Source organism: Amborella trichopoda, chromosome 4 (assembly GCF_054954075.1).
Source record: "Amborella trichopoda isolate Santa Cruz 75 chromosome 4, AtrichopodaSantaCruz75HAP2 v2.0, whole genome shotgun sequence".
Taxonomy (NCBI): Eukaryota; Viridiplantae; Streptophyta; class Magnoliopsida; order Amborellales; family Amborellaceae; genus Amborella; species Amborella trichopoda.
Window position 1 is genome coordinate 54,383,535 of NC_142339.1, and position 144,179 is coordinate 54,527,713.

At 34.9% G+C, this 144,179-nt stretch overlaps 6 protein-coding genes and 2 long non-coding RNA genes across 15 annotated transcripts; 6 read left to right on the forward strand and 2 right to left on the reverse strand.

Moving 5' to 3' along the window:
* Nucleotides 1-9,220: 9,220 nt before the first annotated feature.
* Nucleotides 9,221-11,274, reverse strand: LOC18421992 (protein SOSEKI 2). Its single transcript, XM_006826914.4, has 5 exons — nt 10,929-11,274; nt 10,779-10,848; nt 10,575-10,687; nt 9,875-10,499; nt 9,221-9,516 (listed from the first exon to the last, which is right to left on the reverse strand). The coding sequence occupies exons 1-5, from the start codon at nt 11,110-11,112 to the stop codon at nt 9,432-9,434; spliced, it is 1,077 nt and encodes a 358-aa protein (XP_006826977.1). The 5' UTR covers nt 11,113-11,274; the 3' UTR covers nt 9,221-9,431.
* Nucleotides 11,275-33,924: 22,650 nt separating this feature from the next.
* LOC18421993 (putative glucan 1,3-beta-glucosidase A) lies at nt 33,925-41,236 on the forward strand. The gene is made up of 8 exons (XM_088865724.1): nt 33,925-34,150; nt 34,291-34,410; nt 38,121-38,309; nt 38,439-38,597; nt 38,692-38,861; nt 38,972-39,127; nt 40,135-40,487; nt 40,906-41,236. The coding sequence occupies exons 1-8, from the start codon at nt 33,968-33,970 to the stop codon at nt 41,085-41,087; spliced, it is 1,512 nt and encodes a 503-aa protein (XP_088721850.1). The 5' UTR covers nt 33,925-33,967; the 3' UTR covers nt 41,088-41,236.
* A 2,953-nt stretch (nt 41,237-44,189) lies between these two features.
* Nucleotides 44,190-46,877, forward strand: LOC148782595 (glucan 1,3-beta-glucosidase-like). Of its 3 annotated transcripts, none has more exons than XM_088865726.1 (8): nt 44,190-44,381; nt 44,489-44,608; nt 44,799-44,987; nt 45,140-45,298; nt 45,391-45,560; nt 45,662-45,817; nt 46,157-46,509; nt 46,618-46,877. In XM_088865726.1, exons 4-8 carry the CDS (start codon nt 45,293-45,295, stop codon nt 46,797-46,799), a joined length of 867 nt encoding a protein of 288 aa, XP_088721852.1. In that variant the 5' UTR covers nt 44,190-44,381; nt 44,489-44,608; nt 44,799-44,987; nt 45,140-45,292; the 3' UTR covers nt 46,800-46,877. The 3 variants fall into 3 exon arrangements, with proteins under 3 accessions (XP_088721852.1, XP_088721853.1, XP_088721851.1); XM_088865727.1 differs by having other exon boundaries at nt 46,157-46,505; XM_088865725.1 differs by having other exon boundaries at nt 44,196-44,381; nt 45,143-45,298.
* A 5,699-nt stretch (nt 46,878-52,576) lies between these two features.
* Nucleotides 52,577-77,555, forward strand: LOC18421991 (uncharacterized). Its single transcript, XM_006826917.4, has 4 exons — nt 52,577-53,202; nt 53,283-53,343; nt 53,567-53,711; nt 77,095-77,555. The coding sequence occupies exons 1-4, from the start codon at nt 52,944-52,946 to the stop codon at nt 77,344-77,346; spliced, it is 717 nt and encodes a 238-aa protein (XP_006826980.1). The 5' UTR covers nt 52,577-52,943; the 3' UTR covers nt 77,347-77,555.
* LOC148782596 (uncharacterized) lies at nt 66,459-76,383 on the forward strand. Its single transcript, XR_016054861.1, has 2 exons — nt 66,459-67,409; nt 72,130-76,383. It is a non-coding gene; the product is annotated as an uncharacterized LOC148782596 (long non-coding RNA).
* Nucleotides 77,556-83,557: 6,002 nt separating the features above from the next.
* On the forward strand, nt 83,558-84,996 carry LOC18421995 (senescence-associated family protein (DUF581)). The gene is made up of 2 exons (XM_006826918.4): nt 83,558-83,989; nt 84,655-84,996. Exons 1-2 carry the CDS (start codon nt 83,721-83,723, stop codon nt 84,806-84,808), a joined length of 423 nt encoding a protein of 140 aa, XP_006826981.1. The 5' UTR covers nt 83,558-83,720; the 3' UTR covers nt 84,809-84,996.
* A 9,493-nt stretch (nt 84,997-94,489) lies between these two features.
* Nucleotides 94,490-104,796, reverse strand: LOC105420553 (uncharacterized). Of its 2 annotated transcripts, XR_016054862.1 has the most exons (7): nt 104,496-104,796; nt 103,996-104,137; nt 99,674-99,895; nt 97,787-99,394; nt 97,652-97,708; nt 95,774-96,396; nt 94,490-95,225 (listed from the first exon to the last, which is right to left on the reverse strand). It is a non-coding gene; the product is annotated as an uncharacterized LOC105420553 (long non-coding RNA). The 2 variants fall into 2 exon arrangements; XR_016054863.1 differs by lacking the exon at nt 95,774-96,396 and having other exon boundaries at nt 95,090-95,225.
* A 13,121-nt stretch (nt 104,797-117,917) lies between these two features.
* Nucleotides 117,918-139,844, forward strand: LOC18422105 (uncharacterized). 5 transcript variants are annotated; one of them, XR_016054864.1, is made up of 10 exons: nt 117,918-118,288; nt 118,477-119,240; nt 121,128-121,225; nt 125,855-125,924; nt 126,462-126,549; nt 128,297-128,466; nt 129,650-129,702; nt 129,814-129,957; nt 130,116-130,244; nt 139,417-139,844. XR_016054864.1 is itself a non-coding variant. In XM_006826919.4 (9 exons), exons 1-9 carry the CDS (start codon nt 118,078-118,080, stop codon nt 139,585-139,587), a joined length of 1,845 nt encoding a protein of 614 aa, XP_006826982.2. In that variant the 5' UTR covers nt 117,918-118,077; the 3' UTR covers nt 139,588-139,844. The 5 variants fall into 5 exon arrangements, 2 of the variants coding, with proteins under 2 accessions (XP_006826982.2, XP_088721855.1); XR_016054866.1 differs by having other exon boundaries at nt 126,472-126,549; XR_016054865.1 differs by lacking the exon at nt 129,650-129,702 and having other exon boundaries at nt 126,472-126,549.
* Nucleotides 139,845-144,179: the final 4,335 nt, after the last annotated feature.

Below are 144,179 nucleotides of genomic sequence, written 5' to 3' on the forward strand. Positions count from 1 at the left end.
TATTATATATAATGTGATAAATATATTATATATAATATTTAGTATAATATAAAATATTATATTAAATATTAATATATATTTAATATAATAAATGTATATAATATTTATATATTATACATAATATATAGTATAATATAAATATTATAGTATAATATAAATATATAGTAGTATTATATATGACATATAATATATAATCAATATATATTATATGATATAAATGATATTAATAAAATAAATTTATAATATATTAATATTATATTATATATGATTCTGTTACAGCAATATTATTTTATATTATATTAATGATACTAATATTATGTATTTATATTATGCATAGTGAATGGATCAACAAAAAAGTTATGGACGATTAAGTTCTTACTCCGTAGGACTGTAATCTTTCACTTTTTAGCAAATGAATGAGAACTTTTGTTGAAAGATTATTTTTTGAACTGTTACTTTTTAGCAAATGAATGGGAACTTTTGTTGAAAGATTAGTTTTTGAACTGTTCATGAAAAATGTGAAACAAACGCGGAACTTTTTCAAAATCTAAAAAAAGTACTTCTGAAAGAATACTTTCAGAAAAACAAACACGATCTTAGGGACCTTTTGGAGAGGAACCTTCTTACTAGGGCTGTTAATGGGCTAGGGCGGGCCGTCGGGCTTACAGCGTCGGCAAAGTTTCGGGCCGGGTTTGGGCGATATGTTAAGGCTCGCGGATTTGGAATGGGCTCGACATATTTGGGGTGGGATAGGGCTAGCACTTGCTCGGCCTGGTCTGGAAAATTGTTTAGTACATATTCAATATTTTTCTCATATTTACATGTGGTCCTGTCACCCAAGCTCTTCGGGGCTCCAGCCTCATTATCATAAATTCAGTTTGACCCCAAACTAAATTTTCTAGCCTAGAACGGAAGTAGTGCTACCTGATATTGTTTTGGGTTAGGCTCAGGTGGCCTAGCCCGTTAACAACCCTAATTCCCACTTTGGATTTTTAAAATGGGTGATGTTTGTACACTTTAAATTATGCAAGTAAGGTGTGCCTCTAACTTTTGTTAGAAAATATAGTTTTAGTGTCAGAAATCTTACGACGGCTTGAAAATCCATGTTAAACGCTCATTACAAAACTTAGAATTCCAATGGTATAAATCGGGCAGAACTATAAACACTAGAATATCTTGAAATGGGTGGTCCAAATAACTTGTTACAAGATAGACTATTTTTGTAGCTTGAAATTATCTTTTTCTTTATATCGATAATCAATTGGAAGCGTTTCCAACTTTGAAGCATTATTTTCTACTAGATTTTTGAGATCCACCTTCTACCTTATCTGGCTGCAACCTTATACATACTTTGCATAAGGTTGCTACTTTAAACAACCAAAATAAAGTGCACCTCTAAATTTAAATTTTATTGTAAGATATAATTTTGGTGTAAAAAATTCTTAGGATAACTTAAGAATCCATTTTCATCTTTAATCATAAAATTTTGAACTTCAAATAATGGTTCTAATCAAGTAGATCTATGAACACTTGAAATTCTTGAAAAATGAATGGTCCAAATAATATATACATGATACATTATTTTTGGGATTCGAAATCCTTTTTTTTTATTATATATATTGATATATCTCAATGTCTAGATGATCAATTAAAGGGTTTCCTAACATCAAAACAGCCCTTTCCGATGGACGCGCTTTAATACTACATTTTAAAGTTGCAACCTTATATAAAGGTTTCCCATAATATATTATCTGTCGTATTACTTTTCCTCAATCCAAAATCCTTTTTGAAACCTTTTTTTTCGGTTTTCTTGAGCTATGAAAGAAAAGAAGGAATCCATTGCTCGCCCCTTCATCCCCTCCTTTGGCCCATTCCTCTCTCTTCATTTGCTTTCACAAAACTAATATTCATTTCACAACTTCCTCATTTTTGTCGCTCTCATAAAGTCCAATCAGATGATCGAAAGGCTGATACTGTTCAAGAGCATCTTCAAGTTACCGATTTGGCTAATGCGATGTTGCATGGACTCGATAGAGTCGACTTTGTGTTAGTTGTGAAAGGAAAGTATACATCGTATGTCCACTTAATATGAAAGGTGTATTTTGTGATAAGTGATAATATTTTATATTTTATAGTAAGTTTGATGGGGTTTTTTTTAGGCAATGGAGAATATGGTTATAATAGTTGTTTATATTTTATAGTAAGTCTGATGGGGTTCTTTTTAGGTAATGGAGAATATGGTTATAATAGCTATCTTCTTGACGTTTGTCTATTCTCTCTTATTACAAAGCAATCTGCATTTTTCCATTAACGCTAAAAAGAACCCTATCGCTATAATATATAGAGTCTTGCATAAATTAGAAAGTGAGAGAAAAAGTTAGGTTGGCGGTAAGTTGCACAGAAAGTGTAGTATTGGGAGTTTTTAGTTGCATAAAAAGTGTAATATTAGGGTTTTTTTTTTGTAATTTTCTCAATTTTAAATAACATTGTCTTTAAGATAAGACTCATCATTAAAAACTAAAATTCTGAATTTTGAATTTCTATGCTTATTAGTTTTATTTGTGATGAATCTTTCAAAGAATTTTTAAAGTTGTGAGAAATAGTTTTTCTTTCCATAAAAAATTAATTTTTATTAGCACTTTTAAATAATAGCTTTTTTTGTAATCTAGTAACTTTAATTTTCTTAAAAAGTAAGCTTGTTTTTGTCCATCCTTTCTAAAAATATAGTAAATTTTATTATAATTTTCAGATATTTGAAAATAAATACATTCTACAGCTTTTTTTTAATGAAATTTTCTATTTGTTTATTGTTATATGATTTTGTATTTTCATTTATGGTTTTTTGGTTAAATATTTGAGTATATATAGTAAATTGAGCAAGAAGTCATTAACAAGGTAAGTTCCAATACTGTATGTTATTATTCCTTTATTTTCTTTTTCTTTTTCTTTTTCTTTTTCTTTTTCTTTTTTCACTTTTGAGTTTTAGTAATATTAATAATCATTAATAGCTATAAGTATGTTTATAGTATTATTACCACAATAGTTTGTCATTTACATCCCATATTACTATGTAATTATGCATTTTTTAAAAAATTTATTATGGATTTTAAAAATTTGAAATAACATTATGTCTTTGGTATAAGACTTATCTCTAAAAACTCAAATTTTGTAAAAAATAAAAAAATAAAAAAAATTATGAATTTCACCCAATAATTTTAATTATGACAAATATTTTAAAGAATTTTTAAAGGTACAAAAAAAAAAAAAATCTTCTTACAATAAAATATTTTGTATTAGCACATTTAAATAAGAGTGTGGTTTTTATAAAACCGAGTCTCTAAACAATCAAAGTAAAGTGCATCTTTAAATAGTGTCAAGAAATGTGGTTCAATACTGGAAATCTTTGTGATAGCCTTAAAATATATTTTTATCTCTAAACATAAAATTTAAAGCTTCAAAATAGTGTAGATTGGACATATCTATGAAAACTTGAAAATTGATAGTCCAAAAATGCATTACAAGATGCACTATTTCCAAAACTTGAAATCCAATTTTTTCTCATTTCCATTCATCTTGAGGTCGAGATGATCGATTTGAGGACATTTGGGCATCAAAACGACCTCTTCTAGTGAAAATTTTGAGGTGTGCCTTAATTTAATTGTTTAGAGCCTTGCACTTATATAAACTTTTCTCTTTAAATAGTAGCTTTATTTTTGTTACTTAAATTTTCTTAACAAGTAAATTTGATTTTGTGTGTCCATGCTTTCTATAATTACAATGTCAAATTTTAAAATATTTGAAACTAACTTTTAAATATACAGATTTACTATTTAACTTCTTAGTTTGAAAAGCATCACAAATAAAATATGTTGCATCTATTACAAAAGTAGAAACCCGCTTTAGTTCTCTTATATTTTTAAATTTTGAATTTTTAATTATTCAAACTTCATTTATGCATTTTCCTTTTTTAGAGCTCTTATTTCATTCATACAAGTTGAGTCTAACTTTTAACAAATTTTTCATACTTTTCTTTTTTAATGTAGCGAATTTTTAATCCTTTAGAAATAGTTTCTGATCCATTCTCTCAATTTTAATACTTTGGCACATTTTTTAGGACATAAAATGATGATATTTTTATTTCTAGCTACATAACCCTTAGATAAATAAATTAATTTTTATTATTATCTTTTTCTCTTTATCAACATTTTGTGTTTTTCATGTCCTTCTTGACATTTTATATTTAAAATGTATCAATAATACGTTTTTTGTTTCGTGAGTATTTTCGTTACTTTTTATGTTCTACACCATTTTAACTGGACTATACAGAATTAGTACATCTTTGAAAAACAATGTCAAAAAGTAGCACGTGTCTTAAGATAATATTATATCTGCGCTGTCGAAATAAAGTGTAGAATATTATTGCCTTGCACCTTTATATAAACTTTACCCTTTATCTTAAATTTTTAAGCTCACTTATGTCTTAAATTTCTAAGCTCACTTATGTCAACGACCACCTCGTTACCAATCCACTCCACATGTATTTGTGAGGGGTTCAAGAGGTGGGCCCAAAAGGTGCTTTAAACGCCCGCAAGTTTCAATTGGGCCCCACCCATTGCACACCTTCTCTTGCTCCTGGGGGAGTTCAGCTCATCTCCATGAATACCACAACGCCCATAACAGACTAAAATTAATGTTTAGATCAGACTTGTGGATGAGCCCACCTTCTTAATATGCTCCCACCCACTTCAAAATATTTGTTATCACCCTGGGCATGGTCCATAGGATCATTCTCTTTGGGAAAAGGGTTAGGTCGCGGTGGTAGCACCCCGATATCTAATTACTATGTTGTGGTTTCTAATCTTACAGATACTACGGATTGATCCATTTTCTTCCCCATTGAAGTACAAAAAAATAAAATAAAAATACTAATAATAATAAAAAGTAAGGAAGGGAAAAGAAGATCATCCTGATAGTTAAGTGTAGAGATTTGTTGGTCCCACATGATCGAATTGTACATATGGTCTTTAGCAAACACGCCATTGGGGATTTGTCGAACCCCAATCATCTCAAATCTCTCTAAGACGAATCTAATAAATAAAAATGATTTGGCACTTAAAATGCTTCAAATCAAATCCACACCAACATAGTCTCTTGGTTGACCCATCTAGGCTTTCGGAGTTCAAAATTAATCTTTCATCCGATCAAAGGTAAATCAAGGATGTTTTGAAAACTTTCAGGTCACCAAAGACCAATGAGTGTTTCTCCAGCGACCGAATGTACAATTTGGTCATGAGGGACAATGCCACATTGTCGGTCAGATAATGCTTTTTTTTTTCCTTCTTTTGAAAAAGCGGTCAGTTATTACTTATTAGGTGTTTTTGAGTTCACAGTAGTATTATGTCAAGCTCCAAAGTCATTTTAATCTCATAAAGCTTTGATAAGGCTCTTAATGATGTTGTCTAATAACCTTAGGAGAACGACAAACATAGCTTTAGTGTTCCCCAAAGGATATCATAGATTAGGCTGTTTAGCTGTCATTCACCAGAAGTGAAAGATGAAAGAGGTACTTAATGCGCATTACTTTCCCTCCTCTTTTTTTCGACCTTTTGTGACAAAACCCCGGATTTGGGGTAATATGATGTAGCCTTTCACCAAGGTAATGATAAATGGCCTCAAGATCATAGTGGAATCCAAGGTTTTCCCTTCTCTTTCGCACTCATCCTAAATTTTCAACTCTCTCTTGAATCCAAAATGAAAATATCTCTCTCTCAATATCTGTATATATGGGCAAACCTTGCAACAGCAGGCCAGCTATAATGAGTAGTCTATAGGTAGAAAGAGAGCCGTCAGATCTTCATCATGCAGTTCATAATGTATATTATTATTTTAATTTTATTTTATTTTTATATAAATTTGATTAATATGAAATTTTGGGTGTATATATCTGATACGATTGCGTACTATATAAAAATATAAAAAAATTATTTTCAATAATTTAAAATGATCAAAATACCCCTATTATTTTTTAGGGGTATTCGATCATTTTGTAATATGAGAAATATTTTTTATTTGTGTGCCATAGTTTTTAGCACACATGTCCAAAATTTCATTATGATCTGATTTATAGAAAAATAATTAAAATTAAAACAGTGATATACATTATGAACTGCATGTGAAGATCTGACGACTCTCATTCTACTTATATTGCTATTCATTATAGCTGGCGAGCTATTGTTAGGTTTACCCATATATATATATATATATATATATATATATATATATATATATATATATATATATATATATATATATATATATATATATATATGGTGTGGGTTCCATACGGTTGCAACTGTAAACAATCCCTCTACGGTGCACCTTCAAATTTTATCATAATATATAATTTTGATGTAAAATATTCTTGAGATTATCTCAAAATTTATTTTTATATCTAATTATAAAATTTTAAATTTCAAAAATAGTTAAAATCAAGTCAATCTATAAACATATGAAAATCTTGAAAATGGATGGTATACATAATGTGTTGAGATGCACTATTTCGGAGACTCAAAATCTTTTTAATTTTCATAGTCATATATCTCGATGTCGAGATGATCAATCATAGGGTTTTTCAACATTAAAACAGCCTTTTTCGATGGATTTTTGAGGTGCATCTGTAGTTCTACATTATAAGGTTGCAACCTTATATAAACTTTATATATATAGAGTAATGATCCTATGAGACCCTCACACATCCATGTGTGTAAGACCCCTAATGATCACACTATTAAATTTAGTACAGATCTCTAAAAAAATCAAATCTCGTATTCATGTGATAATTTTTCTAAAAATTTATGCCAAATTTAATGATGATCATTCTACACACATGGGTGTGGGAGGATCTCATAAGATCATTACTCATATATATATATATATATATATATATATATATATATATATATATATATATATATATATATATATATATATATATATATATATATTGGTTACACCTCGGTCACACTCCATAATGGCACGCCTTTGCTAGAGGCCTCCTACTAAAGTAGGTAAGGCCACTTGTGTTGATCCCCCATGAGCTGAAAATAACATGCTGCCGATATCCGGGAAATACAACTCTATCTTCAAGAGAAAAATAAAATAAAAATTAAAATCAATCAGAACAAAAAACAAATGTGTGGATCCAAATCCTCTACCACGTGCCTACAAGTACAAAAGATGAAAAAATAAACGGTTTCTCTCTCTTTCCACTATTATTCCCATGAAAATGTGTATGCTTTATTTATTTTTTTGTCCATCAAATGTGTATGCTTTATTGTGCCTACAGTACAGCAATTTATAGCCTCTTGCTCCTCAAAGGGAAGTCCAAAGGGAGAGAGGGAAACGACAAAGAAAATAGACCCTTTTTGTGTCATAGGAGATAGAATGGCAAGCCATATTTGGGCATAGGACAGCTTTGAATTGATGAGTGTGCATCTCAATATTTATGCTTCCATTTATATTTTCAAAATGAGGCTCTATCATCAAGCCAAAAGTTGGCCAAGTTTTAAATGTTGGAACCTTTTGGCCTAGAGTTTTGAGTGATTTTTAATTTTTTTTTTTTTATAGGATGGAGTTTTTACAAGTCATGGGCTTTATGAAAAGAAAATAAAACATCGCCTACAATTGAAGAGCACTTTGGGTATTAAAAATCTCTACGTTGGCTCTAAAATCAATTTACAATATCGATTATGAACTTTAAAGCTAAAAGATATTTTAGATCTTATGGTGAACACATATTTTTAGGGTAAATGGACAATTTAGATAATGTGTTACAATATGCTTTTTTTTAGAGTTTGAAATCTTTTTTTTTTTTTTCACAACTATAACCCTCAAGGCCAAGATGATTGATTAGAAGTTTTTACGACACCAAAATTGCAATTTTTTATGAGCTTTGAGGTGAGGCATTATATATTTCATAAGGCTAATGCCCTATCAAAACATATTATATTTTTATATCAATCGTCCCTCTGAAAATACAAGATAAGGCAAAGGTTAAAATAAGGCACAAGTCTTGTGGAAAAAAAAGAAAACTTCACCTCAAAACTCACTTAAAATTATGTTATAGTAGAAACCTTCAAATTAATCATCTCGACCTTGACCATCACATTTGTAAAAATAAAAAATTAGGGTGTTATATATTAAAAATTGTCACATATTATCCAGATTGTACATTTTTAAGCGTTCACATATTTAGAAGAGACCTAAGAATTCTATATTCATTGTTGCATCAGTTTATAACATTGAGTGAGTCTCCCTCAGCTTGAACAATTCTTTGAATACGTCCGGTAGCAATGTTTTGTAGACCCTAAAGAAGAGATACCATCTCAGCCTGGTTAATCACGGTAAAACACTAGGCCCAGTATAAAAAAAAATAGTAGAACCCTCATGATCTCTTAAAAGACCATTTGGCTCCAGCTTGTTCAAGATTTCTCAAAGCTCCCATCAAAATTGAGTTTAAAAGCACCTTAAAAAGGAAAGAGGGATTCACAAGGAAGAAAGACGATTTTCTGTTCCACATGAGAAAGCTAAGAGTTTTAAATTTACAAATATGTCTATGAAGTCCTCTCCCATCAATGGTAATAAAGAATCAATCCCATAAAGTTTGTCAAATTTTATCTTTAATGCTAACAACATTGAAAGACCTCCCATGAAAGGTACGACGTTAAAGCCATGCCTACCGTAATATAGCACTTCTAAAAATATTCCAAATAAAAAATCTAAACTATCTTTTTGGAGGCGGAGATCTATACTCTTTTAAGCATTTTCAAAAAGATTTGATACTAATCTTTATTTATTTATTTATTTTTTTAATTGGGCCGAGGCCTTTTAAAAACAGCATCCCTCAAATCAAACTCAACCTTTTCCGGATCTTTTCGCTTTTCCTTTTATTTTATTTTGGGGAAGTGATCTCTTCGCTTTCTTTTCAGACAGTGCCCCAAGCAAACTAATAAAATAGAAATTTCGCTGAAAAAGGTGCAATTTAGGAGTTTATCACTGATTTCATGCAACGCACTTTTACCGAAATCCCCCGAAGTATACGTTAACGAAATTTCGGCGGGGAGTAATCCAATTTAGATCGAGAGACCCGAAAACCAGTTTTATAAAAAAGACCTGAAACACCGGATGCTCCGAAATCTAGCGAAATTTCGACAAAGTAGCGTTTAGCTAACGGTAATAACGATAACATTCCAATTTTTAGAGAGAGAAAGCAGGGCACAATGTCAACCCCATCATCATTACATAGCGAGCACAAATTTTGGACAAAGTCTCTCAAGAACACCTCCTACCAGAGAGACAACAGAGCAAAGACCTGAGAAACTCTCTCTCTCTCTCTCTAGAGTAGAGAGAGAAACTCTCTGTAAAAGGCGGTGCTAACGCTGCACCGATCTCTTCCTGGGCATGCACCTCCCTTTCTCGCTCTTCCCCAGGGCCTCTGCCATGCCAGACTTAGACGCCCTGAATAAATAACAAACCCAAGCAGCAAAGAAACAAAGAGTTAGAGAGAGAGACAAACAGTAAGAGAGAGAAACAAAAAGTCTAGAGAGAGAAAACAAACTGTAAGAGATGAAATTAAATCGAGAGAGAATCACGGAGACTGAAACAGAAGTTTAAGGAAAATTTATTGAGAAATTAAATGGCAATTTTCTTGAGAGATAAGTAAAGGGATGAGAGAAACCATGAATCAATCCGAGAAAGAACGACAAAGCATGAAACAGAGCAGCTGCGAAGTAATAGAAGAATGATTAAGAGAGAGAGGAGACAAAGGGAAGAGAGAGAACACAAGAAGTAGAGAGAGAAAGAACAGGAAACTGACCTCTCCTCGTTGTAGGAAGACGATTTCTTGAGAGAAGGCAACTCCCCAGAGTCCTGGTTTTCCTGCGCCCTCTCCACAATACTCCCACTAAAATACTCTCTCTCTTCAGGGTGAGGGGCCCTAAACCGAAGGTTTTCAGGCAAATAATCAAGATCTTCATCTAAAACTGCATTTTTTGCAGCTGTTTTACAAACCACCCTTTTGTGTAAGCTCTGGTTTTTTATGGGCGGAAAGAGGTTTCTCCCCTTTTTCATTTCATGGGTTTTCATCGCCATTGATCCACAAGCAAGAAGCTGTAAAATAGCAGAGTGCCTACTGGTTTTGATCATGGGTTTTTTTTTAGATTGGTTTTCTAATGTCTCCGCTTTCTCAGAGAGAGTAGAAGAGGAAGAAGGTGGCGAAGAAGTGTCAGTTAAGCTCAGCTCAGTGCTGCAACCATTGTTTTGATGTTTCAAAACTTCTTCTCTCTCTTCCCTTTCTTCTCTCTCTTCTTGTATATGTTTGTGTTGAACTTCTGGTGAAGCTCCTCTTGAGATTCTTGGCGTTAGGTTTTCTGAGAATTGTTTCCTTCCCCTGGTTTCTATGTTAATCTGCCTTGAGCTCAGCTGAAGTTGCTGGATGCTTTCTGGTTAGAGAGAGAGTGGAAATCAATACTGAAACCACTGGTTTTGGGAGTGTTTATTTATGTAAATTTATTTACCTGAACATCCATCAATTAACTCTGAACCTTTGAGTACATACTCTGCTCCTTCCGTTGGGTATATGATATCGTTCTCTGATAAATCGTTCCATACGTAGCCATTTTTGTAGTTCCTGCAAAACCAAGAGAGAGAGAGAAACGAGTTTTGTGTGAGAATGGTAGTGAGAGAAACTAATTTGTTGTGTGTTCAATTTTTATGTTCACCTTTTGCATGACCATGAGAAGAGAGATGGCATGCCTTTCCCTCTCAGAACTGTGAGCCTGTCCATCACATCTGCAAACACAACCCAAACCCACCATTAAGAGAGAGAAGCACAATATGGTTTTCTTCATTTGTGGGTTTCTCTCTCTAACCTTTAAGGCGGAGTTGCTGAGTGGCCGGATGACCGACTTCCATGAAATGAGGGTGTTCAAGCTGGCCGTTCCTAGAGAGATAATACAAAATCTGAACTCTCCTGTTCTGTTTCGTCTTGGATTGCATGTAAATCTTGGCCCTGTCTGGACTTGCTTCCCTGTTCTTCCTCCCTTGAACATCCATTCTCTCTCTAAAAATCCAATCCCCAAAAGAAATGAAATAAGAAGGTATGGAAGAGAGAGAGGGAATGAATCAAAATACAAAGACCAGAGGAGAGAGAGAGCATATAATGGAGACTACAGAAGAGATAGAAGGGACAGAGCGATGTTTTGGATTGCAGAGAGCAGAAGAGAGAGAAGGAAGCTTGGATTTTATAGAGGACAAGACGGGTTTAATGTTTGTCTTGTGAGAGAAGCAAAGGGGAGAGAGATAAAGAGGAGCCTCGAAAGGCGAGGACTCGTGAACTTGCAGAGTGATGTTCTGTTATGAGGGGGAAACAACGAGCAAAGAGGAAGATAAAAGACTTTTTAGAGCGAGAGAGAGAGAGAGAGAGAGAGAGAGAGGGAAGAGTAATTAAAAAGTATAGAGAAAAGGCGACCGGAATATAATCCGGTTTCTGACCGTACGAATTCTCTGATCCCAAACAGGGATATTTCAGAGGAAAAGGTGGCCATCCTTGCTTCTTAGCCTTTAATTTTATCAGCAACCTTTAACAACGTATGCTATCTTTGTTTCCTTGATTACTCATTGGGCTAGAGAGTAGAGAGAGAAATTACTTTTTTTTTAATGCAGAGAGAGAAACTATCGATAACAAATAGAGGCGCAATAACGGCTAGACTCTAGAGACTCAAGGCTCCAAAGTAGTCCAAAACACTAAACCAGAAGTAAGATTTAGTGCCGTCATACTAGAATGGAAAAAGTTCATGTAAGTCTGAGGCTATGAACAATCAAATTGAAGCACCTTAAAAATTTACTAGAATAGCTTGTTTTGATGGCCAAAAATCTTCGAATTAGCTATGGACTTTAAAATGTACGGACATGAAAAAAAATAGATTTTAAGTATTGAAAATAGTACATCTTGTAATAAATTTTCTATAAAATCAATTTTCATGATTATCTACAGCTCATAGAACTGTTCAATATGCACTATTTAGATACTTGAAGTTTTATAATAAGACATGAAAATAACTATTCATGCCATCTTTCGGTACTAAAACATTTTTGGACACCATTTGAAGGTGGACCTTATTTTTATCCTTTAGGGCCTCGGCCTTATACAAACCACACCCTATTAGAATTAGGTCGTATTGAGAGAGATGCATTGATTATTGTTGACGTATAAAGAAACTAGGAGAAATGACTGTTGAAGTCCAGTAAAAACAAGTTTGTAACTGAAATAGCAAACAGTACGTACGTGGTAGTGGCTTATATATTGGCCTGAAAAAAAAACAATTACTGGCTCGTACATGACCTATGCTCCCGAGGGAGCATGCTTTACTTCTACTCCAACTTACTTTGGAGGATTTTTTTTCAATCTGAAATTTAGGGGAGCACTTAAGAATTACTGGATAATTATATGTATAAAAAATTAAATTTTGAATTTTCTAACATGTAGATCTCACCATCGAAAAACTTCATGGTCTCTATTCAATCTCAGGACCTTTTTTTTTTTTCAAGTCGATGGAAAGTACAATTAGAATATATTTTTTATTGAGATTAATCTATAGGTTGAAGTGGTTTCATCTTCATAATTTTGGGTCCTAAAATTAATTCCAGGTTGGGTTCTACCTTGCAGTAAATGGACATTCTACCCCTGCGGGAGTATAATACCTTTTGGAGTGAGAAAAATAAGGAGAGAGAGGAGAGAGAGAGAGAGGGGCATTGATGGTTGTATACAAAGAATTTATTGCTGGATACAAATAAAGAGGACATGGTACTATCATATACTGTTATCCATTCTCCAAAGTTCAGTAAGTACTTGACCTTTTTATGGTCGTCCTAATAACCATAGATCCTCTAATTTTTCTATTTTTTCGAAAGTTGAAATAGTCCAAATTTCCAAAATTATTAACCAACTATTGCATACCACAGGAACATATTGTGTCCTTACTCCTTCAGTCAAAAGGCGTACTTGACAGAGAATTTTTTAAGTATTAAATTTTGAAAACCACCTAAGAATTACTATATGATTATCTTAAAAATAACTTCTTTTGTTTTGTTTTTTGTGACTTATATCTGTCTTTCAAAAATTGGACGGTCTCCATTGAATCTGGAGATGTTATTATTTTTCTAGTAGTTCAATTAGGAAATAATTTATTTACTCAGATTAGTCTATAAATTGAAGAGGTTACGTCTACAAATTTGGGGATCCCAAAATTTACTCATTGGATTTTTTGGAAACGGAGTAAATGAACAGTGTACCCCAGTACCAATACAATAAGAAATGGAAAAAAAAGAAGAAGAGAGGAGTGAGGTGATTTCGGGATTCTTCGGTACTCCGAGTGTGATCACATTTTTTTTCTTTTTTTAAAACGGCAATTTTAAAACTCGGATCGGTAGGGCAGATAGTTCACACTCCACACACATACGTGTGTCTCTTATTGTTGGATGGATGATCTGGATGGATAGGTTCAAATTGATGATACATAAAATATTAAAAATAAATAAACTAAAATAAAAATTAGAATAGGAGTTTGCGAGTTGGGATTTGGAATGGATTTAAAAAAGCATTAGATAAGCTATATATATATATATATAGTTTTAGGGAAAATCAGGCCAAAACAATACCATTTTAGAACTGTTTCAATTCCGACCGATTCTCATCCAAAACCTCAATCTGGATAAAAGATTGCCATATTTTAAAACACTGTCTTAACTAAATCCCGTTTAAAGGTTAAATGGCCTAATTTGATTTTATTGACAATCCACCCATATTGTTAATTTCATCAAAATAGCACGTACAACTTAGAGCGCATAAAAGACACCCGTCTTACGTTTTCATATTTTGGTGGCAATTATCACATTAGTGGCTTTGCAAGCCCCTAATTCCGCTTTTATTTTTCAACCCACAATTTTGCTATATGCGGCCATTTTGTTGATACTTTGTGCCAAAATATGGGTGAAAATTTAGAATGTTGTTCACTATTTGAATTTTTCCCGGGTCTCAAAACTTGGTGATTTGGATTCGAATCGTCGATCTAAAAAAAGAAGAACCAAAAACCAAATCAATTTTAGTAAGATACCCGACACAACCCTCTCTGAGACGACCTATTTCATATTTTTCATTTTAAAAGCTTATCTACTTTTTTTCCTCAGTCCCCAAAATTCCCCAGCATAAATCCCAGTTTTAGATTTTTTTATTTTATTTTATTTTTTTTAAACCTTTTCCTGGATGGCCAATTCGATTCCCAAGCCCTCTTCCCATACATGAAGAGTACAGGACTACAGGAAAAGTTGGGTTGCAAAAGCACTTAACAAAACCTTGTCTATTTTACAATAATTTCTCCATTTTGTTGCTTTTATGTGATGTGACTAGAAAGGATGGCATGTACATACTGTTACAGGCATAATTGAGAAATCATAACTTTGTCCAACAACTTCTTCTCTGACCTCATAGAAAGTGAGAGATTCCTTGAAACGAGAGATTCGCCGAAATTTCGGTGTCTGTTTTGCCATTTTTGTCAGTTCTCGTGAACCTAAAATTTCGCCCATTTTCGCCGTAAAACTGAAACATGGGTCACACCGCCAGAGTTGAGATACCCGTCCCATCAAGGGTCACCGTAACTTTTCGAAACTTACGGCTTTATGACCCGCCTTCCTAAAAGCTTTGACTTTTGCTTTTACGTTATTCAAATTTCAAAAAATGTTTGATGACTTGATTGAATTTTGCTGAGAACTTAATATGAAATTAGTAAGAAAATTACCGGGGAATATATGGTAGGTTAATTTTGCCTAATTTGGATTTTCGTTGGCTATGAAGTTGAGACCGAAAACCCCGGATCCGCACATTTTTAATCCTCATAAACATAAAGGAAAAAATTTATATAAGGGTGAGGCAATAAACAATCAACTTAAAGTGGACCTAAAAAATTCACTAGAAGATGTTGTTTCGGCGCACATAGGTCCTCTAATTGATCATATGCTTCTCAATATATATGGTTTTAAAAAAAAAATGAATTCTAGTTTTGAAAATAATGCATCTTGTAATGCATTTTTTAGTCTGTCAATTTTTAAAATTTCTAAGTGTTCATAGATCCGTTCGATGTACACTATTTATTAAGCTTTAAATTTTATAATTAGAGATAAAAAGAAATCTTAAGGTCATTTAAAAAAATTTCAGCACTTACACAACATCTATTGACACTATTTGATGTAGCGCCTTACTTTGATTTTTTAGAGCCTCAACCTTATACAAACCACACCCATTTAAATAAAATAAAATTTGATCTCTGTCGTATCCTCAACATTATTGTAAGTATTTAGATGTAATTTCTGCCATTCTTTGATAAGCGGGTGAAACTTTCAACGAAACAAATATAATGGTGAGAGAGAGAGGCAACATTAGAAAGCGCATCCCCATAAATTAGTATAGATAGTTCAAGAAAGAGAAAAGTACATTAATTGCATTAGAGAGAGGCAATTGATGTTTATCAAGCTATCAATCCATACCAACAATGTCATGTGGTACTCTATTATACAAGAAAGGCAAAACCATAATAACATTTTCTTATTTTAAAAAAAGAAAAGAAAAAAAAGAAAGGCAAGACCTTAAGCTTATTCAAGTGGTCAACTATATCATGGTTGGTGCGAATTAACCTTCAATGCCATAATTCTCTATAGAGCTTAGGATTGCTTGCTAAGGACAGAAAAATAATAAACAAGGCATGAATTTCACAACTTTTATGTAAATGGAGATTTCCTTGACATTCTTCTCTAGATGTGAGCTTCCCTAACAACAGATTCCTCAACAGTTGGTGTAAACAACAAGGAACCTTTCAACTTATCAATGAATTGAGATACAAATAGGATATTTTTTAAAAAAATTAGGAGCAAAAAAAACATCTGATATTTTTAGAGGAACCAAGACGAGGCAATATCAATATGTGTGATGGGAACTGAAGAACCATTTTTGAAAAAAAGTTAGAAGCAAGAAAAACATCTGATATTTTTAGAACAACTAAAGACGAGACAACAAAAAAATGCCAATATGTATGATGGGTACTGAGGAATATCACCTATAATGATGCAATACAAATCATTATAGAGAATAATTTCAACAAGCTTACCTAAATCATTGACTACATGGCTTAGCTCCACTTGACTACGATCCACCCCGTCTTATAAGGCTCCATGTGTGACTTGGCCCAAAAAGAGTGAGTAAGAGAAATACAATGGGCCTCCCAAAGCCTGGCCAAAACCCATCCTGAACAGGCCCAGCCAAAAAACCCGCTGGCCGGTCTGGCACATTAACACTTTGGGAAAAAACAAAATAATGGTTTCATTAGCATTTCAAATATATTTGACCTTAAAGCAATTCAAGTGAATTTTAGGGCGCTTTTCAATTGTTTTTTAATTTTCTTAATACAAGTGAATATTAGGACATCTCTGCTTTTGCTCATGATTTTTCAAAATTTTTCATGCCGTTTGTCAAATCCTTCAAAGATTTAATTGAAACTCACATTTTATTGTGGTGACTACACCCCAGGTCCGGAAACTTTAGTATGTCGATCCCCATGATGTGGAGACTCGAAGTGCTGCACAGGCGCACGCACCTCTAACTCTATGTATAAAAAGAAAGAGAATCGATGGCCTTTATTACTTTTTTTTTTAGACAAATGTGTTGAATTTAACTTTTGAGCATGTCTACTTCTCACTCAAGCACACCTAAAACAAAAATTAAAAGAATAATTTGTTAAAAATAAATTGACCAAAATACCTTTAAATGTTTTAGAGGTATTTTTATGAGCTTTCTTTTTTACAAATTAATCCTTAAGGTGCGCATGATTGAAAAGTGCAAATGCTCAAAACTACAATTCAATAAAATTCATAGGAAAAACATTAAAGCTTCAAATATAAAATGAATTTGGGCTTTGTTGGGTATGTGTGGTCATTAAATGCTTTATGAGTGCTTGTAAAAGAATTATATAGTAAAACATGAACTTAGTGGGAGTGGGAGTGTGGTTCTGTGTGGACCATACTAAGTAAACGATGTTTGCAGATACTTGACTGTGCTTAATGTACTAGATCAGTCTAGTTGGGGAAAACTTATGTTACCTGGACATAGAAAAACAAATCAATGACGGTTATATGGGTTATCCCTTGATAAGTTTGGAGTATGTCCGGGTTATATGGGTGTCACACCCCGAGATGTGACAGACAAGACATATATATATATCTATTGATAGAACAAATTTACAGTGGCGAGGTCTTACAAAGTAACAAAAGAAAGTTTAAATAAAACTACAATATCTTCCCAAAGTTGATCTTGACGAAGACACAAATGAAACCGCAGTTATCCTGAAAAATGTTTACCATAGTTTGATGAGTTTGGCTACTCAGTAAGTGATCATCATAATCCTAAAAATAATCATGGTTGAAAGATATCAATATTTTCAAAAAGAAGATCTATTAACAGAAATGCATCAATAGTTTCACTTTCAATAAATGCATAATTAAGTAAAATCCGTGTAATTGAAATGCTTATAACACTTTTAACGGCAGTACATATTTCAAAGGATTTCACAAAATACCCTACTGGCGTCCCAAGTAGGTCACCTATATACCCCATCAGCGTCCTGATAGGTCCACTTAATCCCTATCGACGTCCTAGATAGGTCCACTTAATCCCTACAGGTCCACTTATACCTCACCGGCGTACCGGATGAGTCCACTTAATCCCTACCGACGTCCTGGATAGGTCCACTTATACCTCACCGGCGAACCGGATGAGTCCACTTGCATACTTAAATTATTTCTAAATCTCTTTAAACATTCGAAAGCAGCAATATCATGTACTCAACATATCACTGAAACCATTAATATGAATTTCACTTAAACCATTAATAACAATCACTCTCTAAAACATTTCAAAAATAACCAATCAAATATTTTGGGCTCAAATTTAGAAAGGTAGCAGTTTGTAAAGGCATTCTAGCATAATTGCCAATTTAATATGTATAGAAAAACTCTTATAAAAATTCAAGAATACGGAATTATCACAATTTATGGAATATCAATTCACAAATAAACATTTTACAACAATACTATAATCAATTGCAAAAATGTCAATTTTTAAATAATACGGCAGTCATTTGCACAAGAATTTTACAATGTCTAAATATTCAAAACAGTATAAAGAAATATCACAATTTTACTAAAAGCAGAATTATCACATTTATTTCTAACAATAGACAAGAAAAATAAATAAATTTATTTTTCTAATTTACAACATTCAAAATTTCTAACATAAATAAAATATCACAATTTTTATTAAAAAGATTATTTTTCAAGATAATGAGGTCACGTGCGCATAAAATTTATCGCGCCTAAAATTCATGATAATAAGCAGAAATAATTATTTCATTTTATTTTTTAAAAGAATGGATTATTTTTCGAGACAATGAGGTCACTTACACGCAAAACTGATAAAATAAAGATCCTAGACGGAAATATCACTATTTATTAAAAATAGACTATTTTTCAGAAAGACGATGTCACTTACCCACAATTATTTGAGAGGGAGCTTCCGATAAAAAAATTCGGTTCGAGAGAGAAGTTCACTGTGTTTCGACCAGAGAGAAAGATCTCAAAATTTGTTTTAGGGTGGGAGTGCTCACATCCCCTATTTAAATTCTTATAACGTATTATTATATTGTTTTCTTACGCTCTACCTCATACCTGAGGTGTCGCGTTAAAAGCAGACTTTTATCGTACGAAAACCACGTCTGCTAAAGGACGCTGCCAGCTGCAAGCAGCAGGAGGCAAAAGCGGGCAAAGGAAAAAGTAAAGGCAAAGCAAAAGTTAATTCAAAGCAAAAGTTTTTTAAAACAGTGATGTCCCCAAGGACCATCATACTCAAATAGAACATCACCTATTTATAAGCATATTTTCTCCTTTTTTTTTTTTTAGAAATTTTAGGATTGTTACATTCTTCTCTCCTTAAAGAAATTTAGTCCTCTAAATTTGTGTACCTGATTACTGAAAAGGATAGGGGTATTTTTCTCTGATTTCGTTTGCTCTGATACCATAATTGTCACACCCCAAGAATTTACAGTACTGTTATTCCTGAGATGTGACAGTCAAAACATATATACATCTATTGATAAGACAAATTTACAGTGGCGAGGTCTTACAAAGTAAATAAAGAAATCTAGTACAACAACAGTATCTTCCAAGGTTGATCTTGACTATCACTCAAAATAAATCCGCAGTTATCCTGAAAAAATGTTTACCATAGTTTGATGAGTTTGGCTACTCAGTAAGTGATCATCATAATCCTAAAAATAATCATGGTTGAAAGATATCAATATTTTCAAAAAGAAGATCTATTAACAGAAATGCATCAATAGTTTCACTTTCAATAAATGCATAATTAAGTAAAATCCGTGTAATTGAAATGCTTATAACACTTTTAACGGCAGTACATAATTCAAAGGATTTCACAAAATACCCTACTGGCGTCCCAAGTAGGTCACCTATATACCCCATCAGCGTTCTGATAGGTCCACTTAATCCCTATCGGCGTCCCAGATAGGTCCACTTAATCCCTGCAGGTCCACTTATACCTCACCGGTGTACCGGATGAGTCCACTTAATCCCTACCGGCGTCCCGGATAGGTCCACTTATACCTCACCGGCGAACCGGATGAGTCCACTTGCATACTTAAATTATTTCTAAATCTCTTTAAACATTCGAAAGCAGCAATATCATGTACTCAACATATCACTGAAACCATTAATATGAATTTCACTTAAACCATTAATAACAATCACTCTCTATAACATTTCAAAAATAACCAATCAAATATTTTGGGCTCAAATTTAGAAAGGTAGCAGTTTGTAAAGGCATTCTAGCATAATTGCCAATTTAATATGTATAGAAAAACTCTTATAAAAATTCACGAATACGGAATTATCACAATTTATGGAATATCAATTCACAAATAAACATTTTACAACAATACTATAATCAATTGCAAAAATGTCAATTTTTAAATAATACGGCAGTCATTTGCACAAGAATTTTACAATGTCTAAATATTCAAAACAGTATAAAGAAATATCACAATTTTACTAAAAGCAGAATTATCACATTTATTTCTAACAATAGACAAGAAAAATAAATAAATTTATTTTTCTAATTTACAGCATTCAAAATTTCTAACATAAATAAAATATCACAATTTTTATTAAAAAGATTATTTTTCAAGATAATGAGGTCACGTGCGCATAAAATTTATCGCGCCTAAAATTCATGATAATAAGCAGAAATAATTATTTCATTTTATTTTTAAAAAGAATGGATTATTTTTCGAGACAATGAGGTCACTTACACGTAAAACTGATAAAATAAAGATCCTAGACGGAAATATCACTATTTATTAAAAATAGACTATTTTTCAGAAAGACGATGTCACTTACCCACAATTATTTGAGAGGGAGCTTCCGATAAAAAAATTCGGTTCGAGAGAGAAGTTCACTGTGTTTCGACCAGAGAGAGAGATCTCCAAATTTTGTTTTAGGGTGGGAGTGCTCACATCCCCTATTTAAATTCTTATAACGTATTATTATATTGTTTTCTTACGCTCTACCTCATACCTGAGGTGTCGCGTTAAAAGCAGACTTTTATCGTACGAAAACCACGTCCGCTAAAGGACGCTGCCAGCTGCAAGCAGCAGGAGGCAAAAGCGGGCAAAGGAAAAAGTAAAGGCAAAGCAAAAGTTAATTCAAAGCAAAAGTTTTTTAAAACAGTGATGGTCCCCAAGGACCATCATACTCAAACAGAACATCACCTATTTATAAGCATATTTTTTCCTTTTTTTTTTTTTGAAATTTTAGGATTGTTACAATGGGTTATCCCTTGATAAAGTTGGAGTATGTCTGGAAGAGTGAACAAAGGGATTGTGTGACCTTTGTGTGCGATGGAGGCATTTAGAGATGGGGCCAAAGCCTCATTATTTGTACCATTACACGACATGCACATTGATGGCCATTTTCGAGAAAGCGAATCACATTTCAAGGTGAAGCGTGTGTATATGCGAGAGATACCCCCTGTGCATCATCGTTCACCATCGAGCAATGGATTGCATCATGTCAGGATGACCTTAGTTTTGTCTCCAGGAGGGACCTGAAATCCATATATTGGGACTGTGACCCCTTGCCCATTTGCTAGACTTTGGTGACTTACTAATGATCCCCTGCATGGACTATGGGTCATAGGCGATGCTTGGTTGTTTTGAGAAAGCATGTGTGGTTCGTAGTTTGCAATTGGACATTGAGTGCCCTAGTGAATATTTATTCCTAGACCAAGGATCCCATCAAAGTATTCAATATTGTTTATTTTAATAATATATGACTTTTAGAAATGTTTGAATTTTCTAAATCTCTAGATATTTTATTTATTAAATTTGGATTTATAAAAAAATATATATTTATTTTATAATGATTTAAATATTCAAATAATTATTTTATATTTTTTAAAAAATAAACAATAATATAATTGCATGGAAGACCCAATGGCTTTTGGGCCCACCATAGCAAATTGGATGGGGTCTATTATGTGCCACAATGGGTGGCACGCCCATAGTTAGCCAATCGGGGGCTATCAATAAATCGGCTCACCATAAAATCGAAAACAAATTGTGTTTATTTTAAAAAATAGGACGAAAAAATTGGGTAAAAAATACGGATCGGAAAAAATACTTCATATAAAGATATCGTTAATATATCGAATTAGGCTCAAAATATCGAAGTCAAAAAATCGGATAAGTTTATAATATTAGAAATTTTGAAATTCTAAAAAATAAAAATTATGTCAATGCCATCAATAACTAATTCATCCATAAAAAATTTATTAGAATAATATAGTTAAGTCAATTAATTTAGATGCCTCGTGACTCTTATCCAACCTTTCAATATTAAATATATAAGTAACTAGTATATACGCAAAAAAGTGTACCATATAAATCTACCCATTAAATACTTTAAGAAACATCACACCTATTTATCATATGCCAAAAACAAATATACTATATAAATTTATTAATTAAATATTTTAATTATGGTATGGTGACAAATATACTTACATCAATTTATTATTAAACATCACACCTACTTAGCAAGTAAAAAAATACACGATTTTTTTTTTCTCATTACAATGATTTGTATGTAGTATGGTGACTATGGTCACTCCATAACTATGGTTAAAGTTTTATAAATTTTTTTAATTTAAAAGAGGCACATACAAATTTGGGTTTTACATCTTTGTATTTACTATTTAGAGAGAGAAGAAGGAAGAAGGAAGAGAAGAAAATAGGACTGGGCTCCCATTAGGGTTTATAGAGAGAAGGGTTTAAAGAGATAAGAAAGAACAAGCTTCACAAACCTGGGCATTAGGGTTTACAGAGAGAAGAACGAAGAAGCTTCACAAGCCCTGCCATTAGGGTTTATAGAGAGAAGAAGGAAGAAGCTTCACAAACCCCACCTAGGACAATTTCTATTTTTTGTAATCAAGCTCTAAAGCTTGAGAGATAAATTTGTGTTATTTTAAAAAAAGCTTAAGCCTTGAGAAAGTTTTGAATGATATTGTTGGTATGTATGAGAAGGTTTATGTATAAAATAAGAAAGTATAATATTATCATATATTAGTTTCTTATTTGAATTAATTGATTGGAAAATGGTTTAAGAAGTGGGGGACAATGGTTCTAGTACCTTCCATAAGATGTGGATAACCTATTTATAGAATGGAGAGCTCATATCTCTCACCTCACAAGTCACTCAAGATCAATGCATATTAAATTTCACATGAGTAACAAGCCAAACAAAACTCTGATGAAACCTAATTTTGTTCAAGTACTATAAAAGGGGGAGTATCCTACCTAGATCTCTACACCATATCTCCTACACCTAAAGTCTCTCTTCTCTCTCCCATATACAATAAGAGGGGCATGCCCCTAATAAAAAAACTCTCTCTCTCTCTCTCTCTCTCTCTCTCTCTCTTTTATGAAAATTAGGGGGCACGCCAAAAAGAAACTTCTCTCTCATCTTGGAAACTCTCTCTCCTCTCAAAGAAAACACTAAGGGGAGCACACCCCACTCTATTTCTCTCATGGTTGCTTTGTTGTCTCCTATCATCTCTCATCTCACATTGGGGCTAAGTCTATAGGGTGCAGTAGAAAGATAAGCATTTCTTTCAAACTAGGTTATCAAGGGGGTTCACCTAGCTATTGAATTTGTGATCAAAGGGGTGCATGTTCCATTAGTGTGGCTTATCCAACTGGTTTTCACAATTGAAATTGAAGGTTGACCATTAAATCCTGCACCATCAGAATGTGGTAACGCGGTGTAGAGTATAAGAAGCTCGGTTGAGGTAATCTCCGTCACCCTTTCTTTATTTCTTGCGTATTTATTTATTTATTATGTCTTTTATTCCCAAGCATATGTTGTGTATTTTTTTTGTTATTGAAATATAGGTTTTTGAATGGTTTCAAGTTCTTAAGATCCTATTGTATTCTTTTTTTTTATATTTTGTTTGAAGTTATTATATTGTAAAATGATTACTTGTGAGTGGTCTAGGCTGTGAAGAAAATAAAAAGAATTGAAAAAAAAGAAAAACAAATTATTATGTACTTTGGTTAGATCTCACGACTCCTTTTTTCATATTTTTCATTTCTAAATTATTGTACAACAATATAAGGCCACATCATGTGGACACCATACTTTTCCCAAAAGTAAAAGAAAAAAAAAAAAGCCAAAAAAAAAGGAAATGTTTGTCCACAATTACAAATTTTGGGAATCGAAATAATAAACACATTTACCTTCGATTCGACCCTGAAATGTTGTTCCTGTATTGCACCCAAACGACAAAGCCTTATAGATCCCACAAATGAATTATTTAAAGGATCTAGTTTCTATAAGCCTAGGCATTATGAAAGAAAAGTAAAACCTCACCTTGAAACCTTGTCCGGAAATCCCTAATATGGCTATAAAATCTTTTTTTACTACCGGTCATGGAATTTGTAGCTAAAAAAATGGTATGGATATTGGGGATTCATACACTTAAAAATGGTCTAGATCATGTTTTACAATATATACTATTTTTAGGGCTATTAATCTTATTTTTTTATCAGCATAATGATCATGGTTGAGATGATCGATTTGATAGTTTTTTGACGTCGGAACTATAAACTTTGGTGAGTTTTGAAGTGAGCCTTCACTTTTTTCATAAAACAGTAGCCTTATTTTTATGGTAAAAAAAGAAGATGACAACATTGGCCTTATTTTAACCTTTTTCCTTATTTACATGATGAAGTTTTAGAAAGGATTTGGCATTATAAAATATGAAACCCTACCCATAAATCAAATTCCAACTTTAGAAAACCTTATGATGACCTACAAATCCATTTTCGCTCATGAATATAGAATTTGAAGCTCAAAAATGAAGCAGATCTGACATATATACAAAAAATTGAATGATATGGTCTTGAAGATGTATTGCAAGATGGACTCTAATTTAAGGCTTGAAATGCTCTTTTGTTTGATCCATGGTCATTGAAGTAGAGATAATTTCTTTCCTGATGGGATGATGATAACCAAGGTCATATGGCTATTATAACCATGGGGGTCTTACATGTTACTACATGGTTTCAAGAAGTGGAAAAATATACTATTCTATGGTCATGAGTCACGAAAGCACATTATCACGGTTAAGGGGCATTGCGATTAATTAATGACACAGTGCAACTGGCATTGTATATTGTAAGATTTTTTTTTGACACAAGAAGGTCACAATCATTTTTCATTTTTAGTAATCAGATGTAAAATTTGATAGCTTAAAGTGCATCACATAATTTAATTTAATTTTTTTAGACTTTGAACCTAATCACTGAACATATTTTGTCATTTGATTTCACATCCAATTGCCAAGATTGAATATGGCCTTCTCAAACGCAAGGTTGATGATCATATCGTGTACTCTTTATTTATACTTTCATGAACCCCATTTAATGTTTGAATAGTGTTGCTAGTATCTAGCTCTAACCAATGTTTTCGAATTTTGTCACCCAAGATTGAATCAATTCCACACAAAACCCCCCTATCACAATAAATTTTTTTTTTTTTTTTTAAACATATCTAATGTTTTTTTAGGTATGTTTTAATCGGCCTCCCCCTTTTTTTTCTTACTCCATGACACTCGCTCTCATCCATGGTGGAAGGTGTTGAGGAAGTGGATCCCACAACATAATGAAACTAATGAATTTTGCCACCCTACATTTTCTGCATTGATAGTACGGTGATAGACCAATTGATCATGGTTATTATTGTCGCCGTATGGAATATATTTTTCTTGGGGTACAGACTTCTGTTGGGTTGATTGTACAATTACTCATGCCAGCAAACGCCTTCTTGAGATGATTTTTTAATATTGAATTTCAAAAAACATATTTGATTCACTTAATGAATAATTTCAAGAATAAAAATCAAAATTTGAGTGTTGGACAACTTACTGCCTATTAGCCGATGATCTAGATTCATGGTTGGAAGTGACATCATTTGAACTATTTTTAGTTTGCGATTTTAAATTTACCTTACCAAGATCAATCACCAGGAGAACAAATCTTTTTACCTTAAAATTTTCTCCACAAGTATCCATGAAAACAACATTTTCATTGGAAAAAACAGTACGTTCTTGGCTCTAACCATATACATTTTGAAGAAAGAGAGCCGGAGAGATTATATGTTCTACTTAAGCCCTACACATAACAACAACAACCAAACGTAAAAACAAGGATGTCCTTAATTCAATGAGGAAGAACAATCACTTGTCATGTTTGCGACTTAGCAGATGCCAAATATTGGGCCTTTCATATATCGGAAAAAGCAATAATTGAAATTTGCAGATCCCATGGTGCCAACAAAAAACTAAAACTTCTATTCCTGTTGTTTGGTCTTTTCCACGCCCTCAACATTTTAAGCTCAATATCAACGGGGCTTCTTTTCATAATCCGGGAATAGCAGGTAGAGGTGGTACTATCAGGGATGGCCGTGGTGCCTTTATTGTTGCTTTCGCTACACCTTTTGGTATTGCGACTGACAACTATGTGGAATTCTATGCTTTTCCGGGGTATTGACTTGGCCATTCAACTCGACTGTTTCCCACTTCAAATCGAATGTGATTCATCCCTGCTCGTCAATGTCATTCAAGGCAGCTGTAGAGCTCCATAAACAGCCCATACAGTAACATACAATTGTCGATATAACCTTTCAAACTGTAAGTGGTCCATTTCCTTCATTTATATCGAGGCCAACATGGTAGCAAATACACTTTTCAAGAAGGCCACATCCTTTTCTGATGCTACAGTTTGGTGTTCTAGACCATCAGATTCTATTTTTGTTCCTTTACTTCATGATTTGATACAAGTTCCTTATGATAGGTTTGTACGAATATAATATGTATTTTTTTCATCTTTAGTAATGAAAATAGGTAGCGGGCCTCCCTCCACCGATTTACCAAAAAAAAAAAAAACTCCTAAAGCCAAGACTCTTCTAGTGTTCACACTATGATAGAGAGGCCAACAATTATGAAAGATAAACCCTATATCTAAAGAATGAATGTTCTTGTTTACTGTAGAATATGTGAAGCACACCCTTTTCTCGAGAGTCTCGAGGAACATTTTTATGGTCAAATTGGGAAGTTTTGAAAATGAATGGTAATCCCATAATTAGTAATCTCCTTCCTATCTTTCCAACAATAGCTAAAATACGCATTTTATATCTACTCCTTAATAATCACGCATATGGTCAGTTGCTACGGGTTTTACTATGGCATATTATGGGATGCTCAAAAAATTATACATATTATGAGGAATCCTAGACCCCCTTTTGATGCGTGTCAAGTTTTGGACACCCAGATTTGAAATTGGCTAATTTTTTTATTTATAAAACCCTAATAGCCCGGAAACCCCAAAACTAGGAAACCCTAGGAAATCTTAGGTAATCTAACCTTAAGCCAATTTATTAATCCTCAACAATCTTCAAAATCTATAGTTAAAAACCCTAAGATAAACATGTCTTAAGTATTTCTCATTCAAGCAAAGCTCTAGGGTTGAAGATGAAGGCACTTTAACCGCTAGTTTAATATGGGCCACCAACTTGGAGTACTAGGCTAGATGGACTGAATTCCAAGTGAGTTTTCCTTCCTTTAATTTCAATTCTTAACTTTCTTTTCTTGTTTTTTTGGTTTTTTCGTTGATTTTATGTGACTTCAAGCCAGCTTTGACAATAGTTCTCAAACAGGGCTAATATTTCAATATCAGGTTCTACCTTTGAGACGTATTTTGTTTGATGCCCAAGATCTTTATTAATTCTAAATTTTAATAGTTTAGAGTATAAATTTAAGGAGGTTTTATATGAAATATTTTCAGATTTGGCTGTAAAGAATTTGACAACCACGGTGAGGGCATGTCAATCTTGAAACAACACAAAAACTCGTTAAATTCCACTTCCAATGCCATTGACGAAAACTAGAGGATGGCAAATAGTTACATAGAAAAATTTAGGAGGTTCAACAGTCATTTTAGTTATGCAACTCAAATCGTGTTGTAAACAATTTTTCCTGGTTTCTGCAGCATTTTGGGACTTGAATCGCATTTTAAATAGTGTTTTCTTGTTTTGCAACATAGTTCACGTCGCAAGTTGAACAATGTTTCAGCAATGTGTATCCCAGCGTAAACAATTTTTCTTGTATTCCTTAAAAACAAAAAACGAGAAAAGTGTGAAAATTTACAATATTAAAAATAATAAAAATCATAATTTTTTTTAAAATATATAAAATTTTAAAATAATATAAATCTAGTAAATATTAAAAATGATAAAAATAAGAGAAAATATCTCTATACTCTATATTTTTAAAGTTTATATCTCAATAGACTCAAAGTTTCAAACATTTATTGAATCGTAAAATTTTTAGCTTTTGTATCTTCTAATTCCGTAAGTTAACTTTATCCTCTTTAAACTTATTTTTTTTATCCTAAACAGATATAAAAAAAAACATATCATTTTTAAGCCCCATCATTTCTTTCTCGTCAAGTGATTTTCCCCGTGTCTCTCACCTTCTCTCTCCCATGTTCCTCTAAATCCCACTTTCTCTCTCTTCCCATGTGTCCCCAGCTGCTTTCTCTCTCTCTCCATGCTTCCTAACCTCCCTCTCTCCCCATTACTCAATATATTGGTGATGGGCTTAAGCAGACCTGTCAATTCCTCTCCCTGCGAAGAACTCTTCGTCAAGTTCATGCTTTTAGGCTTAGCACCAATAAACACGTCTCACTAGACATGATTTTGACAGAATCTGTCTCTCCTTTTCCTATTTACTCTCTCTCCAGCAAAAGCAAATCCCCAATGGCTGGTGCTCATGTCCATGCTCAAATAATCAAGTATGGGTTCATCAAGGAGACCTGACCTTTTTGCTGAACAATTTGATCGTAACGTATTCCAAGTGCCACTGTTTGGCCAAAGCCTGCAAATTTTTTTGATTGGAATCTTGAGAGAAACCTTGTTTCTTGGACTGCCATGATCACTGGAACTGTTCAGAATGGAGAGCCCGTAGATGGGTTGATTCATTTATGCATAAGCAAATTCTAAAGTTAGACCAGTTCACCTTTCTAGTCATGCTTAAGGCCCGTTCCATTTACCGTAATTTTGATAGTGGGCGCCAAGTCCATGCCTTGAATATCCAATCTAAGGTGAGAAAAGGCCTCTTAGTTATCTCTCCATAAGAATAACCCGTGATTCCGAATAAAAAGGCAATTTAACCAAATCAGCCACAATCACGGGGGAGAGAGAGGTTGGTTGGGAAACTCAAAGAGAGAGGGGTTGGAAAAGAGAGAGAGAGAGAAAGAGGTTGGTTGGGATGGAGACGAGTTGGGGTGAGAGAGAGGTTTTAGGAAACACGGGTAGAGAGAGCGAGAGACCTGGAGAGAGAAAGTAGGGGAAAATAGAGAGAGAGAGAGAAGGGGTTTGAGAGAGTTTAAGAGATAAATTTGGGGAGAATATATCATGTAAAGAGGAATAATTTTGAATGAACGTGTTGTTTTTATATTTGTTACGGCTAAAAAAATAGTTAAAAGTGGATAAAATTAGTCAGAGGGTTAGGAGATATATTTTAAATCTTTAGATCTATTGAAATATAAAAAAGCTAAAAATAAAGAGTATAGAGATATTTTTTCTAAAAATAAATGATTAATAATAATTAAAATAACAATGGATAAAAAGTAAAATTTTCCTGCTTCTGCCATTCTTGCCTTATTAGTATCTTGAGTACGCTATTGTTTTTATGTGCTGCCACATGCTTTTCACACACGCATTTGCTCTCTTCGACAGCTCTTTCATACATCTGATTGGGAAACCCAATAAACCATTTCAATTTTTTTTGAAAACCATCGAAATCGGCGTTAACGTTGAGAAGGGCACCTAGTTATTGAGAGCCAAGACAGTTGGACATCACACAACTTTGACTGTGAGCGCTCCTCTACAATTATTTGCCCAAAAGAAACCCACACATAGTAAGACCATAGTTGATCCTTTTAACAAGTGGACAAAACTTAAGTGGGTACTTATTTAAATCTAATTGCATTTCAATTTTTCTCAATTAGAAAACCCCACTTAAGCCGTAACCTACCTATAGAAATTAGGTCAAATACTTCAAACCTTTTTTAATGTTATTTTGCCTAGCCTACTTAGTTAGGTTTGTCAAGAGTCATTTCTAAGGATCAAACTAACGTGGGTCTGATCCAATGACTTCAGCCCAATCTAGGTCTAGGACTCTAGGTTAGTAGCCTGAGAGACACCACCCAGTTGCTCTTCCCATGGTACTCATGCATGTGAGTCTAGTCTCAACTTGCGTTGAACGGTGCCTGGTAATCTAGGTTTCTAACTTAGTAGTCCTCAGGACCGTTGCTTAGGAACCATGTACCACCAAGTCAGTCCGACATGGGGCACCCTATATAGTCAGGGAATTAAACCACGTGCAATCTTCCCAGACATGGGAGTAAGGCTTAAGTCCGGTCAACGTGAGAAAGACAAACATCTAAACCCCTCAAACCCTTGGGGCAGCCAACTGTAGCTGGGTTAACCCCGGTGGTTAGTCACAATTCAGTCATGCTCAACCCCGACAATCAACCGGTTAGAGGTTAAGTGGGTCAAGGCAAAAAGGTAATATTGGTAGGAATAACCATTTTTATTAAATTCGTTTCGCTTCGGCTAAAGCCTTCGGATTTTAGACATAAACTGAAGAGAAGTGAAGTTGGGTGTTGCCGCTTCGGGTTTGCCTTGGATATGATTCGAGTTTGCTTTGGCCAGCAAAGAAATAGCTATATAAAACTAATTTTTATTTTTTTCATTATTTGATATAAATATCTAATTTATTTATATTAAATTAAAAAAAATAGTCTGAAGTCTTCCCCCGAATCGGCTGAAGCACCGAAATGTTTTATTTTTCTCACCAAACTGAAGAAAACTCTGAAGCGAATCTGACAACATTGGGAATAACACATAAGTATTTGTAGAATATTCAACAAAAAGCTGACATTAAAAATAAATTGGTGGAATCATCGACATTGGTTGATGATTACATGGTCAAGGATAGTCGACAACAACTATGCATGAAACAAAAACAAAAAGATATAGAAAATGGAGAGGTATAAGCCAGAAGGGAAAAGTTTATATAAAGCCTAGGCCCTAAACAATCAAATTTGAGCCTACCTCAAAAATTTCATGAAAAGAGGTTGTTTTGATACCCAAATATCATCAAATTGATCATCTTGACATCAAGATGCATGGACATGAGAAAAATGAATGTCAAGTTTTCGGAATAGTGCATCTTGTAATGCATTTTTTTACCGTTAATTTTCAAGATTATCAAGTTTTCATAGATCTACACTATTTTTTTAAGTTTAAATTTTATAATTAAAGACGAAAATATATTTTAAGACTATTACAAAAAATTTCAATATTAAAATCATATTTCTTGACATTATTTGAAGGTGGGCTCAAATTTTGATGGTTTAAAGCCTCGGCTCTATGCAAGCCACAACCAGACAAGAAAGAGTTGAATGGATATTTTGACATTTTTATCGATACAAGAGTTGTAAACAAAACATATTACTAGGAATTTCTAACAATACTTTTTAACAACAAATCATTTTTATTTATAAAAGATCCGCAAGTTAAACTTTATTGTTTAAAAAAAGAACCTCGAGTTAAACTTGCCATGCATGTTCTATTGCTAATACATATTACCAAGATCTAACTTCTCACCTATAACATATTTTCACATAAATTAATACAACAACCAGGATTCCCCACGAACTCCATTAGTTGCATAGTTTCATAACATTAATACAGAAGAAGAATTCCCACACAAACTCTCTTAGCACCTTTCATATATTTTTATAAAAAAAGGGAGGAGAACTTATCCACGTATCCTTATAGATAAACAATTTGACATTCTACCCATGTTTTTAGTTTAATTTTAAAATACCTATCAAACGACATATGATTATTACTTGAAATAATTGTATATAGAAAAATATAAAATAGTTCAACTCTTTATGGGTAATTTGATAAATTTCCCTTGATATTAATACAAGTACAATTCCAGCGCAAACTCCTTGTTAATGTAGTGAAAAAAAAAAGAAGAAGAAAAAGAAGTAGTGGAAGCCAGCTGATACAACAACTTAATCGCATTCTATGTTTGACAAATCCATTTTTGACGATTCTTATCATCAGGTTTTGACAAAAAACTCTAACTTTAATATAGATTTGAACCATATGGAGACACGTTTCAAACACAATGCCCTAAATCCCAGATGAAGTGAAATGCAGGTGTGGATTTCACTATAAGCGATTACATAACCAAACCAAATGCAACTAATCTTTTCTATCTAGACAGTAAACAAGTATCGATAATGGGCAACTAACACAATATTTCAACGCCAACTCCATGTTTGGCACTTACCCACTTGCTACATTGCCCATTAACCCATTAGACCCACCCTCTCATTCTTAGATAAATCTCTCTCTCTCTCTCCACTTAATAGTGCAAAATAGGATAAATCATCAAAAATTACAATTCAACCACTGGAAAAACCTTACATCGATCATCTTGGCTTGAACATTATAGTTGTGGAAAAAAAAAAAGGATCTCAAGCTTTAAAAATAGTGTACAATGTAACAAGTTATCTAGACCGTCCATTTCATTCTAAAAATAAATGTTTATGGATCCACAAGATTTGTACCATTTTTTGAGTTTTAAATTTTATTATCGATGTTGAAAATTGATTTTAGAACCATTATGGAGATTCCCATTGCCAAAAGTGTTTTGCGGATGAGGATTTGGAATGAGACTTTATTTTGCTTTTATATTTTTGGTGCTACTGTTTCTTCTGTTGTGGTGGCGGATGCTGTAACCTTATCTTTATAATTTCTATTATCAATAAAATTTGGATAACATTGATAAAAACAAAAAAACCTAGGCAAAGTTCGTGCTAGAATAAACCTACGCATGGACCTTTATGGTCAATATCACGGCCGCAATTATACAATTTGGAGTTTTCAACTACTACATTCAAACATATGATCCTTGGTCAAACTTTATTTTATTATGATGAAAAATTTACCATACACCAATGGTCCATGAATCCATGGTATATGTACTCTGCGCACCAATGGCATCCACCGTCCATTCTGAGTACAACATCAGGAATCATGGTCAACCTTAGGAAAATATACATCATTGGTTGGTTGTAGTACTCCCCTTTCTTATTAAGGTCCTTAGTGAATCTCATGATTTTGTGCTCCCACCGGTCTACAAAACCTTAGAGGTTGGACGGCCTAGATTTATCAGAAAAGGGCAATCCACAGGGCTCATATAGATCCATATTTTCTAGGTGTAACTTTCTTTTGAGCTCTTAATGAGTTCAACATGTAAGCAAAATCTCAATCAATCAAACCCATAATTTTCTCACACAAAAAGGGTCTCTAAGAAGTGTTAGGCCACGGGGCCTCTCCTTCAATTTGAACCATAGTTATAAGACAAGACTGGACAAGTGGTTCAACTGATTGAATTATCAATTGGTGTCTTGATCAGCCTAGTTTAAAGTAAAAATTGAATTTGATAAAAAACCGGTAAAAATAAAAATTTGACTAACGATTGGACAAGCTTTTTTTTACCCATACAACCATCTAAGCAATGTAGGCAACTTTTTTTTAATAAATTATATATTTTAAACTGTCATTCATATTTTTGTTAATCATTTTAAAATCCAATAAAATCGATATGATCAGCAGTTTCATCGATTTTTGAATGGCCAGACCTTCACCAGTTTCGTGCCGGTCAGATCCTACTATGTAGTTCGGTTGGCCCATAAGACGTTAATCCTTTGCATTATATGTGCATACATTGGACGACTAAATGAGATTTAACCAGTTTCCAGCCAATCCCATACACTGGTCCAAATATTCAAAGACTTTCAAGTCACCAAGTCTCCTCCAAGGAAGTATTCAAAAGTAACATTATTCAAAGATGTTCTGATGAGAACCCATTAACTGCTAACTTTCTGGTCCACTATATCCTGGTCAGAGATCATATTCCAATATTATATGCCATCATTTGGTTTTAAAACCTGCAAACGTCAACCGCTCTCTGTCGTATTCTTGCCGAAAGTCATGCAGAATTTTTTGGCCGGATCTCTATTAAAAGCTTCTAGATTAGAAATCATGGTATATAAAATGGATCCAAGTCCATGAAGACCACAGCTCAGAAGAAATGGCAATCTCAAACTTTGCAAACAGATGCTTTGGTCTCACCTTGTGCCTTCTTTTGGTTTATGTTGGTGCAAGGGAGACACCAAATTTTAAGTTCAGGGCTGTTAATTTGGGAGGATGGCTGGTCACAGAGGGATGGATCAAGCCATCTCTTTTTGATGGTGTACCCAACAAAGATTTGCTGGTACTCTCTCTCTCTCTCATACTCATATTCAAAACAAATATTTGCTCTCTCTCTCTCTCTGTCTCTCTCTTTCTCCACTCAAATGTTTGTTTACAGGCAGTTAGCTAACAATTAAGTATTGGTTTTCTTACATTAATTAGTTTGGGACACAAGTTCAGTTCAAGTCAGTAAAGCTGGGAACCTATCTTTGTGCTGAAGGTGGTGGAGGTTCAATAATTGTAGCAAACAGAACCAGTGCATCAGGATGGGAATCCTTCAAGGTGAGATTATGCAAAGAATTCAGATACTTAGATAGAACCAGTGTTCAGAAAATTGACTCGGCCGAGTTCATGTCAGGTTTTTTAAAAAAAGAATAACAGAAAAAAAGGTATAAATAATAAGATACCTACTCATACTTGAGTAGCGTCCTGGTAAAAGGATATGGGGCCTTAATTTGAAGTATCAAATCCTGCCCATTGCATATCATTTTGAACCATAGTTACTGGACTGGGAGCATGTTATCAATATATCAGGACCTAATAGTTATTTAGTAGGTACGTGTTTTGTGTCAAATGGATCGTGTTCTCATATTCATTAGGATCGCGCTCCCATCGATAACATGATCGAGATCTTATTTGAAGTTGAGTCACGCCCCTATCTAAGAATGACCGTGCTCTTATTTTGAAAGGATCGGGCTCCATTCAAAGAACGATCGCGTTCTGTGCATTATTGGATTGCGTTCCCATCATATAACTCCACTTATATCAAAAACCTAACTCCATTACCTATGGATTCGTGCTCTCACTAAGCATGATACTTGTATCAAGAAGCTAACTCCATTACCTATGGATTCGTGCTCCCACTAAGCATGATACTTATATCAAGAACCTAACTCCATTACCTATGGATTCATGCTCCCACTAAGCATGACAGCTCATTCCCATATAAACAAGATCCTGTTTTGGTTTACTCTAGAAACCAATCTCGCAATTGCCCATGGGGCTAGATCCATGTACAACTAAATCTAGAAGTCTATAGATTAATTAAATTTCATTATTCTTATATGAAATAAATGCTTTCAATGCTCTATACAATTATATTCTTGAAATAGTTAATGCTAGTATTGTTCAAAATCTCATACATGATACGCAAATGAGTGTCACGTTGGCGTTTGTGTACTTGAAAATATATTGCTTGAGAAATAAATTATTAGCGTAATATATTATTAGAGTAATATATTTCTTGAAAATGGAATATTGTTGTTTGGGTACCATCTGGATGCAACCTGACATGTATTGCTACGGTTTGGCTACGTCCGAAGAAATTTGGTAAACGTCCGAAGAAATTTGGTAAACGCATTACCGTTATTTTGAGTTAAAAAAGCTTCATAAAAATTTGACTTAAAATATAATTATTTTATTTTAAAATTTACTTTTATTTAAAAAATTTCGTTTAGGAAGTTATAAATTGGTAAAATAATTTCATTCAAAATTGCAAAAAATTTATTGTCTTTGGAATAAACTTAATTTCAAATAAAAAGTATAAAAAAGTAGAACCTTATAAGGATGGAATTCCGGGAACGTAGGATCGTGCTCTTAAATTTCTCGAAGCGGGGATCAAATTTATTAGGGAACGAGATCTACAATTTTAAGGAACGTGTTTCGTGAGATAGTGGGATCGGGATCCGTTGTAAATGAAATCGAAAATCATATAAATAAGAGCTAGCTTCTCAAAATTTTAAGACGAGTTCCGATCGAGATCACGGACATGGAGCGCCAAAGCTGGGTTCCGGAGCAGGAGCGTGACCCTAGTTGGGCGCTTCCGGTAACTATCTTTTGAAGCAATGTTCAACCTCGATTTAATGGTGCATATGTTTTTTTAATAACAAAAAAGAATCACTCTTAATTGTTTTAATAAATCTTAATGGTGCTTTTTTTTTAATAAAAAAGGAACCCCTATTAATTAAACCCCATGTTCAAACCTCAGTTTAATGGTGCGTATTTTTTAATAAAAAATCTCACTTAATTGTTTAATTAAATCATAATAGTGCTTATTTTTTAATAAATAAAGAACCCCACTTAAATGAACGCCATGTTCAAACCTCAGTGTGTATTTTTTTTAATAATAAAAAAAAACGCCTCTTAATTGTTTAATTAAACCATAATTGTGCTTATTTTATTTTAAAAAAACCCTCTTAATTGTTTAATTAAACCATTGAACCTTAAGAAAATTTATTTTTTTTAATAAAATATTTCAGTACAATGGCGTGTATTTTTTTAATAAAAAAAGGAATCCCTCTTAAGTATTTTATTAAATCTTAATGGGTGCTTATGTTTTTAATAAATAAAAAGAACCCTCTTCATTGAACCCCTGCTCAAACCTCAATTTAATGGTGCGTATTATTTTATTTAATAAAAAAGAATCCCTCTTAATTGTTTAATTAAATCATAATGGTGCCTATTTTTTAATAAAAATGGAACCCCTCTTAAATGAACCCTGTGTTCAAACCTCAGCTTAATAGTGCGTATCTTTTTTAATAAAAAAAAGGGACCCCTCTTAGTTGTTTAATTAAACCATAATGATGCTTATTTTTTTATTAAAAAAAAAAAACCCTCTTAGTTGTTTAATTAACCATCCTATCAAACCAATTTCCATTTTATAATAAAAAAATGAGACCACGTCTCGCGGGATTCGACCCTATAGACATGCCATGCATAAATATAATAACCAATAATAACTCAATGAGATTCTGTGTGATTATAGTTGCGGATACATGATATATATATGAAAAATTGGTATATAATACTCGACCTCTCCCATAAGGCCACGCCAAGTAACTCGGTCGAGTCCAAAACTCTACTTAGAACTGAGAGTTCATAACATGTTGGGACTCGTCTCAGCTAAGGTCTTGGCAGAGGCAAGTCCGAGTACCTCGTTCAAGTCTAGCCTGAACTAAAAAAATAAAAATAAAAACAAAAAAAACAAAATAAATGTGTTTTATTATATGAAATACTCAAAATTTACAAGTAACTCGAAAGGTCGAAGGAGAACCACAACATTCGCAATTGAGAGGATGATTTTTGAGAGGGTTCGAACCTCGAAGATTAGCCAAGAAACTATTTGAACGCTTTTGAATAAAATTAGACATAATATATCTGTAGGAAAAGTGTTTGTGAGTCGGCCGACTCACAATATTCTTGTGCGGTCTTCCTACAAAATATATCTCAAAGATGTATTTTTGATAAAAAAATTTAGAGTTCAATAATCTCAATCATGACAATGATCTGAATTTTGAAATTTTCTTTTTTCGAAAATATATATGTGTTTTTGTTAATCCATTTCTTCACCGTCCATTTTAACTTTCAGTAAGAATGTTTGACATCTATCTTAGAGATGAACGTTAGATAGAGAAAGTACAACACAGTAATAGGAGAGTCGGCTGACTCACCAAAATAATGATACTCAGGATAAACTCGCCATGCATATAGGACGAGGCTGTCACACTACTTCATAGTATCGAAAGATGCTATTTCAGTACTAGAAATCTTTGTAATGGCATAAAAATTTATTTTCATATCTAATTATAAAAATTAAAGTTTAAAAAATAGTGTAGATCAAGCATATCTATGAACACTTGATAATCTGGAAAATGTATTACAAGATACATTGTTTTCATGATTTTAAATCTATTTTTCTCATGTTCATACATCTTGAGGTCGAGATGATTGATTTGAGGATTTTTTGGTATCAAAACAACCTGTTTTAATGAATTTTGGAGGTGTGCCTTTGATTGTTAAGGGCCTCACCCTTATGTAAACTTTTTCTATAATGAATCATAGTTCATACTCAAACTAAATGCTTCTTCAAAGAAGTTTCGTTGCTCCTTATGCTAGAGATTCATAACTCCTCTCTCTCTCTCTCTCCCTCTCTTGTAATTGTAAATGTGAAAGAGCTTCTAAATACTAAATTGATACTCCAAACCCTGTTGTAGTTGTGGAGGACGACTAATGTGAAGTATCAGTTCAAGGTTTTCAATGGCCAGTTTATTGGACAAGGAGTAGGATTGGATGCTGTAGCAGTTGCTAATACGCCCGGGTCTACTGAAACTTTTGAGATTATCAGGAATACACAGGATAACAAACGAGTTCAGATCAAAGGACCAAATGGAATGTTCTTACAGGTCTCTCTCTACATTGAGTAACTAGATATGTCGCTCCAGTAACTCGCCTCGACCAGGGCCTGAGTACCTTGGTCGAATGGATTCTCTGAAAACTGGAACTCATTATGGGCTTAATTGCTTGTGTTGCAGGCTAAGACACAGGACAGAGTCACTGTCGATTTCCAAGGTGATCCAGGGTGGGGAGACGATAGTCCAGCTGTTTTCGTGCTCTCAATTGTTAACACCCTGCAAGGAGAGTACCAAATAACAAATGGGTATGGTCCCGAAAAGGCCACAAAAGTCATGAATGTAAGTGATTTAACGCTGCAATATGTGCTTAGATTGAGTGTTCACCCCCGTGATTGATCCCATGATTCACCTCACCTTGTTAATGGCTAATCAGGATCACTGGAACAGTTTCATTGTGGAAGATGACTTCAAATTTATGTCTAAGAATGGGATTAACTCTGTGAGAATCCCGGTCGGGTGGTGGATTGCAAGTGACCCTGCACCCCCATCACCTTTTGTTGGGGGCTCTCTTAAAGCTTTGGACAGAGCATTTACTTGGGCAGAGTAAGCATAACTCTCTCTCTCTCTCTCCTACTTCCCTACTCCCCTTATGAACCTTTTGTTGGGGTCTCTCTCTTATTGAAGAATGGACATGGTTTCTGTTTGTTTCGAAGGAAATATGGACTCAAGGTCATAATTGATCTTCATGCGGCTCCAGGTTCACAGAACGGGTTCGAGCATAGTGCTTCTACAGATGGCAGCCAGGAATGGGGAAAGACCCAGGAGAACATAGACCTGACTGTTTCAGTTATAGAGTTCCTTGCATCCAGGTATAAACCACTGTTCACAAAACCGGAGGGGTTGAGCTGGACCTGCCCAGGTTACCTGGAAACGCCTACTGGGTGACTTGGTTTTGGCCGGTTTCGATGGTCAACCTGGGGATTTTAAAAAAAGATTCAAAAAGAAATGTTAAAAACCCAAAAAATAAGAAATTAATTTGTAATGTGCTTTCTTTTTTTATGTTTTCTAACATTTTGGCAAAGATTGGAAAGAGTTTTTGGTCATGAATACTTATTTTTACAGTTTTCCTTCTTTTTTGGATTATTTCTACAATACTCTTGGTCACAAATTGATTTGTCAGAATCTATTTTTTTCACTACTTTTTAAACCTCATTTAGATGTGTTTCTCTTAATTTTACTATAAGCATAATTGTCATATATTTTAGGGAATTGTTTTGTATTTTTCTTATTTTTGCTAACAATTTTTTGGCTTATCGGGACGTGCCTAACAGAAGACAGGTTACCTAGACACAGACCCGGTCTGGGTTACCCAGCCATGCCCAGGGCTGGGTTCCGTTCCTGGGTCGTGTTTTCCTACACTGGTTCAAACACATTGAAATGTCTGCTATATCCTATAAACACTATATTACAAGCCAGAAACCAAAATAATGGAAAGAAACCTCTTAGGAATGTATATTATGACCCATATGTTCAGTATAATCACTGGGTTCATCATCATCCAATCAATGAGTTGGAGGATGATAGATGGAGACTGAGGAAAAAATAGAATGACATAAATACATATTGGTGGAGCCCACTCTCCCTACATCATCATCCAATGTACATATGGGATGGTGATAGCCCTTACGACCCATATTGTTGCTATGATCATATGGTTAACATTATACTTCGCCAAACAGTAACTGCATGAAACCAATTTATCAGCAGCAAAAATATCAATATCGTTTTGAGTGTTCGCTTCTGATAATAAGTATCAAAATATTAAATCCTCTATGGAGAAACAACAATGGCTTACCTCTTTGTTGTGTCAATGCAGATATGCCTCCAGGGAAGGTCTTGCTGCAGTTGAGCTCATAAACGAACCTCTTTCACCAGGAGTTTCTCTGGAAACCATAACCAAATACTATAGAGCTGGATATGATGCAGTAAGGAAGCATTCGCCCACTGCTTATGTTATTATGTCGAACCGTCTAGGACCAGCCAATTCTACAGAGCTGTTTCCACTAGCCAATCGCCTAAGACATACAGTAATTGATGTCCACTACTATAACCTCTTCAGCAGTGAGTTTGACACAATGACAGTGCAGCAAAACATAGACTTTGTATACAATAACAGGTCTCAGCAGCTTAATAGCATAACTAGAGCCAATGGTCCACTCACTTTTGTGGGTATGTATTTCCTCTCCAAGGAAATTGTTATTAGGGAATGTGTACTATACTCCAGTGGACAACTCGAAAAACTTGGTCTGTTGAGGTCATGACCGTTTGGTGAAATGGATGCTGATGGAAAGAGAATGGGATCCACCATTGGTGTGGGTGCTGCAGACCACATCCATCATTCCATTAGGCGGTGATGAACCCAGTGGACTACGATTTTCAAAAGACCATTTTATTTCAGTATTCTTTGATGAAAGACAATGGGATCCAACATTGGGGTCATGCCCTGCTCCCTCTCATCACTGATATGGATGGTTCTCACCCAATGGACTATAGTTAGCTATAGTCATAGGATACAGTACTATGGTCAATATAAATGATGTTTGAATTGATCTCCATGTTCTTTTTCCTCTTGTGATGTACATTACAGGAGAATGGGTAGCTGAATGGCAAGTTCAGGGTGCATCACAGGCTGATTACCAAAGATTTGCAAAGGCCCAATTAGAGGTCTATGGGAGAGCCTCATTTGGATGGGCTTATTGGACACTAAAGAATGTGAACAATCATTGGAGCCTACAGTGGATGATACAGAACAAGTATATCCAATTGTAGTTTTACTTCTACCAATTAGTGCTTGAATTTCAAGCTATATTGTATCTGTCATACTATTACTGTAGCGCATTCAGATTATCATTTGTCACACTTTTTTTTTATTATTCATTGATAAATAAAGGATGCCCCTGTTCAGTGGGGAGGTCTCAGTGAGTCTCAGGCATACTTACAATTTTTCTTTGAGATCATGTACTGACCCCCAATAAATGAAGAAAATAGAAATGAAAGAAAAGACAAGTTCCCAACATTATAAAAGAAAAGAGCAAAAACTAATAAATCCTATACAGCTAAATGGCATACTTCCCCCACAAATCCCATAAGCAACACTTGCATAACCAAATACAAATGATACCATTTCCTCTAGGATTACTTGAGCCCATTTAAACATTTTATCAATCACTAAATGGCATCCTTCTATTCTTACCAGTCTCCCCATTTACTCATTATCCTTTGGCCCTGTGCTTCTTGGATTTTCACCTCTAATCTCTGAGCTCAAATTCACCAGGCTTCTCCAGGGATATCAACTTAAATTTCTATAATCATCTCTTCCCATTAAAAAAAAAAGGAAACCTAACCCACTAGACGAGTGCGTACGGAGAGAGAGAGTGTGTGTTGTATTTGCACCTTCAAAACTTGTCAGATACACAACAGAGAAAAAAGACCTGGTTTTTCCTAAGGGTCCGTTTTGTTCTCCTGATTTGTGACTCCTATAGAAATGTGTATCCTGTAATTGGTATTTATTAGAATTAGCATTTTTTGGAATATAGGTGTGTGCTGTTTGGATAGCATCTAGTAAAAGGTCTAGAGACCAAGAAGATTCAAATTTACTACTTGGATTGTTTGAAAGATGTTTTCCCGGGAAATTTAAAATTTTTTATGGATTACTATTTTTTGACAAAATGAACTAGTCCTAATATTGTGATTATCAAATCCTTTTTTCTAGTGTTTGTCCAAGTGAGGCGACATTTCAAAATTACCGAGTTTGCAATGTCATTTCTAACAACACCCAAAATTTGACATGATATGTTACTCATGAAGACGTATTTTATGGTGAAGCAACAAAGCGTGTGATAAGTCTGAATTTCATTTTATCTGTGCCCTCAAATCTCATTGCTATTAGAATTCACCGAGATGAATGCAAGAGAGAGGAGAGAGAAAGAGACGAATGCAAGAGAAAGAGGGAGAGAGAAAGAGACGAATGCAAGAGAGAGAGCGCAATAATGAACTCAAGTGGACTATACAATAGAGCTTAAAACAATTAATCCAAAAGTGCTCCATTTTCGATCCATATTAAAAACCAGGGCAAGCTTTATATGCTTCTGCAATAGCATAGGAGTTCTATCCTCCCCTTATCCAACGGTCAATGGAGAGCTAAGATTATCCCGATCCCTCTATCCTCCCCTTATCCAACGGTCAATGGAGAGCTAAGATTACCCCGATCTCTACATTATTTTGTTTTTAATTTTTTTCTACAAACTATTTTGATACCAAATTTTGAACGTTCATTCCTCTATTAAACTCGTATTAGCAAAATATATATAAAAAAAAATATTTTCAATAAAATAAAATAACTAAATTTTATGTGAAAAATTTCAAGGGGTATTTTGGTCATTATATTTTATTGAAAAATTATTTTTAATATTTTTTATAGGTGCGTCCCAATGAAAAGATGGCACATAACAAATTTTATATTCATACAATTTGTATAAAAAAATTAAAAATAAAATATTTTGAGACATCAAATCCAAGATCAAACGATGAGTGACTCTCTCGATCAAAATTGAACGACTGGATGGTAAGGAGAGGATAGAACTTCTATGCTGTAAAAAAAGCATAGAAAACTTTCTCTAAAAACCGCAAATAGGAGTACTGGTACCCAAGCTGAAATAAGACTCTCATTCTCATACAAGAGGAAATACATGAGGGGATGTTCATTGAAGAGCCCATCCTACGCGCAAAAACCCATGTTCTTAGACGTTAGTTTCTGGCCAGTCCTTGCTACACGCAAAGAGATGTTCAATTACAGCGCATTGACTTTACTTCCACTTAGATGCTTAAAAAGTAAGTCAAAAGATTATGTCCTCCATAGCCCTTCCTACATAATACATAATGAGATTGTTCAATCAAGAGCTCATAGGCTTTTACCTGACTTCTATTTAGAGGCTTAAGAACTAAAGCCAAAAGATTATGCTCCCTAGGGAACACCTTGTGGGTTCACTCCTTTGGGTAAAGACCTGGCTTAGGACCCCAAATTTTGAGAATGTAACCACCTCTACCTTGCGAACAACCCAAACCCCCTCATTTTTTAACAAAAGAAAAACAACCCAACTCCCCTCCCCCTAACCACCTAAAAATAAATAAAATAAAGAATTCATACACTCTCTATGTACCTAAAGAAAATAGCATCCTAAGATTGAATCGAAAACATCCAATTTTTCGACAGCTAGATCCACTTTTTCGTTTAGCATATTCATATGTGGGTTACTGGATTCGGGAATAAGTGTACAGTGTTCTCCTGCAGGGGTACACTATATGTGCTCAGCTACTTTTGCCTGCCATGCCATGACGCATAGTTCATCAGCTTTAAATGGTGCACTAAATTCCCATTATTCTAAAGATGCAAAATGGAGTCAAAAGTTTTATTTAATGACGCAATGATGCAAGATCGAGTCAAAAGTTTTATTTAATGACGCAATAAAATCTGCACAAATAGGACAAACTCTGATGATACTGATTCAAACAGGGAGTCACTTTCACAATAACCTTCGATAACTACTTATTTGCAATTGAATGCTAAATCAATACCTTTGATTCATCTGATCTTTTATTATAGAGGAGTCCATTGCAAATGCAATCCCCTCTTTAACTTTGAATATGACAACACATGATACATTTCCTATCAGTCTCAAATAAAGTCCACAACACAGTCGAACTGTTTCTATGGTTTCTTAGAAATAGCATTATCTTTTTTGGTAAATCAAGTGCTACCGATCAGATTTAAGCCTGAATTATAAGGGGAAAGTACGTGATAATTTTGCAATTCAATATATCCATTATTTTGGAACATGGCCTATAAATTGTTGGCAAATGCAAGAATATTTCATCCAAACAAAGATGGAATTATCAAAGTTGTCAAGTACATGCTTTGGCCTCACCTTATGCCTTCTCTCAGTTTATACTGTTGCACAGGCACCCAACCCCAGATTCAAGGCTGTGAATTTGGGAGGGTGGTTGGTTATAGAAGGATGGATCAAACCATCTCTTTTCGATGGGATACCCAACAAAGATTTGCTGGTTCGAGTGACCCCTCATGCTCTCTCTCTCTCTCTCTCCTAGAGCAAATGTCTAGTTATATGCATTCTGCTCACTTACAACTAATACTTAATTTTTCTACTTGTTAGTATGGAACCCAAGTTCAGTTCAAGTCAGTAAAGCTGGGAAACTATCTGTCATCTGAAAATGGTGGGGGTTCAATTATTGTCGCAAACAGGACAAGTGCATCAGGATGGGAAACGTTCACGGTGAGTTGCTTAGGAAATGAACATGCATCATGCTTGATTTCCCATTACTTATAGCAAGTATGAACTTTGAAGGGTGTTCCAATCATTTAATAATATTCTTTCTATAAATTTCCACTAAGTCGACATTTTTGAGAAGTATACCTAAAGAAAAGCGCAAGATATTGAGCTAACGATTCAAATACTACTGCAGTTGCAAAGGACTACGGATGTCAAATATCAGTTTCGGGTGTTCAATGGACAGTTTATAGGGCAGGGATCAGGAAAAGATGTGGTATCAATAGCTAATGATCCCGGGACTACTGAAACTTTTGAGATCATCCGGAATCCAGGAGATAACAAACGAGTTCAGATCAAGGCATCAAATGGGATGTTTTTGCAGGTCTTTTACACTAATTTCTCAGGCATATAAATTCAAATCCATATCTCAAAGGAAACTTTTTATCTAGTTATCATCAACTCTTAACCACCTTTTAGCAAACAGAAACGTAAGGCAATTCTAATAATGGGCTTAATTGTTCTTATCCAAAATAGTAGGAGACAGGAAACCGTGTGACTGCTGATTTCCAAGGTGACCTAGGCTGGGGAGATAATAGTCCAGCCGTGTTTGTGACCACGATCATTCGCACACTACAAGGAGAATACCAGTTAACAAATGGTTACGGACCTGATAAGGCTCACCAAATTATGAATGTAAGCACCACATGATGTAAATATACGCAAACTAGCTTATGATTACTTATCGAAGCATGTGAATAACCCTGCTCTGTTTCTTGATTTTTTAGGATCACTGGAACAGTTACATTGTGGAAGACGACTTCAGGTTCATGTCTAATAATGGGATAAACTCTATGAGAATACCTGTGGGTTGGTGGATTGCAAGTGACCCTACACCCCCAGATCCCTATGTTGGTGGCTCGCTAAACGCTTTGGACAACGCTTTCACTTGGGCAGAGTAAGCATAAATCTATCAGCAATCAATCACATAGACAGTCTCCCTCTCTCTCTCTCCACAAGGCATTGAAAATTGTAACATGGTGTGTTTTGTATTTGAAGGAAATATGGTCTCAAGATAATTGTCACTCTCCATGCGGCTCCTGATTCACAGAATGGTAATGAACATAGTGGCACAAAAGATGGCAGCCAGAACTGGGGAAAGACACAAAGGAATATAGACCAGACCGTTTCAATTATAGATTTCCTTACTTCAAGGTACGAAATTACATTCATACGTGTAGGTCCTGCATCCTATAGTCATTGGAGGTGCACTTGACAAAAGAAAGACAAAACAGCACATATTTGAAATGCAGCTCATAATCACTTAAGTCACACTTATCAAACAACATTATTTGTGTGTTGAAGATCACCCTAGCACATTGCCCCAGTGCGTAAGCACCAATCTGTGATAATATGTAGCAGGATCACCTGGCTACTTTAGATGTTTAACTAGAACATTAGGGGTTCTTTAATATTTGCTCTTGACATGATTAACCAAACATTCCATAATATTAACCCTCTCTACTAAGAGCAAGTTCCTTTTTCCTATTTCAGATATGCCAAGAGGAGTAGTCTTCTTGCAGTGGAGCTAATAAATGAACCTCTTGCACCAGGAGTGTTCCTCGATTCTCTAACCAAATATTACAAAGCCGGTTATGATACAGTAAGGAAATACACATCCACAGCTTATGTTATAATGTCAAACCGGCTGGGTCCGGCCAATCCCAAGGAGCTCTTCCCACTTACCAATGGCCTAACAAATGTAGTCATAGATGTGCATTACTACAATCTCTATTCCAGTATGTTTAATTCTATGACAGTGCAGCAAAACATAGACTTCATATACAATGACAGGGCTCAGCAGGTCAGCAGCATAACTACAGCTAATGGTCCACTCACCTTTGTGGGTAAAAATTTTATTTAGAAGACATTGTTACTCTTTACTAAGACCATGGTATAAAAGAAAGAAAAAACTGATTATGTGTGTTCCTTTTCGTGGGGAACTGTATCTATAGGGGAATGGGTTGCTGAATGGGCATTTCAAGGAGCATCAAAGGAAGATTATACAAGATTTGCAAAGGCCCAATTGGATGTTTATGGCCGCGCCTCGTTTGGATGGGCTTATTGGACTTACAAGAATGTGAATGGGCACTGGAGTCTAAAATGGATGATAGAGAATGGGTATATTCAACTGTGATATCCACTAGTTGTGGGCTTTTTAAGTAAGCTGAACCACCATGATGGCTCAGCATAATAAATAAGGGATTTGTTTGAACTGTCTTTTGTTCATCACATGGTCTTGCCTTTTTTTATACCATCACTATCTGTTTTTTTGTTTTTTTGTTTTTTTTTCCTGATAAGTGGAGTTGGACAATTAGAGCAACCTGCATATGCGGTTCAACCTAAAGGACATAAATCAAGAAAAGAACGATGCAAAGAATGTTAATGGGCACAGAAGCCTAAAATGGATGCATATTCAACTGTGATATCCACTAGTTGTGGAGTTTTTAAGCAAGCTGAACCACCACGATGGCTCAATATAATACATAAGAGATTTGTTTGAACTGTCTTTTGTTCATCACATGGTCTTTGCCTTTTTTGATACTATCACTGTCTGTTTTTTTTTTTTTTTCTTTCTTGATAAGTGGAGTTGGACAATTAGATCAACCTGCATATGGGGTTCAACCTAAAGGACAAATCAAGAAAAGAAAGATGCAAAGGATATGAAACACACTTGCGCTCCATAACAACAATACATTCATGAGTTACAACAGTTTAAATAGCATTTCTTCCAGCACAAGATTAGCGTCATTTTATAACGATACAAAGAGGTCACAATCACTCTTCTCCGTCAGACTTTATATATATATATATATATATATATAGATACTATTTTTTTAACCACAAATTGAATTTTATTCTTTTTAGAAATTGACTATTGGGATGAAGAGAGGTGTGCAATTTTTGGGGTCAAACAAATGCTAAAAACATAGTTTTTTAGAGGTGTGATTGCATTATATTACTATACAATCATTATTAAATCATTCCCCCATATATATATATATATATATATATATATATATATATATATATATATATATATATATAAAGTAAAAGAACTTTTTTCAACTAATTGAGACAGTGCGCTTTCTAATAGGTTGTTCTTTCCTTATTATAGATCCAATTTTGCATCAATGATTATTAAGCATAGGGAAGATTCAAGAGATTTTTGTTGCATCATTTTTTATTAATGTTCTTATAACAATGGAAAAACTAGTGATTCTAATTAGTGTTCAAGAAGTTGGCTGAATCCACTTGGACTCAGTCCCTTGTAGAGCTAAGTACTCGGGTCAAACTCGGGGTACAATAAAAAATAAAAAATAAAAAATCATAAAAATATATCAAATAGTGATCAATATGTATATATCTTATATGTAATTTGGATTTTTTGACAATGATTTGTAATTTTTTTTGCAAACTTTATATTTCCTTTTTTATTTTATTTTCTGGAATGTAATCATTTTTTTCTAAATGCATGTTCTTTATACCTTTGCAATTTTTTATATAGTTTTTGGTTTTATGTTACTATAATAATTTTTATTTTACTTTTTGAATTTTCTAAATTTTTTAGGGCTTTTGTGGCTTTGCACATTACTCACCTAAACTCGCCCAAGTAAATCCGCTCAAGCCAAGCCCGAGCCGAGTTAACATTTATAGTAAAATATCATGGGAAAATATCCTACTATCCCTTATTTTTAACTTCTATATCTCCTTAGATCCGAAAATTGAAAATATTACTTGTAAGCAAAATGACTCCATCTTTTCTGTCTTCCAAACCCCTAAACCTTTTTTATCATATATTAGTGACCTCAACAACTTATAAAATGACTCTATCTCTCTAAAACTCCATCTCTCTCTCACATCATCGTCTCTCTCTCTCAAAATTCTATCTCTCTCTAAAACCCAAACTCTATCTCTTACACTCACATCATCGTCTCTCTCTAAACTCTATCTCTCTCCCTAAAACTCAAACTCAATCTCTTTCTCTCTAAAACTCCATCTCTCTCTTAGACCCAAAGTCTATCTCTCTCTCTAAAACTCTATCTCTCTCTTACACATAAGAAGGTGTGCTCGTGCTCGTGTTCGAGCTCAAGCTAAACCTCTTGGCTTGTAAACTCATCCGAGAAATGAAGAGAGAGAGATGGAGTTTGAATAGGGTATCATGTTAGTGTTTGTTTGGGTCAAAAATTAATGGTCAAAGGGGTCCGGAGGGTTGTAAGATAGAAAAGATGGAGACATTTTGCTTACAAATAATATTTTCAACTCTTGGGTTTCATAAGATATGGAAGTTAAAAATAAGAGATAAGAAGATGTTTTCCCAATATCATCAAGTCTTGCATAGATAGCCCACCTTTACAAGCCTAATAGATCAATAGAGTTGAAATAGATAGAAAAGAAAATTTGAGGTACAAAAAAAGCCTAAAGATACCTACCCACGATGACGAAGCTTTAGTTTCAATCAATGTTTTAAATTTCTAGTCTCATAATTGATTCACCAAATAGCGACAGAAATTCTAGATCCTGAATAGGCTGAAACAGGCAAAATGATAAATACTTCAAATGGTTTGAATTTTGGAAAATTAGCAAAATGGTTCTTGGTTGAAACTCAGTTTAGTTTAATGAAATTCCCCCAGTTCCAGATAAATTCAAATGAATTTCAGCAAAAATTAGCTAATGCGGTGTTAACAGGGGACATTCCAACTCATACTAAACCTTGAAAACCCAATTGAACTTCAGATGATCAATTCATGGATGAAATAGGGGCAAAAGACAAAACAAATTCAGAAAATCGAAGGTTGAAATCTTCTCATTTTTTGACACGCAAGATCGATGTCTCAAGAGGATATTTGCCACCTTTGCTACTATAATAAATGAGCATAAGAAGGGTAATCAGGAAAAAAAAAAACATAGAGATCTCTTTTGATATTCCAATGCTCTATGCACCCGAGCTTAGAGATGAGAGCTTCGATATGCTCACTGGAATTTAGGAGAGAGGTGTATTGAGAGAGTTGCAAAATACATGCACTACCAAACATTACAATTTAGGTTCACAAAGTGAGCCCAGTTAGGGGCAAGTGAATCTGAGCTTAAAAACCCATAGTAGATATCAGAGTCGGTAAATGTTAAATATTGTCTCTTACGTAAAAGGGCCCCATTTTATCGAGCTAAACAACAATCATGTAACTATCTCTTATGGAATAGGATCCCATTTTATAGAGCTAACCAACAAGCACAAGTTACATGTTGTTTTATGTTAAACTCATACACCATTGTTTCCTGTTAAAGACTATCTCAAGTGAGCCCGAGCTTGGAAACCCATATTAGACATCAGAGTCTGATGTTTCATGTTAAAGACTTATCTATTATGGAAAATAACCCCAGTTTATAGAGCAAACCAATAGTCATGTAACTATCTCGTATAGATAGGACCCCATTTTATAGAGCTAACCATCAGTCATAAGTTACATGTACGTGACGACTCCTATTCATAATGGTAATAAGTTAGATGCACGCCCTTTAATCTCGACAGCTCCTATTCATAACGGTTAGATAACTATTGAATGTCTGGATGTCCCACAAAATTGTGCTCACAAAGTGAGCCGATCAAGCGCCCATGCTTCACGTGCTCCTCGTACATGCACCATCTCCCTCACCTTTGCACTAAAAATATAAAGCATGAGAAATTTTACGCTTAAATATCACTATCTACTCTCTTTCTATTCAATGTAAGACTAAAAAACCCACTTTTTCTCTCTACAAAAAACAACTTAGAAACAACCACAAAAACCATATTGTTATTTTGAAATACGCATAAGTATTTTTCAAAACCAAAATACTAACAACTCAAACTCCGCTCCTTGCTGAGCGGCATACTCAGGTGCAATTTGGCCACTTAACAAAATTAAAAAGAAAACATAAAAATATAAAAATGTTTACAATGTTCTATGAGTATTTCTTGTCATATTCCTGTCTTTACATTGTCTTCTTTTTTAAAAAATTTCTAAAATGTTTAAATCATAAATCAATATTTCCTAAATCCATATCTTAGATTTCTCTGACGTTTTTTGGACTTTTTTATGTTGCTCTGGATTTTATTTCACTTTACAATTTATTTTTATTTTTATTTTGGAGCCATTTGGACCCTATACGCTAAGCCGAGTCCACACGGCAAAGGCTCGCCTCAGCCCACGGCCGAGTTTGTGGCCTGAGCTGAGTTCAAAAAAAAAAAAGCATAAACAATTCAAAATACAGATTTGTGAATGCACATCAACTAAGAAGTTAAGAAGCAACCACGACTAATAATTTGTGAGCTCAACGAAAATAAAACAAATAGGGAATGATGAATAGAAAATAGGTTAAGATAAACTTAGCAAGAATAAGAAAATAGGACGTTATACTTTGCCAGCAAAAAAACAAAAAAAAAAGCTAAAAACGAAGGACCATTTCAAGTCTAAAGGAAAAACAGAACGTCTACTACCGTTTACAATTAAAAATGTTTGTGAAGAACTTCAATTCTTTTAACAAAATACCTTCAAAAGGACAACAATTTAACATTTTGCTCGTATTGTTTAATTTAATTTCAAAATACTCATCAAAGTACTCATGATCATGATTTAGAGTAGTTGCAAATAACTGAAATGTTAAATAACGCATCTCCCATGGTTACTTTGTTAAGTTTTCCAAAAATAAATTGAGGATGTGCACTGCCTATAATAAGGACTCGGTTTCTATGAGTCTTTATAGAAACTCGGTTTTTATGAGTCTTTATAGAAATGAGTCACCTCTTAAAAATATATATTTGAGATGGATTTTTTGACTTAATTTTTAAAAAAATTACATATATTTTTGTTAATACTTTGCATTATTATGGATGTACCAAATAGTTTATATTATTACATGTATGTCTGTTTTTACCTTTTATAACACATTTTTTTTAAAAAGACAACTTTATCTTTTTTCGAATGTTGAATAACCGAATTGGATGGTTTTTCGGATGTTCAACATCCGAAAAATAGGCTGAACGTTTAGTATTTACATTCCCATTTTCAGGTGTTGAACATCCGAGTTGAAGGTTTTTTGGATGTTCAACATCCGAGTTGAAGGTTTTTTGGATGTTCAACATCCGAATATGATTTCGGATATTAGACATCTGAAAATATCATATTTTCGGATGTCCAACATCTGAAAATATGACTTTGAATTTCTAGAAAGTCTGAAATTTCACGGTCATTTTCGGATGATGAACATCCGAAAATATGACATTTTCGAACATCCATATCCGAAACCATTTTCACAAGGAATGCAATATATTGACATAACTCTTCAATTCAGATGTTCAACACCCAAAAATAGGAATGTTAACGTTCAACTTTCGACCTATTTTTGAATGTTGAACATCCGAAAAACCTTCTAATTCGGTTGTTCAACATCCGAAAAAAGATAAAGTTGTATTTTTAAAAAAATTACGTTATAAAAGATAAAAAACAGATATACATGTAAATCCGTAATAACGTAAAGTATAACAGATATTTATGTAATTTTGTCTAATTTTTAAGGACATGTAATCTCTAACATGAAGTTCATGAATATGAAAAAATAAATAAATTTTAAAAATTAGAAGTAACAATTCTATTAAAAAAAACATTTTGACTGTTGGTTTCAATTGGTTTTAAAGGAACCACCTATTGGCATCCATCTTTAAGATGGATATTTTATACCTTGTGATTACATATTATAGAAATGCGGTTCAGCTCACATGAAACAATTTTCCTAAAAATCCTATACAAACACGACTTCAGTAATAATTCAAAGGCGGAAATGGGCCGAGCAGCTCGGAGCAGACTGTATAATCTAGCAGGCCAGACATATGCGGTTTACAGGACTAGGATCAGGTACTAGCCCAAGGTTCATGGCCCATCCAATTGTTGGCAAGCCAGGTCAACTCTCAGAAATAGGACCAGGACCCGGGCAAGTGTAGGTCTTGGGCCTAGCATACCGGGCCACTCCTTCTAGCACTTGGGCCTGGTTTAGGGAGCCGCCCGGTCTATTGCCCACTGCCACCGATTCCAGCGGTGTGCATCAACAAATGTAAAACGACACACTTCACTTCACCTTACCTTCCCTACTTTGAAATCTCCGCTCCCACTTGAACGATACATGCTTACCAAGACCAGCTAAGATCGCGCCCCGCCCTGTTACTATCGTAGTCCTCGCCCTCTAACACACACTCTCTCTGCACAAAGCTCCTCCCTTTTGCTACCCACTTCAAGCTGCCTCTACAATGGAAGCCACGACCATGGCGAAATCCATTCTATCTCTAACTCCTCATTTCCCATCTTCATCTGCTCCTCACAGGACTCCACAGGGTCTCTCTCCACTAATTTTGAATAGGAAAACCTCTTCCCTTCTTTCTCTCTCTAAGCCTAGTGATCGAGTGCTGGCTATCGGTATCAAGGGCTCCAACCAGATGCAAAACTTCGCTGTTCATTCGAACCCAGATGGAGCTGTAGCTGCTGAAGAACAAATCCCCATTGAAAAACGCAAGTGTTTCCCTTTTATCCTTGTTTTACGAATGACGTAGACATATGTGTTGATATTTTAAATTTGGGTGTTTTTGCAGAGTTTCCTGCATATCCATCTGTGCTTGATATCAATCAAATTCGCGCCATTCTTCCTCATCGGTGAGTTCTCAATTTGTTCAGATTTTAGTGTATTTCTTAGTGGTTTTCATTTTTATTGTTGAATCAGTTTTTTTTTTCATCTTCTAATTCTATATCATTCTGAACAATCCCCATTTGTTTAACAGTGTTTATTTCTTATAATCTCTCTTGTTTATTTCTAATAATCTCTCTCTCTCTCTCTCTCTCTCTCTCTCTCACACACACACACGCACACACGCTGCAGGTTTCCATTCCTTCTTGTGGATAGAGTCATTGAGTACAAACCTGGAGTCTCAGCTGTTGGGATAAAAAATGTCACTATTAACGATAACTTCTTTCCAGGACACTTTCCAGATAGACCTATAATGCCTGGAGTTCTTATGGTTGAGGTAGTATTTCAAAATTTAAATTAGAATTACAGGGCATAGCAGACAAAGAAAAATGCTTACTGTTATATGTCTCTATTTGGTTCTGCATCTTCCCTCTAAGTTGTGTCAAAATCCAGAGATAGTTGTGTTCTGTGTTCATTTACTTTTAAATGTTAAACAAAAGGAATTCCTGTTCTGCTGTTTTAAGAATTTCTGAGGTTATGTGATAATTCTTCCATCAACTCTACTGTAGTTATTTACTGTTATCATGCTACAAGAGATAAATGGTTTTAGTCTTAAATTTCACTGAACTAAGGCTTTACTAGTCTTTCGAAAGGAATCTTACTTGAAATAAGTATCACATGGATTATGCTTACATAACTAAATGTAATCTCTAGAGTATTCAATAACTTTTAATGGCCTCACAAATTGCTGCACTTTTTGCCTTCTCCTGAAAATTATAGAATGAACTTGAATCTTTTTGGGGCATCATGTGTTTGAGATTCATGATTCAACTATGATTGTTTGGATATGCAAATGTATCTACTTTTTCTTTTATTTATTTATTTTTATTTTTATTTTTATTTTTACTTTTTTGGAATTATGGTGCATGCATGTCATAGTGAGAAATCTTGTACATTGAAAGCATATGATTTTTGCAGTTCTGTTTAGTCTTTCTTGCCGTTTTTTTCAACATGCAAGATGGGACTTTAGAATGCATTGCTATAGATATCCAGGCCTGAACCCTACTCTATGATCCATAATTATAAGGAAAATTCACGTCTAGTCCTATATTTTGATGTAAAAGTAAAGAAAACAAGCTTGCCTACTATCACTCTTCCATGTGTATCCTTGTTTTTTCTATATGTATCCTCGTTATTAGGCCTTCCTTAACCTTTCTCTACACCCTTTCATATTCTAAACCATGTATCCATAGGCTAAACACAAACACTTGCTCCTCAATAAGGGAAACTGCCTTTTTCCATTCTTCTCTCATGAATGCTTAACTCCTCTCCTTGTTCTCTACGATCTAGCTTTTTTCTTTTTTCTTTTTATATTGTTAGTATCGATCTGAACAGCACAAAATGTTTCCTTTCCCCTAAGGTTCATTCTCAACATTTGTACACTTCACTTGATAGATCTAAGTAGTGGTTATTGCAAAGGACAAAGAACCCTAAATGAAATATTGAAAAATGCCAGATTTTTCTAATGGTTGGATTTAAGTTGGCTGTCTCAGTTATCTCAGTTATCTTTTGATGCCAAGGAATTTAGCACACCAATTGTGTTGCCATTTGCAAAGTCCTTCTGAAAATGGCTCTAATCAATAAAAAAAATTAAAATTCACTTTGTACGTAACCAACCTTCTATTAGACTGAAAGTGCCACTCCCTGAGTTCCCAATCATTTAAGGTGTCACCACTTTCGCCGTCTTTGACTGCATGTCTACCGATGTCAATGCTAATGCCACCTTTGGCGTGACTAATTTCACCGCCTCTACCGTCTCTGTCACTAAATGATATTTTCCTAGGACATTGTTCACACAATTCTTTGTTCTTAGTTAGCACCATCTTCCTCAATAAAGCTTTGGATATTGAAAATTGGTATGACATATAGCTAGTTCACATAGGATCTCAAATTTCCTTAGACTTGGGGTTTTATAATTTCAACTGTCGGACCAAAACAGAAATCCCAATATGTATATGCTGAGAAATCCTTTCCACTTGATCCAGATAATGCAATTCACTCTTGAGAGATAAGGCTGAGTTTGAAGAAGCCTCTGATATAAACTACATCCGGGAGGACCCTACAAAAACTCTCTTACCATAGCTTATTTTATATCTGGAAAGTGTGCCACTCGCTACAAATGCTATATAAACCTCTTTGATTTCTTGTCTCCACCCAAACTTTGGGCTATTTCTATAATGGCCATAGCTCAATATTGTAAAAGCTCACTTCTGTAACTTCTATGGGATCTTCCAAAATGAGGTTCCAATTAGGCTTTGTGGCAATGGAAAACCTCATCCAAGGTCAATTCTTATAATCTGTGTCCCTCTTCCAAAACCAAACTTAAATATAAAAGAGAAGTTCTAAACAGTTTGTCACTTTGAGTTTGCTCACTTTTATTTACCCATTTGATTTGTTTGACAATCCCTCATGAGCCTATGTAAGACGTACTTTCATTGTGACCCCAAAAAACCATCCTAAAACTGAAATGTCTCTCCATAAATGCCTTTAGAGGCTGTTCTTTATATATACTAAAATTTTCCTACCCCTTTAGAAATATTTTAGTGGAACAAAGTAACATTTGGGCTTCTCAAAAATCTGTTGGCTAATGTAAAAATGTTTCCTACAAGTTTCTCAATCTCAAGAAACTTGTCCACAAATATCTAAATTACTGACTTAAATATTTCGTCATAATAATTTTTCTGCTAAAATTCCCGTGATCTGGCAATTTCTTTTTTTTTGAAATTGTTGACTGTTCTGTTCTATTGAAGAAGGAACAAAGTATGAGTATCCCAACCCGCAGGGCAGGAGCTCTGTACAAAACATATAAAGACTACCCACAGATAAGTAGAAGGTAGGCCCTGTACAAAAAAATCACTAAGAAGGTGAGGTAAATACTAGTTACAAAAAATTTTGCCCACAGGATGGTAACAAGAAGAAACACAAAGAAGTTCCTGGGGTCACGCAATACTGATGATGGCTCCTTCCTTAACAAGACTGTCGGCCTCCAAGTTGGCCTTATGCCAAATATGCCTCCATGAGACATCCGTATCCCTACAAATATGTGCAATTTCATAAAAAATATGGGCAAGTGACCAGTGGCAAGAAGTAGCCGAGGCCCAACGAATCACGTTCTTGGAATCTCTCTCAACAATTAAGGAAGGGATCCACTGTGGATTGAACAATCTGAGGTCCTCAAGCAAGGCAAGGGCCTCTGCCATTTGAGAGTCAAAGTGTCCATTATGCTTGGAGAAGGATTCAAAGGTGTGGCCCCCATGGTTTCTCAAAATTCCACCTATGCCTAGGGGGCCAGGATTGCCAAGGGAGCAACCCTCAAAATTGAGTTTGATCTGGCCTAGGTTTGGTGGTCTTCACAGTGAAGCACGGGGGATGTGAGACGGTCTAGAGAAAAGAAGTGCTTGCCAATCTTGGATGAAAGCAGAGTGGGGGAAACCTTTTAAATGTTTGTGGTTAGATGCCCAAAAGATGACCGTGGATTTAATTTTGTCGAAGAGGGACATCGGCGAGGATCTTTCCCCTTGAAAAATCACGTTGTTTCCCGCTACCGTAGCCTTCCACTAGAGGATGCCAAATTTGGAATAAGGAAAATTTTAGAGGGCTTGGGAAAGGCATGGGGTTGATTGATGTGTAACCCATTGCTACTTGAATAATCAAAGGATAGTGCCCGAAAGGTCCTGGGCCAAAGAGCAAAGGAGGATGTGTAACGCATTGCCACTTGAATAATGAATGGATAGCGCCCGAAAGGTCCTAGGCCAAAGAGCAAAGGATGAAAAGGTGGGTATTACTGTCTTCATTTGACATGCACATCACACATTTATTGGGGATGGGCTGTCCTCTTCTTTGAAGCTGGTCCACCGTGAGGGCTCTTTCCGACAAAGCAATCCAATTGAAGACTTGGATTTTAGGTGGAGCAATGGAAGACCGGGCATGAGCAACAATTGAAGTGGGGGCTATAGGAAAAGTGTGCAATTGAAGAGGCTTATGGCAAAAAGAGGAAACCAAGAAGACCCTTCAAAGGGCCACCAAATGATGCAGTTAGGACCTTGTAAGGCGAGGAAAGTAGAATGGAGTAAGGAGGAAAGGTGAATGAAATCAGCAGTCTCCAAGTTATTGAGAGGCCTTCTAAAGGTGGGATTCCCAGTTCTAGAGGATCCCGAGGCAACCATTTCATTGGCCAGACAGGACAGCTGGTTTTAGGTGAGGCAATAGAGGGATGGAACGAGTTCTTTGAGGGGGGTATACCTAATCCAAAGGTCTGACTAGAACTTAATACGTCGTCCTTCCCTAGGGTGGAAGCAATCTGGTTCTTGAAGAGGCTATGAGAGATGAAAATGGATTTCCAAGCCCCTGAGGATCTACAGTTGGCCCTACAGTATGGCATCCAATCAGTTGAGGCGGTATTTTTGATAGAATACCTGAAACCACAATTGATTCTTAAGGGTTGCAAGAAGCCACCTCCATTTCCCAAGGAAAGCAATATTGTGCTTTCTCAAGTTTCGGAAACCAAGGCCCCTGAGTCTTTTAGGCTTGCATTCTTTCTCCCACGAAATAAGGTGAAACTTTCTGCTGCTGGCGTCACCGGACCAGAGGAATTTCTTCATGTGTTGCTCGAGCCAGTTGGTCACAGCTGCGAGCATATCGAAGAGAGATATTTGATATATCGGGATGTTGGAGAGAGTTGCCTTAATGAGGGTGATTCTTTATACCGGTGAAAGGAAGCGATCCTTCCACCTTGCAAGTCTCCAATAGATGTCAATAATATGGGACCATTGTCTCTCCTTCGGTGTGCCAATACATAGGGGCAATCCCAGGTCGTTGGAAGGCTAAGTTTCTCATTGGCACCCCCACCTTGCAGCGAAGTGCTGTGTAGCTTGGAGATCCAAAGCCACCCCGATCATCTTCGATTTGGCCAAATTGACCCTGAAGCCAGTAACCAATTTGAAACATTTAAGGAAGAGGAGAAGAGAATCCAATTCCTAAGGGGAAGCTTTGCAGAAAATGAGGGTGTCATCTATGAATTATAGGTGAGTAACCTATGGGGACCTAGGTCTACTCTTGAAGCCTTTCAATCGCCCAGAGTATGGAACATACAAGGGATGGACTTGCTAAACACCTCGGCAACAATGGCAAACGTAAAAGGTGAGAGAGGTCTCCTTGCTTGAGACCTCTAGAGGAGGTGAAGAATCCCTTGGGGGATCCGTTGATAAGGACAGAAAAATGGGGGTTGGAGTAGCAACCTCTCATCCAGGTTCTCCAGCACTCCCCAAACCCTATTCTAGAGTGAGTTTCATCTAGTATAGCCTAGTCGATGTGGTCGTAGGCCTTGTCCCGTTCAAGCTTAGTGATAATCCCTGGGGATTTCGAAAGGTGTTTGGAATGGATGCATTCATGGACCACTAACACTCCATCAAGAATCTGGTGATACAAAAGCCCCTAGGGACGGGGATATAACCAGAGAAAGGACCTCTCTAAGGTGAGTGGCAAGGATGTTGGAGAGTATCTTGTATGAGGAGTAAATAAGACTGATAGAAAGTCCTTGAGCTCCTCGGCGCCTTCAACTTTAGGCACAAGGCTAATAAAGGTGGTATTCATTGCTCTATGGATAATACCTCTAGTATAGAATTCCTCAAAAAAAGAGAGGATGTCATGCCTAAAAGAAGGCCAAAAAGCTTTAAAAGGGGCCATTGGAAAATCATCGGGACCTGGGGTTTGGTCAAGGCCAAGATTTTTTATCGCTGTAACAATTTACTCTTTCGGAAAGGGACATTCCAATCATGAGGCATCGTTGGGGGGAAAGAGTGAGGAAGGAAGGATCCGCCATCCTTGGTCTAGGGCCAGAGGGGGCAGAAAAGAGGTGTTTGAAGTAGAAGATGATTGCCTCTTCCACTTCAGTCAGCTGGTTAAAAAAACAATTACCGACTTTAATGTGGGTGGTAGTATTATCCCGATGCCTACTGTAACAATCCTAAAATTTCAAAAAAAAAAAAAAAAAAAAGGAGAAAATATGCTTTTAAATAGGTGATGTTCTGTTTGAGTATGATGGTCCTTGGGGACCATCACTATTTTCAAAAACTTTTACTTCGTTTAACTTTTGCTTGCCTGTTTTGCTTGCCTGCTTTTGCCTCCTGCTGCTTGCAGCTGGCAACGTCCTTTAGCGGACGTGGTTTTCGTACGATAAAAGTCTGCTTTTAACGCGACACCTCAGGTATGAGGTAGAGCGTAAGAAAATAATATAATAATACGTTATAAGAATTTAAATAGGGGATGTGAGCACTCCCACCCTAAAACAAAATTTTGAGATCTCTCTCTCTGGTCGAAACACAGTGAACTTCTCTCTCGAACCGAAATTTTTTATCAGAAGCTCCCTCTCAAATAATTGTGGTAAGTGACATCGTCTTTCTGAAAAATAGTCGATTTTTAATAAATAGTGATATTTCCGTCTAGGATCTTTATTTTATCAGTTTTATGTGTAAGTGACCTCATTGTCTCGAAAAATAATCCATTCTTTTTAAAAATGAAATGAAATAATTATTTCTGCTTATTATCATGAATTTTAGGCGCGATAAATTTTATGCGCACGTGACCTCATTATCATGAAAAATAATCTTTTTAATAAAAATTGTGATATTTTATCTATGTTAGAAATTTTGAATGCTGTAAATTAGAAAAATAAATTTATTTATTTTTCTTGTTTATTGTTAAAAATAAATGTGATATTTCTGCTTTTAGTAAAATTATGATATTTCTTTCTACTGTTTTGAATATTTAGACATTGTAAAATTCGTGTGCAAATAACTGCCGTATTATTTAAAAATTGACATTTTTGCAATTGATTATAGTATTGTTGTGAAATGTTTATTTGCAAATTAACATCCCATAAATTGTGATAATTCTGTATTCTTGAATTTTTATAAGAGTTTTTCTATACATATTAAATTGGCAATTATGCTAGAATGCCTTTACAAACTGCTACCTTTCTAAATTTGAGCCCAAGATATTTGATTGGTTATTTTTGAAATGTTATATAGAGTGATTGTTATTAATGGTTTAAGTGAAATTCATATTAATAATTTTAGTGATATGTTGAGTACATGATATTGCTGCTTTCGAATGTTTAAAGAGATTTAGAAATAATTTAAGTATGCAAGTGGACTCATCCGGTTCGCCGGTAAGGTATAAGTGGACCTATCTGAGACGCCGGTAGGGATTAAGTGGACTCATCCGGTACGCCGGTGAGGTATAAGTGGACCTGCAGGGATTAAGTGGACCTATCTGGGACGCCGATAGGGATTAAGTGGACCCATCAGGACGCTGATGGGGTATATAGGTGACCTACTTGGGACGCCAGTAGGGTATTTTGTGAAATCCTTTGAATTATGTACTGTCGTTAAAAGTGTGATAAGCATTTCAATTACTCGGATTATACTTAATTATGCAAGTGAAATTGTTGATGCATTTTATTAATAGATCTCATTTTGGAAAATATTGATATCTTTCAATCATGATTATTTTTAGGATTATGATGATCACTTACTGAGTAGCCAAACTCATCAAACTATGGTAAACATTTTTTCAGGATAACTACGGATTCATTTTGAGTGTTAGTCAAGATCAACCTTGGAAGATACTGTTGTTGTGCTAGCTTTCTTTACTTACTATGTAAGACCTCGCCACTGTAAATTTGTCCTATCAATAGATGTATATATGTTTTGTCCGTCACATCTCAGGAATAATAGTATTGTAAATTCTTGGGGTATGACAATTATGGTATCAGAGCAATAGGTTTAAGATCCTTAGGAAATTTAAAAAGAATGTACTTAAAAATCACATTTATTGTGTGTACAGACCGGGATAAAGTCAAGATCCAGAATGGCTGAAGCCAATATGGAAGGAATTCACAAAGCTTTGGAAAATATGGTTGCTCTAATGCAACATCAGATGGAAAACAACAATCCACCCAGGCAGTCAGTTACAGGAAATAGTGGGAGTAATATCGAACAATTTAAGAAATTAAACCCACCTTCTTTTAAGGGTGTTGTAAACCCACTGGAAGCCGAGGGATGGATTATGCAATTGGAAAAAATATTCGAGGTTATGGAATGTCCTGATGATAGGAAGGTGGCCTTGGCAGTTTTTATGTTAGAAGGTGAGGCACAACACTGGTGGCGAATGGCAAAAGGAGTATTGGTCAAAGAAAATAAAACCTTGACTTGGGAAGTATTTCTAGAGGCATTCAATGAAAATATTTCCCAGATTTTATTCGAGACCAAAAAGAAATGGAATTTCTAGAATTAATCCAAGGAAATAAGACAGTAGCACAGTACGAGGCCAAGTTTACTGAATTGGCCAGGTTTGCACCGCATATGATTAATAATGAGGCAAGAAAGGTGAAGAAATTTGAAAGGGGTCTCAGGCCAGCTATTAGAAGCGGAATATCAGTCTTGAAATTAAGAACTTATACTGAAATAGTGGATCACGCCCAAATTGTCGAAAAAGATTTTGAAGATTACCAAAAGACGAAAAATCAGAACAATCATGTTAGACCTACATCATCTAATCGACAACAGTTTGAAAGGCCAAACAAGAAGCCAAGGCCCTCGCCATTTCAAAACCCAATAGAACCATATAGAAAATGTGGGAAAAATCATGGATCAAGCCCTTGTTATTGGAATACCGGAGCCTGTTTTAAATGTGGAAAATTGGGACACCAGATTAAACAATGTCCTAGCTTACAGACACAACAACTTCCAAAGCAGGGAGAGATAGCTCCGAAGCCTCAGATGAAGGGAAGAGTATTTGCGATTACCAAGCAAGACGCTCAGGCCTCAAAATCAGTGATCCAAGGTACTCTTACTATCTTCCAAAAAGTAGCTCATGTTTTGATTGATCCTGGATCTACTCATTCATTTGTGTCACAACACTTCGCATGCCACTTAAAGGTAGAATCAGAACAATTAGAATACATTCTAGAGGTAGCCACACCGATGGGAGATTCAATTAACACCAATATAATGTACAAATCATGTGTAATAAAGATAGAAGAAAAGGAACTGTTGGTTGATTTAATACTCTTGGAAATTCAAGATTTTGATGTAATCTTAGGCATGGATTGGCTCTCTGCATACCATGCAAGTATTGATTGTTATAAGAAAATTGTTACCTTTAGTATTCCGAATCAACCAGTATTTTACTTCAATGGTGTCAAAGAAGACTCCCCATCATATTTAATCTCTTGTATTCGAGCTAATCGTCTCCTTCGAAAAGGGTGTCAAGGCTTTCTTGCCTATATCAAAGAAGATAGGAAGGAAGAAATAAATTTGGATACCACTCCGGTTATCCGAGAATTTCCCGACGTTTTTACTGAAGAATTGCCAGGATTACCGCCTGACAGGGAAATTGAATTCTCCATTGAATTATTGCCAGGGGTAGCACCAATTTCTAAGGCACCTTACAGAATGGCTCCTGCAGAACTTAAAGAACTGAAACAACAATTGGAAGAATTATTAGATAAAGGTTTTATCACGCCCAGTGTGTCACCTTGGGGTGCTCCAGTACTGTTTGTCAAAAAGAGAGATGGGACTATGAGATTGTGTATTGATTATAGACAGTTGAACCAAGTGACAGTGAAAAATAAGTATCCATTACCTAGGATTGATGATTTATTTGATCAATTACAAGGATCACAAGTGTTTTCAAAAATTGATCTTAGATCTAGATACCATCAGCTTAAGATTAAAAGTGAAGATGTACTCAAGACAGCTTTCAGAACAAGGTATGGCCATTATGAATTTTTAGTCATGCCTTTTGGATTAACCAATGCACCAGCTGCATTTATGGATTTGATGAATCGGATCTTTAAGCCCTTTTTGGATAAATTTATTGTGGTATTCATCGATGATATTTTAATTTATTCCAAGAATCAGAAGGAACATGAGCAGCATGTAAGAATGGTATTGCAAATTTTAAGAGAGAAGAAATTGTATGCCAAACTTAGTAAATGTGAATTTTGGCTTGAATAAGTGACATTTTTAGGACCTGTCATATCAAAAGAAGGTCTATCAGTTGATCCTTCAAAGGTTGAAGCCGTTGTTAATTGGAAACAACCAAGTAATGTGACTGAAGTTCGAAGCTTTTTGGGATTGGCAGAATATTACAGAAAATTTGTAGAAAGATTTTCTCGAATCGCAATCCCATTGACTCGATTGACACAGAAAAATGTCAAATTTGAGTGGACAAGTGAATGTGAGGAGAGTTTTCAAGAACTAAAAGTTCGATTAACTTCAGCACCTATTTTAACTATTCCTGAGGGGAGTGGGGGATTTGTGATTTATAGTGATGCTTTACATAAAGGTTTGGGCTGTGTATTAATGCAATATGGGAAAGTAGTGGCATATGCATCCAGACAGTTGAAAGAATATGAGAAAAAATATCCAATTCATGATTTGGAGCTAGCTGCAATAGTATTCGCTTTGAAAATATGGAGGCATTATCTATATGGTGAACAATTCGTAATATACACGGATCATAAGAGTTTGAAATACCTTTTCTCTCAGAAGGATTTAAATATGCGGCAGATAAGATGGATGGATTTCTTAAAAGATTATGATTGTACAATCCATTATCATTCAGGAAAAGCTAACGTTGTGGCCGACGCTCTAAGTAGAAAATCTACGGGAGTCTTAGCTCATCTAATGATCCAAGAAATGCGATTGTTAGAGGAAATAGTGGATTGGCATCCAACTCCGTCCATTAATGGTGTGGTAAGTATGATTGCCAATATTAAGGCGGAACCCCAACTAATCCAACAGATTCGATTGGTACAAAAGAAAGACCCTCAGCTTATAACAATTATAGAAGAGGTGAAGCAAGGAAAGAGAGATGAATTCTCTATATGTAGTGAGGATTTGCTAAGATTCAAAAGTCGGGTTGTGTCCCGAATGATGAGAGTGTAAAGAAAGCTATCTTAAAAGAAGCACATCATTCTCGTTATATAATACATCCCGGAAGTATTAAAATGTATCAGGACCTGAAGAAAACCTTTTGGTGGAATAATATGAAAAAAGAGGTAGCACTATTTGTGTCTAAATGCCTAACATGCCAGCAAGTAAAAGCTGAACATCAAAGGCCCTCTGGGTTGTTGCAGCCTTTACCGGTGCCAGAATGGAAATGGGAGCACATCTCTATGGATTTTGTCTCTGGCTTGCCTAGAACAAATTCAGGACATGATAGCATTTGGGTCATTGTGGACCGGTTAACCAAAGCTGCCCACTTTCTACCAATTCGCACGACGTACACTTTGGATCGACTGGCTCAGTTGTACATTAAGGAAATAGTGCGGTTGCATGGAGTTCCTGTCAGTATTGTATCGGACAGGGATACTCGGTTTACTTCTAAATTTTGGGCTATACTACAGTCAGCCATGGGGACGAGACTCACCTTTAGTACTGCCTTTCACCCCCAAATTGATGGACAATCGGAGAGGACCATCCAAACCTTGGAAGATATGCTAAGGGCCTGTGTTATTGACCTTACAGGAAGCTGGGATGATCATTTATCCCTGATTGAGTTTGCTTATAATAATAGCTTCCAAGCCAGTATTCAGATGGCACCATATGAAGCCCTGTATGGAAAGAAATGCAGGTCACCCATATGTTGGGACGAGGTTGGTGAAAGAAAGCTTTTGGGGCCCGAAATTGTCCAGGTAACCACAGATAAAATAAAATTAATTCGTGAAAGGTTCAAGACAGCTCAGTGTCGGCAAAAGAGTTATGCCGATAACCGAAGGAGAGATCTTGAATTTGAAGAAGGTGATCGAGTTTTCCTAAAAATCTCACCAATAAAGGGTATTATGAGATTCGGCCGGCAAGAAAGGAAAGTTGAGCCCACGTTACATCGGACCATTTGAAATCCTGGAAAGAATTGGAGGTGCCGCTTATAGACTTGCCTTACCACCCGAATTGGCAAATGCCCATAATGTCTTTCATGTATCTTCACTACGAAAATATCAGCCCGATCCATCCCATATCTTAAAATATGAACCTTTACCGATCAGGAAAGACCTATCCTTCATTGAGCAGCCAATTTTGATACTAGATAGAAGGGTGCAAGTGTTGCGTAACAAGGAGATTCCTTTAGTCCGTGTATTATGGCAGTACCATTCAAGAGAAGATTCGACTTGAGAACGAGAAGACGAAATCAGAGAAAAATACCCCTATCTTTTTCAGTAATCAGGTACACAAATTTAGAGGACTAAATTTCTTTAAAGAGGGAAGAATGTAACAATCCTAAAATTTCAAAAAAAAAAAAAAAGGAGAAAATATGCTTTTAAATAGGTGATGTTCTGTTTGAGTATGATGGTCCTTGGGGACCATCACTATTTTCAAAAACTTTTACTTCGTTTAACTTTTGCTTGCCTGTTTTGCTTGCCTGCTTTTCCCTCCTGCTGCTTGCAGCTGGCAACGTCCTTTAGCAGACGTGGTTTTCGTACGATAAAAGTCTGCTTTTAACGCGACACCTCAGGTATGAGGTAGAGCGTAAGAAAATAATATAATAATACGTTATAAGAATTTAAATAGGGGATGTGAGCACTCCCACCCTAAAACAAAATTTTGAGATCTCTCTCTCTGGTCAAAACACAGTGAACTTCTCTCTCGAACCGAAATTTTTTATCGGAAGCTCCCTCTCAAATAATTGTGGGTAAGTGACATCGTCTTTCTGAAAAATAGTCTATTTTTAATAAATAGTGATATTTCCGTCTAGGATCTTTATTTTATCAGTTTTATGTGTAAGTGACCTCATTGTCTCGAAAAATAATCCATTCTTTTTAAAAATGAAATGAAATAATTATTTCTGCTTATTATCATGAATTTTAGGCGCGATAAATTTTATGCGCACGTGAACTCATTATCATGAAAAATAATCTTTTTAATAAAAATTGTGATATTTTATCTATGTTAGAAATTTTGAATGCTGTAAATTAGAAAAATAAATTTATTTATTTTTCTTGTTTATTGTTAAAAATAAATGTGATATTTCTGCTTTTAGTAAAATTGTGATATTTCTTTCTACTGTTTTGAATATTTAGACATTGTAAAATTCGTGTGCAAATAACTGCCGTATTATTTAAAAATTGACATTTTTGCAATTGATTATAGTATTGTTGTGAAATGTTTATTTGCAAATTAACATCCCATAAATTGTGATAATTCTGTATTCTTGAATTTTTATAAGAGTTTTTCTATACATATTAAATTGGCAATTATGCTAGAATGCCTTTACAAATTGCTACCTTTCTAAATTTGAGCCCAAGATATTTGATTGGTTATTTTTGAAATGTTATATAGAGTGATTGTTATTAATGGTTTAAGTGAAATTCATATTAATGATTTTTGTGATATGTTGAGTACATGATATTGCTGCTTTCGAATGTTTAAAGAGATTTAGAAATAATTTAAGTATGCAAGTGGACTCATCCTGTTCGCCGGTGAGGTATAAGTGGACCTATCTGAGACGCCGGTAGGGATTAAGTGGACTCATCCGGTACGCCGGTGAGGTATAAGTGGACCTGCAGGGATTAAGTGGACCTATCTGGGACGCCGATAGGGATTAAGTGGACCCATCAAGACGCTGATGGGGTATATAGGTGACCTACTTGGGACGCCAGTAGGGTATTTTGTGAAATCCTTTGAATTATGTACTGTCGTTAAAAGTGTGATAAGCATTTCAATTACTCGGATTATACTTAATTATGCAAGTGAAATTGTTGATGCATTTCTATTAATAGATCTCATTTTGGAAAATATTGATATCTTTCAATCATGATTATTTTTAGGATTATGATGATCACTTACTGAGTAGCCAAACTCATCAAACTATGGTAAACATTTTTTCAGGATAACTACGGATTCATTTTGAGTGCTAGTCAAGATCAACCTTGGAAGATACTGTTGTTGTGCTAGCTTTCTTTACTTACTATGTAAGACCTCGCCACTGTAAATTTGTCCTATCAATAGATGTATATATGTTTTATCCGTCACATCTCAGGAATAATAGTATTGTAAATTCTTGGGGTGTGACACCTACAGTTGGCGATTTTGTGGAAGAAGGCAGTGTTCAGGTTCCCTAGATGGAGACATTTCACCCTAAAACTTTGGTGCCAGACGATCTCTTCTTTTTTGAGGAGTTGGTAGTCTAGTTTCTGTTGGGACCTTTGTAGTTTCTCTGCTTCTGATAGGGGCCTCACCTCCTCAGTAGTCAAGACTCTGGATTGAGTGGAGGATGGAGGCCTTAAGGGTGTGGAAATTCCCTGGAAATTGACGGCTTCACTCCTTCAGAGAGAGTTTAAGCAGCTGGAGTTTGCGTTGTAGTCTGAAACCAGCCCTTCCAGAGATTGAGGGGGGGAAGGAATTCCACCGAGAGGGATTAAGAGAATTAAGTTGAGATTCCTCTAACCACGACATTTCAAAACGAAGGGGTTTTGGGCCTCTAAAGGCAGGTTGAGCATCCAAAAGGCTGGGGCAGTGGTCCGAGGTAGGTTTACTGGTTTAGGGAGGGCAGAGGCGTGGGAATTAGGAAAAACTACATCCCACTCAAGGGTAAAAAGGAAGCGGGCGGGTTTGGAAAGAGAGGGGATTGGGCTCCCTGGAGAGGTACATCAAGGAGATTATTTCTGGAAATGAAGTCAGAGAAATCAAGGACCCCCTTGAGAGATAGTGGGGCTGGAATTGTGGTAAAAAAACCAGCGGGTGATAGCAGCCAAAGGAGGAGGATTATAGAAGGGGGGGTGGGCTAAAGGAGGGAGAGGGTTGGGGGTGGAAAGGTAAGGGGGTGGAGGTAGGACGTTGAGAGGGAAAGGGAAGGGTCTCGAGAGAAGGGGAGGGCTAGAGAATGGGGAAAGAGGTAGGTGGAGAGCTAAGGGGGCAAAAGGGGGAGGGAAGGGGGGAGGTTAGTAAGGCTACTAGATAGAGAGGATTGCCCTAGGGGGAGGTAAGAGGGGAAGGGCGAGGGATATGGGGGAAGAGAGTGAGGAATGGGTTGGACAATAGAGTGGAAAGAGGGGAAAAGGCCATATGAGATTGGGTCGAAACAAGGTAAGGGAGAGGTAGGTTGGGGGGGTGACCGAGGAAGGTGCTGGAGGCATGGGGGGCACAAAGGGGACCACAGAGAGGAGAGGGCTTAGGACAGCTTGAGAAGTGGTTTAGGTCTTCAAAAGGTCGGTCCATGCCTTCTTCCACCGGGGTCAGCAAGGTTGTGGCTGACAAGGGGGGAGCGTAAACCGCATGGTACGAAGGTAAAGAGAGGGCGAGCTTGGACTCTTTGCCCATCATGGGAGTGGAAGGGGGTTGGTCTATTAGGAGCAAGTGAACGTCTTCCGAGAGGAAAGCCCCGAGGTCAGGAGGTGTACGGTGCTCCGATGAAGAGAGGTCAACAAGGCAGGGACTACCAGGAGAAATGTTGGCTTCCCTGGCCGGAGATATAGGTAACAGAGACAAAGGGGAGGAGGAGATGAGGAGATTAGGGGCAAAGTCGAAAGGGGGCAAGGAGGGAAGAGAGAGAGGGGAAGGTAAAAGGATAGGGGCCTGAGGAGAAAGGGGTGGCGATAAAGGGTAGTAGCGAGAAGGGTTGACAGATGGGTTAAATAAGTTTTTTTTGTTTTTTTGAGGTAGTTCAATAGGGAAGGGATCCCCTACCTATGGTAGGAATGACACTCAAGAGGTCACAATGTGGCGACCCACCACCCTGACCACCTAGCCCTGAGCCCCTTCCTATGATCTGGAAAATTTTCTTTGAGCAATCCTACATCCTCTTACGAATTTGAGTGATTAGACCGTAAACATACCAATGAAAACTTCATAAAACTATAAACTTTAGTGGGGCATCAGTCAGCTCTAGATGTAGTAAAGGTAGACTTCACACTAGCTTGTGTACTTCTATTTGTAGACTTCAGGCTAACCTCCTTCCTTCTCCTCCCCTGCCCCCCAACCCACAAAAAAAATCTTATCACTTACCACCAAACCTCCTCCAAAAATAGCATTGTGTTTCTGTCACTTAGACCACCCCCAACTACCACCCTCTTAATTACACCAGTTCTCAATGTTCTCATGCCCATCCCTTTACATCCCCATATCTTCTTCTTTCTACCTGGTCCCCTCTGTAAACAACATATCCTTCACCTCATCCCTGTATCTCTTGGCTTGTTTTTCTCGAGGTCCTTCTTAGGCCAAGAACTTGTGAGAAGCTTCATTACACATCAGTCCCATTAACAACAAACCTAATTCTACACTACAAAGAAACTTCAAGCATATTCCAGCATCACAGTTTGGATCATTGAATTCTGTAAAGTTGTGTTTTTCATTACTTATTTTTCAAGGGATAGAAATATTAAATTCCTTAGGGGAATTCTAGATACTTGGGACGAAAGCCTTCTCTTGGTTAAGACCTTCCTTTTGGTTTGAAGATTGGTTGCCATTTGGTTATTTCTAAGTAATAAATATAGTTGTCTCAACCTTCATGAATGGGGCATACCTTAGTCACATTGGAGTTTAAAGAAGAACTCAAACTCAATCATTTTCTTGGAAAAATGAACGAGCTTATTTGGAAAATGAAAATCAGGATCGGGGTGGCAGCTGGTGACCTGAAGGGAGGGTGCTGGACAGTAAAAAGTCAGCTAGGAAATCTGCATTGCCTGAAAATTTCTTATGCCAAAGCACATGGCAAAAATGAGAATAAGCTGGAGCCAGCCAGGAGCTACGTTAATACAAATAAGGGTGAGAGGAGAAACGTGGATGGCCAACAACTTGTAGACATGCAAATATCACAGGGCTAAAAGATTCAAACTTTAAAAGATCAAAAGTCCTTTCAAACCCATCCATTCAAGCATGCCCCTAATTCATCCTCCAAATCCACTGACCAAACAAAATTGAGAGCTGAGATCGTCTCATGTAGCCCCATCCCACAGACAGCTGTTCCACCAGAGCAATTCAAGCATATGGAAGCGAGGTATCCATATCAACCAATCATTCCAAGATCCAGATCTGCCCTACAACTGCCCAACACCATCAATATCCCCGTACACGTACTGCATCAATGATGCTGTAGTCAAGCTACGTTGCCTGTTGTCTTGGACCATCCATCTTCCCCCTTGCCCCACCGACTTACAACAAAGCAAATATCCCACTGTATTATCCCATGTTAACCCCACCCTTCCCCTAGATTGTCTTTCCGACCGTCTCCAACCTCCTGAGAGTCACCGTGACAACTTTGCTTTATAGCTCCACCCTAATAAATCAAGAAAACCTTAGAGCCACTACTTTGCACTATATCCCAACTCCTATAGCATTGGCGCCACAAAATGATACCACACTAGTGCATGCTTCATTCCATTTCAAACATGGTTTACAGGGTCAAAACATGGATTAGAAAAAAAAGTGATTTAGCCACCTAGGGCATGTGTGGATGCCCATGTCTGATAAAGAGTCATCTAGTTAGAAGACCATACCACAGATGGAAGAAAAAGATGTCCTACCCTCTTCTCTTGCGCTCGCTCTCTTTCTTCTCCCCCAAACTCTCTCTCTCTCTCTCTCTCTCTCTTTAATATCTATCATCCCTCTAACCCACAGCTCTTTCCCACTCTCTCTCTAACCGAGAGTCCTCTCTCTTTCCTTTTACTAGGTCCAATCTTTCCCAATGAGAGCCCCTTAAACACAATCCAAGGCAAAATTGCCATTGCCTCTATTATCTATCTTCTATGACTGAGAAAACCAAAGGCTTTGTTGGTCCTTGTGTAATTTTTGGAGATAGAATTTAAAGATGGGCATGAAAGGAGGCCATGGTGGTTAGGGTTTAGAGTCGTACTGTCGTGGCTCTACAATTTTTCTTAGCAAAAGATGCATTTACCTCTAATCAAATGAGGGAATGCTCTGATTTTCAGAAACCAGTGAATCCCTTTCTTTTATACAGTTGCTGGTTGAGGAGCCAATGGGTGAGGGGAATGCCTTTCAGTCCCCTATCCCAACTATTTGAGGTTTGCTACACAAATTCTGTTTCACCATTTCACTATATTAAAGGCCATACCCTCAGTCAGACTATAAGTCCTTACTACTTCCATCCATGTCCTTTAAGTCCTTCCATTTTCCCTTTTAGAGCCTTCCACTTGGACCAAATTACCCTTCGTAACCAATGTTGTTCTAGGTTGATGCTGCACATGACCAGACCACCTAAGTCTAATTTTCCTCATTTTATCACTTATTGGAGCCACCTTTAAGTTCCCTCGAATGTATTAATTCCGAATTTTATCCTTCCTTGTCTTGCCGCTCATCCATCTCAACAACCTCATCTCAGCTACACTCATTCTATGAATATGATGAATAAAGTGCTAATATCCCATGTTAATCTTATTACTTCATGGGTTTGCCACATAATTTTCCATTCCATTCTCTTGGTATATACATGATGTCCACAATTTAGTGTAAAATAAGGGGTCTTTGATTTTAAAGAAACTTTTTTCTAATTTGCAGGGATTGCATGTCTAATTGAGCCATGAAGTAATATTTTGTGATTTACTTCAGTTTTTATTTTCTTTCCCATCAGCATTTGCTCCCATTTTTCATTGATGTAGCTTCTTTTATCTTCATTTCTTCATCAATGTAACTTTCTTTGTGTGAGTTTTTAATGAGGGCAAGCATAACATCCTCCAGGTTTATCTACAGCGTGAATGACATCCTTTGAATTGTACGCACTTGCTTTGCCATTTGAGAAGTTGATCCTTTTGCCATCCTTGATTGTCTCTAATGGCCATGGTTACCGAGATCTTCTAAGGTGGGGTTGCTTCCAGTCCTGGATCTCATTCCAATGCTCCGAAACCTGGGATCTCAATTTTGGGTGATTCCCTGATATTAAGGATCTCGATTCTGTATTAATGGGATCCATATCTCTAAACCAAAAATCATCATTTCATGAGTAAAGGGAAAGGCAATTCCACCGACATGAAATTGAGTATCTTATGCTTTGGGTGCGAGTTTCAACTGCACATTTTTTGGTTTATAGATAATGGAATGTGGATCTTCATTTTTCTCCATTTTTTTATGACCTACTAACTTTCTAAATGCCATGATTTCCTATGTATTTTACAATTCACGAATTTATACATCTTGTGAATTGTGACTTGTTTCTAGTTTCAAAGAAAGGCAGCAAAAGGTGGCAAGGAGAGAGAAGGAAGAAATTGGGATGAGATACAAATGATAGTTGCGTTGTGGTTCTATTGAGGAATGAGGTCACAAAAGATATGCTAAAACTTCCTTGGGGCTAGTTCATTGGGTCTTGTCCACCTCCCGAAGGGCTTCTATCGCTTGATTGTTGGTTACTAAATCGCTTCACACACAGTTGCTTGTGGGTGATGGAATAACATGTATGTTTTAAAATGTGAGACCTCTCTCGTGTATACGTCATTCCCCTAGCAATTTTTGATGGAGGAGAGCTATTGGGTATTTTATTTGGCAATGTCTTACCTGACCATATTACATCACCATTTTGGTTTTTTTGTATCACTACTCGTTTGTGAAATCTTACTCCATCGATAACAAAAAATTAAAGAGATTTTCAATGACATGATTCTTGTTTACATTGATACTTGGATTTGTCAATTTGGGAAAAGTTAAAAATATTGCTAAATGGAACTCACTCCCAAATTACTATACAATGGATAATTGAACTTCGGGAACCTCGATCCTAACAAGGTGGAACACCATCCCATCTCGTAAGGTATCCGCTTCTTTGTAGATATGGAACTGGATTCCTAAAAGTCGGGGATCTCAATCCCAACATTTACCCATGTATGGAACTCATTCTCTCGACCATGGAACTTCGCAACGATCTTGCTCCAGGCTTCCACTCCCGATCGCGGACCTTTTTTCGCTACTGCCCCTGGTAACTATGCTTATGACCATATCGCTTTTCTGGCTGATCTTGGTTGATCTCTGTGTTTCACGTATGATCTGAAGTTTGAAACTTTAAAAGATTGAAAGAATACATCAGAAAGAAATGTTGGAGCTTTTATCTGGTTTGTATTGTATGTCTCATGTAATTGGAAATCTTCTAGCAGTTCTAGAACCAACATTTTTTTGGTCCAATTAGATTTGTTGAGCAAAGCTTATCATGATAACTGAATTTTCTGCGATGGTGATCTTGGAGGGAGGAAAAACTGGTCAAGGATAGGATTTAGTAACCAATTGTTTGAATATCTAAAAGATTTGTGCTCTCTTGTGGTGGATGTGTTTGAGTAAGTGCATCTCATTCAAGATTTTGAATTTGAAGAGTTAGGCTGTTGACCTATTCGAGGATCTTTTGGAGGAAGTATGAGTTTGTTGTTAAAATGGGGACCATGTGGGAGTATTTGGTTCATATAGATCAAGACTTGGTGGAGGGAATTTGAGAGTTGGAAAATCCATGTTGTGATGGAGAGGGGTCCCTTTGTATTGTGGAACCAGTACTTCACATGATCTGTCTAGCATGGGGATTAGGGATTCGTTTGTGTAATCTTAGGCCACATTTGGGCTCGTGGACTTTTAGCTATAGCACTATTTCTATGTTTACTCCCATTAAAGAGTTATAGGCCAGCTTGACACACTACTATTCACAGGGGAGCTTACTTTTTGGAACCATGCTTTTCCCCGAAGTATCAATGAAACATCCTAATTGCTACAAATGAAAAAATATTTTCCCTGCTATCCCTAAAAACAGAGGAACTTCTTTGATATGATTATGACCAGTTAAGACTACAGTTTTTTAGGATTGGTCATAAATGTAACTAGGGCTATTTCTTTGATATTAGTTCTAAGATTCCAAATGGGGACTTTGGACAAAAGTTTCCATGAGAAAGGTGGTGGTTGAGGAATATGTTTTTGATTAAGTTTTTGTTGTTCCTGATATTTAGAAGCTGGTTGTAATGTATCAACCATTGGGCTTCGCCTTTTACTTAAGATAAACAATTGATTGCCGCTTTTATGATTAGGATTGCTTGATTCTTGGTGTCAGTGAAGTGGAGATCAATTTTTAGGGTGATCCAAAAAATTTCATGCCAAAGCCCAAGTGAAACTGTTGGCTTCCTACTACTGACCACTAGGTCAAAATCTGAAATTTTAAAAAAATTGTTTAGTGCTGATTTGGATCAGTTGAAGTGGTCAGTCTTGGATTTTGTATTTTCCATTTTCTATTTTATAATTTATTGGATTTATCTTAAATTATAGAGCCAGAGAAGGAACCCTCCACCCTCCATCAATAATGTTTCTAGCCTCCTATTTGAGTTTCTTGAATTTTTTACTTACAATACAGAGCATTGGGAATGGACATATATATGTTTGGTAGGGAGACAAGGTCTTGTATGTATTTAGCTTTCATTGTAGTCAAGGCCTCTTGCATCGCCAAGTACCATCTCAGTTGAGAAAAAACTTACTAGAAAGTTCGAGAATTTGGCACACGAGGAAAGTTAAAGCAAGAAAAACTCTTTTTATTTTATTTTTCTTGGTTGAGAATCAATAGAAGAATGCTTTATGTTCCCTGGCCATTGGTATCTAGAGAGAAGAAATGATTTTAATGTTAAAGGACTTGGTCAACAAACTCGCAAGTTCAAGATTTGATCAAGAAAGAGAAGAAACAGTTTTAATGTTGGTCCTTAGAACATCTTAACAAAGGACGTATGCTAAATCAAGAGGACTCCTAGATGTTGTTGACGTTGAAATGCAAGGTTTATCACATGAATGCTCAGTTTTATCATAAGATGCCCCAATAATGGTTCTAGTTAGGAATTGAAATATGCCTCAATCCGTTTAATTTCCTTCATTTCAGCTTCATCTCTAAATGCAAAGTTAGATTGTGAGTGATTGATTAGGTTATAATCTCCATTATGCATTAGACAGGGAGAAAGTTCTTTTATGTTGTTAACTTTCATTGTAGACACAACCTCTTGCTGCCAAGTACCATATCAGTTGAGAAGAATCTTACTCGAAAGTTCAAGGATTATGAGAGGAAAGTTAAACCACGAAAGACCTTTTGTTTTTAATTCTAATTTTTTTTCTTCTGAGAATCAATAGAATGATGCTTTTTGTTCCCTGCCCTTTGGTGTATTGGTATGACACCTGGTTCATAAGAGAGAGGTGAAAAGGTTTGGTCCTTGAAGGTTGTCCCTCATGCAAACTGAGGTAAACCACCCCCTCCAAAAAACATAAGAAATAAGAAAGAAGATAAATATTATAGATCAAAAGAAATGTAATATATAGCGGCTCTAAATAGTTTTGGAGGGAACTACAATCGAAGTGGGCTGGGCCTTTCTCTTAGTATCACTAAAATATAAACAACCCATCAAAATAATAATTCATAACAAAAAATTAATGACAATTGTTCTTGTATGTTTCTAATTTCTAAAACAGAGTCTCTTTTGAATGAATTGTGGCACAACTATAATCCATGAGGTTGATCACCATTGAATGAAACGGTAGGTGGTGATGGAGATAGTCGGATACCCATTATTAGACATGAACCTGATGGTTGGTCAAGTTATCTACACTATAGTTCATCATTCCATGGATCAGTAATGGCCTAATGTACTATGGTTATCCATAGACCATAGTCCACTAGACTATATTATACTTATCCTAATTATTATTGTTAAATTCATTTTCACTGTGGTCTATTTTTTACCTTAAAACTTCTAATGGTTTATATTTTATACCTTAGAACTTGTAATATGGTTGATATTTATGACTTCAAAATTTTAGATATTTCAAAGTAATTTATGCATCTTGGAATTATTAAACGACCAACATAATGAGATGGGCCATAGCTCAAGTGGGATCTGTTACAAACTTTTCCAAAAGTCCGTGGATTTCTAGCCCCATGAGGTTGGGGCCTATTTTTGGGGAAAGAAAAATTAAAAGGGTATATTTGAAAAAAAAAATTATAATAATTAGGTTTCTCATAAAAAGGAGTTTTTTTATTTTTTAGAGAGAGGTGAATAAAAAAATGCAGAGAAGTTAAAGTCCTTAGTTTCTCTCTCTAAGGTTTTTTTGATGTGCAGAAAAATTACAGAGGGTTTTTTCTTCTAAAATCTCAAAAATGTTTGGGACTTTCTAAATGATTGAAGTTGGTGTTCTCCAATGAAGGTTTGAAAGAAGTTATTCTTTTTAGAAGGGGAAGAAGATGAAACAGTTCTCTCAGAGGTCAGCCTGTGTTTTACATTTTTTTTTTCTTGTTCTTAATCCTCAAGTTACGGTCAGTTAATTTGGGAAGAACTATGGTAATTATTTTTCTGCATAATGGATTTCATCTGTAGTGCCCTGTAGTTTTTCCCTTGTTTGAAGGGTTTTTAACGTAAATCATGATGTTTGGTTTGTTTATGAATTCCTGCAAATTTTTATATTTTTTTTCTTGGAGGTTTGGTATTTTTTCTTTGATTCATACATAGATGGGAAGACAATGCTTCTATTTGAATTCTAATTATTATTGATATTTTCATCTACTAGTGTGTACATTTACATTTATGCGTTGAAACTTCTTTATATGGTTGATATCATGAATTAAAACTTCGTTTTTTTTTTTTTTTAATATCATGAATTAAAACTTCTTGATATGCAACTTTCCATTATTTAACATTCAAAATGGTGAAATAGGCCATGGCTCAAGTGGGAGGCTTGGTGATGCTACAGCCTGAAGTTGGAGGATCCAAGGAAAACTTCTTCTTTGCAGGGATTGACAAAGTGAGGTTTCGTAAACCCGTCATTGCTGGGGATACCTTAGTTATGCGCATGACCCTCGTTAAGTTGCAGAAACGCTTTGGAATTGCAAAAATGGAGGGGAAGGCTTATGTTGGAGGTGAGGTTGTATGTGAGGGTGAGTTCTTGATGGCCACCGGGACTGAGTAAATGGGTTTTATTTGTTTTGGTTTGAATGACATTTCTCTCAATCTTTCCAAGGCATGGCTGCCTGTTTTTGTAGGGTGAATTGTATGTTGCTCGATAGCGTGGTGGCTGCTTTTTTACGTTAACAACACTAGTGGGACAAAAATTCGAAGTGTACAGAAAACTTTCATGTTTGGGGTAATAAGATATGGTGTTCTAGTGCTTGAGCTGAACTCTCTCTCTCTCTCTCTCTCTCTCTCTCACTTGTAAAGAAAACACAAGTGAGTTTTTTTGGCCATAATATATGGTGTCTTGAATTTGGGCTGTGTTTGTTGGTTTGTTTTGAGAGGAACCCTTGATTTTATGAAAGGGTATGGAGGTTACTCATAGTGTCTACTCTATCTCCAGAAATTACAATGTTATTTATTTCATTGGGAAGTACAATGTTCCCCTTGAAGAAAAAGTTAAGGTACAATTGGGCTCAATATAATAATTATGAGATGGGAATGATTTTCACTCAGCCTTTCTGTTGATGATAAAGTCGTTTCTGCAGCCAGATTCCATTGGTGGGGGCTTCTAAATACTTGGGTGGTGAACATAATCAATCACGAGCTTTGCATCTCTCTTTTTCTCTCTCTCTTGATACCATTATTGGGGGCTTGTAAACACTTTTCGTTTGGGTGATTCCGTCTTATAAATAATTGGGCAGTAAACAAAAAACGAAGTCTTTGTTGTCAAGTAATATCTCTTTAGAATCTAAAAGTTTTAAAATTAGTCAGATTAAGACATAGTATATGAAATGCAAGTTTAGTAATGATAGGAGCAGAAGCGAGGAAGTAGTTAAGATTAACGGTCAAAAAATACCAAAAAGAGCGAACTTTCGATGTCTTTGGTCTATAACACAGGAAAATTGAGAGATTGAGGAAGATTTTGTACATAGATTTAGAGTTCAGTGGGTGAATTGGAGATGTGCAACATGAAGTTTACGCGATCGCCACATGCCAATGAAGCTAAGGGTCAAGTTCTATAGGATAGTTGAAAGATCAGTTTTGCTCTATGTGGCAGAATGTTGGGCAGTCAAAAAACAATATATCCATATAATGAGTGTAGCGGAGATGAGAATGTTGATATGGATGAGTGATAAGATAAAAAAGGATAGAATTCAAAATAAATACATTCGAAAAAATTTAAGTGTAGTAGCAATAGGCAATAAGATGATATAGAGTAGACTTAAATGGTATCGCCATGTGTGGCGTAAATCCAGTATAACACCTATTAGGTAGTGTGAGTTAATTCAAGTAAAAGGCTAAAGGAGTGTAAAAGATAGGCCCAGGACATTTTTGAAAATAGTGAAAAAATATATGAAAATTTATAACCTCATTAAAAGTATGACCCTTAATAGAGTAGAGTAGCATCACATGATTATTGTAGCCAACTCCAATTAATTAAAAAAAACTTTGACAACGACGACGAACATCTCTCTCCCCATAATAGGATTCCCTTAGTAGGGCGTGTAAATATTTGGGCAGCAAAGCAAAATAAAAAAATAATCTCTCTCATGCTTGCGCGGATGCACATGCTTGCATATGGTGTATTTTCCTGGCTTCATGGAAATATTATCAGGCCATTTATTCAGGCACACGCATGTGTTTGTGGTAACCCTTACTTTTTCAATAATCAAATACCCTTCAAGCTCATGGTATCTGTCCTAGTTTCATGATAATGTTGAGTATATCTGTCCTAGTTGCATTTCCTTTAATCACTGCAATGTCACTACAAGTCCGAGTTGCTCTTTCCATAATATCAGATTGATTTAGGGATACTTTGTTTGCATAATTGAGTTTTAAAACATGATTCCCCACCGTAAAGCGAGGTCACTAGGATTCTAATTGGTATTAACTCGAGATGAAATTAGATTAGAGATATTCTTAGGGAGTAACAAATCTCCTTCAGCCACGTTTTTTTCTATAAGAAAAAAAACTGCTCTTTACCATACTATTTGGGAAAGGAGGAGAATTTTTTCCAAGACTTAGTAGTCAACTTCCAATTCTGTATATGGCGATACACGTGTAAATAAATTTTTCCTAATCAATCAGACATTTAAAAAACAAAGGCTCGCACGAACTTGGACATTAAAGTTTTAATCATCATTTATGATTATTATAGTCTCTTCTCGGGATGGGTATCATAAATTTTTTAATATCTACCAAAAATGGTCCCAAATTTTTGGAGAAGTCCAAATTGCTCTTGTTTTTTTGATTGGTCCCTCTCATCACGCAGTATATGAGCTGGATTGGAGAGGAGTCCCCGTTCCCAACACAAAGCACAGGGGACACGGCACTGAAACTTGAACCCTCGGTTATTACTACTTTCATTATCGATATAAAACCCAAACCGAATGAAATGAAATTTCACTATTAGTATTGTCGATACTGTTATCACAACGACATATGAAACTTATAAGGGGCGAAATGAAAATGAAATTAGGGGCGGCAATGGGTCAGGCTTGGCTAGACCCGGACTCGAACCCGAATAGTATTCATATCTAGGTTTTAGATCTCGACCTAACTTTTTTAAGTCAAAAATTTAGAAAATCGGATCTACCAATCTGATCCCGGGTCTGGACCACCCCGAAATGAAGTGAGGTGAAATGTTAGTAGGCTATTGTTATCACCTAAGTCATGTGAATAAGATTTTAGAGGCGCACCTTTATGCCTCACCATGGTGGGGAACAAAAAACAATGCGAAATGAAATGAATCGAATCTCCAACGCCACATTGTATGGCTTCTTACTTCTCTCTCTAATCGAATAACCACACAGAAAAGCTACACGCCATTGGCTCTCTCTCTCTCTCTCTCTCTCTCTAGCCCAGAAAGCTCCACGCCATTGGCTCTCACTCTCTCTCATGCCCACAGATTCTATGTCCCACTCTCTCTCTCTCCCCACTTTTCTCACAGATTCCATGCCTGCCCACTCAAAACACACAAGGAATTTGTTAGTGGAGAGAGAGAAGGAGAGGGCATTTTAAGGTCTAGATATGAGTGAGAGAGAAAGAGGCAATAACATTTAGATATGACCATTATGCCCTTGCACTTTATTTTATTCGAGGTCATACTGTATCTTCCACATATCTCTGAGAATCACCTATTCTTGCTATTTTAATGCCTTTGCCACTCTGCTTCCCTCCGTCACAGACCCTCACCCTCTCTTTATATACAGCCCACGCTCTAAACACTCAAATTTAAGCCCCCCTCAAAAATTTCATTAATAGAGGTTGTTTTGATCCTCAAATATCTTTAAATTGATCATCAAGATGCACGTACATTAGAAAGAAAAAATGGATTTCAAGTTTTGGAAATAGTGCATCTTGCAACGTGTTTTTGGACCGTCAATTTTTAAGATTTTGAAGTTGTCATAGATCTGTTCGATCTACCGTCTTTTTTAAGCTTTAAATTTTATAATTAAATATAAAAATATATTTTAAGGCTATCACAAATATTTTCAGTATTGAAACCATTTAAATATGGAAAAAGCTTAAATAGAGCCGAGGTTTTAATCAATCAAATTAGAGCCTACCTCAAAAATCTCAATGGAAGAGGTTGTTTTGATGCCTCAAATTGATCGGCTCGACATCAAGAAGTATGGAGATGAGAAAAAAATGGATTTCAAGCTTTGGAAATAGTGTATTTTGTAATGAATTTTTCGATCGTCAATTTTCAAGATTTTCAAGTTTTCATAGATATGTCGATCTGCACTATTTTTTAAGCTTTAAATTTTATAAATAAAGATAAAAATATATTTTAAGTCTATCACAAAGATTTTTAGCATTGAAATCATATTTCTCGATACTATTTGAAGGTGCGGCTCTAATTCGATTGTTTAGAGCTTAGGCTCTATACAAACCACAACCTTTAAATATAGCCTCTAATTTGATCGTTTGGAGCCTCAGCTCTATGCAAACCCCACTCTTATTACAAATGGAGGGCAGTTTAGGCTTTCTCTAGAAATAAAACAAATTCCAATCATTTCCTTATAGTGGTTTCTCACTCTACCTCTCATTTTACAGAGAAGGTACAGGAAAAAGGAAAACAACATTAAAAGATAAAAAAAAGCATTAAAAGCTACAAACTGGTTGGTTGTTGGGACTTGGGGGTGACGCATGATTTAGCATCTCTTTTTTCCATTCTTTCTTTTTTTTTTTTTTCATTTTTCTCTTTTCTTTTGTTTTTCTTTTTTTTTCCCTTCTTACTTGTATAGTGAGAAGAACGGTATTTATTTTGCTTTTCATGCCCTTAAATTTCAATAACCCAAACAAGTAAAAAAATGTAAATCGAAGTCAGATCGAGATCAAAAGGTGGGTGATTTTTGTTTGAAGAACCCCGACATCACCTCAATTCTCCCTATTTTTTTCTTTATTAGTTATATGCTCTGAATCGATGATTCTGACTTGAATTTCCAAGGAAGAGAATCCAACTACTTTTTTTTTTTTTCATTACTAAGTGATGCATTTGAACTCCTATTCCTTAGTACCACGAGTGTTTCAAAAACGGGGCGATCGGATTGGCAAATCGGTGTGGTTCTCCTTGTGGGATTCGGTCTCTAAAAAAATCAAATAATAATTTTAGATTTGAAAATCAAATCATTATTTTAGTTTTAATAAGGTGAGGTTTATAAAAAGTGCCTTCCGTTTTCTTTTTTGTTGTGTTTGGGTAGATGAGCCGAGAAAGGGTCATCTGCCTATGATAGGAGTAGAATTCAAGACGCGGTTGTAGCACCCGCCACCCTGACCAATATGCTATAAACTAAAATCCTCCATTGCCCAGGAGCACTCACCCTCTTTATATTGTAGAAGTAAGGCACACCTCTAAATTTTGTTTGGAGATGTAGCTTTGGTATCGAAAATCTTTTGAGGCTCGAAAATATATCTATATCCCTTGTTATAAAATTTAGATTTTCAAAAATGGTATAGATCAAGTAGATCTATAAACACTTGATAATATTAAAAATAGACTACCCAGATAATCTGTTACAATATGCATTATGACAGTTTTTTCTCTATATTTATATATTTCGATGTTGAGATGATTAATTGGAGAGTTTTCCAACATGGAAATACTCTCTTTTAGAGGAATTTTGATATGCACTTTACTTTAATGATAAAAAGTTGATGCTTTATATAAACTTTTTCTTTTTAAGCGCAGGTCAAAAACTAAAACCTTAATAAGAAACGACATTTTATATAAAATTGCAAAACTCTATACTATACAAGTAATGTGCGCCTCAACAATCACGTAAAAAAATAGTGTCTTAAAATTAGAAAACCTTCTAATTGATCATCTTGTTCTCGAGATATATAAATATAAAAAAAAAAAAATTTAAAATTAATGCACATTATGATAGGTTATGATAGGAGTTCTATTATATAATACCACTTTATGCAAACTTTAGCTGGTTAGATTTTCATTGATTTGCCTCCTTATACTATAGAAATAGGGTACACTTCTCAATTTTGTCTGGAGATGCAGCCTTGGTATCAGAAACCTTACCATAGCTTGAAAATCTATATTGGACCCTAGTTATAAAATTGAAAATTAAAGAAAATGGTATATATTGAACATATCGGTAAACAATTGAAAATAGACTATTCAAATAATTTGTTGCAAGATACACTATTGTTAAACTTATAATTTTTTTTTTTTTTTTAATGCTTATATATCTCGAGGGTGAATTGATCAATTAGAAGGCTTTCTAACCTCCAGAACGCTCTTTTCTACCATGTTTTGTGGTGCTCTTTATTTCTACAATATAAGGTCGCAACCTTACGTGAAATCCCATCATAAATAACTAATCATAGATTTGGAAAACCGGGAGAGACGGTAGCTCGTTCGCGCTGCCCCCACTCACATGCTAGGGCTGACGTCATGCGTCCAACCAATGCGTCACCGTCACTTTAAATATTTTAGGCCCTTTTAATTTTGAGTGGGTCCCTCAATAATTGACACCCAATTATGCAAGCAACTCGACACCTGCTTTGACGCCCTCCAATAACCGGCCCAACCGGTCGCATGTGTGCTGCCACCTGTACGGACCCCAAGTGGTGGGAGTGATGAATTTGCCTCGAGAAAAGAGATTAATCTGACGTGTAATGGGACCCATAATCCAACGGCCCAGATTTGACTACTAGATTCCTCCCCTTCTGTTTATCAAGGCCTCTTCATACCCTCGCTCGAGACCCTTCCCCTCTTCGCCACTGAAAATCTCGCCGGAAACGTTTTTCTCCCCGGTAATTTGATTTTCCGGCCGAAGGCTAAGGCTAAGGCTAAGGCTGACGTTTTTTTGAAGTTCTATTTTTTCCTTGCGTTAGTAAGGGTTTTGTGGTTTTTTGTTTTCTCGGGATATGTTGCTCGGAAAGAGGCCTCGTCCGGTAAAAAGAACGACGAGCATGACCGAATTTACGGTTGATATTGGCTCGGAGGTTCCTCCGAGCGATGCGGACGGTCCGATTCATGTGCCGGAGCTATTTGAGGGTGCACGCTATCCGGCGATCGCTTCACCTAGGAACCACCGTAGATTTTCGGGTAATTTTATCGAGACGGCCCATTTCTTGCAGTGTTGTACACTTTGTAAACGTAGATTGGGACCTGGAAGAGACATATACATGTACAGGTAATTTCTCTTCCCTATTCTCTTTGAATACTTTGTTGTTTCAAAATTATGATTTTTTGTTGATTGGTTTTTATCTGGTTATTGTTGAGATTGGGAGCTGAAAATTTACAACTTTATAGCTTTGTATCATAGTTTAAGACTTAGGGTTTTGGACTCTGAGTTTAGGGTCTTTATGTGTGTGGCGTTTGTCATAAAAGGTTACTTTTTTTTGGTTTTTTTTTTTCCAATGAAAACTGGATTGGATTCAGAAGGTTCACATGTGATACTTTGTTAGAGAGAGAGAGAGAGAGAGAGAGAGAGTTGGTGTTTTGGTTCCTCAGAGAGAGAGAGAGAGAGAGTCCAGAAATTGATTTGGGTTTTGCTAAATCTTTGCTCTGGCCAGAGAGAGAGAGAGAGAGAGTTCAGAAATTGATTTGGGTTTTGCTAAATCACTGTTCTGCCCAGAGAGAGAGATAGAGAGATTTTTTTTTTTGACAAATGAGAGAGAGTTTAAGCTGGTAAACGTTGCAACTTTTCGATGACAAATTGCTCTGGGTTTTTTTAGTACAGATCCTTAAAATACCATTTCATTTTTCTACTTTCAGTAGATTTCTATGATATTATAAATAACTAAATAAACAATACTTTCAGGCTTTTGATTGTTGATGTCTTGGTATTTTTTGCAGGGGTGATAGTGCCTTTTGTAGTTTAGAGTGTAGGCAACAACAAATGAACATTGACGAGAGAAAGGAGAAATGCGCTCTCTCCTCCATGAAAAATGAAGCTCCATCTTCTGCAGCTGAAGCTTCGAGCAATGGCGAAACAGTTGCTGCTGCCTAGGCATCTGTTACATATAATCAAACCCCTCTCTCTCTCACTATTCATCTTTCTCTATCTACCCCTCTTTCTCTCTCTATCTACGAGGGGTTATGTAATCTGGGGTACCTACCTGAGGTTCATATCGAAGAAAAACGACCCATGTACTGCTTTTGCCCGTTATAAATATGAGAATTGCAGAGTTAATGACCTCTCTTTTATCCGTTTTTTTTTTCTTTTTCTTGGGTTTTGGAGGGATGGAAAAAAAGGAAAGGAGGGATGCTTTTTTGTTTTGGTTCACAGGGAAAGTTTTTGTGAAACAGAGGAAAGTGCAGTCTCTCTCTCTCATCGTCGTAATTGGTGAGTGACTGCCGCTGTGTTTCACTGTTTGCTTCCAACAACCATGGAAACCAGGTGAAGCTGTGTTTCACTGTTTGTTTCCAATGACCATGGAAACCAGGTGAAATCATGGAAGACCTGGATCAGTCAACTCTCTCCCCCTTCTATTGACTATGGAAACCAAGTGAAATCATGGGACTAAAATTCGTAAATAAACTCTCTCTCCTCTCTAAAATGCCCTTCATTCAAAAAATTCAAGGACCCCTATCCTCTTGCATTTGACTTCCTTAGAACCTAGATTCGTGAGAAGCTTTATGGAACATTAATTGGAATTGTATACCATGCCACCATTTATACAAAGTTACCGAGTCGAATTACTCCCGACCAAGATGTAAATTAGATGATTTAGGCCTGTTACAAGAGTCAAGAATTTTTTAAAAAATTTTTGAGTTAAGTTAATAACACTCTTTCAATGATCCAATTTGAAATCTAGTGGATAAGAGCGATTGTGACCTTCTTGTACCAAAAGTAAATAGTATATTTGTATATGTTTCTAAACTAATTTACATTTATAATTAGTCTTTAATTATTGCTTGTATTTTATCAAATTGATCTAAAAAGTCATAAGTCTCGCATTTTCAAATAGCATTATATTTTCTTTTGAAAATGACTATTTGAACTACTTATAATTTTTGTTTCCCATAAATATTAGGGGTTATTTTAAAATGTGCGGTTTATATGGAGCCTAGGCTCTAAACAATCAAATTAGAGCCTACCTTCGAATAGTGTCGAGAAATGTGGTTTCAATACTGGAAATCTTTATGATAGCCTTAGAATATATTTTCAGCTTTATTTATGAAGTTTAAACCTTCAAAAATAGCATAGATCGACAAATCTATGAAAACTCGAAAATATACGGTCCAAAAATGTGTTATAAAATATACTGCTTCTAAAACTTGAAATCCTTTTTATTTCTCATGTCCATGTATTTTCATATCAAGATGATCAACTTGAAGATATTTAGACATCAAAACAACCTCTTCTAGTGAAATTTTTGAGGTAGACTCTAATTTGATCCTTGGCTCTATATAAACTTTTCCATATTTTAAAATAAAGTCGTTTAAAAAATTTTAACTTTTAGAAAATTTAACATTGTATGCATGAGGAAGTATTGGATTTGTAGTCCTCCGTTGGAGAATGAAGAAGAAAAAATAATGGTTAGATATGAAGATACCAATAATGCTTAAATATGAAGATACGCTCTTTTAATATGTCCGGAGAAGCAAGATGAGAGGAAGGCTTGCACTTGTTTAGGTTAAGGGGCTTGAGGTACATTTTCACCTCTCTTAACCATGTGTGCTCATGGCTCGTCATAGTTTTTACACACTCGCTTGTTCGAAGAGTGTCTTTTTTTAGTTGTTTGTCGTCTGAGCCTCTACATTGCTTGTTTAGGCGGACAAATAGCAAATCACATGTACAATTGATCACCATTTGGAATCCGAAAAGTCGCCAAGAAACAATGTCACTACTATTGAATATTCAGTTTCATACGAATTTGTAAAGGGTGCCTTTTGTATAGAGCCTAGGCGCTAAACAATCAAATTAGAGCTTACCTTCAAATAGTATCAAGAAATATGGTTTCAATATTAAAAGTCCTTGTGATAGCTTTCAAATATATTTTCATATTTATTTATAAATTTAAAGCTTACAAAATAGTGTAGATCCACATATCTATGAAAACTTGAAAATCTTGAAAATTGATGGTCCAAAAATGCGTTACAAAATATAATATTTTCAAAACATGCAGTGCATTTTTTTCTCATATCCATACATCTTGATATCGAGATGATTAATTTGAAGATATTTGGGCATCGAAACAACCTCTACTGGTGAAAGTTTTGAGGTAAGCTCAAATTTGATTGTTTAGAGCCTCAGCTCTATATAAACTTTTCCCATTTGTAAATGATGAACCCCTTTTTTGACTATTGAAATTGACAAACAAGAGTTGGAACTCTTCGGTTTTTCAAGTGCATTAAATAGATGGATTTTGGGTGAAGGTGAAAAGACACTTTTTTTCTCTATATATGGACTCATTGTTATGAACTACACTATGAAGTTGTAGGAGAGAGTAATCGAACAACAACTAAAACATGAAACAGGTGTATCAAAAAATCAATTCAATTTTATGTCAGGAAGGTCAATGATTTAGGCCGTTTTCCTAATTAAAAAACTGATTGGGAAATTTAGGGAGAAGAAAAAGACATTCACTTGGTCTTTATTGATTTAGAGAAAGCCTACAATAGGATACCTAGAGATTTAATTTGATAGATGTTGAAAAAAAAAGTGGTCTCCGGAGGCTAGATTAAAAGAATGAGAGATATGCACGAGGAAGTATTAACTAGTGTGAGGAAAACTAGTGGAAAGATAAGTGAGTTTTTATTGACAATAGGCCCATATCAGGGGTCAGCGTTGAGCCTATATCTCTTTGTTTTGATTATAAACGAGTTAACTAAGCGCCTACAAGATGAGATACCATAGTGTATATTGTTCGAAGATGACATAATTTTGATCGATGAGACTAGAAGCAACGTCAATATAAAGTTAAAACTTTGGAGGGATACTCTAAAATCTAAAGCTTTTAAAACTAACCGAACTGAGATAGAATATATGAAATACAAGTTTATCAATAATTGAAGTAGAAACGAAGAAGTAGTTAAGATCAATGGCAAAGAAATATATAAAAGAAACTATTTCTTATATCTTGGACCAATAATCCAAGAAAATAGAGAAATTGAGGAAGATGTCTCATGTAAGATTAAAGATGAGTGGGTGAAGTGGAGATATACAACAGGAATTTTTTGTGATTGCCACATACCAATGAATCTGAAAGGGAAATTCTATAGAACAGTTTGTCATACTAGCTTTGTTTTATGGGACGACATGTTGGACGGTCAAAAAACAATATACTCATAAGATGAGTGTAGCTGAGATGATGATGATGAGATGGATAAGTGACATGATAAGAAACAAATACATTCGAGAGAACTTAGGTGTGGCTTCAATAATGAGATAAGATGAGGGAAAATAGACTTAGGTGGGTTGGCCACATGCAACATAAGCCCAATACAACACGGATTAGAAGGTGCAATTTAGTTCTATAGAAAGCTCTAAAAGGGCAAGAAGAAGGCTCTAAAAGGGCAAGAAAATGACTAAAAGGACAGATGAAAGTAGTGAGAAAAGATATATAGATTATGGTCTTACTAAGAGTATGATCGTTGATAGAGCAGAATAGAATAATAAAAGTAATGTAACTGAGCTCAAATAATCAGGTACGCAATTTTGCATATAGTTTTCAGACCCTTTATCTCGTTCGAATTGCCTCTCTCTAGAAATTGCAAATTTGGCATATTGTAATTTATATTAGTAAGGGAAAAATAATATCATGTGATGTCATAATTTTCATGCCTGAAAATAGAAAATTTATTTATCCATGTATTACTCCTTCAAAGTATTTGTGAAATCAATCTGCTCTATTTCACCCACCAACTTCTACAATTAATCAAATTATCGTGAAACAAAACTCTTAGCAGTTGTACATTAAATAAAGAAAAAGCTAAAAAAAAAAAATCTTAGATTAAAGCAAGAAGGGTGCGGTTTGTATAGAGCCTAGGTTCTAAACAATCAAATTAGAGCCTACCTTCAAATAGTGTCGAGAAATATGGTTCTAATATTCGAAATCTTTGTAATAGCTTTAAAATATATTTTCATCTTTATTTATAAATTTTAAAGCTTAAAAAATAGTGTAGATCGACAGATCTATGAAAATCTTGAAAATTGACGGTCAAAAAATACGTCACAAAATACACTATTTCCAAAAATTGAAATCTATTTTTTTCTAATGTATGTGCATCATGATGTCGAGATGATCAATTTGAAGATATTTGGGAATCAAAACAATGTCTTCTAGTGAAATATTTGAGATAGGCTCTAATTTGATTGTTTAAAGCCTCAGCTCTATATAAACTTTTCGAACCTAAGGGGCAGGTGTTGGAATAAGTGGACCACTTTGGTTGTTCCATCAGTGAGTGTTTAACTATTACCCTTTCCTCCAAATGTGGTTTGGATTTATGGGCAAATTGTCATTCACTGTTGAATTTCAATGCTTGTTCCAATTAGAGGTAGGGGCAAAGAAAAGGATTGGCTTGGATGGTATGTGGCAAATAGTTGTTTTAAGGGTCCCACCTTCCATTTCATAAGGAAATGGAGTTGGAGGAATTTTGTCTCCCATCAATAAGTGAGAGCCCTTCTCTCTCGCACACACACACACAATCAAGAAAGAGTGCCCCTCTCTCACACACACACACAATCAAGAAAGAGTGCCCCTCTCTCACACACACACATAATCAAGAAAGAGTGCCCCTCTCTCACGCGCATACACACAAACAAGTGGGAGTGGCCCTTCTGTCTCTCTAATCAAGTGAGGATGGTGCATCTCTCTCTCTCTCTAATCAAGTAAGAGTGGCTCTCTCTCTTTCATCCCAATTGGGTGGCCCTTCATGAATCTCTCTCGACCAAAGTAGGTATGACCATTCCCTACCCCTCTTTCTCTCTCTCTCTCACTTTGGGTGCCTTTCCATCTCTCTCTAATATTTAAAATGCATTACAATTCTTATGAAATCTCTCTAAAAATGAAGCTAAGCATGACATATTTATTGGTCAATGTCTTGCACTTCCAAATGAGGTGGCATATTTATTGCGAGTGAATAATGCATTGCAGTCTTTTGTTTCTCTCTCTTTTTCGATGTAGAATAATAATAAGTTACCCTAGATTATCTAGATTTTCCTAGCCATGGGTTTGGTTCAGTGTTGCTTTCAACGCCCCATACTTTATTAGCTTCCCCCTTTCTCTTTTTTTTTACAACTTTTTTCAAACGAGGTGGCATATTTATTGTGAGTGAATAATGAATGCAGCATTCCTATCTTTTGCTTCTCTCTCTTTTTCCATCCAGAATAATGACCTAAACTAGATTACAGTTTCCTAGCCATGGGTTTGGTTCGGTGTTGCTTTCAATGCCCCATACTTTATTTCCTTCCCCCTTTCTCTTTATTTTTCCAACTTTCCTCTCTTTTAAAAAAGATGTTATTCTTAAATTAGGGTTTCTTGGCCAATGGCTTGGTTCCTTAGTGCCCCTCAAAGGCCACTACAGGGCAAAGGGTTTGTCTCCCCGGTCTCCCCATCCTTGTCTCGTGATGGGGAACCATGGTAATGAATTATGTAATTAAAACAGGACTGGCACCCAAACCTATGAACTTTAATCTATGAAATAATTGAAAAAGTATATCGATTAACAATATTGTTAAAGTTGGTACAGTATAGATCTTGCATTTAACAAGTACCAACTTGTGATGATCTCATCTTTTCATTAAAGCCACTGTTTTAGTGTTGTAAATTCATCTTCTCTTTTCTTAATAAGGAAATCACCCTCCTTTGGGATATGACCCTGAGATCACTTTAGATGGGGACATATCAAAAGTAAGAGTACTGTCTAATCACTAGTGTGTGTAGGATTCAGGTGAATTGGGGTGAACCCACGTGTCAACGTGTTGGAGCCCATGATCTCGCACCCACCCAATATACTATGGTTCACGCAAGCTTTTTATGCTTCCATAAGCCATAAAACTTATACACTTCCCTTATCTAAACTTCCATTCCAAATAGACGGCTGAGATGATCCAATCATAATGTTACGTCTCCCTACTATTCATTTTTAATTTTTTATTTATAAATTATTTTGACACGAAATTTTAGACATCCGCTCCTCTATTAAACTCCCACCTATAAAAATATATATAAAAATATTTTTAATAAAATAAAATGATCAAAATATCCTTAAAAATTTTAAGGTATTTTAATCATTATATTTTATTAAAAATTTCTTTTTAATATTTTTTTAATGTGTGCCTTATCGAGATGATGGCACGTCCCAAATTTCAAATTCATATAATTTGTTGAAGGGCCATCTAAAAATGAAACTAGGTGCAAGGTTCCATTCTTTCCATTTGAGTGTAGTATACTATGGCCCATATTGTCATGGTAGCATTATGGCCTTAAGGGTTATGAGCCTTCAATCAGTGAATTTAAAATTTTGGGATGTACAACTGCATTAGTGGGAAAAGATTCTAGGTCAGCCTCCATACTGCAGCGTTGGCAAGGGCCCTAGGGGTTTTATGCGGCACCAAGTTCTCACCTTTCAGGTCATAAAAGAATTATTTGTGCTCTAAATATGTTCCAAATCCATAGGATGGGTGGTCATACCTAGTTTATTTTTTTAACACAAAAAAAAAAAAAGGTTTTGTTTTCAATCAAATTACTTCTTACGAATAAAAAATCATCATCATCATCTGAACCTTATCTCAATTATTTAAAGTCGGTTGCGTAAATCATCATCACTTGAGCTTTATCCCAACTATTTAAGGTGCAACCGCATCATCACTTGAACCTTATCCCAACTATTTAAGGTGCAACCGGCTGCACGAATCATGTTTCGTCATTCCGCTCTAAAGATTTCATTAAGTTTCCTAAATTAGGGTTTATGCTGGATTAGGTTTTTAGGGTTTGAAATCTTCTAATGGCTTTTAGATGTCGGGCTGTTTGGCAATTCGATCATGAGAGGGTAAAAAAGAGGTCTATTTATATGTAAAATGTAGTCAAAAATTAGAAGGCGGCTAATCTGAGCCACTCCCGAGCTAACATGTGGCTGCACTGCACCTCGTGGCGCTAGATTTCCCATTCCTGTGCCGTATTTTGTGGCGCAATCAACTAGTTAGATAAGCTTAGTTGCTATTTCTAATGATATTTACTTGCTATTTCTAATAAAAATCACGTACAGTTTCTGAAATATTTTGCAACCAATTCACTGTAAAACCTGCTTTTTTTTTTTTAGCAATTGGATTTCCTAAGCTTTGGATTTATGGGATTTAGGGAATATTTGGCTGGATTAACCTAAACTAACTATGGTCCACTATGGTCTATTGTGTACTAAGCTAGTATGGTCTCTAGAGATGGAAGTGGGTTACTCTAAAGTTGTTTTCTATGGTCTGCGGATCATATTTTCTACCTTAGGATCTAGGAATTCAAGGAAAAGATCAATTTAAAACTAGGTTCTCCATATTTGTCTCTCTCTCTGGAGCACCTTGGCCTTCTAGGCACAAGTGTGAAGCAAAGAAATAGGTACTTGAGAGTAAATGAATGAAATTTAATAAGACTTAGAACTAATGGTGATCACCCCATCAGGTTCATCGGCACATTGATTCCCATCTTATCTCAGCCTCTTGTCTAGGATTTTTTGCATCTAGCTAAATGATATTGAATGGAAATGAATTTGACTTTTACCTTGAGTTCATTTCTCCTTTGGCTTTTCTAATGCAAGAGTAGGATTTCCTAATAAATCTAAGGATTTGGGTTGAAATGGATTTTAAGTTCAAAGGGTTCACCAAGTTCTTGGACAGCTTTCTCTTCGGGATCAAAAGATTATGGAGCATGGGTTGGGTTGTCATCACTTCGAGACTTGGTTCCTATTCATTTCCATTTTCATAATACTTTTAGAAAAACCACAAACACAATTAAAACATTAAAGTTCTAAAAAACTTAAAGTTTTTTAAAAACCACAAATATATAATTAAAATCTTTCCAAACCATAACTACTTCAGCATTTGGAGTTTTGAAAAGCAATTAAGAGAAACACAATTAAGAATTATAAATTAAGTAACAATATTAAAAAAACGAGAAATTAATAGAGGGGAAATTAAGACATGTTAAGATTAAGAAATAAGAAATAAGGAAAATGGCGATTATAACATACAAATTAAGAATGATCAATCAAGAAACATGAAATTAAGATAATGGAAATTGAGAACAATATATCAAAAATGAATAATTAAGAAATACAAAACTAACAAAAAAACATGAAATTAAGATAATGGAAATTAAGAATAGTATATCAAAAATGAGTAATTAAGATACAAAATTAACAAAAAAAAACATTAAATTAAGATAGAGGAAATTAAGGACAATATATCACAAATGAGCAATTAAGAAATACAAAATCAACAAATGGAAATTAAATACAGTGAAATTAAGAAATTAACAATTAAAAATTGCAAAAACAATTGCATAAAATTTAGTGTCATATCGAAGACAAATGAATAAACTACACCCGACTTTTTACGTCCTATGGAGTTAAAAGTTTCACGCTTGAAACGTTACACCCAACCTTTAATATCTTACGGGACTGGAAATGAGACGCCCAACCTTTAAAGCTATACGAGAGCAGATTTCTGAAATAATTTGTGAAAATGAATAACAGTAACGTTCAGGCATGGAGTTAACTTGAAATGATTTTGGAAAATATGAAGATAAAAGAAATTTTTGCATGACTGCGATGGGTTGCAAAATTTCATAAAATAAATTTCATAAAATGTTTGGTTGGCAGTTTAGGCCATGGCGCACCTAAGATCTTTGAATGAAATTTTGAAATTAAATGGTAAAAGTTAACGAGAGCTTTGACAAATGAATGAAATGAAGTGGAATAGTCACGCGGTTTAGGCTCACGCGTATGAAAATCATTTTGAAAATTTCTTGATTTATGGGATAATGAAGAATTAAATGAAAATTTTGGGAATTTATTCTTGAAAATAAAAATTTATTTTTTAGATTTATTTTGGCCCATGAAGCAAGTTTTTGGAACTTTGAAAATTATTTTGAATTTTGAATCTTTTTTTTTTTCAAAATTGTGTTGTAAAAGTGAACGTATTTTTTTGAAGATGGTGTAGAGAAAAGGCTTCTAGAAACTTCTAGGGGAGGAAATCTTATTTCTCTTTTTTTATTGAAAATAAAGAGAATATCTTGATAATTTGTTAAAAATATTTGCTTCTTTTGAAGGGAAAAGTTTTAAACCATCAAATTAAGGGGCAACTCAAAAGTTTCAATGCTTAAAAATCCTCAAATTCATCATCTCAACCTCAATACGTGGAAAACAAATGGATTTCAAATCTTGAATAGTACATCTTGTAATGCATTTTGGAAGGTCAGGTTTCAAGATTTTTAATTATTCATAAATCTGATCAATCTACATTATTTTTTAAGCTTTAAATTTTGTAATTAAAGATAAAAATAAATTTCTAAGCCATCACAAAAATTTCCAATATGGAGACATCTTTCGCCAGTATTCGAAGGCACGCCTTACTTTGACGGTTCGGGGCCTCGGCCTAATACAAAACCACACCCACCCAAAAATTTGAATGATTTGAACAAGATAGGACCAAAATATGATGGTTTTAGCAAGTTGAAAAAGTGAACGTTTAGTAAATCACAAAATAAGGTGGGAATTTTTTAAAATTTGAGAATATGAGAAAATCGTTATGTTTAAACTCTCCAACAACTAATTGGACCTGCATCGGTCAGCACGACATAAATTTTCTGAGCATTCCAGCACAAAATTGTTTACCGTGCTGCAATTTGTGGTGCAAATCCAGCGGCTACTGCGCCACAAGTGTGGCACTGGTGTCTTCTAGGATGGAAAGTTTCCTATTTCACTTCATGTCCAGTCATTTGACCGGGAAACTTCTCTGGAGCGCCTCAATGCTGGATTTGAGTCTTCATCCCTTAAAGTTCTAATTCTTGAATCTCCTTTTTACACTCTTATTTCTATTTTCTGCCATGAAACCATGTCTTTAAAGGAGAATCCCACCGTAGTTAGTTATTCGGACTTGCAGGCTTCCGACTTCTTGACGGGGAAATTTTGCGCTGGTACGATTTGCATGCAATGTTCTTCTTCTTGGGCTTCTTCCTCTCTAAGGTCTCTGTCTTCTTCTTCTGTGAAGTCCATGTCCTCTTTTCTTTCTTTGGAAGACACAGCTTCACATCAACTGGAAGATGGAGGAAATCCTCCACTTTCTTGATTTTGCCAATAATCAAGCAAGAAGCCTTACCAGCATTCGGGAGTATTTCCTTGGCCAAATAAGGTCTAATGAATTGCTTGAAGACCACCTTGATCGCCAATACAACTTCATGAACACGGAGGAGAGGGCGGCGAAATTCGGGCTGCAGAGGATGAGATTAGACGTCTCTGGGACGAAATGAACAAGGCTAGGAAGAACCTTTGCAGGCTTAAGAGTAGTTCTTAAATGGAGTTTTTGTTTTTCCTTTATTGTTTGTGAATGTTTGACCATGAGAATAAATAAGGCCGTCGATTTAGGATATCTTGCTTTTTTTGCAATGTGATTTTCATTATAAATGATGTAAAGTCTGATAATGATCCCTACATTTTGGGGATTTGAACAATTATTAAAATCCATTTTCTTCACACAATTTGTGTCTCCTTGACTGTGATTGTTAATAAAAATAAAATTAATATTTTCAAAAAAGTTCCTTCTTTAGAACAATCAATCTCTTCAAAAAATGTCATTTTCTAATTAAACAACTATAAGACAAGATTGAGGGGACATATTTTTCTTTCCCAACAAAAACATGACAAAGAAACTAAGAAATATCTTATTGGAAGATTAAGCAAATCTTGAGAAGAGTTTTTTTTAAAAAAAAAAAAACCCTTTCAAATAGACACTCCTAAATTACTCATAATTATTACGTACCTGCAATCCAACCCAACAAATCAAATAGCTCACAAATATACCAGTGCAAGGTGCTCACGATTGATCCATCAAAGTCAGCCAAGAAGTAGATAAGATCACAAATTCACCTCAGATTGTAAATGTCCCCTTCACAGACAAGTCATATCTAATCGATTAATTCCATTGGTGACTTTTACCTACCTATCTCATGTGTCATAACAAGTAGCAAAAGGTCTCTCTCCAGCACATACACGTCATTCCAAATCCAAGATTCCGACCAATATAGGATCAATGTGGAACTCATGCAACTATGTTGTGAAGAATGAAAGTGTTGAGGTGAAGGCTGTTGTCTTGCAAACATCATTCCACCAGCCGATAAACATTTAACTCCCACTAGAACAACTAGCCTCAATGGGGCATCAGTGAACCCACTATGGTTGATGCTTCCTGGGATCACACCCAAATCTGTCTCGTGGTGCAGATCGGATACCTAAGCCTCAGCGATAGACTACAAAACCAAGGCGAGATTCCCAAAAGTGCACTAATACACTCTACCAGCTTGCTCTAAATCACATAAAACTGTTGACTGAGCCCACTCTACACGACATATCATAATCCGCTCTGACAAACAAACACAACTCCCACTGCAAACAGGAATTTTAAATCAAAGCATGAGTACTCCTATAAGAAACTATCCAAGGTACAATAAACGAACCAGCGCAAATGGCCTCTAAATGACCATGGATACCCCAACACTCAATGTCCTGATTCTAATCTTCAAGATCATATACATAGCATGGTCAGTTAGTCAGAGGTAGACTTAATGTATGTGTTTCCATGGAAAATGTATAAAACCTCATCATTAAAACCAGGGTAAAAGGAGAAGGAAGCAATGAATCACCGGAAGTGGATGATAATGTCAGGGTTTCTTGGAAATTCCTAGCTCTTAAATATATGAAATAACAATTAAGTCCAAGACATTTAGATATGGACACACAATCTCAATTCTCGGTTACTTATCTTCAAGAACGTGTATATAGCATTGTTATAAGTTGCTTCAAAATATAAACTTCAAATGCTAACAAATACCTCATCATCATGGCAAGTAACATGGGAAAAGAACTAACTGCCTTGTAGATAGCTACATCTGAGATTCTTAAACATCTCAGTTTCCATAATCAAGCAACCAAAAAAAACCTATAATAATCAAGACAAAAAACATGGAGAAAATCCAAGAAATGAAAAACCATGGGGAAAAAAGAAAAAATTGATCATGTACAATACAGTTCTAGTGCATGCATAAAGATATCAGAGCCAATCAAACCAGAAACCAAACTCATTGCAATAGTAAACAGAGATAAAGCAAAGAAGCATTTGATTAAAAAACGCATAGTCAGTGATCCTTTTAGAGATCACATAAAGATATCAGCTCTTATTCTCAAACTTCAAACCCAAGCACCCTGACAAAAACTAAACAAAAAAGCTATTAAAATCATTTAACTAACTTTTCCTTGTGATAAAACGGGGTTTCTCCAAGACCTAATATTTTCCATCATCAAAGAGCAACAAAAACCTTGTAAAAAGATATGAATAAGTATTCAATTGACAAAGCTCGGGAGAAACACAAAGTTATCCTTTTGAAGCTTTCAGATATTATTTAAAGATATCAATTTCAATCAAACTGCAACAAAACCCATTCACCATGGAAAAGATCCAGGAAAAAGCAATAAAGGGAAGAATTTCATTAACAAAATCATGACATGGTTTACAGCTAACATGGAATAACTCTGTAAACCTTGATTACTCTACAAGTCTAGAAAATTTTATAGTATAATTTTAAAAAGGCAAAAAAATAAAAATAAAAATACTAAACTCAACCAAGAGAGAGGAATGTCATACTAGATCCACAGTTTCAAAAAGATTGACGGAGACGAAGAAAGAATAACATGGTTCTTCCTGCAAAATGAGAGAGACAAAAAATCAGGGAAATCTTCCCTGAAAAATGCGAAAGAGAAAAAGGATAGAGAAACAAACCCAAAAATTTGGGAAAATAGGAGAGAGCGAGAGAGAGATCCACGATTCCAGAGAGATTGAAAGGGTGAAAGAACAATGCGGTTCTTCCTGCAAAATGAGACACAAAAAGGGGGGAAATCTTCCCGAGAAGAAGAAAAGGAAGAGAGAAACACAACCCTGTGTGTGTGTGTGTGTGCGTGTGTGCGTGTGTGCGTGCATGCGTGCGTGCGTGCATGCGTGTTCCTTTGAATCAGCTAAACAATAATGTCTGGCCCCTCTGACAGAAAAGCAAGGAAACAATCATGTTGTCCATGTAAGAAGATAAAAAAAAACAAGTAATCCAATGAACTGCATCGCCAAAAACAATAATATTGCTTTCTGCATTTTTCCACAAAGGAAACAATAAATAATTCCCAATCACGATAGAGGAGATATCCTTTGGAAGATGTGGATTGAGTAATCTTCATTCAAATCCCAACTCCTTGTGCACAACAGCTTAAACAAGCTGGTACCTTTAGATCAATAGTTAAAGATGAATAGACTGAGTTGCAATTCCATTCTCAAAGCTTAAGAACTTTTATTTTCTCGATACAGTTGTGCACCTGCTGAAGAACCTGAGGGGAGAGACTATCTCCAACAGTAAGCACGTAAAGTTCAAACTTTGCGTTATCACACTTTTAAGGCCTCCCTTTTGCAGGCCCTGATACAACCTGTTACACTTCATATGCATCACTAGGACTGGTTTCCAACATCTCACTCACTACTTGTCATACCTAAACTATTGAATCTTCATGAAAGCTTGTAAAGAGGAAGATAAATCAAACTAGTAAGAATCAGACCCCAGTTTTTTGAAATCTTAATTTAAAAACAAAGGATATTGTGCCAAAAAACAGAAAATGGTTACTTCCAAAGTGATCAATGAATCCCCTCTTTTCCACAAAAGAAGCCCAGAAAAGATTAGCAAAAGCAGACCAACATATAGAGAACCGACATAAGGCTGTCAAATCCAAAACAAATTGTTAGTATATGTATATTTTGAATAAATGAAATACAGTTCTATTTCAAGAGAGAGCAGGATTTGTATATTTTGGCAAGTAACATTACAAAAAGCTAAAAGCACAGGGGACTTTGCATTTTAAGAAATGAAAGCATAGATAACCATTTTTTTTTTTGAAAACATTCAACTAGTTTTAAGGACATGGAGTGACTATGAAAGAACCAAAGAATATCGGCCCACTTTCCTCTAGCCTACAATGTAACAGTGCATACAGTTGAAAATTAAGAGTAGGAGCAAGTGCCATTCTATTTGTGATATAAATATTGAAAGAAATTGGGGCATCCACGGCAGACTATCCAATTGAAAATCAAAGAGTAGAGCCAAGGGTGATATAATGGTTTAGAGAAGTAAAAATCAAAGGGGCGACTGTATATCACATCATAATAGAAAAATATATCACTAGCCTCAAGAAGTCACTCAATAAAGGGACATACCACTCATGTTTAGCAAGCTGAAAATTACTGGACAATTTCCAATATTCCTGACCATGGTGATGGCATACCAAATCTTCTGGTAATCCTGCCATGAGACTCAGATGATGCACACCTTGGTAATAGGATTCGCATATTTAACTAACCAAAAAATACAAACAGAACACTGTTATTGCACTTCCAATGTATTTTCCCCTTAGTTGCAGACATGCAAAGATAAGAAACTTTGTTATCAATAAAGAAATAAAGAATCAATAATAACCAAAGAGATTATGGGCCAATTTTTTATCCTTCAAAACCAAAAAGTAAAACATAATCCTAGTGGCATCTATTGCAACTAGGATCTAGCATAAAAAATAGGCATTTTCTATCAAACAGAAACTTCTTATTCAATAAAAATAGCAACTAAGCACTACTTACCTTGGAAAGAACCAATTGCTGCAGCTAAGCCGCACTCACCAAAATATAAGTGGATGCTGTCCTTGATAGCTTTGGACACATTAAACTGACTAAGAATGATAGTTTCATCACCTGCTAGTTCTCGGTTTGGATCTAGAAAAACTTCCATCACGAAATACCTAAATTTGAAGAGCACCATTCCTACTTTGGTTGTCTCACAACATCTTGGTGGCGATCAGATTGCTAGAATTCAACATTCAACAAGCAAACTCACGATACATATTGACAATTGATGAACTGGGTGAAGCAATCACATAATAAACATCTTAACAAAAATCAGAGGAATTTCCATAGTAAAAAATGTTGGATCCATGCACACAAAACCATGTGAACCATATCAAGTTCAAGCAATCAAGCACCAAGTTCATGTGAAGTCAATTTCTTCCCTGCGATTCAACTATAAGTTACAATAATAAATAGAAGTGGCAAGAAGAATGATAAAAATGAAATGGATGAAAGAACTACTATATTGTTAGTTAGTAGCACATATGGTAAAGAAGAAATCACAAGTTTAGCACCGGTTTCTATATAAATAAATATAAAGACAATGAATCCAGAGCTAACTTCAAAAAGCTTACACAATTGGGTCTTTTTTTATCAGAAACATTAAGTTATTAGGAAAGATAAATGTAAAATGAGTTACATAATGCATATGAGGGAAACAATAAACCATGGATCTTAAATCCTTCAGGAAATCGGCTATTCCTAGAATTATTAGAGAAGCACATGTAACTTCCTACACTCCATCGTACGAAAAATAAGTCTTTGATAATGAAATAATAAACAAGAAATTAACGAGAGAAAAGGGATTGTGAGCCACACGGCCTAAGGAAGAGTATAAGTCAGCTTAGATTGAATCTTAACATATCAGAGATGTGTATGGGCCCTGTGTAATTTCTATTTTTTTATTTATAAATCCGATTGATCTAAAATTAGGCCCATTAAAAATATAAAATTACCATTTTTTAATGCGTCTATCAACAAATGCTGACCATCCGATGCTTCATTCAGGCTATCCAGCCTAAAACTGTTACAGATTCATTCCATAAATAAACAAGCAGTAGTGTTTTTCATGAAGCCACACATCTGTTTGGGCATTTAACACCACCTCCAACACTTTAATGAGCAGCTTTTAAATCCCAGTGGAAAGAAATAAAAAATAAAAAAATTGCAAGGCCTTCAAAACGAAGCAATTTATCTAGACAACAAACTGATTAGAGAGAAAATTCATTGAAGATTGCAGAGAAGAAAGGCATTATGTAGAAGAAAATAAAATAAAAGAAGAAACAATGGAAATAGAGAAGTGTTGAACAAATCCCATTGAGTTGGATAGTGTAGAAAGAGACAAAACATAAGAGAGGTTGAGAGTGTTTTTCTTCTTTTTTTTCTATTTAAAGAAACCATAATCAAGAAAGGAAACCCTAGCCCAAATTCTCAAAGCAAGCATCCAATAAAAATATTTATCCAAAAAAAGCATCCAATAAAAACACAAAATAAACAACATTGTAAAAAGCTACACAAACGAAACTAAAAAGCTACACAAACGAAACCAGAAGAAGGTGACATAAGAAGAAAACCAAGCGACAAATAGATTACACAACACCTTTGTCAAAACCTCAAAATCAACATGAAACTTACAGCAAGAACAAAGAGAAACCCAATTTGTGCCAAGCGGGAAACTAAGCAAGAGGGGAGGGGGGGGGGGGGAAGAAAGCACCAATGGTTAAATTCGAAGAAAGTGGAGAGAAAGCATGGTCAAATTACCATAGCAGAGAAAAGATTACAGTACAAAAGAAAAGGGGAACTAGTTTGTACTGTGGAGGAGAAGGGGAGAGCAGCAAACTAGTGCAGTAAACCTTGGGATACAGTTGTTAAAAAGACTAGGTTTTTATAAGGGGAAATATCATTAGCCCCCCTTGCAAAATCATTAAAAGTGTTATATTATCAATATTAACATTTGAGGGTATATTTTTTTATTTTTCATTTCTATCTCCTCAAAAAATTAAAATATCTAAATTACCCTTATTTGGTATTTGGAATATAGAATAATTATGGGTATTTTGAGATTTGACATCGAAGAGGCCTCAACCGAATGATGAAAATACCCCTAGTTGCTCCATATTACAAATAAAAAACACATTGCTTAGTATTAGTAATGCAGAACAACTAGGGGTACTTTTGTCATTCTATACTTTGTATGTATCAAATTACACAAGAACCCGAGTTGTTCTGTATTACTAATACAAAATAATATGTTCGTTATTTAATGCAAAACAACTTTGGATATTTTCGTCATTAGAGTGAGGCTTCTTGGAGTCAAATTTCTGAAATACCCCTCATTATTCCTCATTCCAAATACGGGATAGAGGCAATTTGGGTATTTTTAAAATTATTTTTGAGAAGGTATATAAGTGAAATGAAAAATAAAAAGTATGCCCTCAAATGTTTTTTGAGCCCTTAAATAATTTTTTAAAGGGTTTGACCTTTAACAATATTTCCCTTTTTCAAAGGGTTTCATTCCTTTTAACAATATTAAGAAAATATCTTAATGGAACAATATACTTCATAACAAGATTATGAAAGCCTTAAATGCACAAGCATCATCGTCGTCATCATCATCTGAGCCTTATCTCAACTATTTGCGGTCGGCTCCTTTAAATGCACAAGCATACCAAGGAACCCAAAAAAAGCGTGGAACAACGAAATGGCAGTAAAGGATACTTCCTAGAAAATTACAAAATGTTTGCTAAGAAAAAAATCAAGGAGACTCAAAAAACTCGGCTTGGGCTCAGGACTTGGCCCCTGGCCCTTGCTCGAGTGGAGCGGCAAGTCTGAGTGGACTAGACTAAGTTCGGCATGAGCCCAAAAGGGCCTAAAGAATACAAAAATTTGTTAAAACTAATTATATAACATTGAAAAGCAAAATGAGTAATAAACATCACTAAAAATATACAAAAGATGGAAAATAGTATGTAGAAAATGGATTAAAATAAGAAAAAATCATATAAGGCTTGAAACAATTTAAAAATATCCAAAAGAGGGAAAAATAGAAAATTACAGAATATAAGTAGAGAAAAACTCACAAATCACCATAAAAAACATAAAAATCATATAGAAACATATTTGTAAATAATTTACTAGTGATTTATTAACGAAAAAATTTTAAGTGAATTTAAGAAGTCTGGTTTGTTTCATAAACTCGCCTCATTACGGTGCCGAGGCCATGTCCGAGTTGACTCGGGCAAGTTTTTTAAACACTGAGGAAACTGCAAGTTAGATAGCTTTTTACTAACTCTTACTTCTTATGAGATAGTGAATGGCATTTGGAGCTCCTTTGTCTCTATATTCGAACAGTTGTACTAGGTTCCCTATTTATTTAACATCTTCAAAGAACATTCAAGTAAACATGTAAAAGTTCTCAAAAATTCTAATGTATGAATTTACATTCAAACACGGGACGAGTAATTACCTGGGGAATCTATGATAAATCTTTGGACTCAGTGGAATTATTAATCTATATTCAAGCTCATATGCCACACAACAAATAGACTCATTCATTACACATAACTACACCATCTTAGCAAGGTCGTTGACATCTTACGGCAATATGTCCCATGTATCTGTTCACGATCAAGGAATTTCAATGTGGTATCTGCATTATTTGTATGTGACTTTCATGACTCTTATTGACATTCTCGCAGAACAATACTCATGTCCTCATGTACTTGGGTCTCTTGGCATGCTCTTACTTACATCTCCTAAGAACAAAAGATTGAAAATGAATTGAGATTACAAAAATGAAAATCAACATGGGTGTTCTTCATTATCATCGAAGGAATCACAATTCCAAGTCAATAACCAAAATATAACAGCAGTAAGCATAAGAACTTCCTAAATCTAAACCAGTTTGATACCAGTAACCAATATTGAATTGTTTTCACTTGATATCTACTCACAGCAATAATATGTGTTCAAAATTATGTGAATTAATTTATCGAAGTTCTTAGCTTTAACAAGAAAAATACACTAACAAGAAGGCCAATATAAAGAGGTTTGGAAATAACAAATGCATATAGATGTACATAAACCACTAACAAAGGTTTTAAGGTCTAAAGAACAAATATATAATTTCTAGAAATTTCAAATGAACTGGCAACTTTTGTTTCTAAATCCAGATATCCTTTTCTTTTGTTTCCGGTTAGCAACTTTCAGTTGAAATATCAAACATCAATCAAGCTAGCAATCATAGACCTCCATGAAAGAATTCATCAACATACACATACCTTGGGTATGAACTCTTCAAAGGGATGACTCTAGATAATAGAGGTATCAAGCTCTGAAATCAAATCATCAAAATTCCACCCAGGCTTTCCATGAGAGCCTTATCCGCCAGGAACACTTGCTCAACTCAATTCAAGTAAACCCCTGGCACCAGAAACAAAAGCACAGAACCAATAACCGTAAAAATCATTAGCCTCCATGAAAACACAAAGAAAAATGATAAAAAGAGAGACAATATGGAAAAGGAGTTCGCATAGTGCAAGGTCAACGAGTAATAACAATGGAGACATGGAGGATTATAAAAACAAAGGAAGGACTGAGCGATAACAGCAAAGAATAAAGATTTAAAACTCTGCAAATTAATAGTGAAATTTGGGAGTTTTGAAGGCCCTGATACAAGTGCCTCTGTGTGTGAGTGTGTGTGTGAGGGAGAATATTATGGGGTTTAATCCAAAAAAGATAGAATCTATAGAAAACCCAACTCCTTGAGGAATTGACATACCCAAAGAAAAAGAAATTGTTAACTAGACAAATAGTTGCTGATGACAATGAAGATGCTCTCTCCTGTTGCTTCTGGTGCGAGAAAGAAAGTGTTTTAGGCGTTGAAAAAAATTGGTTGGGAAGAGGAGGTCAGAGATCATTAGTTGGGCAGAGAAAGCGAGGATTGGGGAAATAACAAGAAAAGTAATGGGAGAAAAGAGAGACGAATTTAGAGAGAACAGAGAAATTACACGTCCGAGAAGTAATTTCTAGTTTTCTACTTTCTATCTCTCGCCAGTTTGAGAAGGGGAATCCCCTTCAAACCCTCTTTTTTTTCTTTTTTTTTAATTGTGTTTTATTATGAATCATGATAGGTTTTTTAAAATTTTATTTGGGGTGATGCAGCTTGTATTTGTAATTTTACCTAATAAAAATTTAGAGTACATGTTAGTAGCTATTGTTGTAAGTGGATAGTTATTGTAGCACATAGGTTGTAAGTGTCTCTGTTTAAAGAGAGGTACTGTGGAAAAATAAAATAAGTTAATTTTAGGTATCAAGATTGTAATGTCTTCGTGTTCACCATATTAATTTTAGGTATTAAGATTGTAATGTCTTTGTGTACACCATATTGTACGAAAATTTGTGTGACAGGTTTTAAGACTGATGTTAGGTGTCAGGATTATAAAGCTTTTGTTTACCTCATTTTCTATCTTTGAATTCAAGTTTTTCTTCCACTCCATCTTGGTTGTTCTTCTTTTTCCTATTTCGTTGTGAGTCTTCGACTAGTGTCACATTGTTACACTAATTGAGAAACAGAATATTCTAGTATTGTGACACCCGTTTTTTAAAGGACTTTATAATAAAGCCGGGTATATATATTTCTTAAAAAAATTTGTTACCCCTACAGTGACAAGATCACTTACAATGTCCAATTATAATCAAACCATTCTTAAAATAAATAAAATAAAAACAAGATCGGTTTTCAATTGCTACCTCTTCAAATACAATCCTTTATTCAATAAATAAAACTAGACTTTCTTACTTTATGGGAAGAGAAGTAAATATTTAAAAAAATACAATTCTTTATTTAAAAAATAAACCTAGACGTTATTGCTTTATGGGAAGATAAGTAAATATTTAAAAAGGTAAAATTGCGGAAGATTACCCTAACTAGACTTAATACACTTCACGCCGAGTCTTCTCTTTCCGATGGTGTTCAGGATCTATGATCGGTATGTTAATTTCCCTACTATGGCAAAAATCTACTCAATGGCTTAATCTTGATCAAGCCTCTTAGCTTGATTTTAGAGAGATGAGAGATGAATATGAAGAGGGAGGGAGAGACCTACTAGCAACAAGTTTCACGTCTTTGTCACCCACAAAGAGCAGAGGTAGTGTGGCCACCAAAACATGGTACAACTTGGAGAAAGAGATATGGTGCAACTCAGAGAGAGAGAAAAAAAATTGGGACGTGCGTTCCAAAAAATAGTACAACTTAGAGATAGAGATAAAAAATTGGGACGTACCTCCCCTTTAGAAGTGAGCTAAATTTTGGGTAGGGAGAGAGAATTGTTAAAGAGAGAGAAGAGAATACGTATCTCATGAGGATACATTTTTTTTTAGATTTTTTATGTCACGGATTTTACATCAATTCATAAGGTCAAATCTCAACGGTCGATCTAAAGAAACCTGGGGTAAGAGATTTAAGTCATCAATCTTTTTGATCCACCATCCAAATTCAAGAGATGAGCTAGAGCATTATCCTCCACTTCCTAAATCTATTCCCATCAAATAAAGAAAGTTTATATTTTAATATATTAAATCCTTAATTATTGAATCAAGGTTGTTATTAAATAAAGAAAGCTTATATTTTAATCTATCCAATTTTTAATTATTGGATCAACCAATCTTGATTCAAAGGTTTAGTAAATATCTCAAATATTCAACATTATCATGGCTATACCCAAAAGATAAGCCAACAAGGATAAACATTCTTCTCAATAAGAATATGTGAATGGGTAGGGTGTGCCACCCTAATATACATGTATTTAAATTTTGGGCCCTATATTTTAGAGAGGTCTCATATATTTTTAAAAAATATTTTATTTCATATTTAGAATTTTTAAATCTTATATTTTATTTAAAATATTGAAAAATTAACTTCTCTTAATTTATAAATCCAAATGACAAAAATAAAAATATCATAAGATTCACAAAAATTCAAATAAACATTCTAAAAATTACATAGCATAAAATTAATTAAATTTAATTAATTTTGATGGGAATCGAATCTGTTCGATCTAGGAAATTATCAATATATGGGAGCACTCCATCTTCAATTGTGAATCACGATCTGTTGAGTTTTTCAAACTGACCCAGCAGTTCCCATGACCCACAGTCTACTACAGGGGCTCATGATTGAACCACCAAAATCATTCAATAGACTAAGGGACGTAATCCCAATTTATGGATTTCAGGTTCTCCCCTAGAGACAAAAAAATCATGGTCCTCCAGACCATGATGCAACCATGACTCTATGGCTCTCGCACATGTACACGCTCCACCCTCATTGGCGAATCTCAAAACGACTAGCTACGTACATACCGTGTGATGATATAACGATGATGTTTTAGCCATATCTCTAAAGGCTATTCATCACACGCAAGGGTCACACAGTCCCTTGGCTATCATCTGGGCATACTCCAGCCTCATCAAGGGATAACCCACTAACTCTTATCGGTAGTTCTATATGCCCAGGTATATTGAATTTTTCAAACCTCAGCTGCCCTAGCTCGTCGAGCCTAGTCCGAGTATCAGCAAATAACATTTGCCTAGTATAGTCCACAAAAGGACCACACTCCCACTTAGTTTATGTTTCACTATATAAAATGCTCATACAAGATCTCATAAAGCCTTTAAAGGCCATATAAACCCAACAGTTTTTATACTAATTGAGAAGCATAATATTCCGGTATTGTAGCGCCCGTCTTTTTCCACATGGTATCAGAGCCACGTGGTGATGTTGTATTGACCCTTGGTGAAGAAGATCCAATCATTGTAGATGGATTCAGGTGGAAGGTCGAAAGATTTTAATGTTGGGTTTGGAACTCAACTCAAGGCGGTCTTTCTATTTTCCAATTATTCTTAAAGATATAGAATATTTATTTGAAGATCCCTCGTTGATCCGGAAGAGACTATTCGAAGGTATGAATGAAGTGACTTATCATTTGTAGGTTAAAGAGGTAGTATATTCCCTAAGTTATTTCTATTCAAAGATGGGTTATGTAGACATTCTTGGTGGAGTTTGAGAATCTCTGTAAGTTTGTGTGTGGGCTCAAGAGCCTATCTACTCACACAACACTTCTCTATTTGACAAGGTTTTTTTATTGGTCCACCGATAACCTGCATTGAAATAAGTTACCCAGGTAGCCCCTATCTTGAGATTTGGATTGAGATCCAAAGGTCATCCTTAGAGGCCCCATGCCATTGAGTGCAGTACGGGCCCATTAGACCATTACTCGAAGTAATATATCAAAGAAGTTTATTTTGATTTCCAATGTTTTGCTCTTGCTTTCTCTCTAAACGATAAAATATTATGATGTTTTTGAGGTTCTATGTCTCAGTGGGTAATTGGGGTGAGAGGATCCTAACCTAGGGGTTTGGGGGAATTTAGGGGAGAGTTAGGTGTTTAGGTTGATTTAGTATTCCTGTAAGATCGACCTAAATATTCATAACTTACTTAAAATTATTCTACTGAATCGCAAACGACTTTTATATATGGACCCGGTTTTTATGCGACCAAGCCCGCATATGTATAAATGCGGGCCTCTTAATAAATATATTTTTGAGATGGATTTTAAGATTTAATTTTTAAGGACATGTAATCTCTGACATGGAGATCATGAATATGACAAAATAAATAAATTTAAAAAACTAAAAATAATAATTCTAGTAAAAAAAATATTTGGATCATTAGTTTCCATTGTTTTTAGATGGGACGCCTACCTGCATCAATATTTAACATGGATGCTTTATACTTTCTGAACCGCATATGTAGAAATGTAGTCCAGCTCGCATGAAACAATTTTCTTTTATATATTGTTATGAATCACAATAGTTTTAACTAATCCGAATGCATCATCTGATGTAATATCCATCATAGTGAAATTAAAACATCAATCGATGAGAAAACTCAATGCGATGACTCTGGTAGATCAAATATGTCACTACAAAGTGAGCATTGTTTGATGAAATAATCATCATCATTTACAAAGTCTGATAAACTGGGCACGATTTTAATCCTCGCTCGCCTAAAGGAGTTTGTGTAACTCTATTGGCATCCTTTATCAGATGAGTAGCTTGCAGTTTGATGAATTTCACAAGATAACGTCAATTAACAGCTTGATATTCATTAAAATCATTGGCAATTCTCTAAAGTCTTGGTGGTTAGATCCAGCAGATTATCGCGCTAAGGACAAGTTATGTTAATCATATGAAAAGGCGACTAACATTTGATGGCTTGTTATGATCATGATGATACACATGTTTATGTCAATATGCAATAAGTTAAGGGAAAATATATAGTGAGACCAATTACTTTTGGTATAAAGTGGTCATAATTAATTATGACCATTGGATGTAAAATTGGGTGGCTACATTTATTTTATTGACCAAGCTAAAAGTTCAAAGGAAATTTTCTCAAATTTTGTGATACACCAAAGCTATCAGATTTCACATCAGATGATTGTAAGTAATTGTCTATACAGAAGGTAAACGCCCTCATGGTATACAATCACATAAGTTAAACCTCATCAATAATCCATCTCATTGGCGATCTATGGCCAGAGATGGAGACTTATGTGCCCATGTCTATGACAAACTCAACCTTACATCTCTAAGATGTCAACCATAATCTATTTGTTATGTCACCATTGTCAAACAAGGGCCATGCCTATATGCAGCTCATGTCCCTAGCTATATATGAGTTGTTTCGTTTACAGCCATTGTTCTGCAGATTGAGTTTCCAAAGCATTCTTTCGATGAAAGAAAGGACCTTGTTTCCGATTCCTATATAACCCATGCCTAGTTTGGCTCGTGTCTCGTACGAATGGATTATAAGCCTATGGGGCACAACAACCAGAAGAAAAATAGACGTATAGAAGCAAGAGAATTGAACAATCATAAACAAGTCGTAGAGAAAGAGGGTAATTTCTGAATAAGAGCCCCTTGCCCAACCTCAAGTACAATAGCACAATGCTTATAGTGTGCCATCCTACCTTGCTTTGTTCATTGCTTTGTATTATTTACTCCTCATTTTCTTCCATGAATGCAATCATTAATCAACGATGTCCTACTTCATCAGATGAAAATTAACAAGGTGGGGATAGTTCGATAAAATATAGTAAAATCAAGCAAGAATGAATCCAATCTCATATTTGATGGTCGTGACCTCTTCATATAAAAAATAAATGGTCTCATTACATATCTTTATATAAATAATAAAGACACATATAAACCCCCCAAGATGGATATGGGCAGAGAGACGTGACTGTCTAGAGTGAGGCAGTTCTCTTATCGAGTTTCGAGGTTGGTTCACTTTTCAATTAAATAGAGAAAAAATCTCTCAGCCACTTTTAACGCTATCTTTCAAGTAGGAAGAGGGTGGGTCATCAGTGGTGTTGTTTTGTGTAGAGAGCCATTTAGAAGGGAAACTTGGTGGGTCTCTTAGTTGATGTCTAGAAGGAGATGTGTAGCAATATACTCTTCTTGATAGTACATTTTGATTTGCTGAAAGTAGGGGTAATGATCTGGGGTGAACCACGTACATTTTGTATGTTATTGTGGTGTGCTTTAGCTTTTTATTTTTTGCTCACTCTCAAATTGTGGTTGTATTCACATATTTTATAATTAGCTAACTATGTAACTCCCTAGTTTTTTAGTTTTAGTTTTTAGTTCCTTGTAACCCTATAATTTCCCTTCAAGTAGAAGACTAAAAAATATAAAAGGTAAACCCAAAAGGACATTGTTGGAAGTAATGATAAATGATATGCAGACTTATTACTTCATTGAGGGTATGACCCTCAATAGAGCATAATGACAGACCGGGATTCATATAGCCAACCCTAATTAATTTGAAAAAAGGCTTTGACAATAGTGATGATGTATTAGATACGCAATAATGTATATTTGGGAAATAAAAGCAAATTATCTAAAGATTTTATGCTCTCCGAGGGGCATATCCTCCATTTGCTCCATTAGACATAAACCCTATCTAGTTGTATATTTGGGACCCAAAATGTTGTAACCTCCTCAACCAAGTGACCTAAAAAATAATGGTTTTATGTGTCTTAGAAAATAACATCCTAAGATTGGATATGGATTGTCCACTTTTTCGATAGTTAGATTGAAGAGTTTAGAAAAATAAAATGTTTTTCCTTACTTTGAGATAAATATAATATTTTGAGTAGCTTTTTTGCCCAAACGAGCAAAGTATAGGGTATGTTATTATGGGAGTACGCTATATGTGCTAAAATATATAGAAATATATATAATGAGACTATTTACTTTTGATATAAAGATGTCACAATCATCATTGATAGTTAGATTTGTAATCGGGTAGCCGAGGATGTGTTGTTATTTGAAAAATTCAAAATAAAATTTCATGAAAGTTGTGATATATTTTCATTTATTGGATTCAATTTTAATGGTTAAAAGTGATTGTGACATCTTTGTAACATAAATAAATGGCCTCATGTTATACAATCCTAAAACATATTTTAGTTTCAAAATCCTCGTCCTAAAATTATAAAGGATTTGAACTTCAATTTTTTAAAAAATAAACCAATCAATCCTCTACTTTTTTTTTTGGAAAAGTGTTTCATTCAGGCTAGACTGCATTTTTACATATGCGGTCTAAAAAGTGCAAAGCATACATCTTAAAGATGGATACATCTAGGTCTTCCATCTAAAAACAATGGAAATTAACAGTCCAAATATTTTCTTATTGGAATTATTATTTTTAGTTTTTAAAATATTCATTTATTCACATTCATGATCTCTATGTTAAAAATTACCGTCTTTTAAAAATTAAGTCTTAAAAATCGATATTAAAAATAAATTTATTAAGAGGCACGCATTTCTACAACGTCCTTTTTCTTTTTTCTTTAATCCATCAAAAGGTAGATACGGACTTTTGAATACAGAGTATCCACGTAACCGTATCTGTACATGCAATAAATCAAACTAGTACTTTTGTTTTGCTGTTAAGGTAGGTAATGTTTTCTTTTCTGTGATAAAATTAGTTCAAACCGTTTTTTTTTATTTTTGGTAGTTCAATTGGAAAATGGCTTACTCTTGATGACACCATGCCACATTGACCACTGAGCCTAGAGCACATTCTACTCCATGTTGGAAATATTGGGCGATCTAACCTGTAATCGCCCGATTAAATCAAAACTTGTCGGTTTTGGTTTGAGCGGTTTTGGTGATCAATTGATATTTTAAAAAAATATAATTAAAAAAATACATATAAAATCTTAAAAACAAGGAACTTGGTTTGTAATGTATTTTTTTAATATATTTTATATTATGATAAATATTAAAAAAAAAATTGCTCATGCATACTTATTTTTATATTTTCTCATCTTTTTAAAAAATTATTAAAAATACCTCTAGGTGCAAATCGATTTTTTAAAATCCATTTTTTGTATTAATTTTCAACTTCATTTGAATGTGTTTTGTTTTAATCACTCTTAATATGTTTTTCATACTTTAGTAGATTTTTTTGTATTTTTTTAAACAATATTTTGACTGCCCGAGAGTTGCCCGATTATAACGGTTGAATCGGCCGGTTTATCGGTTAGCCTGCTTAAACCGCATCCAGCCCCATATCCAATTAACCGTTTTGATTCGATTTTACGAACACTGTGTGCATTGTTGAAGTAGTTAAGTTGAGAAGGGGTCTCCTATCTATAATAGGAATAAAACTCAAGACATTACATTATCGCTAGACACACTTTTGAATTTGCCGATGTGCCTTATACCATTGAGCCCCTAACTTTGAATCCCAGGTGCAATAGTTAAAGTAGGGTGCTCCCAGTTGTAGATTTACAACAGGTTTGTTCGGCGTAAATAAATTTCTCGGGAAATATTTTATGTGAAAGAATTCCTTTGTGCAGTTAGATATGCACATATTTTTTATAAATAAAATATTTTATGTGAAAGAATTCCTTTGTGTAGTTAGATATGCACATATTTTTTACAAATCAATTTGAGTGCATCTTTTCATACCTATTGACTGCTAATTGGTATAAACATATTCTTACACCTGGCCACCAAGAGAATTTTTTCACTCGAAAAATATTTTCAAGAAATTAATTTTCACACAAAATGGTAGTGTCAACGATAGCGTTAATTTCTCTCTCCCTCCCCCCCCTAGATAGTAACCATGACATTAGCTTAACTACTTAGAAGTTGAAATCTAAGACACATGAAATGAATCATGTTTAACATTTAATATATTTCTACCCCAACCACATAAAACATGGCATCTAAATCCTTTTATCAAGTGGAAAAATATTGCTTCTTTGTAATAAAATAAGAAGAACTTATAGTGTAGCTTGGTTTGCAGATTCCTTATTTCTGTTATTGTCGTTAATCATATGGATAATTGTTTTATGCGGGCTAAAAAACATTTATGTATATGCCATCCAGAGGTATAAAGCATTCATTTTAAAGATGGATGCAAATAGATGGTCAGTCTAAAAAAAACTAAAACTAACCGTCCAAATGTTTTCTTAATAAAATTATTATTTTTAATTTTTAAAACTTATTTATTTTTTCATATTCATGATCTCCATGTTAGAGATTATATGTTCTTACAAATTAAGTCCAAAAATCCATCTAAAAAATAAAATTTTAAAACACACCTCATTTCTACATGGACTCATAAAAACCGGGTCCTAATCTTATTGACCAAGAAAAATTGGAACATCACAATCTGATAGACTTTTAAGTTTCTCAGCTACAAATATTATAAAGAACACCACGAGGCCAAATTAGTCAATAGGAGAGAGACCAAGCGTCCTCACAGAGTAATGGACCCATCTAGGATTGCTACCACGAATAAAAAAAAATCATTAACTGGTTTTGCCTAGGCCAGATCTATCACTCGTTCGGTAGAGGGTCCGATCCGGATAACAATGGTTGTAAGTTGTGTTTTGAACACAAACCCAAGAGCAATATCTATTCAGGCAGGTTTCTTATGTATGTTAAACCGCAATGACGGCGAACAAGGTTCTTCCCTGGACTAGTGTGCAATAAAACTAGAGTTAAATGCATTTGGTGGCTAAATCAAACAAACTCATGGAGAGAGAAAATGAGCTTGAAGCCAGATTCTCAATGTTATGATTTATGAAACCCCATATATATATATATATATATATATCTATATATGGGTGCATTTGGTATACGGATGCATTCATAGCTGTAGAGGTAAGGTGCGACTTCAAATTTTATCATGGTATATAATTTTGATGTAAAATGTTCTTAGGATTATCTCAAAATCTATTTTTATATCTAATTATAAAAATTTTAAAATAGTTAAAATTAAGTAGATCTATAAACATATAAAAATCTTGAAAATGGACTGTGTAGATAATATGTTGTAAAATGCACTATTTCTGAGATTTAAAATCTTTTTATTTTTGGAAAAATTTCATACATATTCCTAATTCCCCATTGCATTTCACGGTAGACCCACATTTTATTTTTCTTTCAAGCGGCATAAAAAAAACCCTAAAGTATTTCACCGCACCCCTCACCCTTTATCTCCTATGTTTATTCACTTTTGGCTATAAAAACTAACTCTAGCAATTTGTTTTATTCCATCTCAATCCAATTTTTTTTTTAAAAAAATGTAAAATAGGGTTAAAAAGGCTTTTGGATTGAGATGAAATCAAACAATTTGTTGGGGCTAGTTTTTGTTGCTAAAAGTGAATAAATGTGGAAGAGGAAAAATGAGGGGGTACGGTGAAATACTCAAGGGTTTTTTTATGCCGCTTAAAATAAAATTAGGATGAGGGTCTACCGTGAAATAAGATGGATAATTAAGGGTTTGTACAATATTTTCCATTTATTTTTCATAGTCATACATCTTGATGTCGAGATAGTCAATGAAAAGGTTTTTCAACATTAAAACTACTTTCTTCGATGGATTTTTTAGGTGCATCCGTAGCTCTACATGATAAGGTTGCAACCTTATATATATAATTTTTTTCATATATATATATAGGGATAATTTAAACTTCACAACCCTTCAAATTACAAATGTTTAAGATAGACAGAGTTATGAATAGTAGATTTATTAATTTTGTAGTCTCTTTTTTTAAAAAGAAGTTACTTTTGTGAGGCAATTTTGTAAATATTACTACATAACCAAGGGTACTTTTGTCATCTTCATAAGGGATAAAGTTGAAATTTTAACTAAATGACAAGGGCACTCTACAAACAAAGTTTGAATAAACTAATTTCCAAAATGCCATTATATTTTTGTGAAAATTTCAAATTGTTGATGCTTAATAGTAAAGTTACATATTTAAATAATTTTTTAATTAAAAAATAATGATTGTTTTGATAAATACATCCATCACAACCCCTCCTAACTTGAACCTTTGTATTTTGAGGGGTTGTAGACAAACCCACATATATATATATATATATATATATATATATATATATATATATATATATGGAAAATTCTTCCCAACGCCTATAGGCGAAAAATGAATAGTGATTTTACCTACCCTCATCATCGTCCAAATTTTATTGTGTGGTCACAATTGTTCGGTAGTATTTTGTTTTTTATTTATTTCTACAAATTGGAATAACTGGAAATTTGGAGGGTATGTACATCTTATTGAGGCGCATCAAATAAAAATATAAAAAAAATTATCCGTGAAAAAAAAAAATTGATCAAAATACCCCCAAAACTTTTTGAGAGTATTTTGATCAAATTTTTTCATATAAAATATTTTTTTTAATATTTTTTAAAGATTATCCCTATTTTTGATGAATACACGCTTTAAATTTTAGGTCATTCCGATTTATAGAAAAAAAATAAAAAATGAAACACTGCCGAACAATCGTGACAGTTGTTTGGTAGTGTTTCATTTGTCAATTTTTTTTTTACAAATCCAATTTACTTGAAATTTGGAATGTGTGTACATCTTAGTGAGACACACCTAATAAAAATATGAAAAAAAAAATCGCAACTACACCTCTAAAAGACTATGTTTTTAACATTTGTATGACCCAAAATTTTACCCACACATTCTCTTCATCCACATAATCAATCCCGAGGAAAAAAATAAAATAAAATCAATTTACACCCTAAATATGGTCAAAATTAGTACACTTTAATAATGTTTTTCGACCGTCCATTGGTGAATTTCAAGATCTAGGCCTTGATAAATTCAAAATCACTTTTTTTTTTTTTAGCATTGTTAATCTAATGATGATAATGCTATATTAAAATTTTGGAAATAAAAAAACGTTTTGGAGCTCTATATCTAACTATCTCATTAAAATGGATAGCTTATAGAGAGAGAGGAGTTTTAAGATCTACTAATTTTAGCTAATCTAATCCTCCAAAAAAAACTAAGTTTTAAAGATTCTTACCCTCCAGAAAACGAGTGTGGACCCACAAGTACTTGAGTTACAGATTGAACCTAGTTAAGAAACTTAGAGACAGAAACAACTTATAGAGAGAGAAAAACAAAGCGCGTAGCAATGAAACATAAAAGAGGAAAAGCACAAAATAAGATGTAGGCACCAATCCAGCTAAGCCAACCCCCCAAAAATGGACACAGTTTCTATGAGTCCATGTAGAAATGAGTCGAATCTTAAAAATCTTTTTTAGAGATGGATTTTGAGACCAATTTTTAAGGACATAAAATCTCTAACATAAATATCATGAATATAAAAAATAAAGAAATTTTAAGAAATAAAAATAATAATTTTATGGAAAAAAATATTTTGATCATTAATTTTAATTTCCAATTGTTTTTAGATGGACCACCTATTTGCATTACACGAATGCTTTATATCTTAGGACTGCATATTGAAGAAATGTGATCCAGCTCGCATGAAACAATTTTCCCCTCAAAATAGATGAACCCGGTTCCTATGCGGCTAAGCCCGTATATGTAGAAATGCAGGCCTGTTAATAAGTCTATTTTTCATATGAATTTTTGGACTTAATTTTTAAGGACATGTACTCTCTACTATGGAGATCACGAATATGAAAAAATAAGTAAATTTAAAAAACTAGAAAAGATAATTCTAGTAAGAAAATATTTTGGCCGTTAGTTTCCATTGTTTTTTGATAGAACACCTACTTGCATCCATCTTTGAGATGGATGCTTTACACTTTTTGGATCACATATGTAGTCATGCGGTCCAGCCCGTACGAGACAATTTTCCAAAGGACATGCTTTCTATGCGGCTAGAGTGCATATTGTAGAAATAGGGGCTTAGCAATAAATATATATTTTAAATATAAAATAATTCTATTAGTTAGAAAATATATAATCTTTAACATGAAGATCATGAATACGATTTTTTTTTTGAAAACTAGAAATAATAATTATACTAAAAAACATTTGGATTGTTAGTTACACGTGTTTTTAGATGGACCACCAATTTGCATCCATCTTTAAGATGGACAGTATATTGTAGCAAAGCGGTCCAGCCCACATGAATTTTTTTTTTTCCAAAATAGATAAAGGACACAGCTTCTATGCGGCCAGCCCGCATATTATAGAAATGCGGGCATGGCAATAAATATAATCCTAATTTTTAGAGAATATATAATTTTTAACAAGGAGATCATGAATATTAGTTTTTTTGAAGACTAAGAATAATAATTATATTAAAAAAAGATTTAGACGATGGACCTCCTATTTGCATTCATTTTTAATATGGATGCTTTATACCTTTAGATTTTGTATCATAGAAAGGATCCGGTTTCTATGCGGCCAAGTCGTATATGTAGAAATGTGGGTCTCTTAATAAATCTATTTTTGAGAAAGGACCCGATTTGGGTGTGGCCAAGCCTTCATATGAAGAAATGTGGGCTTATTAATAAATCTATTTTTGAGATAGATTTTAACACTTAATTTTTAAAGACATATAAAGAGATCATGAATATGAAAAAATAAATAAAATTTAAAAATTTTTAAAAAAATATTTATAATAAAAAAACATTTGGAATGTTAGTTTCTGTTTTTTTAAGTAGATCACGAAACAAATTTTCTCCTAGAAATGCAGTGTCCATGCGGTTGGTTCCCTGTTGCACTCGGAACACAAGCAAGCCAACAGAGAAAGAATAGAGCGCAGAGCGCGTGCCCAAATTTTATAGTTAAAAGTTAAAACCTTTAAAAACTCTACAGAGAAATAAAGCTTTAGATAAATAAGTTCTCAATTTCAACGACCGAGAGACACGTAGGCGTCGACGTGGGTCACACTAGACCAATTCAATATTAATTTCCCAACCCTATTTTCTCTCTACCCTTTGCTAAAAAAAACTCCACAAAAAAGCCCCAGATATGGCTCGAAGACTGGTCTTGGACTGTGGGATTAGCATTATCGCTTCTCACTCTCCATTTATCCCTTCCAAATTCGCACAAAATCCCCTCAATTTCCAGCTTATTCGACCCGTCTTTCTCTCTCTAAACCTCAGGAATCCGGGTCTATATATCAAGCCCTTCTTCTCGGCGTCTTCATCAAACCCTAGATTTGACTCCATTAGAACCACTGGTAATTTTCTTGCTTGAACCCTAGATCTTCTCTTCCTTTCTCTCTCTTAACTGGCTTGTTTTTTCTTTTCGTAATGGTCCTTTTTCCTGGTATCGGATTGGGTTTTAGAGGCAGGGTCGTTTTATTGGTTTCGTTATGTTTTTTTGGTTGCTGTTTCTTATTAGCCTCGCGTTTGTTGATTTCAACAGAGATCTCCGATGGCAGTGTTTTGTTCCATTTCGGTGATGCTGATGCTTCGGTGACTGACTTGTCTAAACCTGGTATGGAAAGTTCAGTGATTGGGTGTGAATCGAAAGAGAGTTTGGGTTTGAATTCTCAGAAAGGAGTTAATGTAGAGGACGTAAAATCGGTCATTGAGGATAGAGGATCAATCATCAGTGACGGTGAATCAATTGCGGAAGAGACAGATTTGATTGTGGATGAAAGAGGATTGATTGTAGCAGAGAGAGAATTGATTGCTGAGGAGTCAGATTCAATTTCAGAGGAGAGAGAAATGGTCGTGGAAGATAGAGGTGATCTTGGTTCCGAAGGTTTTGATCAAGGGTCACAGCCTGTTGCGGAGGGAGGTGACTTGTGGGTTTGGGACGATAAACCTGAAAATGGAAAGCTTTCCCCTAATTCTGCTGAAATCAAGAATGGTTCAGAGAAAGATACGATTGATGACTCGTATGACATGGAGGTTCAAAGAAAAGCCAATGGAGATCCTGTCTCTGTGTTGTTGGCATCTGAAGAAGATCGGGATTTGCTAACTAATGGTTCCGTGGAAAATTTCAATGATCATTCAATGGAATATGCAGAGAAATCTGCAAAGTTTGAAGGAGCTTGGATGGGGGTTTCAAATGAATCTTCTCTCCCAGACCTCAAACCTGTTATTCACTTAGAAACGGGTTCTATTTCTATGGAAGAGAGCTCAGAGGAGGTCCCTTCGGATGATTCTGTGATGGATGACATGGTTAGATTTTTTTTCATCATAATTTTCCATATTATTATGTGTTTTTTTTTTTCCTTCGTGATAAGTTTAGTCTCTTATTATAGATTATCCTAGAGAAATTTCAAGAATTAATTTCTGGTGAGCATTGAGTTTGAGATGATGTGATCCTTTATCTATCATTTCAATTGACCTTCACCCTCTTTACCCAAAGATAAGGAGAGAAAAGAAAAAAGAACAAAAAAAAATATCTTCTTTCTACATCTGGCTAATATTTTGAATTTTTGATACTTGGGGAGTGTTAGCAGTTGATGACATTTATATTGGGGACCTAATTTGTTATCTCTCATAGTTTTAGCCAACTATGTCGTATATAACCATAACTGAGTTTTTTCAATATTTTGCTATCTGATCAACTTGTCTATCATCAATACATTTATGAAGACTAATCTTTATTGCAAAGTGCCCATCATGTATACCTTTTTTTTTTTTAAAATGATAAGTAACTATGTTCTAGTTGTTGGTTGGGGACCTAGATGCTTTCTCTAGGAGCCACGGCAAAAGTCATTCTAGCTGATCTCTATTTGGACGGATAGTGAATCCAAATTTTACTATGTGTTTGAAGGCATATGAATTATGTGGGGCCTGAGGCTTATTGCTGGAAGAAGTTTAATGTTAGGAAGCTCTATTTTTTGGTGGAAATATTATTTGCAAAAAATGGATATTTCTCTTTTCGTCATTGTTTATGGAATTATGGTCCAAGCATACCTACATTTTTCATTTCGTAACCTTTTGGGGGCTGATTAAGGGTTGTTGCATGAATGTTTGAAGATATCGGCTCCAACTCTATGATGCTTGATGAGGTTAAGATGGCTTTGACCATACCAATTTTGAAGATGCAGGAGGTCATAGAAATTCATGATTGGATACCATCTTTTTGATGGGGGAATTATTTAAGGTTGTTTTATAGTTTGGTTGTAGAATGAAGAAGTTCTTGCATTCCATTGTATCCATGAGTTGTGGGCTTTGTAACAAGTCAGCATATTTTGTATGAATCCTGATGTCTCACGAAGTTTTGCTCTAAAGCTAAAGAAAGGAATTTATTAATCATAAATTGGATCCAGAAAATGCCCCGGATTTTGTGGATGGGATTTTCTGATAAATATGCATTGTTTGATGCACTTTGGACGGAGGTAAATATGTAAAAGAGGGGGGGAAGGCTTGAGTTGTATTTTGGATTTGTTTTAGCGGCCTGGGATTTCTGATGGATATGCATCATGGAATGGGTCTTTATACTGCAGAGGTAGAACTCTTTGTTGGTTTAACTTACATGAAAAAGAAATCCTTGGTTTCCACTATTTGAGGTCGAAGGATTTCTGTACTATGTTTTAATGGAATGTGGTGGTATATCTTGCAATTTAGGTTAACTTGAATGTACTTGGGTGCTGTTTTTTTTTAATTGATAAGAGAAAGTCACATTTTTTTAATTTCTCTCTGTTTGTAATAAGGTGGACATTCACTTTTTTCACTTTCGTTATGTTAGTAGCAAGTTGGAATTTCACTTCTTTTCAATTTCACTTTTTCCTTAAAAGTTTGACTTTTCACTGTCATTTTGTCCATAGTAAGTTAGAACATGGGGAGTATTGTATTTAACTTTTTATTAATGGAGTTACAAACAATATCTATAGCATCCCGGGAAGACTTGCAGGGTATCCATTAACTGCAGGCTTACATGTAGCAGCAACTACTTACCTAACATCATTTCTTCTTCTTCTTATTTTATTTTTTGATTGCTGCTAACATCATTTGGCCATGATGAAGATGAAACTGAATTGCCTTGGCCATGATGAAACTGAATTGCCTTTCACATGTCTTTTTCTTTTTGTGGATCATGTTCCAAACATGCTGCAGATCCAGACATCAACTGAAGCTGACAGTGTCATTGCAGAACCAGAGAGGTCTGAAGTTGTTCAACCTCCGGTTGTGGAGAACAATGTAGAGAAAAATGGGTACTTTTCTAGTCATTTTCAGCTTAAAGTTGGTTTTGAGATTTACGTGGTGGACAATGTGCTGCTATGTTTATTTTCATCACAATTAGGCTAGAGCAAACTCTTAATCATATTGGCACTTATTGTTAATGATAATGTTTCATGGCATTTGCTCCTGAAAAATCGGAGTTTATGTTGAGGGTTCAGCATGGCATCAATGTTGATAAATGCTTCCCTCTTTCATTTAGGAACATTGACTACTCTCTCTCTCTCTCTTTTTCATACACACAACAAAGAAAAATAATAATAATAATAATAATAATAACAATAATAGATATTTTACAGGAGCCAATTTGTGCTCAAGGGCATTTAATAGTATAGCATTGAAGGTGGTTTCAAAATTAAATATATGAACTTTGAAGGATATTTTTATAAGTTTAAATACCTTTAGAATAAATGTACGAAAAAAGCTTCCTAAAGGTTTCTGACAATTTTCCAAATGCTTGCATAGTTTGTATTGTAATTGCATCTGTACATCAAGAATGGCCTGGGGCCTTAGTATTGCCAAGCCCAATGAATGTTGGTGCACACCACCCTTTGCTAAAGCATCAGCTTCTATATTAGCCTCCTTAAAACAATGATATAACTCAAAAGAACCACTACTTAAAATGAAAAAGATTTCATCAAAAATGTTGCATAATCTACAAGATGGCTTCATTTCTCCTTTTGCCCAAGCAATGACATTACTTGAATCACCTTCAATCATCTTTTGACCCTCGAAGTTCTTTATTATCTTTAAACCCTCTCAAAGAGCTCTTGCCTCAGCTTCATTCACTGTTGTATGTTCACATGGTCCCGAGTAGGTAAATTTGTAATTACCCATATAATCTCTAATGGTACCACCATAACTTGCTGGGCTTGGGTTTCCAATCGAGCTTCCATCAAAGTTGAGTTTTAAGCAAGTTTCATGAGGAGGCATCCAAATAGCATTTCGAGTCTGTTTGTCATCATTAAGCTTAGCAACTTCAGATGGGTGATAAAAAATGTGTGATTTTGGGATGAACTTACATTCCTTGTTTGTTGAAAACCTTTCAGCTGCTGTTGCTAAGGTGTTGGACTTTAAAACTTCAATCACACTTTGTGTCCCTTCAAATGTTTTTCTATTTCTCTCTCTTCAAATATTCCAAATAGTTCTCACCCATAAAGCTTGAGAGATGATCAAATCTGAGCTACGTGGGATCAGGATATTTAGATTCAGCAACTTTTTACACCAATCCCACATGCTTAGAGTGAAAGGACAATGTAAAAGAATATGGTCCACACTTTTGTTATCCCTCAAACATGGCCTACAAACATTGACAATTATGAAACCTCTCTTATGAAGGTTATCCACAATAGACAGTTTATTTTGAAGAGCTACCCAAAAAAAAATTGAACCTTTAGCGGTACATGCAAATTCCATGTTCTTGTTAAACTATGATCAGTCGCTCTGTGATTCTCCTCACGCAGTAGTCGATAGACATACGTGACTGAAAAATCCCCTAAAGCTATGAGTTCCCACACCAATTGATCATCTTTATTAGGAACATAGAAAAAATTATGCAACAGATTCATAAGCAATTAGGACTCATGAAAGAAAGAATCTGAGACCCTCCTGTACATGCAAACAATATTCCAAGAAGAGTCAATAGTCTAGTGTTTGTCAATTTGAGCTTTTTAACTCCTAGACCCCCATCTCTCTTGGAAGTGCATGCCTTTTCCCAATTCACGAGTTTCAGTTTTTTTTCCCATTCCTACATTGCCTCATAAAAAAGATCTTATAATGTTATCCAAAGATCTTATGAAAATGGACATAAAATAGATGGGTAAGTTGGACAAAGTAGAGTTGATAAGAGTAGATCTTCCTCCAAACAACAACACTTTAGACTTCCATAGATTCAGTTTCTTATTAAATCTTTCAATCATAGGATCCCAAATAGCTGCCGATTGGTTCCTCTAAATAAAGGAATGCCCAAATATTTGCAAGGAAACTTGCCAACCCCACATCTAAGAATTTCTGCCAAGGATGCAATGACGTTCTCTGAAACTCCAATCCCAATCAAAATTGTCTTTTCTAAATTCACTTTGAGACCCGTTGTTATTTCCATGCACTTTAAGAATACCCACAAATTCCTTATTTCTTGTTCCTCTAGGTTACAAAAGATAATAATATCATCTGCATACTGTAAAGGGAAATTGTTAGTCTACCAACATTAAATCCAAAAATAAGGCCTCTACTCACCACATAATTCAACATAGTACTAAAGCTTTCAGCCACAATAGTATATAAGTATGGAGACAAGGGATCTCCTTGCCGAATGCCTTTTGATGCTTTAAAATAACTACAAGATTTTCCATTGAAAAGGATGGAGAAATGAGTTGACTTCAAACATCCTTGGATCCACATGCCAATCCACTTTGTCATATGTCTTTTCAAAATCAATTTTATATAGAAGACGTGGTTTTTGCTCTTTCAACCTTCATTCTTGCGCCATTAAGATACTGTCCATAATATGCCTGTCTTTGAGGAAAGCAAACTGAGGACCTTTCACATCCAGATGCAATACTTCTCTCAATCTATTTGCCAAAATCTTTGCAACAATTTTATAGACACTCCCCAGTAGGCTAATGGGCCTAATGTCCTTCACACTCTCTATAACAAATTTCTTGGGATTAAAGCAATAAAGGTGGAATTTACTGTTGTCAAGATTTTACCTCTATGATAAAATTCATCCATGAGTAAAAAAAGATCCTCCTTTAGAAGCTCCCAAAAGGTTTGAAAAAAGGCTAAAGGAAAACCGTCTGGCCCCGGTGCCTTATCCATCCTTAAGGAGAAGACAACACCTTTTATCCCATCCATTTCGAAAGGTCTTTCCAGCCATAAAGTCGTTTATGAAGGCAATCTATCGAACTTGACATTCTCAAGACAAATGATTTATTTTCTCTCTTGTAAAAGCTTCCTTGAAATGGTAAATTAAACTTATTTCAGTACTACCTGGTTCAGTAAGCTCCACATCTCCCATTTTAATTTACTAATGGAGTTACCCTTTTTTCTAGTATTAGCAATAGCATGAAAGAATTTAGTGTTTCTATCTCTTTCATTTAACCATTTCACTCTAGATCTTTGCCTCCAATATATTTCTATCATTTTCAGAAGGTCATGCAAGGAAGCAAGATAGTTGTTTCTTACTCTCATTTTTTCTGGTGGCATTGATCCTCCCATAAATTGGATCTCATCAATCTCTTCATTATTTTTTTTTGTCACTACAATTTTTGACTGTAGGTTACCCCAAGATTATTTTTTCCATTTACAGATTTCATTCTTCAGCATTTTCAATTTAGTAGTAAATTGCTGACCTACCCAACCGTCTATCTTGGTATTTTGCCAGAACTCTTCTACGAACTTAATAAAGCTTCTATCTGATAACCAATTTAGCTCCATTCTAAAAGTTGAAGGGCCAAATTTCATACCCACTGAATTCAACAAGAGAGGGACATGATCGGAGGCAATTTTCACTAAGGTTTTAACATAAAGATTTGGAAACTTAAAGAAAGGAATTGGTCACCAAGAACCTATCCAAGCGGGTAAGGGTAGGTTTGAAAGAGCATGGTTTGACTAGGTGTAGGCAGCCCCAATTGAAGGAATGTCCAGAAGCTCATTATTCTGAATAAAAGAATTGACATGCGCATACAAGGAGAGATCCCAGGCTTAACTGAGCATTCACTAGGATTAACTGAGGATTCACTAGGCCAACGAATCACATTGACATCACCTCCAATACACCATGTCACATTAACGAAATTGGTCAAAGCATTCAGTTCATCAAAAAATTATGTTCTTCCATCGGGATGGTTGGGCACATATACATTTGTTAAACACCATATAAAGCCATGCACAGGGCTAGAAAATAAAATGGAGATATGTCTTTCATTTAAAACACAATCATTTTTTGAACCACATTCGGGGTCCCATATGACCCACAAATCACCTGATAAGTAATTAGAATCAAAACCCACAAAGTCCATTGGTCTCCTCCCCCAAACTAACTTAGTAGACTGAAAATTCGGGGCCTCCATCTTTGATTCATGTATAATAAAAATATCATGTTTTTCCTGCCTAACCAAAAACAAGACAATTTTTTTCCTTCTACTACTGTTGAGGCCCCGAACATTCACTCCATTCTCACCAAAGGCTAGGGGCCCAAATCCACATTGACACACCACTTTTATGAGAATGACTTGGGGCCTTGGCTGTTGTATTGCCGAGCCCTATGGGGAGGTCTCTGACTCCATTCTCACCAAAGGGTAGGGGCCCAAATCCCCATTGACATACCACTTTTTTTTACTTACCCAAAAAAAAATTGCATCTGTGCATGTGCACATGAGCTGGACCTTAAAGAGGGCATTAGCAAATGAAATCCGACCTTATGCAATGGGGCAATTATAGAACGATTGGAACGAAGCAGAGGTGGTCAGGGTGGTGGGAGCCACGTCGAGATATCTAAAATTCCATTCTCAGTAGCCCTAATTTTTTCATACTTTTATGGATTCAATTCTGAAGTTCTGTTTCTAATGAATCCCTTTTATTGTTTTATTATATTTGAACTGTAGTGATGAACTGGTTGCAATGCCAAGATATTGCCTGCTCTCAGGTGCTGTAGTGCTTCCACACCCTTCTAAGGTACTCCATTGTAATGTCTCATGTGATTTTTGCTGCTTCTTTTCATTAGTAATACATATTTAGAGTACATTGGAAATGTTATCATGTTTTTTTAATGAATTTATACCGGATGGATGCAATATAGAATCATCAATTGAAACTTTTCATCCGGATGGATGACTTGGATATGGATTTGTTTTAGGGATTGATGCTCTCATTCTGAATTTCTTCTTTATTTTGATAGGAAGTTTTCATTTGTGCGAGAGTCTATGGTCTGAATTTTTTTTTTCTTTTCTTTTTCTTTGTTTACTCAGAGATGTTCTAGAGAATGTGTGTTTAATTTTGTCTTGATGCTATTCCAATACCTCATGTTCTTTTTGACCAAACTGATGCTCTCTCTCTCTCTCTCTCTCTCTCTCCTTTTTATTTTTACTATTGCATTGTATTTAGTTGTCTGATACTTGCATTTGCAATGGAATCTTGCGATTTGATGGTATGGATGTGCTTTGCATTTGAAGTTGGAGATGCATGGTAAATAATATAGAATAATAATTTCAGGCATTGACAGGTGGGGAGGATGCTTATTTTGTGGCAAATAATAGTTGGTTTGGGGTGGCTGATGGAGTTGGTGGGTGGATACTTGAAGGTAGTATTCAATATGCTGTTTATACTTATTTATCACATTATTCCTTTCAGCTGTCATTTTCCCAATGTTGCTGTTTTTATTTGCTGCTGCATTCCGTTTACTTATACTTCGGACTTTTCTTGAGAAAACATAGTACTTGTCCAAGGAAGAAATGTATTATTTTTTTGATTGTCTAATAAGTATCTATTTATCCTTAAAAGGTCTCAATTTAAAGAGAACTTCTGGTCTATGTAGTCATGGAGTAATAAATTGTACTAGAACGTGCATCTCTATATTAGCCTTCTACGTACATGCAAGTCCACGGGAAACTATTAACCAGTTTGGAGGTGTTCTGGGGCTCTGCCTCCCCTGGAAACCTGACCCTTGCTTATGGGAAGGTGCACACCCCCTCCGTCATCTAGTGGGAAAGGAAGGAAGACGCCCCCCCTCCTCCTCTTCCTCTCTCCTTCTTTTCTCTCCCGGGTGCTAATTATTATGTATTTTCTCAATGTTTAAAAAACATGGACGGGTGGCCTAGATCGCCCATTTGGAAAACTGATCCGGATTGGTGAATCGGCCGAATCAGCTTGATCTGGCCTTAAAATTCAAAATTTACTAAAATTTCTTAAAAATCTAGTTTCTCATATCTCCAAAGAAATTTGGGGTATTGCATTCTACATATTCATTGTTTTATCAAAAATATATAAACACTGAGAACTTATTTCATGAGTGTTGGATGACCACTACATCCATTTCTTAGTCCAAATTAAATTTAAAATGCAACTCTAGGCATAACCCCTTCCATCAAATGTTGGCAGTGCACAACTGGGTTGGGTCGTTTCCTTGTGAAGTAGATTAGCGTACTCCAGCCATCAGTTGTTCACACCTGACGGCTGTGATGATGCTTAAAAACTGTAATAAACTCAACTGCTTGCATGTAGTACATATCCTTACCTTTTTTATTGTGAGTTGATTTCATAGCCCATGTGGAAAATCAAATGCAGTTGAAGAGAACCTAGACTTAATTTTTTTTTTTAATATAAAAAAGGAATGGAAGTGTTAATTTTTTTTTAAAGCATTTTAATATAAAAAAGGGAAGAGATGTAAAAAAAAGCATTTTAATATAAAAAATTCCCAATGCTCAACAGTGTAGTCTAAAACTTTTGGCCGCAATCCCTAAAATCTCGAACCATATGAGCCATTCCACCACTTTTTTCATCCTAGTTAGCCAACCCCAAAGAAATGCCAAACAAAACAGGTTGTACTTGGATTTGTTCGTGTCATTTATTTAGTTTTCTATGAGAAATAGCTCCTTTGATGGAGATTTCACTACTCGAGAGCCTACCTTTTATGCCTAGTTCTACATTGGGGACGATAGAAAAATCATTGTGGGGGCGCGCAAGTTATCAAAGGGTTCACATATGTGGTTTCTCACTTTGAAAGAAAGAGGTGCGCCCTCTACAACTCCTCTTTAAATGAAAGAATATCCAATAAAAAAAACCAAATAAAAAATAAAAACAAAATAAAGGTGGGGCTGGTCCGTGGGTTCCCCAACAGAACCGGCTGCTTTAGTAAGAGAACTGGCCTGTTCATGGGGAAAAGACCCGTTCCCGATATTTAGAGGAAACCAATCTTGTTCCTCTAAAAACCGATCCAGATTGGCATTTTATTAAACATTATATTTTTATACAATGTATGTTTTTTAAAATAAATTGTTGTGTTATCTTTCATCCGGTTAGAGATTTTGACATTTTGCTAATTTGTGCAGGAATCAATTCGGGATTATATGCTCAGGAGCTCATGCAAAATTGCTTGGAGTTTGTCTCTGAACGTGGAGGTTTGGCAACAACTGAACCAGATCAAATTCTTATAAGAAGTGCTGCAAGAACACGTTCTCCTGGTTCATCTACTGTTTTGGTTGCTAAGTTTGATGGTCAGGTATGTATCTTTATTTATGACAACAAATTATAGATTTGTAATTTGTTCTCAATTTTAATGGGATTGTGGTTTGCACGTTTGTTTTTGCTACCCCCTCCTTTTGGTATTTCCTTGTGAGCCTAGGGGCATTAATATGAAAATCACAGCTGAAAACATTTTCCATCCATGTACATGGGGGCAGATGGCAAAAACTGGATGCAGAGTGCGACGTACTTAACTAAATATCTATAAGTTATCTTGCATATTGCGAAGAGGCCTCACATTTGCAATTTTCGTTAACTGTGTTAACTTTCTCGACCACACACACTTGAATCTATTCAATCTTCAAAAGTATCACTCATTATAGGCAACAAATATGCATGCAAGAACATTTAGTGTTGGCAGTCTCAAACTGTTCTGTGTCAACTCATATTGGTTCACATCCATTGTGAAATCACTCAATAGTCTTACAAATACTAATGATAAAAATCAAATCAGTAAGATTTAAATGTCCAAGGGAACTTGGAAAAGAGGCACAATAGAATTGAAATCAATAATAGGTGGACTTTTCAACACAGAAGATTCAAATGGGTCTCTGTTTTATGTTTTTTTTATTGGGAAAGGTTTCTATACTTCCCCTAGCGCATAGAAGATCTATGCTTCCCCTACCATCCAGCCATCCAATTTTGTTCAAGAGAGCCACTCACCGTTTGAAAATAGATCCGACGTCTCAAAGTATTTTATTTTTAGTTGTTTTATATAAATTGTATGAATATGAAATTTGGTACGTGCCATCTTCTCATTGGGGCGCACTTGTAAAAAATATTAAAAATAAATTTTCGATAAAATATAATGATCAAAATACCCCTTGAAAATTTCAGGGTCATTTTGGTCATTTTATTTTATTGGAAATGTTTCTTTTATATTTTTGACTAGTGCGAGTTTAATAGAGGATTAGACGTACAAAGTTTGGTGTCAAAATAGTTTATAGAAAAAAAATTTAAAAATAAAATAGTGTAGAGACGTGACATTGTGATTGGGGCAATCTTAGCCCTCCAAGCAGAATGAACGGTTGGATAAGGGGAAGTATGTAAGTTTTATGTTGTAGGGGAAGCATAGAAAGCTTACCTTTTTTTATTTGGATGGACATTTGTTCATTGTTAAGGACAAGTATTAATCTGATATTGCAAATATTGGAATGAAGGAGGAGTTAGTAATAAGTAACAGCCATGAAAGAGATTGAGGATTTCCACCCAGGTATTTTGATTAGCACTATGTTATGAACCATTTCTAGCCAGTCATGGTGATTCTGTTCATTCGAAAATAATAGCTGGCCCTGTTCTTCGTGTAATTATGGTTCTTATACAGGTTCTTCGTGTGGCAAATATTGGGGATTCTGGCTTTCTTGTTCTAAGAAATGGTTCTATACTTAGAAGATCATCTCCTATGGTACACGCATTTAATTTCCCTTTGCAGATAGGAAGTGGAGATGATCCTTCGCCACTAATAGAGGTATGTCAACATTCAAGTTGTTTGGTTTTTTTATTGCATGGCAGCAAAGTGCCATGTATTTATTTGTGGATTGAAGAGTCTGTTTATTACTTGATTGGCACATGACCATAGTATCGTTGTTTTTTTACTGGGGTTGATTCTGGATGTTTTTGTTTCAGACTTACGAAGTTGATTTAGAAGAAGGTGATGTGATCATTGCTGCAACAGATGGCCTTTTTGACAACCTGTATGAGCAAGATATAGCAAGCATTGTTTCTGATGGCTTACAAGGCAGTTTAAGACCTGAGGTATGTCAATCAATTCAAGGATGATGTACAAGCCTTTGACTTTAATCTTGGTATATGAGAAAAATGGTTAGGTTTCTCTTCTTGCCTCTCCCTGATGATTGACATCGACAATCAGCTTTGTCTGGACCAAAATCTGCAAGGAAATTATTCGTAATGGCTAGTTAATTATCAAAATATTTGTTCATGATGGCAATGAAGCTTTTGTGATAGGATCCCTGGATCAGTTTTTCTGTTTTATGTGCATTTAAATGAAAGCACAAGTTTTTTAAAAGAGATGCACTAATGAGTTTTTTTGGCTGGGAATAACTTTTCTAGATAGTAATATACTTGTGTAGGTACTGATAAGTGATAATCAATGGACATTTTCTGTCGCTGACAGGAGATCTTAACATCCATTGTAAACTCCCTCAAGTAAACACTTTTGGCTATTTATTATTAGTTTTGGAAAGAAAAACTCTCAGCTATTGTGGCATTTTGAAAAGCTCAAGCAGCTAATCTTTGGGAGCTGGTGAACGATAGCTGAATCAGTTTGTTTAGAAGGAGTGGAACCAGAGGATCACATAGATTTGCCATTGTGTTACCTTAGGTTTCAAATATGTGATACCTAAGGAATTTCTCGAAAAAAGAAAAAAAAAATTGCTAGGGAGTAATTGAAGCAGAAGAGTAGGAACTCAAAACTCATCTTTTCCATCATATATAGCTCATTGAATTTATATCATGTACATGGGCATTAGATGTAGATGTCTAAATTTTTTTGGATAAAGGTCCTGACACAATGCCAACCATCTTATATTTACTGGCATTACCCAAACCCAAGCTAAACATTCCCATGCTACTTCCCAGATGATTTGTAATTCTGTTCCCCTAGCCTGCTTCCACCCCACAAACTTTTTCCCTGGTACTTCGGAAAGTACTTCTGTTGCAACCAACGTCAAGTGATCTACAGAGGAAGGTACCAGTGAGACTAAAAGCTTCAAGATTTAGCCTCCCTTTTCTTACCCCATAGAGTATTATAGTGAAAGAACAAACAAAGTATATTTTTTCTGCAGTTTCAGTGGAAGAGAAGAAAGGATATTACTTTCTTATGTATAGCTAGAGAAAAGCACAAATCAAGGGCATTGATTACCCAAGCATGGGTTTCAACACGTACTCTACACACCCTAGTGGTAATGATTATGTCTAGATCTTTCTTGAAGTGGTGTGGTTCTCTCTCCAGAGTTTGAAAGGGTTGGTATATTTGCTTCAGTTGGTTGATATTGATGAGAAGCTCACTATCTGCTCCCTTTTCAAATTCTTATATTGGGCCTAGGAGGTTTAAAGATATTTCTGAGTTGCAATGAGTGATAACAACACAATATGGAAAGTCAACACTATGAGATGGGTCATATAGTTTCTCAGATCCCGTCGCTAATTGACTCAGTCTTTTCTCACAGTTCCTGCTGATTACCTCTTTGTCAACAAGAACTTCTATGCTTGCATTAAGGGCCTAGCTCTTAACAAATAAATGCTGGTGGTCATTTGTGATGGGTTATATACGTTGGTCATGCTCTTGTACTTGGTTAACCCATTTACCTGAACACCATCTCCTGCATAATCATATCTCTGGACTATTGAGGGCTTACTACCCTAAACCATCCTCTCTGACCAACTTACCAGCTGGTCCTCACAGATCCACTTTCCTCTTTTTTGCTTATTTTGAGTACTTATACTATGTAGAAATGCTAGTGAAAGACAAAAGGGATGACTAGTAAAATGCTAGGAGTGGGAATTTAATGCCTATTTTTTTCATTTTATGAATCCCAATGATAGAAGCCACGGCTTGGGCATGGACTCGGGCCCTTGGCGGTTCAAGCAACCTGGACGAGTGTAAGTCAACTCGCTTAAATCCGCACCGAGCTGCCTGAAGAGGCAAAAAATTCCCCCCCCCAAAAACATAGAAGGAAACAATTCTGAAAATTTGGAAAAAATAGGGGAAAAAATGAACAACATAAAAGTAAGTAAAATATGGGAAAAAAAAGTTATCAAAAAAATAGAACAAAGAGAAAATTGGTTAAATATCTTTTTGTCAGAAAAATGTTAGAAATCCTAAGAAATATTTTAAGAGATAAAAAATCATAAAAATAGAAAACGTGTGTATAAAATCAATTATAAATCAGTTATTATTGATTTAGCCAAAGATTGAACCAATTCTATATTATAAATATATTATATATATATATATATATATATATATTTCCCGAGTTGGGGGGATGTTCCGGACTCTTGGCAGCCTGCCGAGTACAAGTCGACTCACTGAGTTTTCTTGTACTGCTTAATACAAACTGCTAGCTACCATCATGTATGTTGGAGAATGACTTCAGAAATATGTTTTGTTCTATGCACAGTAATATAATTGAAGATTACATAATATTCAAAATGGCCAAAATTTATTCCTTACAATTAACAGGTAAGAGTCATACTGGCAAACTAGCTGATCCAATGTCAGGTTTGTCTTCGTTGCCTAGCATTGCAGTATATGTTATATTGATGAGATGTCCCTTGATGCCTGTCAAGAATTGATTGGAGTCACCCCATCTTCAAGGTCATGAATAGCTCCTACGACTATCTGGAGAATCCAGTTGTTGACCAACTACTGGTTTTAGGTGATCCATATAAATGCTCTCAAATGGATATCTAGGATGGGTATAGCTAGAGGTAGATTGTCAGCCATAGTTTTGTGGAATGACAATGTCTTTTGTTTGAAACTATCTAATTATTGGTCTAAATTAACATCACAGCAGCAAAACCAGAAGAAATGCTGGTGGTTAAAAATTATTTTTGCATTTCATGGGATTCTGACCAAAATTTTGGGTCTCCTCAATGAATTAGGTGGAAATTCTTTACTTATTTTACAGTATCTTTTCACGTTATATGTTGTATTTTTGGTTATTACAAAGACATTGAATGTAGTCTTCTCCAAAAAACAAAAAATAAAAACAAAAATAAAAAATAGAAGAAAGAAAAAGAAAATAAGATGAGAGAACTTAGTTATAAAAGAAATTTTAAAACTTTCTACTAAATCTTGTACACACAGAGTTCCATTGCACATCTGTTTCGTGTGAAAATATTTGTCACGAAATATTTTAACATGAAAGAATTCCCTCATGTAGTTAAGCATGGGAATATTTTCATGTGAACCAAACATGCCCCATATGTAGAAAATTCATTCTTTTTTGGAACGCATCTGCATTGTAAGCTTTGTTTTTTGTGGATCTCCACTAGTGCTCCAATCCCTTGGACTTCTGAAAATTTTATGATATCCTGGGTTCTTGTTCCTGAACATCCCCTTGGTTCCTTTTTTCCTGGTGATATGTTGATGGTCAACAGGGTGGAAATGGAACCCTTGATGTCAAATTGTGGTCCTCTTGCTCCTATTCTTGCTCTTGCTTTTGTAAACTAAGACTAGTATAAAATGTCAACAGGTTTGTCACACTACTTGGCGTTCAAAAAATTACTTTGAGGTTTGGGACCTAGGTTTGGATAGAGGTTTAGTGAATTTAAAAAGAGAATTATGGTAAAATTAGGTAAGTATTATGAGATAGTGGTAAAAAAAGGAGTTCAAGAGATTTTATGATCCATTAAGTACATGCTCTCTCAAATAAATATCATATTTCGTATGTTTAAAAATTTAACATTTCTCTTTTATTTCTTAAAAATATTCTAATTTTTAGTAGAGGATACGTTTCTCAAAAAACATATTCTTATAAAAATTGCTAGACTTTCTATCAAAAGAGTAAGGCTTTGTAGGTCCTGATCTTGTGGGAGTGACGTTACAATTTGCTCCCACGGATGCATGTATACAACCGTTGCCATTCCCACCACAAAAGTATTAATGCATTTACTGTTCCCACGACAAAAGTATTAATGCATTTATTGTGGTACGGTCCCATGTGTCCTACGATTAACTACTTAATTTTTCAAAAAATACCACTATTTTAAAACCAAACGAAAACATAGTCCTCTACACTTTACAATGCAAATAATATATTGCTCATAATTTCTTAAAAAGCAACATACTGTGAAAGGAATTTGAATTGTATAGTAAAAATAAAAAGAAACTCCATTTAAATAAATTTCTCATTTAATTTATTTATAAATATTTTATTATAAAGGCTAGAAATTTATAGAAAAGGTTAATTCTTGAAAGTTTAAAATTTATTTAGAATAGTTTTGTTCTATGGGCATAAGTTTAAAAACTCACTTTTTAAAAATTTTTGATTAGTAAATTTAGATTTTAACTATTATAAAATAAAATTTATAATTGAGGAATATTATCAATTAAATTCAAATCTATAAGTAGCCTTCATAACTTTAAAAACTCACTTTTTAAAATTTTGATTAATAAATTTAGATTTTAATTATTATAAAATAAAATTTATAATTGAGAAATATTATCATTTAGTGTTAATATACAAAAACAAATTCAAATCTATAAGCAGCTTTCATCACAAATAGCCACAGTGGACACCTAAACTCATGACACAAATTGAGCAATTAGCATAACATAGTGTCACCACAAACAAAACGCATTGTATTGGTCTATACAGTAGCATACTTAAGATTAATATAAAAAAAAAACACTTTTTAAAACAATTGTAGCCAGCAGATTAGCTATACATTGTAGCACATTTCAAAATTTTAGGTCACTACTTCATAGACGTAGGATGGTCACAACTTACTTTAAAGGATTTGGGAGTACCTTCGTACATTTTCATGCATAAAAATGGATGTCCGCTGCTGAAAGTTCTATTGATTACTATGAGGAAAAACATTCATAAAAAATTAGCGAGAAAGATTAGTGTTAAATTTAAATTTAGGATTATAATTAAAAGTCTATAATTGAGTAATATTATTGATTAACACAAAAAATAATATGAAATTTATGAAATTTTTAAGTATTTTTAATGACAAATAGTCACTTGGGTAAACTTGAAGTTCCGAACCATGTTCTATTAGAAATTTGAAGCTTATAAGGTTTGGATATTGGTTCGGATAAAGTTTTATGTATACTATGTAAATAAACATGATGGCAATATGGTAAAATATCATATGACCATATGTTGATTTTATAATAGGTGCTCATGCAGCTATCAAGCAATTTGTGTCCTTGGACTCATAGAAACTGTGTTCTAATTAAAAATAATCAAAATCATTTGCTTACAAGTAATATTTTCAATTCTTGGGGGTTTAAATAAAAATTCTGCAGAATTCTTACAAGTAATATTTTATTTAAATAAAAAATTCTGCAGAATTCTTTAAAGAATTTTTTATTCTTGCTTTGAGACTGCAGAATTCTTACAAGTAATATTTTCAATTTATCATTTGAACATCATAAATTTTATTCCTTAAAATTAAAATGGGACGAGTTTATAGTAGGTACACATGCAAGATTTGTGTCCTTGGACTCATAGAAATTGTGTCCTATTTAAAATAATCAAAATCATTTGAATATCATAAATTTTATTCCTTAAAATTAAAATGGGACATTAGCTTATTGTACTTTTGAAATTAAAATACATATTAGAATTTCCTATTATTTAAAGGAAAAAGTTTATATAAGGTTGCAACCTTAAAATGTAGAATTACATATGCATCTCAAAAATCTATCAGAAAGGTTGATTTAATGTTGAAAAACCATCTAATTGATCATCTCGACATTGAGATGTATGAACATGAAAAAAAAAAGTTTTTGAGTCCTAAAAATAGTGCATCTTGCAACACATTATCTAGACCATTTATTTTCAAGATTTTCATATGTTTATAGATCTACTTGATTTTAATCATTTTTGGAGTTTAAAAATTTCTAATTAGATATGAAAGTAGATTTTAACATAATCCTAAGAATAATTTAAAACAAAATTATATGTTATGATAAAATTTGGAGGTGCGCCTTAATTGGATTGTTTAAGGTTGCAACCTTATAGAAACCACACCCTTATTTAAAATAATAATTTCACCTTGAGTAAAAATAGTTCTTAAATATATGAATTTAATTAAACTATGAAATTAAAATTTTACTTTTTTAAACAATTATTATCTATAGAAACTTATTTTATTTAAATAGCATTATTAATATTATTATTTATGAATAAATAATTTTTTCCACTTTGTTACAAAAAATTGGATGTATCAAACCATAGCTAAGGGTTGGGCACACGACATTCTTTTGATGAAATATCTAATAAAACTGAGATATGATAAGATAAGATTACAATATATATATATATATATATATATGGGGGTTTTGTTAGGTATTGTATATAATAAGACCAATTTACCTTTAATACAAGGAAGTCTCAACTATTTATAACCATTCAATGTGAAATCTAATAGCTCAAGTGTGTCACAAAGTTCAAGAAATTTGTTTTTGAAGTTTGAGCTTGGTCAATGGAATAAATGCAGCCACCCACTTTTGCATCTAATGGTCAAGACTAATTGTGACCATCATGTACCAAATATAAATGGTTTCATTTTATATTTTTCCATATATATATATATATATATATATATATATATATATATATATATAGGTTATCTTAGGGTGCTCACACTATGAAAAGTAATTTAACATTGTACTTAATAAATTTTGGGCTTGTGTTGTACTTGGAGTTTTCTTTTAGTTAGGATAATTTTGGTCATTAGGAGGGGTATGACATCATCTACTTGGGGTGTGACATCACCCACATGGAGCATTAAATGCCATTAGTGTGATGTCACACCCATGTAGATGATGTCACACCCCTCATAATGACCAAAAATACCCTTATTAAAAAAATGCTCCATGTACAAAACAAGTATAGAAGTGTCCAAAATTTGTTGAGTACAATTATAAAATACTCCATAGTGGGAGCAAACTAGCTAACAGTTACAACGTTATCCGATCTGACGGTCACGACTTCATTTCGTAAGATAATTTAATATTCTTTTATAATTCCAAATCACATGAAATTTTCTTCTCATCAAGACGTACCTAATAAAAATATTAAACAAATAATTCATCAAATATAAATTGACCAAAATACCCCTGAAAAGTTTTGTAGGTATTTTGGTCAATTTGTTTTTTGTAACCTATTTATATAGGGAAAAGCTGAGGTTAGCCCACTAGCTAACAATTACGGCGTTAGCCCAATGGCCCAGATTGAATTTGAGCTGATCTGACGGTCACGACCTCATTTCATAAGGTAATTTTAATATTTTCTTATAATTCCAAATCACATGAAATTTTAGGCCTCAATTCTTCTCATCAAGGCGCACTAAATAAAAATATTAAACAAATTATTCATCAAATATAAATCGACCAAAATACCCTTGCAAAGGTATTTTGGTCAATTTTTCTTGTAACTTATTTTTTGGATATTTTTATTAGATTCTTGTTTTTTTAAAGAACAAACGCTCAAAATTTTAAGTGATTTGGATTTGTAGAAAAAAATTAAAATTCAAATATGAATTGCGTCGTGACCATTGGATCGGCCTAGATACAATCTAAGCCGTTGGGCTGGTACTGTAGCATTAGCTAGTGGGCTAATCTCTGCTTTTCCCATATATATATTATATATTATATATATATAAAATATATAAAGAGAGAGAGAGAGGGAGAGAGAGAGATTTGCTATGCTATCTCTTAGTCTTTCTCTCTCTCTCTCTCTCATGGAACATCCTAAGTTTTTGAGAAAAATAACCATTAGGCTCTCTCAACTTGCTATTAAAGAAATAATGCTTATAGTGTTTAGTTTCCCTAGAGTTGTAAATTTTTATGTAAATTACTTGAAATGCACTAAAATATTGTTTGACACTCCAATTAGGATTAAGAGGATAGCCTTTTGGGGTAATTTTAAGAATTGAAGAGAGACAGAGAGATGAAATAAAGAAACAAACAGTAGTAGAGAAATGAAAGGAAACCCATGGGTTGATTCACTAAGGCTTTACCATATATATATATATATATATATATATATATATATATATATATATATATATATATATATATATATATATATATATATATATATATATATATATAGAGAGAGAGAGAGAGAGAGAGAGAGAGAGAGAGAGAGAGGATTTTTTAATATATTGAGAACTTCAAATTTACATTATAAGACATTCGTAAGTATATGGAATGCTTATGTTAAAAGCGATTGTCAAACTTTTGACACTTTTGATAGAGCACCAGAATTTCAATAAAAGTTGAACTATGCATCTCGTACTATCTTGCTATCTTGTTAGTATATTAATTTTCTCCTAGAAGGTTTATAAATTTAGTTCACATAGAAGCAATTTGCTTCTAAGTTCACACACACAAAAACTTTATTTCAATGAAGAATGAAAATGAATGGGCACGAGTATATGTAAAAAGCAAGATGACAAAGAAGCTTTGGTGAAAACTTCACTAAGTATGTAATCAAGCCATTTCATCAATCATATAAAACTCATACTTTTCAAAACTATATAACAGAAGAGTACATTTTGTAACTTTCATGTATTTTGGCATTTGTTTATTTTCTATTAAGTATTATGAAGCTTCTTTGCATATTAATGGTAGCTTTTTCAGCTAACTTAAAAGGTTTTGAAGGCTATATTTTTTGGGTAACATTAAAAAACAAAATTATAGAGAGATAACAAAGAAACAAATAGCAAAAAAAGACAAATTATAGAAAATATGGGGATCAATTCATTGGGAGAGAAGGAAAAATAAACTGAAAATTCTCTTTACATATATAGAAAATTTATATTAAAAAATATATAAAAATTTCTTAACAATAATTCTACAGCAGTATATTACTTATGAAAATAGTGCGTGCCATAAATGTGCAGCGCACGTTCTATTGCTAGTATCAATAAAGCATCTTTTTTCTGTCCTCGCTGTTGTATGGTAAAACTGCTTAATAGATGCAAGCCTTCTTTTCCTAGTAATCGACTGAGTTGTGACACATCAGAAGTATTCATGCAAAGCATCGATTGTTCCGTACTTGTGCCTTAATATTTATGACTTCTTACATAATCGCTTCCTTTATGTCTTTATAGCCAGTTACCTTGTCTACACTGAATAATGTCCTAGAATGATTTTCTTTGCGATTTAGCATAAGTCTTTATTATGGAGTTTGCTTAATCAAGTGTTTCATGTTGATTTCAGGACATAGCAGGCATATTAGCTCAGAGGGCACAGGAGATAGGGAGGTCACCAACAGTGAGAAGTCCCTTCTCGGATGGAGCTCAAGCATCAGGTTACTCATCTTATACTGGTGGCAAGCTTGACGATGTGACAGTCGTCGTTTCTTTGGTTAAAAAGTTCAATTTAGCTTAGAGGGCAGGATATAGGAGGTCACCAACAGTGAGAAGACCCTTCCAGGATGGAGCTCAAACATCAGCTTACTACTCTTATGCTGGTGGCAAGCTTGGTGATGAAACAGGCATCATTCCTTTGGTTGAAAGTTCAATTTCTTGTTAACTCCAGTATTCTTGTATGTATCATTATAATTTTGGCTCTTATTTTTGACAGTCCATTCCTGTACATACCTTTATCTGTATTTATTTGATTAATTAAGATTTTGTTTTAATGAATCCTTCATAGTGATGTTGATTGCTGAACCATTTATTGAATAAGTAATCTCAGCTTGCCCCCAATCAGATACTTTAACGGTGTGGAATCACTGTGGGGATGTTGAGTAGCTTGGCTTTATCGCACGTACAGATACTCCGATGATGTCTTTTATTACACGCCCCTTGTCTCACTCACAACTTGCTCTCCTGTTCTCTCCCCATCTCTCCAACAACTCCTTTCGCACATCAGGAATTTGTTTTGCAGCTGATTCACAGCCCAGGTTGTGGTCCAATAGTTGTAGCTGTTTGGATCTCAGTAGTTGAAATTCATACTGGAAATTCACTTCGCACAACGTAATAATCATGAACTCCAGCATGGCATGTTACACCTGTCTCTACATTGTGATGAAAAGCATGTGGAGCATTGTCTGATAAAACTGTGTTCCTCCCGGGAAAACCATATATTCTTGAACCTTGGATCAATGACATTGATAGTGATTGATTTAGCGGTTTTTTATAAGCCCTTGCAAACGCCATAGTGCTAGTGAATTTGAAACTTTCAATCCCAAAGCCCTAATATCTCGTAATATATGGTACAATCCTATAGAGCTGAAGGGAAGAGTCCATGAGAGAAATTGCACTTTATGAAGTTAATGAAACATTTCCTATGCTATCTCCATGGTGGTTAACTGTAACATGCCTCTCCTTGAAGGATAGGTTTCTGGAGAAACTGTGATGAGTTGAGGTGGAGTTTGGTTGAGACAAAACAATGGTCATTGAGAAAGTGTTTTGAAAGACGAGTGTGGCAATGGGGCTGGTTTTTTTTTTTTGGAGAAGAGAGAAGCCAAAGGGTCATAGTTTTTTCTTTATTTTTTTTAATGTTAAGAAAATGGATTTTAGTTTGTTTTGCTTCCAATGGATACTTGCCTAGATTGGAGGATCTAGAAATGAAAAGCCAATATTGTGTTTTAGAGTTATTTTATGAGAGGTGGGAGACTGAATGACTTCTGATATATAATTGTGCCTCATTATGCAATAAAATAAAAATAAGAAAAATATTGGGCAAAATATGTCTGTCATTCTCGGCCATCATTATCCCCTCACCTTCAATCTAGGTCATTGGATTTATGTCCCTCACTTTCAATCTAGGCCATTGGACTTATATAGTACATTTAGAGTTCTTTGGCTTATACGCTTGTTATGGCCAAAGGCCTAGTTCAAAACCAATGCTAGGTTAGGCCTTTGGATTTTGGGGATGAGCGCCATTAATTCTAGCAACCAAGCCCCAAGAGAAAAGGGGAAAAAAAAAAAAAAAAAAAAATGGCAACCCAACATTGAACGCATTCATGTTATGACAATCAAATATGGGTAAAGTATTGGAAATCAATTTTTTAATTGTTCATCGAGTGATGAGCAGCAACCTACCAAGATTTGGGTTCAAACAAATCCCTTTAGGGCCTAGCTCTATATTCATTGCATATTCTCGTCTGATAGAAAAGCATATTTTTGGTTGGCTTTTTAAAAAGGTTTTCATGATTTTATTTGTCGGTTCGAAAAGAGTGCATGTGAAAATTTTGGGACCAAACAAATGCCCTAAAGGATCCTATAAATGGGGTATCACGCATCTGTATTCTTGCTCGTCTTCGGTTCAACCTTAGAATCATCAGGTATAATATGGACGCGCTGGACAAATCGAGCTCCTGTATGTTTGGCAGCAGCTCTTTTAGTAACTCATTTTGTGCCACTCCGGGCAGCTCTGAATAAACATGACAAAACACACAAAAGCTTTCGAGAGAGTTGGGAGAAGAGGAGGGATTTGGTGTAGGAAAGTGGTAAAATTTAATGGAGGAGTTGTGTGGGAAAATTTGTGTTTTTATTTCTGGTCTTTTCCGGAGAGAAATAAGTGATTGTGGAGAGATGTAGAGAAAGTAGGTTCTAGGATAGAGGAGAATGGAGCTTTGAATGCCAATTTTTTTTAGTCATAGTGAATAGCTAACAAAATAATATAAAGGGAAATATATCGTCCTGACCCCTAAAAAGTTCACTCCTTCCATAGCAAATCCCCCTCCTTTTATCCCAATAAAGAGGGATTGAAATGTTACACACACTTCATTGTACCCCTTTAAATGTCCCAACCGCCTTTTTTTTATTTTATTTTATTTTATTTTAATCTTCATTAAGCACCCCAAAATAATTCTTAAATAAAATTATATTGTTTCTCTCTCTTTCTTTTTTATTTATTATTTTTCAAATCCTACTGACCCAACTTTGTATTTTGGTGAATCACTGCAAATATACCCCATGTTACTATTAGAGCAAATGGGAAAAGCGAGAAGAATGGTGCAAAGGGTTAAGTTTATTTGTTTTAAAAGATAAAGATTAAAACTGGGATGATGATGATAATGATAAATAAAAAATAAAGAGAGAAGAGATAAAAAGAGTGTGTGAGTGTCATTTGAGAATAGTTTGGGGCACTTAATGAAGATTGCAAAAAAAAAAAAAAACACTTGGAATGAAATATTTGTGAACTTTCTTAGTGGGATAAAGTCGGGGGATCATTATGAAAAAGGGGTTCATAAAGATATTTTCCCTACTTTCTATGGGTTCTCATATTATTATTATATTGTCATGAGTTTGTGCTCAATATGTTTTTGACTTGATTTGAGTTGTTTAATTGATTGTTTGGAGTGTAGTGGTCAATCCAATTGAGCCAAAGCTTCACTTTCCGTAATAAGAACAAGCCTGGGGTCAGTGGTTTAAGCTTGAATCGAGCTCAGACTGGTCCCCAAGCCAAGCCAAGCTCGAAATTGCGGCTCGATTCTTTGAACACTCCGGTAGAGAAAAATGTACAAAGGCTAGGCTCGATGTAACCACTCTTGGCCGAGAGAGAGTTATATGTGACTACTTTTGGTACATCTTTCGAATTAAGGATTCATTTGATTCGCGTGAAAATTTTATTTTAGAGAGAGCTTTCACACACCGGACAGTTCGCCCATGTACCTCTTTGGGTCTGTATGCGTATTCACAGAACACTCACTCTATGGTATGGAAATTCGCTTTCACATGAGTCGACTTGCATTCCCCCAAACCAAACATGAAACTTCTTTCTCATAAAAACCTTTACAGCTGACCAAACGGTTCCTTTACGAGGGGCATAATTGCCATTTCTTGTTTGGCGTGACATCAACGTAGTGCCATTGAACATTGAGCCGATTATCGATAAACGGCCCCTTCATTTGTGATGTTAAAATTTAAGTTCACCAACTGCAAAACAATACAATTTAGATAGAAGTTAGGGCCTGTATTCCCCTTGATTTATCTATTTTTTTTTTTTTCTTTTCACTCTAGACCGTTGGATTTTATTTTATTTCTTTACTTCATAATTTTACACAATTACTTTATTATAGGGTTGTAAAATTATGAGGCATATTTACCTTTTTTTTTTTATTAATGAAAACAGGTAAGGGACCTTCTTTCCTATTGATTTACCAAAAACAAAAATTGCATAGGTGCATGGGCCATTTTTGTTGAATGAAAGTAAAGTGGGATTATTTTTTTTATAATTGAAAACAAATATATATAGAAATATTGAAAACGGTTAACATGTAATTGAAAATCAAGATTCAATTGTTTAATTTGCAATTGAAAATTTTGTCAAATCATTAGTTCCTGAAGGAATATGGTGAAAGGGTGGTAGAACACGGTTCCAATCTCACCTGTTAGCATTTAGAAAAAAAAAACTGCCCGGTAACATTAAAAAAAGAAAAGAAAAAAAAGGCTCTTAAATAAAAACAATCAGTCCAATTTCAAAAGTTTCATGTAATGAATACCCAACCATCATTCATTTCGTTGAATTTTTCGTATGACTTTCCTAGAAAAGGTTTGAAAGGTTCAAGTATAAAAGAGCTCTGAACCATCATGACTCCACTACCAAAAATTCCATTTCTCATCTTGGCACGTGCAAGCTCCAAATTAAAACTTAATTCAAATCAGATTCCCTCTACTTTTCCTTGGCCATTCCATAAACATAATTATGTGGAAGTAGTGATCATCATACAACACCTTGCAAGGGCACCACATGCCCATCCTCAACTTATATATCTGGCGGTCCGTAATAATTGTGACATCAAAAGTAAATGGTAAAAAATATCGCATAACATATAAAAAAAATGTAGTTTCAAATTAAATTTCGACGGTAGATCTCTCGGTAATCTAGGTTTGGTTGGCATAGGAGATGTTCTACGCGATGCGCTTGGTGAAACTATTTTTTCTTACGTGGGTCCTATTGGGGTTGCTACGACTAATTTCTTACGTGGGTCCTATTGGGGTTGCTACGACTAATCATGCGAAGCTTGC

Coding starts and splice junctions, on each gene's coding strand:
- LOC18421992 (XM_006826914.4), bottom strand. CDS start 11,112: ATGGATGTTCAAGGGAGGAAGAACAGGGAAGCAAGTCCAGACAGGGCC. Junction 10,500..10,574: donor GTTAATTGATGGATGTTCAG/GTAAATAAATTT, acceptor CTCTCTAACCAG/AAAGCATCCAGCAACTTCAG. Junction 9,517..9,874: donor TCTTCCTACAACGAGGAGAG/GTCAGTTTCCTG, acceptor TTATTTATTCAG/GGCGTCTAAGTCTGGCATGG.
- LOC18421993 (XM_088865724.1), top strand. CDS start 33,968: ATGGCAATCTCAAACTTTGCAAACAGATGCTTTGGTCTCACCTTGTGC. Junction 38,598..38,691: donor AGGCCACAAAAGTCATGAAT/GTAAGTGATTTA, acceptor ATGGCTAATCAG/GATCACTGGAACAGTTTCAT. Junction 39,128..40,134: donor ATAGAGTTCCTTGCATCCAG/GTATAAACCACT, acceptor GTGTCAATGCAG/ATATGCCTCCAGGGAAGGTC.
- LOC148782595 (XM_088865725.1), top strand. CDS start 44,202: ATGGAATTATCAAAGTTGTCAAGTACATGCTTTGGCCTCACCTTATGC. Junction 44,988..45,142: donor CAAATGGGATGTTTTTGCAG/GTCTTTTACACT, acceptor CCAAAATAGTAG/GAGACAGGAAACCGTGTGAC. Junction 46,510..46,617: donor TGGTCCACTCACCTTTGTGG/GTAAAAATTTTA, acceptor CTGTATCTATAG/GGGAATGGGTTGCTGAATGG.
- LOC18421991 (XM_006826917.4), top strand. CDS start 52,944: ATGGAAGCCACGACCATGGCGAAATCCATTCTATCTCTAACTCCTCAT. Junction 53,344..53,566: donor CGCGCCATTCTTCCTCATCG/GTGAGTTCTCAA, acceptor CACACGCTGCAG/GTTTCCATTCCTTCTTGTGG. Junction 53,712..77,094: donor CTGGAGTTCTTATGGTTGAG/GTAGTATTTCAA, acceptor ATGGTGAAATAG/GCCATGGCTCAAGTGGGAGG.
- LOC18421995 (XM_006826918.4), top strand. CDS start 83,721: ATGTTGCTCGGAAAGAGGCCTCGTCCGGTAAAAAGAACGACGAGCATG. Junction 83,990..84,654: donor AGAGACATATACATGTACAG/GTAATTTCTCTT, acceptor TATTTTTTGCAG/GGGTGATAGTGCCTTTTGTA.
- LOC18422105 (XM_006826919.4), top strand. CDS start 118,078: ATGGCTCGAAGACTGGTCTTGGACTGTGGGATTAGCATTATCGCTTCT. Junction 121,226..125,854: donor AACAATGTAGAGAAAAATGG/GTACTTTTCTAG, acceptor TTTGAACTGTAG/TGATGAACTGGTTGCAATGC. Junction 129,958..130,115: donor ATCCTTCGCCACTAATAGAG/GTATGTCAACAT, acceptor TTTTTGTTTCAG/ACTTACGAAGTTGATTTAGA.